Source organism: Dipodomys spectabilis, unplaced genomic scaffold (assembly GCF_019054845.1).
Source record: "Dipodomys spectabilis isolate Male_0828 unplaced genomic scaffold, ASM1905484v1 ptg000019l, whole genome shotgun sequence".
NCBI classification, from domain to species: Eukaryota; Metazoa; Chordata; class Mammalia; order Rodentia; family Heteromyidae; genus Dipodomys; species Dipodomys spectabilis.
The window spans coordinates 23,821,339-23,965,517 of NW_024870696.1; the positions used below are offsets into that span (position 1 = coordinate 23,821,339).

Sequence of the window (144,179 nt, forward strand, 5' to 3'; positions counted from 1 at the left end):
CGTGCCTGTAGCCCTGCCTTCTCAGGATCTGAGGATCAAACTTTGAAGCCTGGCCAGGCGGAAAATCCATGAGGCTCTTACCTCGAATAACCAGCTAAAAGCTAGAAATGGAGCTGTGGCTCCAGTGGAAAAGCTACAAGCCTTGAACAAAAAAAGCTTAAGGTCAGCGCCCAGGCCCTGAGTTCAAGCTCCAGAACCAGTACCAAAAACAAAACAACAAAAACCCCCACATAATTCAAATCTGTACGATCAGTAAGAACCGTGTTGAGACGTGGCCACTCACCTATCAGATCGGCAGGAGTCCCACAGCACGACACACATTGGACTGGCAAGCTCCCCCGGAAGCTGCCAGGAACAGAAGCCAGCACAATCCCCTTGCCAGCAATGTGACCCTAGCTGGTAGAATCAAATACACACACGATGCTTGCTCCAGCGACACACTACCTGGAGTCAATACTACCGGTACAACAAGGAAGACTGCAGAAAGACCTGTTCTCACCTATAATCCTAACTGATCAGGTGGCTGTGATTTGAGGATCTTGGTTTGGAGGCAGCAAAGACAGAAAAGTCTGTGAAACTCTTTTTTTTTTTTTTTTTGGGTCCGGTCGTGGGGCTTGAACTCTGGGCCTGGGCGCTGTCCCTCAGCTCTTCAGCTCAAGGCGAGCGCTCTACCACTTGAGCTACAGCGCCACTGGTTTTCTGGTGGTTTATTGGAGATAGGAGTCTCACGGTCTCTCCTGCCCGGGCTGGCTTTGAACCGCGATCCTCAGATCTCAGCCTCCTGAGTAGCTAGGAATACAGGCGTGAGCCACCAGCGCCCGGCTGAAACTCTTATCTTCAATGAGCCAGCAAAAAGCCAGAAATGGGGGTGGGATCCCAGTGGCAGAGTGCTAGCTTTGAGGAAAAAACGCTAAAGAGCAGTGCTCAGGACCTGAATTCAAGTCCCAGTATTGGCACCAAAACAAAAACCAAAAGCCACCAATTGGTAACCATGCAGTCCTAAGCAAACAACACACACACCGGGGAATGAGTGACCCTCCCAACACATAAAAAAGGAAAGATTTCAGGCTCAGTGAAAATAAACTTGCAGGAGCTGTGAATGTGGCTTAGTGGTAGAATGCTTGCTTAGCTGGCATGCATGAAGCCCTGGGTTCAATTCCTCAGTACCATATAAGTAGAAAAAGGCAGAAATGGCACTGTGGCTCAAATGGTAGAGTGCTAGCCTTGAGCAAAAGCAGCTCAGGGACAGTACCAAGGCCCTGAGTTCAAGCCACAGGACTGGCAAAAAAGAAAAAAAGAAACTTGCAACTGCCATTTTCTAAAGACCCTATTATAAAATTTCCTCCTCTTACACCTATTTAATTACATTTTTTTGGGGGGGGTCCGGTTGTGGGCCTGAACTCTGGGCCTGGGTGCTGTCCCTCAGCTCTTCAGCTCAAGGCGAGCGCTCTACCCCTTGAGCCACAGCACCACTTCCGGTTTTTTTCCTTTTTGCTTATGTGGTGCTGGGGAATCGAACCCAGGGTCTCATGCATGCAAGGCAAGCGCTCTACCACTGAGCTACCTTCCCAGCCCTTTAATTACATTTTTTTTGTGCTGTCCTGAGGTTTGAACAGAGAGCCCGAGTGCTGTCCCTGATCTTCATTTTTAACTCAAGGCTAATGCTCTGCCACTTGAGCTACAGTTCCACAGACTTTCCTACCCAGGCTGGCTTCAAACCATGATCCTCAGATCTAAGCCTCTTGAGTAGCTAGGATTACAGGTATGAGCCACTGCACTCTCTTTTTATTTGTGCCGTGCTAGCCATGAAATCTAGGCCTCCATGCACACGAGGTAAGTGCTCTACCACTAAGCAACACCAGCAGCCCTAATTTGGTTCTGAAATAAACGTAGCAATCATTCTAAGTTTGTTAAGAACTTCTTTCTTAGCCTCTCTCTCTACTGTTTTAATCCTTGGGGGTAAGGAACATGTGTCACATGTTTGATGAATTCAACCAGCAAATATCTCATGTGTGCTTCTGCTGAGCGCTTATCATGAACGAGGCTCTGCACCAGCTACGGCCCCATTATACAAAGATCTCTCTCCTGACACATAGTTGCACTGGAGGACTGAAGGGCATTGTTGTGGGCACTGCGGCCCAGTGGCACCCTCTGCCCTTCTCCCACCGAATGCCTGTAGGGTTGGGTGGCAGGCTTGGCCTGAGCCTCCACCAATCAGTACAGAGAATGCTGCTGGCCACAGGACTGTCTGAGAAGATGACTGCTAACAGAATGTGAAGGAAGACGATTCCTCTCTTCCTCTGAATGTTGTAGTATAACAACAACAACAACACTGTCTGTTATTCTGTCACTAGGTCGAAGTTACTCCAAGCTTGAAAACAACTGATGCTCTTTCTGCAGGGGCCAGGCCAGGCCCCTCAGCCTGTCAGCCTCACTGTCAACATTATACACTGCTGGCTGGGCACTGGTGGCTCACGCCTGGAATCCTGGCTACTCAGGAGGCTGAGATCTGAGGATCGCAGTTCAAAGCCAGCCTGGGCAGGAAATTTCTGTGAGACACTGATCTCCAATTAATTATCAGAAAAACGGAAATGCAACTGTGGCTCAAAGTGGTGGGGTGCTAGTCTTGAGCAAAAGAGCTCAGAGACGGTGCCCAGGCCCTGAGTTCAAGCCTCACAACTGACAAAACAACTATCTATACATATACATATATGTATGTATATACACCTTGCTAATAATAAAATGCACATCACTGTTTAAACTGCAATTGTTTAAAGACTGGGCATTTGTTGATATTAAGATACTTCCAATCACAGTAATATTTACATTTTGGTATTGTTTAAACTTTCTGCCAGGAGTGGTGTGCATCCTGTCTTCCCTGCACTCAGGGGGCTGAGGCAGAAAGCGCACACGTTCCAGGCCAGCCTCGGTTGCACAATGAGACTTTGCGCCATAAACGGATGGAGACATGGATGGATGAATACATAGTGTAGCTTGACACAGTGGTTCATGCCTATAATCCCAGCTACTCAAGAGGGCATGGCAGAAAGATTGTAAGTTCAACACCAGTCCAGGCAAAGTAAAATTTGAATACAGGGTGAAGGTTATAAGTCAGTAACAGAGTACTGGCCAACATATGTGAGGCCTTGGGTTCGATCCCTAGTGCCATGGGGAAGGAGGCGGGGTTATTACCTGTCAGAGATCATAGAAAAATATTTATATCATGCCTCAGATTGGCTTTGAAATACTGCAAAAGTTTTTTTTTTTTTTTTTTTGTCGGTCCTGGGGCTTAAACTCTGGGCCTGGGCGCTGTCCCTCAGCTCTTCAGCTCAAGGCGAGCGCTCTACCACTTGAGCTACAGCACCACTTCCAGTTTTCTGGTGGTTTATTGGAGATAGGAGTCTCACGGTCTTTCCTGCCCGGGCTGGCTTTGAACCGCGATCCTCAGATCTCAGCCTCCTGAGTAGCTAGGATTATAGGCGTGAGCCACCAGCGCCCAGCCACTGCAAAAGTTTTTTAAATGAGAGCTGCTGAATGAACTAAGAGTACTGTATATACTGAAGAGACCCAGAATGCTGCCCCATTCGGCATTTTGATCCAAAAACCAGTGGAAACATCATGGACTCTTGCGTGTGTCGCCACGTGTGGTCACACAGGTGCAAAGCTGCCTTGCGTAGGGAGGAGGCTTGTGCAACGTCTATCCACTGAGCACCTGGCAGAGCCCAGGATCAAGAGAACGTGTTGGCATCAGCCGCCCCCGCCGATCAAAACCCACAGAGACGAGCCCCCAGTGCCACAACTCAAATGCTGAAACCCAAAACACCTCAACACTTGGAGGCAAAAATCACAATCCCAGCTGGGAATGTGACTTAGTGGTAGAGCGCTTGCCTCGCATGCATAAAGCCCTGGGTTCCATTCCTCAGCACCGCATACACAGAAAAAGCTGGAAGTGGCGCCGTGGCTCAAGTGAAAGAGCACTAACCTTGAGCAAAAGAAGCTCAGGGACAGTGCCCACCCAGGCCCTGAGGTCAAGCCCAGGACTGGAAATAAAAAAACAAATCCCCAAACCCACAACCCCCAAAAGTTAAAACCCCAAATGCTAAAATCACAAAGGTTAATTCCCACTTGAAAAAGTAAAATGCTCCTGGAAGCGAGGAAGGAGGGAAGCGAAGGCCAGGCTGCGAGGGTGCATCGCCCGTCAGCGCCAGGGCAGAGGCATCACGCCAGGAAGAACCAACACCAAGAAACTCAGCTGCTCTGTCAGGACTTCAGGAGAACATCAGTGGAGGGTTAGGCACCTTTGTGAAAGATGAAACTTCACAGGATCGCAGCTCTTTGGGTGATGCATAGTTGGTGATCTATCTCCGGTTTTGTTTTCTTGCAATACTGGGCTCTGAACTCGGGGCCTCTCATGTTGGCTAATAAGCAGACACTTTGCCACTTTACTCACAGCTCTGGCTATTTTTTGCCAGGTTCTTCTGGAGATAGACGCTCTCTTTTTGCCTCAGGCTGGCCTAGACTCCAATACCCCCACGGACTCCTAACAGGGACAGCAGGCAAGCGCCATCCTGTCCGATTTTGTTTTTTTTTTTTTTCCTGTTGAAGACAGACTTTTTGCCTGGGTTGACCTAGAACTGGGACCCTCCTTATCTCCAGCTCCTGAATAGCAAGGATTATTGGCAGCGGGCTACTAGTAATGTATGTGAAATTAGAAGTAGTTGTCTAATCCAGTGCGTAAGATCCACTCTACCACTAAGCCACACTCCCGGCCCAAAACCCATGTAGCCCCTCACTCTTATTCTTAAGCCTCAAATGCATGAGGTCCCTGCCATCTATGCTGCGCTGGGACTAGTTGGCTCACAAAAGTTCTGGGACTTGCTGGGGAGGAGTGGTTCATGCTTGTAATCCTAGCTACTCAGGAGGCGGAGATCTGAAGATCAGAGCTGAAGACCTGCCAGCCTGAGCAGGAGAGTTTGCAAAACTCTTATCTCCAAAGAACCACCAAAACGCCAGAAGTGGAGCTGTGGCTCACGTGGTAGAGCACCAGCCTTAAGAAGAGAAAGCTACGGGTCAGTGCTCAAACCAGGAGTTCAAGCGCAAGCACCTGCACACGCACACACACACACACACAAAATAATTCTGACCTTTTCCCTCAGCTCTCTCTCTCCTCTCACACTCCATGTTTTTCATCTGAGAGCAAGAATGAATAAGTGCTAAGTAGATAGGGATAAAAAATGGTGGACATGACACATGGCTGATACGTATGGCCCACCATGACACTTTTCCCATAATTCCCTTTCCCAGTGGAAAGAGCCAGCATAGCAACTGCACAAGTCATCAAGCAGTCAACGCAAAGCTCAGAGACATGGCAGGAACCCCAATACCACGGTCCCCTGGAGCACCCTCTATGGACTGACTATGCATTTTCAAGTGAGCGTGTTCACTGTTTTAAACCTTCTCCTGCCTTTTAATTCTTAAATCAGCAGAGAATCCTACCCATACCCCTAGACGTCACCAATCGTATGCTGAAGGGCCACCCTGAGCCCAACTCCTCGTCCAGACTTCAGTCTACTCTACACCTCAAGATCAGACAGCTGCCACCAAACCCCAGCCGGTTCACAATGGACAGGCCCAGCTCCGCTTGTTTGGTGACTGAAGCCAAAGCCTTGGCTTAGGCCCCATCCCCTCCAAGCCGCTAGTCTGCAAATGTCTCTCTCCACTGCCAGGCTGCAGGTGGCCTCTGAGGTCACAAGGTTGGAATCTGAACTCTAAAGTGATGGTGTGTGAAGGTGAGCTGTGGAAGGTGACTGCCAAGGAACCTGGACAGGTAGCGCACGCCTGCAATCCCGCCTGCTCCAGAGGCTGAGAGCTGAGGATCGTGGTTCCTAGCCTGGGCAGGAAAGTCTCAGGGACTACAAAAGCAAAAAACAAACAAACAAACAAGTAGAAAGATGCCTGGCCTTCCCAGCCCAGGAGCCTGGGAACAAGGAACTTCTGTTATTTAGAAACTACCCCATGGAGAGTATTTTTGTCCCGGTAGGCGAAACTGACAGAGATAGCCAACTTTCTCAAGCAAAGCTAATCACGTTACTTCCTTCCTTAAAACCTCACTGACCAAGGTCTGAGTCCTCCAGACTAGGAGGCTCCTCTGAGTCACCCCTCCAATCCCTGCTCCTCCCATCCCCCACCTCATCTCCTGCTTCAACACAAGATGCCGGCCCCAGAGCGGCCCAGCCTCTCCCAGAGCAGCCCAGCCTCCCCCATCCCGCTGCACCAGGCCCCGCAGAGAACCAGGAGAGGCAGCACTCCACCGCCTCTCAAGGAAGCACACTTCCAAGCCAACCACCGAGAAAGCAGATAGAGGGAGCAACCTCCCTGAGCGCTAATACTGAAGTCTGTCTCATTTTGTTACAGTGTCCTCTCCTAAATTCAGGAAGGAAAGAAGGAAGGAGGGAAGGAAGGAGGGAGGGAGGGAAGGAAGGAAGGAAGGAAGGAAGGAAGGAAGGAAGGAAGGAAGGAAGGAAGGAATGCAGGCAGGCGGGCAGACAGACAGGCAGACAGGCAGAGAAGTTTGAACTGGGCGGGGGTGGGGGTGGGGGGTGGGGGGAGGAGGCTGGGCATGTCACTGTCCCTGAGTTTTTGTGTTCAAAGCTTGACTTTTTGGTGGTTAGCTGGAGATGAGAGTCTCACAGACTTTCCTGCCAAGGCTGGTTGGGACCATGATCCTCAGATCTGAGGATCTGAGTAGCTGGGATTACAGGTGTGAGTCACTAGGCCGGGGCTAGAAGTCACCTTTAACTGATGAAGAGTGGAAGGTTCACACCTGTAAAGCCTAGCTACTCAGAAGCTGAAATCTGAGGATAGAGGTTGGAATCCAGCCAGGACAGAAAAGTCTTAGAGACTCTTATCTCCAGTTAATCAGCCAGAAGTGGAGGTGTGGCTCAAATGCTAGCTTAACAGCCTTAAGTGAAAAAGCTAAGCAAGCCGGGTGCTGGCCTGTAATCCTAGCTACTCAGGAGACTGAGATCTGAGGACCACAGTTCAAAGCCAGACCAGGTAGGAAAGTCTGGGAGACTCTTATCTCCAATGGACCACTCAAAAAACTGCAAGTGGAGCTATGGCTCAAGTGGTAAAGGGCTAGTCTTTTTTTTTTTTTTTAAATTGTGAAAATACTGTACAGAGGGGTTACAATTACATGGGCAAGATAATGAGTACATTTCTTATCAAGCATTGCAGGCTCCTCCTTTGTTTCCCCTTCCCATCCCTTCCCATCCTCCCCCTGCCCCCCCAACCAATCCTCCCCCCCCCCCACCAAAGTTGTAAAGTTCGTTTTTGACATGACTTGTACTTCTCATTGTTGCAACAGGTCCACCTGTATCCTTATTTAAACGACTTGTTTCTCCCCTTCCCCTCCACAAATTATACCGACATCAAATACAGTGAAAGCAGGGGTTATACTGTGGGGGAGGGACATACAAAGCAACATAGAAATAATTTTATAATTGTGTTAGAAACAAATGCATGAAAGAAAAAAAACATTTAAAATACATATCTTAGGGTTCATTTTCCTAACGTCACCTTATCTGACCTTTTCTGCTTGACTCATATATATACTAGATATTGCAAATAAGGGAAACCATGGGACCTATGTTTCTTTGGGTTTGGCTTATTTCACTTAATATAATTTTTTCCAAGTCTTTCCATTTCCTAACAAATGGGGCGATGTCATCTTTCTGATGGAGGCATAGAATTCCATTGTGTATATATACCACATTTTCTTGATCCATTCATCTACTGAGGGGCATCTGGGTTGGTTCCAGATCTTAGCTATGGTAAATAATGCTGCAATAAACATAGTTGTGCTGGTAGCTTTAGTGTGGTCTTGTTTGTAAACCTTTGAGTAAATGCCCAAAAGTGGGACTGCTGGGTCATAGGGGAGCTCTATGTGGAGTTAAAGGGCTAGTCTTGAGCTGAGGAGCTGAGGGGCAGCGCCCAGGCCCAGAGTTCAGGCCCCACAACCAATCAACCAACAACAACAACAACAACAACAAAGCTAAGCAAGAGGCCCTGAAGTCAAGTACACACACACACACACACACACACACACACACACACACACCAAATTTTCTTTTCACCTGAATGCATGGTATAAGCCTACAATCCTAGCACTCGGAACTGAAGTTGAGGCCATCTCAGGCTATATAGTAAGTTCCACCTGCCAAAAAAAAAAATGGTTTTTCGTGTGTGTGTGTGTGTGTGTGTGTGTGTGTGTGTGTGTAAGTATAAAATGCCTTTTCCCTAAGAGGAGAGATGAGGTTTTTGCTGTGCATTTCCTCTTTCTAAAACCCACAAGCTAGCAAAATGAGGGTCAGATTTCAAAGTCAGCATTCCTTGACCCCCCCCCCCCCTTCCCCTTCCTCTCCCAGCCACTCCACAGAGCCCAGCTCACCAGGCCAGGCAGGGCTCAGGGCTGGGCAGGGCTGAGGACAGACCTGAGTGCACCCAGGCCCACTGGGAACATGCCTGGAGGTGGGCAAACCCTGGCTGGAGCACACTCCACCTTCTTCGTTCCCACCAGCTCCACCATCTCAGCTCTGGAAGAGGCTGATTTAACAGCAAAATTCCGTGCTGTACCGGAAAATTCCAGTGAGGCTCACTCCTGGAATCCTGCTGCTCTGGGATCTGAGGAGCAAGATTCAAAACTAGCCAGGGCAGAGGAATCTCAGAGATGCACACCTCCACCTCTCAAACACAAAGCCAGATGCGGGAGTGGGGCTCCAGTGGCAGAGCCTTGATTGCAAAAGCCTTGACTGCACGTGTGGGCATCAGGCCCTACGTTCAAACTCGAGTGGTGGCATCAAGTAAATGGATACATACATCATACAGGCACATACACACACACACACACACACACACACACAAAGTCCTCTGTACCACAAGCAGGGTGTGGGAGTGCTTTTTGAAATATCAGCAGTAGGTAGAAAAACTTTAGGGGCCCTGAAAGTGCCACTTCTAATTAATGTTTTACAGAAATTGTAGTAGTGGCATTAAAAAAAAACAAACAAAAGCTTGTACAAAGGTGTGTTATTTTAACTGCACAGAGGTGTTAAGACAGCAAAGGTCTTCATCTGTCAGCAGACGTCCAGACAAACAATGGTATCTTATTTATGCAAAGACCCTCTGCGAGTGGTCAGCTGAAGATTTCATCCGGGTCAGAACTGAAAGATGTCCATCGCTAGAGGAATGGCAGAGCAAGATTTGACCATCGCAAACAAACAACCTGCAGGACCAGTGCCACATGCCTGTAATCCCAGCACTGGCAAGGCGAAGGCAAGGAGCCTGAGTTATACACAGAAAAGTCCAAGAACATCTCCTGCCATTTCCTGCTAGGACAGAGGCCTTCCAGCAGGAGAAGAGCCGTGCCTGAACTTTAAACTTGCTTTTGTTTTTCCTGATACCAGTACCCCAGCTTGAACTTAGGACTCGCCCTCTGTCTCACTTAGCTGTTTCAGCTCAAAGCCAAGTACTCCACTATTTAAGCCACACGCTGCTTGAGGCTTTTTTTTTGGGGGGGGGGGGGGAGAGGGTGGCTCATTGGAGATAAGAGTCACATAGAACTGGCATTAAAGAGTCAGGCTCAGCTCTCAGCCTCTAGAGGAGTGAGGGGCCACCATCTATCTGTGAATTCGTTATAGTTTGATACAAAAACATAATCACTAAGATTAACCGGCATTTTTGACACTGAAGTGTATAAACTGTTAACACCTGCTTCCCAACTAGGACACTATCATCTCTATACAGACTCTATGGGTTTATTTCTTGCATTTGAAGAGCTCTTTGGTGGTAGTTTGGCCTGAGACTCCTACATCACTATCCCGCAGCAAGGTACTTGTAGCTTTTCCCTCCTGGTAAGTTCTACCAGGAGAGACCACTTACCTCATAGGTTCCTGGCATCAAGTCCAAACCTGGCACTCAGCGAGGACCCCGCCAACCTGATCAGCAATACCCCACACAGCGAGAGGCAGATGCAGAATGAGATTGTATGACTGTGAGTTTCAATTCTGGTAATTTTTTTTAGCTGTAATATTATCCACTGCTCTGTATCTCTAGCGCCTAAAATAAACATCCAGCAAGCACTCTCTTGGTTAATATTTGTTGAATGAATCATGGCTGCATCATTATAAAATCCTGTTGCTTGAAGGGACTAAAGTTATCTCTCTGCTGCTGTACAAACTCAGGAAGGAAAAATAAATCACAGTCCTAACATTGTGGCTCCCAATCTATGAGCAACAGATTTTTTTTTTAAAAAAAGAAAACTTGTAAAGGGCGTGCAAACATTCATCATAGAAGCGAGTTTACCCACAACAGACAGGCAAACCAGTTTGACAATCCAGAGTCTGGTAGGTGCCTGACCATATATAAAAATGCTTTTTCCTTTTCTTTTTTGCCAGTTCTAGGGCTTAAACTCAGGGCCTGGGCACTGTCCCTGAGCTTCTTTTGCTCAAGGCTAGCACTCTACCACTTCAGCCACTGCACTACTTCTGACTTTTTCTATTGATGAAGACTAGGAATCAAAACCAGGGCTTCATGCATGCTAGGGAAGCATTCTACCACTGAGCCACATTCCCAGCCCGTATATAAACGTTTTCATAAAAGTAGAGGTATAGCTCAAGTGGTAGAGCCCCCAGCCATGAGTGCAAAATCTAAACTAGAGATCAAGACTCTGGGTTCAAGTCCCAGTACAGCATTAAAAAAAAAAATGTTTTCAAAGCAGAGGGAAAGAAGTCCTTAAGATCACCATTCTCCTACCTCTGCTTTTTCTGAGGACTAGAAATCTTTAATAGGAAAAACAGCCATTCATTTACCTCTTCTTAACATACCTGTCTGTGAATTTGTTAGAATGGGGTGTGATTTTATTCTTCCTTGGGGCTGGAGGGGCAGGACTGCTAGGGACTGTACTCGGGGCGCCTGCCAAGGAGTTCCAGCACTGGGGAGACTGAGGCAGGAGGATCGTGAGTTGGAAGCCAGCCTGGACTACATGGCAAGGTCCTGTCAAGGGCATGCATGGTGGCTCAGCCTGATAAGAGCCCTCACCACAAACACAGCCACTAGCAACAGGTCGCATGAAAACTCTGGGTGGGGGGCCCAGATCTTCTCATTTTAAACAAGTGCTGAAGCCAGGCCCTGGTGGCTCACACCAGGAGCGAATCCTAGCTGCTTAAGAGTCTGCAAGCCGAGGGTCGCAGTTCAAAACCAATCTCACACAGAAAAGTCAGAGAAATTCTTTTTTTTTCACCAAAATCACTGAAAAGCCAGAAGCAGAGGTATGGCTGAAGTAACAAAGTGCCAGCCTCAAGTGAAAAAGCTAAGGGACAGCACCGGCCATGAGTTCAAGCCCCCAACACATACACACACACACACACACACCAAACTTATTTCTGCTGTTCGTGACTATGGCAACCAACATGATCTTTTCTCTGAAGACGAAGCCCCCTCACCAGACGTGTTTTTCTCTTCAAATACAAAAAGAATGCTCCTGGGCCGATGCCCGGGAGATGGCTACGGGAAGAGTGGAAGACAGCTAAGGTTTTGGGTTTCCTTGGATGAGTTCCAGTGTGTTGGGGAGTTTCTTGTTGGCAAACTAGGCCAACTCGGGGAACACTGGACCACTGACCAACATCCCTAGTACGAGGATCGTTTGTGTCTATTTTTAAAGAAGACGGAGAGTATCTGGCCACACTTACCAGCCAGAGGAGGAGTTCTATAAATAAGGGTACTACCAGAGCTCCCCGCCCATCCCCATGCCTGGACCCACTTCAAACAAGCAGTCTACTTCATCGGAAAGCCCATACACACTCTAGTCTGTGTGTTTTCTAACCACGGCTTTAAGTTCTAAATCTTCCCTCTCCAGTGGGATTTCCAATGAGAGCAGGGCGCTGGAGGCACACGCCTGTAGTCCTAGCTGCTCAGATGGCTGACGTCCGAGGACTGCGGTTCAAAGCCAGCCCCAGCAGAACGGTCCTTGAAACTCTGAGACGCACTTGGCCAGCGAAGGCCCAGGGGAGGCTGCGGCTTGCAAGGCGGAGGGTTAAAAAGCTAAGGACGGGCCCCGGGGCTGCCGCAATCGCACAGCAATACTAAGACAAGGATGGTTAAGAGTGTCACGCACTGACCGCATTAATACGCCTGATGCGCACTAGTGAGCAAATTAACTGCCGATCAGATCAGACGGCAATGCTCCCGCGCCCGGTCCCAGCCTAAGTGTGCACAGATGCCCATAGCGCTTCCACAACTGAAACCGCCGCAGCAGCGCCGCGGGGCGAGCGCCCGACGGTGACCCGGGCCGTGCGGTGCCGAGCGCGCCGGGCCTCCCGCACGGATCCCCGCGGCGGTGCAGCGCGCGCGCCCGGCCTCCCGCACGGAGCTCCGCGGCGCAGCACGCGCCCGGCCTCCCGCACGGCCCCCGCGGTGCTGCGCGCGCCCGGCCTCCCGCACGGATCCCCGCGTCGCACCGCGCGCCCGGCCTCCCGCACGGATCCCCGCGTCGCACCGCGCGCCCGGCCTCCCGCACGGCCCCCGCGGCGGTGCAGCGCGCGCGCGCCCGGCCTCCCGCATGGATCCCCGCGGCGCAGCGCGCGCCCGGCCTCCCGCACAGGCGCCGCCCCGCACGGCCCCGCGGCGCAGACCACAGGCCGAGAGGCCGGAGCTCGCAGTGTTAGCAGGTGAAGCGGACGTCCCCGAGGTCGGCCTCCCCGGCCGCGCCGGTGCGGGGCGGGCCCAGGCCTGGGTGGGAAGCAGGTGCTCGCCGGGCCCCGCGTTTGCCATGGCGGGAGGCAGGAGCGTAGGGGAAAAGCTGGGGGAACCGCGCAAGAGGGTTCCCGCGGAGGGCGGGCGGCGCGGCGGGGCGGCGGCGGGCGTGCGGGAGGCCGGGCGCGCGGGAGAGCGGCTCCGGCGGGCGGAGGGGAGCGGAGGGGGGCGGGGGGGCGCCGCGGTCCCGGCCAGCGTCGGCCCCGCGGGGGGAGGCGGGACACGAAGGGACCCGCGCGGGGGTCGGGGCGCCCAGGCCGCGGCGCCGGGGAGGGGCGCGTCTCCTAGACGACCGCACGGGGCCGGAGGGGGGGGAGGCCGGGAGGGGAGCTCCGCGGGAGGAGGCCGGAGGGGGGGGAGCCCCACGCAGGGCCGGCGGCGGCGGCCCGGCCGCTGCGGGCCCCCGGAGCCCGAGGCCGCGGGCCGCGATGGCGGGGCCCCGGGCGGCCCTCGCGGCGCGCGCCTACCGTGTATCCCCGCTCCAGGTCGCTGTCCTCGTAGCGGAAGGACGGGATGTAGACCTCCATGGCCGCGCCGCCGCCGCCGCCGCCGGGAGGACGAGCGGGAGGGGCTGCGCGCCGGGCCGCCGCTCCGCCTCCGCCGCCGGGCCGCCCCGCCTCCCGGCCCCGGCGCCCGCGTGGCCCCCGCGCCGCGGGCTGGGCGGGAGGGTGCGGGCCGCGGCGTCCGGGGCCGGCGGCGGCGGGGACGGGAGGCGGGGCCTGCGGGGCCGGGGGTGCGGGGAGGGCCGCGAACCGATGGGAAGCGGGGCGCGCGTCCTCGGCGGCGGCGGGGATGTGACCGCCGCGCAGCCCGGGCCTGAAATCTCCGGCCGCTGACGCGACCCGGCCGGAGGGAGGAGGGAGGAGCGGCGCCGCGGGAGGCGGCCGGGCCGGGGTCCTGCGCTGTGGACGCGGAGCTGCGCCTCGGCGGGGAGCGGACCGGAGCCCGGGGCGCGTCCCGGGCCTGCGCTCGGTGTCCACGCGCGGCCGCCGCCGGCCGGGCTCGGCCCGGGGAGCTGGGGGGACACTGGCATTTCCCTCGGGAGACGTCTGGCTTCGGGAGGTGGCCGGCCTGGAGCGGAGGAGCAGCGTGGCCTCGGCGCGGGCCCTTCCCGCGGCGGACGCGCACTGTTGGGGCGCCCCTGGAACACGAACGCGGCCTGAGGTGAAAGGGGAGCTCTGCTGACCGCCTCTTCTTCCAGATTCTTCCTTCTCTTCCCACCCGCGTCCCACACCTTCCGTGATCTTCTGTAAAACCAAGCGGGTATCCTGAGTGGGGACGGGGTTGGGGGGTGCAGACCCTGGCCAGGGCCTCCCCCCCAGCGCCCCTGCTCACCACGGTGAAGGGGTGCTGTCTGTGGCATGCCCTAACTCCTGCATGACACCCCCATGTCCTGAGACACTGGTAACCGAATTGACTCCCTTTGGACCCCGACACAGCAGCCCAAGCCAGGCCTGTCGCCGGCTGTGCACTCGGTGCCTTAAAAGCAGAGGCTGGGCCCGTAGTGGTATAGGTGGGCTGGGGGCCACCAGGGTGAGGGGCGGGGGTTGAATCTGGCCCAGGGACTTAACCTGCATAGATGAAAGTGGACATGGTTAAAGCTGTTGAAAGAAGCAGCTTGTGGGGTGCTCTTCACAACCCCTGCCAAAAGACGATGGTCCTGTGGCTGATCTGCTTACTCACTAGGTTTTAGGGTAGCTGCTTTTTAAAACTCCTGCCATACTGGCCAGGAGGGAGTATATGGGTGGATCCTTGCACACTGCTTGGTAGGGTGTAAATTAGTGCAGCCGCTGTGGAAATCAGGATGGAGAATCTTCAAAAAACTACAAAGAGCCGGGTGTTGGTCCTTCACATCTGTAATCCTAGCTCTCCATGAGGCTGAGATCTGAGGATCATGGTTCAAAGCTAGCCTGGAAAGGAAAGGCTGTGAGACTCATATCTCCAGTTAGGCACCGCAAAGCTGGAAGTGGAGCTGTGGCTCAGGTGGTAGAGCACTAGCCTTGAGCTGAAGAGCTGAGGGACAGTGCCCAGGCCCAGAATTCAGGCCCTCGACCAATGGACAATAAAAAACGGAAAGATAAATATTACATGTTTTCAATTGTACACAAATATAAATTTGTGTGTGTCCTGGAGCTTGAACTCAGGGCCTGGGTACTATCCCTGAGCTTTTTTTTTTTTTTGGTCCGGTCGTCGGGCCTGAACTCAGAGCCTGGGCACTGTCCCTCAGGGGCCTGGGCGCTGTCCCTCAGCTCTTCAGCTCAAGGCTAGCGCTCTACCACTTGAGCCACAGCGCCACTTCCGGCTTTTTTCTTTTTGCTTATGTGGTACTGAGGAATCGAACCCAGGGCCTCATGCATGCAAGGCAAGCACTCTACCACTGAGCCACCTTCCCAGCCCCATCCCTGAGCTTTTTTTTGCTCAAGGCTAGGGTGCTCTACCACTTGAGCCCCTGCTTCACTTCTGGCTGTGTATATGTGTATGTATGTGTATGTCAATACTAGTCTGGAGATTTGAACTCAAGGCCTGGCACTGTCCCTGAGCTTCTTTTTTTTTTTTTTTTTGCTAGTGCTCCACTTGAGCCACAGCTCCACTAAAGCTTTTGGGTGGTTAATTGGAAATAAAGGTCTCATGGACTTTCCTGCCTGGACTGGCTCTGAACTGCCATTCTATCTCAGCCTCCTGAGTAGCTAGGATTACAGGTATGAGTCATCAGTGCCCAGAAGAATGTAGACTTAGAAAACAAAAGAAACATGCAGCTTAAAGAGGGCTATTTGGAAAGATGAAAGGAACCAGTGGGATGTGTAGAGGGATAAAAGAGGCTGAAGAATGTGTTACGTGTGTGTGCCTGAGAGAGGGAGGGAATGAAACCATTAACGTAGGTAAATAAAAGAATACATTCTAGAAAATATACATAATACGTAAAATAGATCTATGTGCATCTACAGAGTGTCACAATGAAACTAATTTAAAAAAATCTTACCACCTGTGTGGCATAGTACCCAACCTATTTTTCTTGAAAGCTTCTCTAATCAGTTAAGTATTCACCTTTACAAAGGCAATCGCACAGAATGAACACTATGGTAGATACTCCTACTTAAGGTCCACTTAAGCTTTATTTATAATAACCCCCATGTGGAAGTGCTGTGGACAAGAAGATGCAATAGGACTTGAACGCAGCAAGCTCTGTTTCTGGTTTTTATTTTCAAGGTAATGATAGCTAATGATGACAGGAAACCCTCCCAACAATTTCAAGACTGGTTAAGACTGGAGCTGTCACCCAGGACTGTGGTCATGCAGGCCTTCAGCCTCAGGTGCTGACCACACATTTTGGTTGGGTGTCTTCTGTTTTTCTTCTTTGAATAGGGTCTCAGTTTTACTGTGGCTGGCCTTGAACTTTTGACCTCAAGCCCCACTCCTGCCTTAACCTGAGTAGATGGATATGCAGGCACACAGCACTCTATTGGCCTGACCAAACTTAGTGTGTTTTCTATTTTACCCTTCCCCAACAACCTGCCAATAATCTGGATGTATTTTTGAAATGGAATGGCTCTGTCATTTACCTGCTAGACTTGAGACTAAAATGTGTAAGCCCATCAAGACATTTGGCAGTTACACTAATAAAAATCTATTTTCTGTATCCACTCACTGTGTATAATTTGTTCTTCCTCTACGGAAAACAAGCTCATCATTGTGTTCATTGTGTTCTTAAGGAGCTACCAGCCAAGTCATAAAGAGCAATATCCTTGAAACGAATGGCTCATGTTTGTAATCCTAGCTACTGCAGAAGTTGAGATCTGGAAGGCTGCAGTTTGTGGTCTAGAACTGGGTTACTCAGAAGGCTGACATTTGAGGATTGCCCTGTGAAGTTAGAAACCCTGTGAAGCATTTTTTTTCTTTTTCTTTTTTTTTTGTCAGTTATGGAGCTTGAATTCTGGGCGTAGGTACGGTCCCTGAGCTCTTCAGCTCAAGGTAAACACTCTATCACTTGAGCCATAGTGCCACTTCTGGTTTTCTGGTGGTTAATTGGAGATAGGAGTCTCATGGATGTTCCTGCCTGAGCTGGCTTTGAACCAGATCCCCAGATCTCAGCCTCCTGAGTAGCTAGGATTACAGGCATGAACCACCAGCACCTGGCTGCCCGTGAGATTATCTCCAGTTAAGCACCCAAAAAAGCTAGAATGTTGCTGTTGCTCAAGCAGTAGAGTGCTAGCCTGGACAAAAAAGTCCACTAGACTGCATCTCCAATTAACCAGCAGAAAGTCAAACTGGAGGTGGGCTCAAATGGTAGATGACCATTGTGGTTAAATCAGGAAAAGAACCTGGCTAAATAATCAAGGCAAAGGCCCTTTCTATAGAGGTTCAGCATCCTCCACCATGGCAGACCCCTAGACATCACATCACGATGGCCTTGAGCAGTCACACAAGTAGGACTCTGGGCATCACATCATGGGCCATTGCCCTGGAAAACTTGTATGTGACGAATGAACTGATTGGACCTGAGGTGTAAGGCACCAGCAGCAGCCAGTCGGAGGGGCTAAAGGATGCAGGAAGAGCTCGTGAAGGCTGCATGGAGCCTCTGATTGGGTCTGAGGACTAATATGGGCCACAGAGTGTCCAATGATCTTGATCATGTAGTTACCTCCTACAGACACCTTATTGACTCATATACAAAGCACTCCAGGCACTGTCCTCCCTTGGAATCCCTTCCATCTTGTCAGAGCTCTGCCAATATTTTTCTTTGATATATTTTTGCCATTTAACTTCTCTCTGTGTTGATGGTCTTCCAGAAAATTGCAACAAAGGACTCCAATATTGGATTTTTTTCAGTTTCACTAGCAAATGTGAGGCCCTGAGTACAAACTCCAGTGCCAGGAAAGATAAAAACTAGCTAGGTACCAGTCGTGCACGCCTGTAATCCTAGCTACCCAAAAGGCTGAGATTTGAGGATCATAGTTCGAAGCCAGCTCTGGCAGGAAAGTGCATGAGACTCATCTCAGTACCCTGGACCTGAGTTCAAGCCCTAGGACAGACACCAAAAAACTTACATATGTATAATTAAAAATAAAATAGCAGTTATAATCTTAAATATTACACATGGTATAATAAAAGATCACAGACAACAAATAACTATGAAATTATTAATAATTAGAAGAGCTTCAGTTTTAACCAAGTCCTGTGAGTTCACCCAAAAGGAGAAAAAAAATCATAGGACCAAAGTAAGAGAATATGGCAAATATTTTATTGTTCCCAGCAATATTTTAGTGTGACTTTACCATCTACAACAGGATATGTAACTCTTTCCTCAGAACATTAATATAAATAAATGGAGTTGGGCTGGTGGCTCATGCCTGTACTTCTAGCTAATCAAGTAGCTAAGATCTGAAGATTCAAGTCCCAAGCAGGAAAATCCTGAGACTTGTATCTCCAATTAACCAGTACAATGCCAGAAGTGAAGCTATGGCTCAAGTGATAGAGTATAAGCCTTGAGTAAAAGAGGTAAGAGAGAGCACCCAGGCCTTGAGTTCAAGTCCTAGCATCAGCATAAATAAATAAATAATGGAGCTGAAAGTATGGCTCAGTTGATATAGTGTTAATTGGGCAAAAGCATGTCTTGGAGTTCAAAACCTCATACAGATAAATAACCAACTAATTGATACTATAAATATCTGGAAATTGCCAGGTGTCAGTGGCTCACATCTGTAATCCTAGCTAATCAGGAGACTCAGATCTGAGGATCACGGTTTGAAGCCAGCCCCGGCAGCAAAGTCCATGAGACTCATCTCCAATTAACCACCAGAAAATAGCAACAAGCCAAGCCCCAACCTAGTTGACAGAAACAAATAATCAAAATTAAATCAGAAATAAATGAGGGTCTAAAAAAAAAAAAAGTAAAAAGAATCAACAAATAATTGGTTCTTTGAAAAAAATCAACAAAATTGACAGACTCTTAGCAAACTGACAAAAAAAAAATCAAAACGGGCTGGGAAGGTGGCTCAGTGGTAGAGCGCTTGCCTTGCATGCCTGAGGCCCTGAGTTTGATTCCTCAGCACCACATAAGCAAAAAGAAAAAAGCTGGAAGTGGCGCTGTGGCTCAAGTGGTAGAGCGCTAGCCTTGAGCTGAAGAGCTGAGGGACAGCGCCCAGGCCCAGAGTTCAGGCCCCACGACCCGACCCCCCCCCCCAAAAAAAAATCAAAACACACTCATATAAAATTAAATACGAAGCTGGGTGCTGGTGGTTTACACCTGTAATCCTAGCTACTCAGGAGGCTAATATCTGAGGAATGTGGTTCAAAGCCAGCCCGGGTAGGAAACTCCATGAGACTCTTATCTCCAATAAACCACTAGAAAACTGGAAGTGACGCTGTGGCTCAAGTGGTAGAGCGCTAGCTTTGAGCTGAAGAGCTAAGGGACAATGCCCAAGCCCAGAGTTCAAGCCCCATGACCAACCCCCTCCCCCCCAAAAAATATGAAACCATCATGACAGTTCAGAACAGTATAAGGGAATACTTTGCAAACCTTTATGCTAACAAATTGGAGAATGGAAGAAATGGAAGAATTCCTAGTGAATATTGATAAACCCAAACTAAACCAAGAAGACTTAAACCAACTAAAAAGATCCATAACAAGTAATGAAATAAAAATAGCAATAAAAGACCTCCCACTGAAGAAAAACCCAGGACCAGATGGATTCACAGCTAAATTCTATAAGGCCATCAGAGGAGAACTCTCTCCAAATACTCCTCAAACTCTTCAATGAAATTGAAAGATCACTACCAGACTCATTCTATGAAGCTAATATAACCCTTATCCCCAAACCAGACAGGGACTCATCAAAGAAAGAGAACTATAGACCTATTTCTTTGATGAACATCGACACAAAACTTCTCAACAAAGTTCTGGCCAACTGAATTCAACAACAAAAAAATTATACACTATGACCAAATGAGATTCATGCCAGGGATGCAAAACTGGTTCAATATATACAAATCAATGTAATTCAACACATCAATAAAATCAAGGACAAAAACCACATGATCATCTCAATAGATGCAGAAAAAGCATTTGACAAGATCCAACACCCCTTTAGGATGAAAGCTCTGGAGAAACTAGGAATGCATGGAACATTCCTCAATATAATAAAGGCTATATATGACAAACCTACAGCTAGCATTATATTTAATAGTGAAAAGTTAAAATCATTTCCTCTAAAATGAGGAATGAGACAAGGATGTTCACTCTCTCCACTCCTCTTCAATACTGGAATTCCTAGTAAGAACATTAAGACAGGAGACAAACATAGAGATGATCCAAACAGGGAAAGAAATGTTTATCCCTCTTTGCAGATAACATGATCCTGTATTTAAAGAATCCCAGATTCCTCTCGCAAGTTACTTGAGCTGATCTTAAACCTTGGCAAAGTAGCAGGGTATAAAATTAGCCCACACAAATCAGTAGTTTTTCTTTTGCCAACAAAGAAGAGACTGAGACTGAAATCAGGAAAGCAACCCCATTTGTAATAGTCTCAAAACAAAATAAAACAACCTGAACAGTGTAAGAATTAAGTTAACCAAAGCTGTGAAGGACCTCTATGATGAAAACTTTAAAAACCTGAAAAGAGGAAATTAAAGCAGACTTAAGGACATGGAAAAACCTTCCATGCTCCTGGACTGGTAGGATTAATATGAAAATGGCAATACTGTCCAAAGCTTTCTACAAATTCAGTGCAATATCCCATCAAAATCCCAACAACATTCTTCACTCATATACAAGGAGCAATCTAAAGATTCATATGGAGGGCTGGGAATATGGCTCAGTGGTAGAGTGTTTGCCTTGTATGTATAAGGCCCTGGGTTCAATTCCTCAGCACATAAGCACATAAGCAGAAAAAGCTGGAAGTGGCATTGTGGCTCAAGTGGTAGAGTGCTAGCCTTGACCGGAAGAGCTGAGGGACAGCTCCCAGGCCCAGAGTTCAGGCCTCGTGACCGACCAAAAAAAAAAAAAAAAGATTCATATGGAATAATAGAAGACCCCTAACAGCAAAAACAATCCTTAGCAGGAAGAACATGCTGGAAGAATATCAATACCAAACTTCAAACTCTATTACAAAAATGTAGTTTTAAACACAGCTTGGTACTGGCACAAGAATAGGCCTGAGGACCAATGGAATAGAAGACCCAGAAATGAACCCACAGACCTATAGCCACTTAACATTTGAGAAGGGATCCAAAACCACAGGATGGAAGAAAGACAGTCTCTTCAACAAATGGTGCTTGCAGAATTGGCTGTACACATGCAGAAAACTGAAGTTAGATCCTTGTATATCAGCCTGAACTAGAATCAATTCCAAATGGATCAAAGACCTCAATGTAAGACCAGATACCATGAAAATATTACAAGAAGAGATAAAGGAAATACTAAGGCTCCTTGGCACAGGTCAAAACTTAAAGATCCAGAAACACAAATCAAAGAAAAACTAGATAAATGGGATTGCACTAAACTGAATTGTTTCTGCATGGCAAAAGACATAAATAGCAAGACAAAGAGAAAGCCCACAAAATAGGAGAAGATCATTACTAGCTGTGCATCAAACAAGGGCCTCATATCTAAAATAAACTTAGAGCTTAAAAAAAAAATAAACTCCCCCAAAACAAGCCTTCAAAGAAATATCAACCCAATTAATAAATGGGCTAAAGACTTAGATGTCTCAGGGGAAGAAGTAAGAATGGCAAATAGACACATGAAGAAATGTTTAACATCTCTGGCCATAAAAGAAATGCAAGTCAAGACTACATTGAGATTTTACCTCACCTGTTAGAATGGCCATCATCAAGAAAACAAACAATAACAAATACTGGTGGAGATGTGGCCAAAAGGGAACACTACTACAATGTTGGTGGGAATGTAAACTTGTTCAACCATTATGAAAAACAGTATGGAGGTTCCTCAAAAGACTAAACATAGAGCTCCCCTGTGACCAGTAATCCCACTGGGCATTTATTCAAATGACTACAAACCACGGTACACTAAAGCCACTAGCACAACCATGTTCATTTTAGCACTGTTTACCATAGCTAAGATAGGGAATCAACCCAAATGCCCTTCAGTGGACAAATGGATCAAGAAAATGTGGTATACACACAATGGAATTCTAGAATTCCATCAGGAAAAAATAACATTGCCCCATTCATAAGAAAATGGAACAACTTGGGAAAAATTGTATTAATCCAGATAAGCCAGACCCAAAGAAACATAGGTTGCAAGGTTTCCCTTGTTTGTAATAGAATGTGCATATAAATCTACAATTAAAGCCAATGGACAGTAAAAAACAAAAAAAATTGCACTTGGACATGATAAACAGTAAACATTCACATAGAACAAAGGAGGATATTCTTAGGATCACAAGGGCTCAATAGGTATGTGCAGATGATTGTATAAAAAGATGCTTATCAAAATGAACTCCAAGAAACAGAAACAAGAGGTTTTTATTGTGCTGTTTTCAGTTGTCTCTCTTCCAACCTTTGTCTCTGTTTTTGGTTTCTGTACCCTTTGTCTTGTAAGTTTGTTTTGGGGAGAAGCAGCACAGAAATGGTGGGCTAAAGGGTGAATTAATTCAGCAGGGATACTCACTAGACAATGTGTTGGAAATGAACGATATAACCTGGGTAAGGAGGGAGGTTGACAGGGAAAAAATTGGGAGAAAATGATGGAAGGTTGACACTGTTCAAAAAGAAACATATTCATTACCTGACTTATATAATTGTAACCCCTCTGTACATCACCTTTACAACAAAATTTTTTAAAAAAAGAACTCAGAGACAGTGCCTAGGCCCAGAGTTCAAGCCCCCAAACTGACAAAAATAAAAAAATTAAAAAAACTGGGAAAAAACCATATAAATGATACCATATAAAAAATAACCTATAAATGAGGTGTATAGTATATATAATGTATAATATATAAATTATAGGCATATATAATACATATATAAAACATTGAACAGCTAGTGCTTGCTAATATAAGAAAAAATGCATGAGAAAAATAAAATTCAATTGAAATCTGGGTATTTGATCCTTACATTAAAAGTACCACATTTACCTTGTACTGAGTAGAAATATATACTGGTGCAAACTTTTTTTTTTTTTTTGGTCGGCCTGGGGTTTGAACTCTGGGCCTGGGCGCTGTACCTCAGCTCTTCAGCTCAAGGCTAGTGCTCTATCACTTGAGCCACAGTGCCACTTCTCTGGTGCAAACTTCTTAATAAACTATTTTAGCTAGGCGCCAGTGGCTCATGCCTGTAATCTTTGCTACTTAGGAGGCAGAGATCTAAGGATTTTGCTTCAAAGTCAGCCCAGGCAGGAAAGTTCCTGAGACTCTTATTTCCAATAAACCACCAGAACACTGGAAGTGGCTCTGTGGCTCAAGTGGTAAAGTGCTTGTCTTGAGCTGAGGGACAGAGCCCAGGCCCAGAATTCAAGTCCCATGAACGTCACCCCCCGCACCCCCGAAAAACTATTTTAATATCAGCTTCCCTTGTAATGTTCATCAAAGTTTCAATGACTGCTTTACACGATTCAACATTCAGTTATGAGAGTAGCATACATGGAATCGAGGTACGCCTCAGTGGGAAAGCTTCAGCCCCGAGAGCCTAGTTATTCCTCAAACAAGTCTATGATGGCAGACAGACCACACAACTGTTCGGCAAGTGGGCGTCAGCGTCACCTATGAGCTAGAGATCAGGAGGATGGCCTCCGTCGACCTAGGGGACTTAAAAGAAGGTAGTTCTCACCAGAACTTTCAAGTATGGGTTGGTTAGCCATAGGTGTCACCTGCTTTGAATCCTAGCTACTCAAAAAGCTGAAATCTGAGAATTATAGTCTGAAACCAGCCCAGATAGGAGTCGCTGAGACTCTTAACTCCAATAAACCACTAAAATACATAAAAATTCCAAAAACTGGAAGTGGAGCTTTGACTCAAGTGGTACAGTGCTAGCCTTGAACAAAATAAGGCCAGGTACTGTGCACCTATGCCCTGAGTTCAAGCTCTAGGACCAGCAGCAAAAACCAAAAGAGGAAAAGTAGATGTGGCTCAAGTGGTAGAGTGGCAGCCTTAAGTGGAAAAACGAAGGGAGAGCATGAAGCCCTAAGTTCAAGCCCCAGTACAGGTACAAGCAATAAATAGCTGAATAACTAAACTATGTGTGAGATTAAACAACTGATACAGGAGAAGTTTCCCAATAACTCTAGGGGTGTCATGAACAAACGAGATAGAGCCTGCTCATGAAATGGGACAATAGATGGGTGAAGGGTAAGTTCACGTCTGCAGGCTCTAGGGAGCCTGTCCATTTTTTTCTTTTTTCTTTTGGTTCGGTCGTGGGGCCTGAACTCGGGGCCTGGGCCCTGTCCCTCAGCTCTTCAGCTCAAGGCTAGCACTCTACCACTTGAGCCACCGCACCACTTCTGGCTTCTTTTTGCTTATGTGGTGCTGAGGAATTGAACCCAGGGCCTCATGCATGCAAGGCAAGCGCTCTACCACTGAGCCACCTTCCCAGCCCTGGGAGCCTGTCCATTTCTTTTCTTTTCTTTTGTCAGTCGTGGGACCTGAACTCTGAGCCTGGGCGCTGTCCCTCAGCTCTTCAGCTGAAGGCTAGCACTCTAACATTTGAGCCTCAGCCCTACTTCTGGCTTTTTCTGCTTATGTGGTGCTGAGGAATTGAACCCAAGGCCTCATGCTTGCAAGGCAGGCGCTCTACCACTGAGCCACCTTCCCAGCCCTGGGAGCCTGTCCATTTCTTTTGTCAGTCGTGGGACCTGAATTCTGGGCCTGGGCGCTGTCCCTCAGCTCTTCAGCTGAAGGCTAGCACTCTAACACTTGAGCCTCAGCCCTACTTCTGGCTTTTTCTGCTTATGTGGTGCTGAGGAATCGAACCCAGGGCCTCATGTTTGCAAGGCAGGCGCTCTACCACTGAGCCCCCTTCCCAGCCCCAGACCTGCCCATTTCTGACGGGTGCTCTGAAGGAAGGTCAACTTGGCAGCAGGGCACTACAACAGGCACAGCAGAGACTATGGTAGGAAAGTGCTTCACAGGAAACTTCAGATAGTTCTGTAGAACTGTCTTAAGATCTCGATACAGGATGAGAGGGGAAAGGGCTTCAGACAGCATCACTTCAGGGAGGTCTCAGCAAAATTATGACTCCTAGACAATATAATCGTGAATACTCGTGTTGGCTTTGCCTGTTATGGGGATTGTGAAAACTGGGCAGTACTGAAGTTTGAACTAGGGCCCCTTGGGAGGGTATACTTGAACCACCTCCAAGGCCTTTTCATTGTTCAGAAATGGTCTCACATTTTTGCTAGGGGCTGGCCTCAGATTAAGGGCCTCCTACAACTTCTTCCCACCTCCAACTCCTGAACAGTCAGGATTATAGCAGTTATCACCATACTCAAGTTTTTGTTTTGTAGGTCATGGAGCTTAAAACTCAGGGCCTGGGGGGCTGTCCCTGAGCTTTTTTGCTCAAGACTAGGACTCTGCCCCTTGGATCCACAGCATCACTTCTGCCTTTTTCTGAGTACTTTATTGGAGACAAGAGACTCCTGGACTTTCCAACCTGGGCTGGCTTTGAACTGCAATTCTCAGATCTCAGCTTCCTGAGTAGCTAGGATTACAGGCGTGTGAGCCACCAGTGCCTGGTTCAAACTTTTTTTAAAAAAAGTTTTCTTTTTTCCAAATCTCCCAGGGTTCAAACCTCGATCCGGCATCTCTGCCTCCTGAGCAGCCAGGATTACAGGTATGTGCTGCCACCCCCGGCTGAGACTGGGATACACTTTAATGGAAATGTACTATCTAAGTTTAGTCAAAGACTGCTCCATGTAAGGTGTACACTTGGGGGGGCGGAGATGGGAGAGTCATGCATTTGAGACCAGCCAGGGCTAGAGCAAGACCTTGTCTCAACACAAAACAAGAAATACCAAAAAGCTTACACACAATTACTGTACCTGCTATATAAATACATTTGTATAGATACATTTGAATTGGTACAATAGGAAACAATAGTTCAATGAAATGCTGATTTGGAAATATAAAGCGAGAAAGTAAAACACTAAAACTAGAGTTATGTGTATGTGTGTTTTTACCAGTACTGGGCCTCAAACTCATGGCCTGAGCACCATCCCTGAGCCTCTTTCTCAAGGCTAGCGCTCTACCACTTGAGCCACAGCAACACTTCCAGCTTTTTCTCTTTATGTGGTGCTGAGGAACTGAACTCAGAGCTTCATGCATGGTAAGCAAACACTCTACCACTAAGCCACATTCCCAGCCCAAAACCAGAATTTTTGAGACTTGACTATAGAAGCAGTAAGAAGGCAGTTTGTTTAAATTGTCTAGGTGTTTATTAAAGTTACATACACATAAATTTAAAATAGAGCTGGTTTCCCCTCAAAGTAGTCCCTTAGTGTTCCCCATTATGTCCTTAATTAAAAAAATATTTATCTGCATATCAAAGTATGATTTTACCTTGGTTGCCTTTAAAAACTTTTAAAGTATTTTTTATTGACATCAATTAATGGTACAGGAAGTTTCATTTTTAACAAATCCACTTATGTACACAATGCTTGTTGACCCAAAGCACCCTCTGCCATCCCTCCTCCTCCTCCCTTTCCCCACCAGTCTTATTGATTGGCTTTAATTACAAGCTTTGTATTTCACCAGTTAAGAAGAGTATTCAATTTTCAGAGATTGGTGTGTATATGTATGCTAGTCCTGGGGCTTGATCTCAGGGCCTGGGCACAGTCCTTGAACTTTGTACCACTTGAGCCACAGCTCCACTTCTGGCTTTGTTGTTGTTGTTAGTTGGAGGTATGAGTCTCACAGACTTTCCTGCCCCGACTGACTTTGAACTGTGATCCTCAGATCTTTGCCTCCTCAGTAGTACCTGGCTCAGATTTCTTCTAAAGTGTGTGATGGGAAGGAAGATGAGCATGTAAAAATTTTCATTTCTTCCTGGACAGCAAGTACAATATCCATGCTTTTTAGAATGTTCTTCTATTGGCAGCTTCTGAAGCAACAATCATGTCCCAAAGGGCTTAGAATTCTATGCAGCAGGTTTCAAACAAAAATTCTGAAAAGCTTATCATACATTGAAGAATGTTCACGCATGATTAATACAAAGTCTGAGACGAGGAATAATCAGATCAACCACAATCTAAGTGCTGGATCTGCTGCTTTATTTCTAAATTGAGACCGAACTGTGGTCCTTTCCTTCTAGGAATGCACTGGTATCATTTGATCAATGCACACTGCAAAAATCATGCTCCATACAGAGTCATCTACCTACATTGTACCTGACAGTCTCGTTTCTAGACCTCCTAAACTGTGGGTCCCCTCCCCCGCTTTCCCCTGGGGATTAAACCTGGGCCCTGATAAGCACCACCTGAGCCTTTCCCCTAGTCCTTATATTTAAGTCAGGTTCAATTCCCATGTCTGCTCAATTACCTACCCTCTCGGTAACTTGAAACTATATCCTTTACTGGAAAAGTTAGGAATTTAAGGTAAAAGAGATGGTACTTCTATTGTCCTTATTCAATACTTAAAAGAAAGATGATTACAGATATCATGCATATGCCTTGGCTGTGATATAACTTGGAATAATACGAATGCATACATTTATTTCCCCTCCTCATCCCAGGGCTCTCTCCCTGTCTGCACTCAGGAGAGTACGGCATGGCCCGTACAGGGGCTGGGAGGCAAGAGGCTCCCACCAAGCTTAGTCACACCCACGTTTAGCACAAAATGCACGCCTGGTTACTTTCCACATTAGGATTACAGACTTCTTAAAGGAAGCCAATTGTATTAAGAAGCTTATTAAGTTTGTATTTAAAAATCACTATGAAACACTTCATTCATACAAAGAATTTGAGTACTAGATCTGAATAAACAAGAATGATTCATATAACTATGTATAAAACCAGCTAAATAGTTGAGAATTTTAGTTCAAAACTTATGTTTGTAAATCAGTAATTATTTATGAACAATAATTTTCTGGGATGGGTTTACAAATTACTAAAGGGTGACTCTAATGCAACTTTTATAATACAATCTTTTGAATAATGCTCTTAAATAGTCAAGGAAGGACTTTATTTTTTTTGGTCCAGTCGTGGGACTTGAACTCTGGGCCTGGGCGCTGTCCCTCAGCTCTTCAGCGCAAGGCTAGCGCTCTACCACTTGAGCCACAGTGCCACTTCCGGCTTTTTTCTTTTTTCTTATGTGGTGCCGAGGAATCAAATCCAGGGCCTCAGGCATGCAAGGTATGTGGCTCTACTACTGAGCCACCTTCCCAGCCCCTCAAGGAAGGATTTTAATGCCTCATTTGTCACTGAGAAAATTAGTTTTAATTTGTGTTGATCTTTCCTCCTTTGAGTATTGTTTGTATTCAATAAAATGTTGATGACTTCTTATGCAATACAGTATTACAAATTTTTTTAAACTTAGAACAACAAAAACATTTAAGCTGGGTGCTGAAGGCTTATACTTGTAATTTTAGGTACTCAAGAAACTGATTATGAGGATCTCAGTTTTAAGCCAGCCTGGACAGGAGAGTCTATGACATTTTAATCTCAATTAACCAGCAAAAAGCCAGAAGTACAGCTATGGTTCAAGTGGCAAAATGCCAGCTTTTAGCAAAAAAAGCTAAGAGACAGCTTCCAGGTCCTGAGTTCACCAGTACTGGCAAAACAAAACACTTGTTAGTAATTTCATTTCCCACACATTAGACTGTAATTATTTTTTGGTACTGATACTAGAATTCAGGGACATGCTTGTTATGCTGGTGTTCTATCACTTGAGCCACACAACCTTGCTTATTTTTCAGATAGGATCTTCTGAACTTTTCTGCTTAGTCTGGCCTTGGACCACAATCCTTCTTCTCCGCCTTCCAGGTAGCTAGATTACAGGTGTAACTACCAGCACCCAGCTATAGGCCTGATTTACCTGACAGGAAGTTGTCTTTGATTAGAATTTGATGTTATAGAATACTTATGCTGAAATTTTGTATTAAAAAAACTACTTACGGCACTTGCAGGTCCAAGAATTTTATAAACTTGTTTTTCTGGATATGAGGTATGATAGGCCATACAACCACGAAGTATCAGAAGCCAGACTGAACACAGTCATCTTGTTCAACTCCTTTATGCTAGGTTGCTTAACAAGTAATATTCTCATTGTTTTTTAAAAACAATATTGAAAAAAGCCGGAAGTGGCGCTGTGGCTTAAGTGGTAGAGCGCTAGCCTTGAGCTGAAGAGCTGAGGGATAGTGCCCAGGCCCAGAGTTCAGGCCCCACGACTGGACCCCCCCCCCAAAAAAAAAACAAAAACGATATTGAAATTTAAATCTATACAATTAGAAAATTTTAAGTGACTATCTCCTGTGCACAGGAGAGAAGACAGGCAGAGTATTCAGATAATTAAACCCAGTTCCAGTGCTGGCGGATGGTCGAGGGGCTTAGATAATTGACCACAAAGTCAGTATTCTTTTATCTTCTGGTAAATGCAGATTGGAATGGCATCTAGAATGGAGTCATGGTGGCTCACTGCAGTTGTATCAAGCTGGAAAATGTTTACCACGTTACTTGTGGCTAATAGATACTGCAGCGAATGTACCCAAGATAACCAGAAGATTCTAGCTTGAACAACATACTGTACCAAGTGGTCAGATGGCCAGAGGGGCCAGCACGTCATTCCAGACACATGGTATTTGGCTAAGTCCATCTTCCTTTTAGTGTTAATGGGGTAGCAAGAAAGCACCTGATGGAGACATTGCTCAAAGCTGCCATTTCCAGCAGAGCATTAGTTTGTACCCTTTCTGCTTCAGTTTCTTTCAAGGGCAGCATCTGTTTTGCATTTTCTCATCATTTTTTTTTTCTTACCGTTTAATGAACCAAGGCTTTACTAACCTAGTGCTAGGCCCTCTTCTGGGTTGTACATGCATGGGTGTGAAGAACACCCACACAGCATTCTTAATATTTCAGCTAACACAGACGTTGCGGACACTGTGAGATATTCTCTATATAAGCTACAAGAGGGTAAGATTTAGTCTCAAATATGTATTTCTTTGCAAGAGAAGAGGTTTATTTTTACTTTCACATAGCTCAGACTCACAATCCTTCTATCCTAGCCTCCTGAGTGTGGGTTTTTAAACATGCACCATCATGTTCACTCCAGAAAATTAATGTTTTTTGTTTTTTTTGGGTCTGGTCGTGGGGCCTGAACTCTGGGCCTGGGCGCTGTCCCTCAGCTCTTCAGCTCAAGGCTAGTGCTCTACCACTTGAGCCACAGCGCCACTTCCGGCTTTTTTCTTTTTGCTTATGTGGTGCTGAGGAATCGAACCCAGGGCCTCATGCATGCAAGGCAAGCACTCTACCACTGAGCCAACTTCCCAGTCCAGAAAATTAATGTTTTTAAAATCAACAATAGTGACAGTCACCACTTAAATCTTCACTAGCGTGAGAACTGGATAACAGGCATGTGAACAAGCCAGCCGAAGGGCGAGAGGGCTGTGAAAGGCAGCGAGCCCTACGCCAGCGGCACACTGACCTGGGCTGTCCTTGGTTACCCTACATCATGGTAAAGGGCAGCCTGGGCACCGCCCAACTCAAGTATGAACATAGATGATTGACTTCTAGCTTCAAATTAGAAATGTAAATAACAGGCAAGGAATATGTGGATAAATACAAAATCTTGGATTTGAAGAAAGTAGAAGATCGAGCTGTAATCCTAGCTACTCAAGAGGCTGAGGTCTGAGGACTGTAATTTGAAGGGGTAGGGGGTGGGTGGGGGGAGACATTAAAGTCTATGAGCCTTACCTGCAGTTAACCAGCAAAAAGCCTGAAGTGGAGCTGTGGCTCTAATAGCAGAGTAGCCTTGGGGGAAAAAGCTTAAGAGACAGAGTTGAAGCACCAGAAATGGCATTCACACACAAAAACAGAAGACTGGCAAAATCCCTGCTACTTAAAATAGATGCACAGAAACACATTTTTTTCTGAATTCCTAAACTGGGCATTTAAAATAGGGATGGATTTTAAAAAAAAGCAAAGAGAATCATTCAGTATTTCCAGAGGTAAGTTTTGATTTATAATGGTTCCGTAAGACAAAGTTTCATTTAGTCATATATAATTCATTGCATTTCACTATTCTTCTGTTAATTAAAATAATTAAGGAATTACAGTATTAATTATATACATTTAGAAGTATTCCTTCCTGTTTAAAAAAAATCCCTAAATTGTCCACATACCCAAATAATTTGTTACTAGTACTTCACAAGGAATATCATTTTTATTATGTAATCACAAAATCATAATTTCTGTACAGGAATGTAAGTGAACATTAATCAATTCATTGATAACTCAGTTCATAAAGAGGACAAACACTACAGAACATATTATAAAGAAAAATATTGCAAAATTTTCTGGCCTTGCAATGCACTTTTTAGTGCAAGTATTTAAGACATAACAGTGTTCAATTCAGCAAAATATTGCAGAATGTCATGCCACAGTCCACTTGATTCAGAGGGTGAGGACATGCAGCTTGTCATAAAACATCAGAGTGTCTATATATATATATATATGTATGTATTTATATATATATATGTAAAAAACCACATGTGATTCATAAAATATATAGTGGTTTATTTAGATGGTTTTAAATGATTTCACTGTAGAATTCAGCATAACTGGAACAAACATCCACTGTCTTCTTAACAGGATTAATTTTTATTGCTAGGCAATGGCTTTGGCTTCAGGTAGGAATGCCTCCCAGTATTTTATCAGCTGTGAATGACAAGAAAAGTAACATTCTCATTACTTTTATGACATTTTAATGCATATATTCTATAAGACATTTAAGGAGGTCTATTGAGCTAGCTAACATGACTAACATAATGTCTGGTACTTCTTTTCTTGCTTATTGTTTTGCTTTGTTGGGGTCTTTTTGCTTGGTTGTGGGGCTTAAACTCAGGGCCCTGGGTGCTTTACCACTTTGAGCCACAGCTCTACTTCTGGTTTTTGGTAGTAAATTGGAGATGAGTCTCACAGAAGTTCTTGCCCTGGCTGGCTTTGAACCATGATCCTCAGATAGCATCCTCCTTAGTAGCTAGGATCATGGGTGCAAGTCACTAGTGCCCAGCTTGCTTCTTCTTTTGAGACAAGATCTCGCTATGTTCTCTTAGACTGGCCTCAAACCCAACATCCAATCCAGCTCGGCTCCAGTAGTGAATGCCTATAAATCAATCCTAGCTACTCAGGAGGCTAAGATCTGAGGATCAAGGATCGAAGTCATCCTGGGCAGCAAAGTCCATGGATCCTTATTTCCAATTTACCAGAGCCCAAGGAACTGGGGCCAGGGTAAAATATAACAACAAAAACCTCAAAAAAAAGTACAAATTAAAAATAAAACTTAATAAACAGAACCATTTTGCTGGGCACTGGTGGCTCATGCCTGTAATCCTAATTCCTCAGGAGGCTGAGAGCTGAGGATTCCATTTCAAAACCAGCCAGGCGGGAGAGCTCCAGACTCTTATCTCAGATTAGACCCAAGGCTGAAGTGGTAAGAGTGCTAGCACAGAGCATAAAAGCTCAGAATCAGGGCCCAAGCCCTGAATTCAAGCCCAAGGACAGGAAAACAAAACAAAACAAAATAAAACAAAAACCCAAACAACCCCCCTCAACTTTCTATGAACATTTACTCACAAATCTGTTTAGGGAAAATTCAAACCAGGAAGAGAGTGTTAGGCAAGGTGTTAGGCCTGTGCTCTGAACACACAGGAGGAGGAGACTCAAGGACTGAGAGTTAAAATGTACGGAGGAAGTTCCAGGCTGTACGGAGGAAGTTCCAGGCCAGCCCGGACCACGTGAAACCGTGGAGTGAAAACAAAATAAAACAAAATGCCCCAGGCAGGTACAAGGAAAGTTGTAAGGTTTTCCTGGCCTAACACCGGGAAACTGTAGTCTCTGCAGACTGTTTAGAAGAAGCAAACACCAAGGTTTCCAATTAGCCAACATTTTGTCGCATTACTGCCACCATTATCTCCACCCTTTTCTTTCTCTTGCCTGAGCTTAAAAGACTATTTCATTAATCACCTTGTTTTTAAAAAAAATTAGCTTACCTGTTGTTGTGTTTGTACTAATGATTCCAGGTATTTGATGATAACAGCTTTAAAATCTTTCACTCGTTCTTTCTGTTAAGAGTACAATACAAAAAAAATCTGTAAGTAGAAAACTAAATTTAATTTTATCATAAAATTATTGAAAAACATGGCCATGTTATTAAGTGTAAAACTATTTATTAATACATGCCTCAAATCTTCCCACTTCTTTTCGAATTGTTTTAGAAATCTGTTCAAAATCTCTTTCTCCTTGTTGTACTTTCGCCTCCCACTAATAAAAACAAACAAACAAACATTTCATTTTTGTCTGGAAGAAAAAGAGCACAGTACTAGTTGTCATGATCACTCATTTAACTTAACATAATGACCAAGGATACCAAAGAAACTCTGTACTGGCAAAATCCAATCTACTACCATTCAAAGTTGTATGTCCACTTTGAAGTCAAAATTCACATTACCTTAATTTTCATTAATTCTTCATTGCTAAAGTCACTCAAGATTAGAACATTTCAACCAGTGCTGGTAGCTCACAGCTGTTAATCCTAGCTGCTAGAAAGACAGAGACTGGGAGGATTGTGGCTGGCGTCCAACCTGGGCAGGCAGTTCCTGAGATCAAGTCTCAACCAAAAGGTAGGCACAGGTGCTACCCATCTGTCACCCCAGCTACACAGGAGGCTGAGATCTGGAGGATTCTGGTTTTATAGACTAGCACAAACAGAGTAAAACTGGGTCTAGGTCTGGTAACACATGTCTGTCATTCCTTATGCTGGGAGAGCACAAAGGGGATGCTCTTGCTTTAGGCATATGTGGGAAAAAGCAAAACCCTATGTTAAAATAAGCAGAGAGTTGGGCTGGGAAGGTGGCTTAGTGGTACAGCGCTTGCCTTGCATGCATGAGGCCCTGGGTTCGATTCCTCAGCACCACATAAGCAAAAAGAAAAAAGCCGGAAGTGGCGCTGTGGCTCAAGTGGTAGAGCACTAGCCTTGAGCTGAAGAGCTGAAGGACAGTGCCCAGGCCCAGAGTTCAGGCCCTATGACCGGTAAAGAGAGTAAAGAGAGTGAAGAAAACTGGAGGCGTGGCTCAAGCAGCAGAAGATCTGCCTACAGAGCAGGAAATCCTGAGTTCAAACTCCAGTACCACCAAAAAGAAAAAAGATTTCAGTATCTAATGAACTGTAGGATCCTGATGGGAGTAGAATCAATAGTGCATACCTGCCACCCCAGAATGAGGAAGGCTAAGGCAGGAGGATTATGAATGTGAGACCAAGAGAGCGTCTGTCTCTAAAAACGCAAAGAGAGAAACTTCCTCCAACAATATCCATACGTGACTGTATAGCTTTCTCGTTTTTTTATTATCTCAGAATAATATTAACTTCAAGAATACATGTTTATCATAGTTTCTGTGTTCACGGAAATACTTCAAAATAAGAAAATCATATGACAAACACTAAAAAAATTATAATGGTAAACAACTAGGTTAAAATAAAAAAGTGGAATTATAGTTTGCTGACAACCAACCCATCAGAAACACTGAACTGAGTACAGAAACACCAAACCTTGTGATTAGTGACCAATGGAACAAGTAAAACACAGATTTAAGCAGTGAAATGATATTTTTTCCCACTATGTAGCCAGAACACTGGTACATACTCTCCAAAGAGCAGGTACATTTATTTTTAGTAATATAAAGGTTGTCCTACCTCTTCAATTTCCTTATTGAAGCATGGCAAAAAAAGTGTATAAATTATAATAAACTTATACAAATTATTAAATAACCATATATAATACATATATATGGGGGTAATACCGCCTCAACAACTAATTCTAGTACAGGTCTATCTCTGAAACCATTTTTTAAATACAAAATGATTCATCATTTGAAATCAAATTAACAAGTTAAAAGGAAATATATAACCATTTATGTAAGAGCTAATTTTAGATTTTTTCCTCATATGTTTCTTTATCCATTCTATAGTTAAGTGGAAGTAACAAAGGGCTTTGGAGATTTTGATAATTAAAATGTTAAAGTACTTCTACCATAGTTCATAAAAATATGAACAGCTACTGATTGAATGGTTCAGAAAAAAAATTTATGAAAAAGTATGCAAATAAGAATGGCATGAACAATCCGAGTAAAGAAATAAAGCATTCAGCAATCACCTCTCTTATCTCATTCTTAGCTTGCTGGACTTTATCAGGTTTGTTAGCAACCATCATTTTTGCCTCAGTCTCACGTTTTTTGAGCAAAGTAATCTGAGCATCTTCCCATTTCTGCCAGCACTTCATTCGATGGTCAAACACACCCTATTGAGTGAATAACAGGATGCCAGTAAGTGACACTGTGAAACACTGCCATTCTACAACAAGTGCTATAATTCTTAAGGCAATAAGGCCAAATACTTCAATACTATCCTACTATGCAAAGACAGTAAAAATAAACAATACCAAAGATAATTTTATTATTTGCTTGAAACAAAAACCTATGACTGGATGAGAAATAAGAACTCAGGATAAAAACAAAACAATAGCAACAACAACAAAACCAACCAAAATAAATACAAAAAAAAAAAATACATTTTATTAGCCTTAGAGTTTTAAATGCAAGTTAGAATGAGATGTGTAACCATTTGCTTTGAAAAAAGACACTATGAATGGGAAAATGCTGGTATTGTATCTATAAAAGCATGTTTGTGTTGAAAACAAGTTAGAAATTAAAAGAATGAAATTCAATAATAAGAAAGGAAAAATGTGGTAGAAAAAGATCCCAATGACTAATGTAAAATGCTAAGCAATTAAAAATAAATTCTCAAAACAGTGGGAGGAAAATATATTTCTATAGATTTCTACAGATTAAGGTAAAATGATCTCTATTTGTTCTTATAAAATACAGAAGTAAATGAAAAAATAGCAGAGACTATCAACTGAACAAGGCAACCAAATCAGCTTCTTCCAAGAGTCTAGCAGAGCAAGATCAAACAAAGAAAAGAAATGAGATGGAATAAATGGATAGAGGTATTATAAATTCCTGTTCTAGCTTGAGGCTTGAGGAATGAATCATTTTGGTATTTATTCATCGAACACATAACTAATTAGGTGAACTAGAACAATATTACATCAGTTTATTCACAATCACTTTAAATTTAAGTAGTAAATATATGTCCTTATATATTTAAAAAATATGAAGGGGCTGAGAAGGTGGCTCAGTGGTAGAGCGCTTGCCTTGCTTGCATGAGGTCCTGGGTTGGATTCCTCAGCACCACATAAGCAGATAAAGCCGGAAGTGGTGCTGTGGCTCAAGTGGTAGAGTGCTATCTTTGAGCTGAAGAGCTGAGGGGCAGTGTCCAGGCCCAGAGTTCAAGAACCATGACTAACCAAAAAAAAGAAAAAAAGAGGTTTTGGGGACTGGGAGAACAGCACCCAGAGACTGCTTACCTAGCAAGGGTAGTGAGGACTTGGGCTTCATACCCAGCACCACAAGAAAAACACAAAATATAAAACAAAAATAGATGGGCTCCTGTGGTTCCACTTTTGTAATGTTAGCTATTCAGGAGGCTAAGCCAGCTGAAGCAGAAAAGCCTACTGGACTGGAGGTGTGGCTCAAGTGGTAAAAGACCAGTTGTAATTGAAAAGGTCCAGGTCAATTTTAAGCTCAGTGTGTGTGTACACACACACACACACACACACACACACACACACACACACACACACACACACACTCTAGGTGGACTCTGAAACACATCAAATATTAGTTTTGCCACTGTAATATCCTTAAATTCTAAAAATATATTTTCTTTTTTTTTTTTTTGCCAGTCCTCAGACTTGAACTCTGGGCCTAGGAGCTGTTCTGAGGCTCAATGCTCTCTATTACTTGAGCCAGAGCTCTACTTCTGGCTTTTTGTGGTTAATTTGAATTAAGAGTCTCATGAACTTTCTTACCCTGGCTGGTTTTGAAATGTGGCCCTCAGATCTCAGTCTCCTAAGTAGCTAGGATTAGAGGCACCTGGCAAATTATAAAAATTTTAAAGGGGTAAAGGATATATATGTCTGTGGGTTAGAACTAACACAACAGCAGCAGAATGACAGCCTAGTGGATGCCTGTTACGAATTACTTGCAGGTATCACACACCCAAATGTACTTGCTCATGCTAATTTCCATCAAAAATACCCACTTAGTAATGAGACTTAACCATGTATTTATCTGGTATGGTGGTAATATTTGGAATATGCTATTTAAAACTACAGCCAATTGGCAACCAAGTATCCACAGGGACTGGTCCCAGGACTCCTGCAGGGATGAATACGAAAGAGGGCAGTATTTGCCTATTACTTTAATGCACCCCCCTACTTGAAATCATCTCTAGATTATTTATAATACTTCATAAAATATGTCTGTTAGGTAAATAGTTGATGATAATCCTATCTATCTATCTATCTAGACTTAATTAACTTATTTTGGTGCCAGTCCTAGGACTTAAACTCTGAGCCTGAGTGCTGTTCCTGAGCTGCTTTGCTCATTTACTGCTGTACTATTTGAGACATGCTCCACTTCCAGACTTTTTTGGTGGTTAATCAGAGATAAGAGTATCATGGACTTTCCTGCCTAGGCCTGCTTTGAACCTCAATCCTCAGATCTCAGCTTCCAAAGTAGCTAGGATTACAGGTGTAAGCTATCAGTGCCAACTTAGTTGTATTTCTGACAATTAGGAGTTTTGACAAGAAATTAGTATGTATATATTCAGTACATATGTGATTTTCTTCCCAAATGATCCAATTTTGGTTTCCTGAATACTTAGCTGTGGAACTCACTACTATGGAGGACCAACCATATTTTAAAAAACTGCATGTTTTAAATTTACCAGTGTTAACTGCCTAGACAAAATGGCAAATCATATAACTTTACATGTATTTAAATCTATGCATAACTTTGCTTCAGCCAAATTAATTTGGATCTAAATCACAATATATCAAACACAAAATTGTATTACTTATTCATTTATGCATGTACTGGGACTTGAACTCAAGGCCTGGGCACTGTCCTTTGGCTTTTTTACTCAAGTAAGACTGGTGCTTTTCTATTTCAGCCATAGCTTTCCTTATTGTTTTTTTTTTTTTTTTTTTTTGCAAAACATGTTGCCTTTATTGCTGTAATATCCAAAGACATTTGAAATATTAAAACTTGCCCAGAACATTTGTGCCACTAAACACAGGATCCTTATTGCTTTTTGCTGGTAACTTTCCCTGGGTGGCTTCAAATCATGATCCTTGGATCTCAAGCTCCTGAGTAGCTATGATTATAGGCATGAGCTATGGTACCCAGCAATATCAGTTTTTAAGTTTTTAATGTATGACAAGTTTTCACTGAGACACTAAATTTAAACTAACTTGGACCCTATGCAATTTGTTATGTCACGTTTATTGTGGTATAGAAGTAGGAATTTTATGAGGTAAGATTACTAAAGCTTAACAGTCAGGTTATTTAAAAAAAAAAAAAAAAAAAAAACTCTCCTTGAACTGAGGGTCTGGGTGCTATTACTTAGCTTTTTTGTTCAAGGCTTTACCACTTAAGTCACAGTGCTACTTAGGGCTTTTGGCTGGTTGATTGGAAGCCAAGAGTCTCAAAGACTTTTCTGCTCAGGCTGGCTTTGAACCACAATCCTCAGATTTCAATCTCCTGAGCAGTGAGGATTAAAAGTGTGAGCCACCAGCACCTAGCTGAAAAAAATTAATCTTGATTTTTTTTTTTTGTTGTTGTTGTTGTTGGTTGTGGGGTTTGAACTCTGGGCCTGGGCGCTGTCCCGCAGCTTTTCAGCTCAAGGCTAGCGCTCTACCACTTGAGCCACAATGCCACTTCTGGTTTTCTGGTGATTAATTAGAGGTAAGAGTCTCACAGACTTTCCTGCCCTAGCTTTGAACTGTGATCCTCAGATCTCAGCCTCCAGAGTAGGTAAGATTACAGGCATGAGCCACCAGCGCTGGTCTAATGAGATAAATTTATCTTGTTGTTTTCATATTCTCATAAAGTAGGAATAGAAGAAAACAAGCTGGGCACTGATGATTTATGCCTATAATCCTAACTACTCAGGTAGAGGATTAAGGTTCAAAGCTAGCCCAGTCAGACAAATCCAGTAGACTCTTATCTCCAAATAGGCAGAAAATACTCATAAGTGGAGGTATAGTGTTCCAGTGCTGGAGCACCAGCCTTATGTGAAAAAGCCAAACAAAATCCTAAGGCCCAAAGTTTAAGCTCCAGTACCACCATACTAAAAAAGAATAGGAAATAATGAAAAAATCATTTTAGCAACACTTAAAAAAATATTTTTTTTTGTGGGGCAGCACACAAACTCATAATCATCCTGTCTCAGCACAATTTCAAGTGTGTATTACCACACCTAGCTGCTTAAAGAATTCTACAAAGATCCCAAGTTATATTTTGTATGTATGTGTGTGTATATATATGTATGTATGTGTATATATACGTATGTATATATGTATTAAATGGGTTTCCTGAATAGTTTCAAAGCTGTGCATAATATTTTCACATTCACTTAATTAGAATATGGTTACATTTCACCCTCAAATTTCTTGGTGGGTTCAGAAAAGTGTATCATATTTACAAACCTAGACCAGCTTGCAAACAAATGTATCCATAAATTGACTGGGAAATGGAAGTCCAAACTGGATGATGAGTATAACCAACAGAATTGGTTTTCTAAAAGAGATGAGTTGCCAATTTAAAATAGCATTGCTAATACAGACGTGGTAACACATACCTATAAATCTTAGCATTCAAGAGGCTGAGATAGCTGTAATCCTAGCTAGCCAAGAGGCTAAGATCTGAAGATTACAGTTCAAAGCCAGGCTGGGCAGGCAAGTCCATGAGACTCTTATCTCCAATTAACCACAAGAAAACCGGAAGTGGCACTGTGGCTCAAGTAGCAGAGCACTAGTCTTAAGCTAAAGAGCTGAGGGACAGTGTCCAGGCCCCAGAGTTCAATGACCCACAACCAACCCCTCATACTCCCCCTCCCCCCCCAAAAAAGAATGCTAAGATAGGAAGATCAGGAATTTCAAGCCAGTTTAGGCTACATAGCGAGCTCTTGTCTTAAAAAGTAAAGTTTATTATTTATTAGCATAAAATAACTGCACAAGAAGGTTTCATTTAGACACTATTTGGAAATAAGTAAAGGATTAGAAAAGAAAAAATAAAAAGAGGAAGAGGACAAAAAAAGGGAAGGGGGAGGCAGAGAGGAAAGGAAAGTAAGAAATGTAAATGGCTATCATTTGTAAAGGTTTTTAAATTCCTGCTAAAAAGAGATCATAATTTAATATAGGAAAAAAGTCCTTCATCATCAGACAGGAGAACAGGAAGCATATTTTGGTAGTCATATATAGAAACAAAGTTATATGGTAATACTTACTGAAATTTAAAATCCATATAACCATGACCATTTCTAGGAACTTTAATAGACTAGTTAAACTCAGGCGTGCGCGCGCGCACACACACGCACACACACACACACACACACACCACAGAGTACATAATGGAACACTACGCGTCATCATTTAAAAAATTCAGTAACTTTAAATAACTAGAAAGAAAATGTAATTACCAGGAGCACAACATTATTAAAAAGAATAAACAAAAGCAAAATTAATCATTTTATCAACTCTAAGAAAGCATCCTTAAATACCATGAATCTTCTAGTAGTAACTGTTAGCATTAGTTTAAAAGCCAAAAAAAAAAATCAATAAACATAAGGAAGCAAGGAACAGTATCTAAAATTAACTTTCTAGATATTTAAAATTGCCTCCCGGTGAAAACTACGTTTAGAACAATAACTCAGCTACCAAAACATCATGATATTCTGAAAGATGTGATGGACTTATTTAGTCCATTCAGTTCTGCTTAAGAGTCTGAAACCAGAAATACCTGTAGAATACTAAAATTTCAACTGAGTTACTTCCCCAACAATTCAGAAACTTGATTACTAATATTTAAACATCATTAGCCACTACAATCTATGACCTAATCCAGTGACTACACACTTGGGTATACAGAAAGAACCCTCCATGAAACATGTCACAATATTAGCTCTATTAATGATTATAAAGTCCAGTAGGTAGTATCAGTTACTACCAGGATGCGCAAACATACAAACAAAGCGTACATATGAATTTTAAGTAAATATGTAATTTTCTTCATCTTGTAAGGTGCTTCTTAGACCTCTTAAAAATATTAATTCTGTTTACTGTACAAGTCAGAAGGCAAGAAAGTACTAGGTTGGGTACGCAAATCGAAGGCTAAATTTACATGTACTAGTATAGAACTAAAGTACTTAATTATGTGTCTAATAGTAAACCATATTCTTTTTAGAACAAAGAGAAAAGACTGCAAATGGCTTACTTTTACAGCAGCAATAAGACGAATGTAGTCACTAAGCAGTTCTGAAAACATGTAAAAGTCCGCAAAAGCTTGTTCTTGATGTAACTGGTCTATCTTCTCCTCAAGCTCTGCAAGCTGAGACAAAGCTCTAGATAAAGCAGTATGGTCCTCAGAATTACCTAACATGGCGGCACTTTTAGCAAAGGCAGCAGTGTTGGCTGAAAGTTCTGAAATGAAAAAGCATGAACTACTTCTCTGGTAAAGATTTAAACGATTGTAGTAACTGGTCTCCACTCTCTAAACTTGGTTAATAATATTTTAAATTAGTGAACATGCAACAATTAGGCATGCAAATGCTTTGCACAAATGCTATGTGCTCAGGGATCATAGAAGATCAAGAAGAATCTTTGCTGGGCTGGGGAGGCAGCTCAGTTACAGAGCACATGCCTATCGCGGACAAGGCCCTGGGCTTGAGCCTCAGTACAGCTTCCCCTGCTCCCAGTCACTGCTTATATTATCAACTGATAAGCTATATTTGTGAGATAATTTTAATAATGTTTCTTCCTCCCACACAAAACACTCATTCTTTCTTTATCCATTCCTAAAAGACAAGAAACGCATTTCAAGTAAAACAAGCATTAAGTTCATGATGGTTTGTATCACATTCATTAGCATTGAACAGGTCACTGAAAATGTTGGGAATTTTTAGTGAGAATATTATTTGGCTAATAGAAAAAAGGTATAACTGCACATAAATTCATGCCAATCCAAGGTCTTTTATTGGTGTAATGGTTTACAAAAAATATTAGAATCTTTTTTTTTTACCAAGTTTACAAAAAATAGTTTTTTTTTCATATGACTACTTAAAGTATTTCAGATAATGCAAAGTGGGTGTTATTGGCTGGACTTTGCCAGTGACAATTAGGTTTCTGAGAAATTGCTCTGCTGCTCTATATATTCTAAAGTTCTCTAAAAGAACCACAGAAGTCATTCCCTAAGAGGTATATGATACAAATGGCAAACCTGTGACAAATTACAAATAATAAACAAAATGACATACTAGTAGGTTTCTATCAATTTTCTTAAATGAATTACAGGTAATGTCAGTAATAAAATCCTTAAATAACTTGAAAAATTGTATTAAGAGCCTTGGATTCTTTAAGAACAAACCAAAAAGACAAACTTCATTGTGAGGGGGGAAAATTTAAAACTCAAATTTTCTATGAATTGTTAAAAGAAAAGAAAAAGCCACCTAACTAGCCACACAAAAAACAATGTGGTCTGAAAATTAGTAAAATACTTTTAATAGGTTTCCCAGAAACAAAGTACAAAGCAAACACAAACGATCAATTATCAATTTTTGAATCTCAAGTCATTGTATATACCTAAGAAGGTATCTTCATTCATTAAATTATAAATACATTAAACAAAGAAATAAAAGAGTAACAATCTCAATCCAAAATTCAAATTTATATCTCTTACAATAACTTCAGGGTAAAGATTTAAATAAAGAATTTTAATTAGCTTTATGGTGCTAAACACAAAAGTAAGACAAACCTTTTCTATGACAGACCAAGGCTTCAACACTAACATGAAGTTTACGAAGTTGCTGGTCAAGATTCTCAAACTGCTGCTGCTTTTCTTCAAACCACTAAGAAAAAAATGAAAAATGGAGCTAATTTAGGAAGAACAAACCACTGTAAATCAGGTTACCAATAGCAAGCCACATTCTTTGTTTTAAAGCAACAAATTAACCGTGTATAACCATGGTGGCCAACTGATGTGGCCGAGACCTACATTCAATAAACAAATTAATATCCTATTTTCTACTTGTGCAACCTTAAAATGCAATTGTTGGGCTCATTAATTCATCTCATTATTCAAGTCGAAAAATCAGCTCTTACAGCATCCGATTCATTCATCTTGATTGTCATTTTGTTGACAGCGTCGGCAGCCTTGTTCACCATCCTCAATATTCCTGCTCCACTCAGAGCCTGGGTATTAACTGCTCTAGGCAGCTGGAATTGAATGACAAATAAGGGCAAACAAACCGGTTAAAAGCCTAGAGGTTTAACTGGGCACAAAAGAGACCTCTCTCCCTCAAATGAAAAAAAAAAAAAAAAAAAAAAGAGAGAACAGAAAAGAAAAGAAAAAAGAGTTTGTATTTTCTTTACTCTCATACATTTCAATAGTGAGATCTAATTTCTCAAATATACTACTTGTACATTCTCAAAGGAAAACTTAAAAAATAGACTTTCCATTTGCTTTCCTTCTGCACGTTTACATTTAGATAGAACAAACACTGTTTGTCAAAACACATTAAGAAATTGCCAAGTACACTAACACTGGCAACCTGTTTGCTAGCAGACATAAACCGATTACAAAGGAGAGACCATTTTGAGAAAATCTCCTATGCTAGCAGTTATTTAGGATTTTGGTGTGTGTGTGTGTGTGTGTGTGTGTGTATGTGTGTGGTGTGTGTGTGTGTATGTATGTGTGTGTGTGTGTGTGTGTGTATATATATATGTTTTTTTTGTTTTTGTTTTTTTTTTACAAATTCTGAGTCTCAACTAAATTAAAAAAATATCTTAAGGTCTGGGAAGGTGGCTCAGTGGTATAGAGTGCTTGCCTTGCAAGCATGAGGCCCTGGGTTTGATTCCACAGCACCACAAAAGCAGAAAAAGCCAAAGTATGCTGTGGCTCCAGTGGTAGAATGCTAGCCTTGAGCTGAAGAGCTGAGAGACAGCGTCCAGGCTCACAGTTCAGGCCCCATGACCAACAAAAAAAGAAAATCTCAAACAGTAACAATTACAATATTCAACTGTTTTAAGAAATTCCAAAGCCAGACATTGGTGACTCACAGCTGTAATTCTAACAATACAGGAGGCTGAATTTGAGGAACACAATTCAAAGCCAGCTTAGGTATGAAACTATTATCTCCAATTAACCAGAAAAAAGCTGGAAGAGGAACTGTGGCTCAAATGGTAGAGTGCCAGTCTTAAACAAAAATGCTACAAGGGGGAGGGGGCTATCTTCAAACCCTAGAACCTACACTCCCCCCACACGCACGCACGCGCGCGCACACACACACACACACACACACACACACACGAATACACACCTTTAAAGAACCCCAAATGTACCAAAAATCCCAAATACAAAAAACAATCTGGCTATAATTTATAATTTTATAAAATACATTAATATATTTATAATTTAGTATTTATTTATTGCTGGTTCTGGAGCTTGAACTCAGGGCCTGGGCATTGTCCTAAAGCCTCTCTGTGCTCAAGGCTAGTGCTCTACCACATAAGCCACAGCGCTACTTCCAGCTTTTTCTGTTTTATGTGGCACTGAGGAATCAAACCCAGGGCTTCATGCATGCTAGGCAAGCACTCTACCACTAAGCCACATTCCCAGCCTAGTATACATTTTAAAGTCATATTACTTGTATATTGAAGAAGCCTTCAAAAAGAACTCAAAAGACACAAAAACACATATTTTAGCTTCTTCTAAAGTTTCAACATAATGCCTAAACAACTTAAGTAAACATTCAAAGTTATACTATTAACAAAGCAGTCTCTCAGATCTGCATTTAAATCTTGAAGATAAAGACTGATTGTCCTAAATATGTCACAATGAAGATATTTTGCTAGTAATTTAGTCACATAATTAAACTACTAAGCAAAAAAATTACATATTCACACAAGCATTGCTTTAATCAATCTACTAACTCATTCTTGGTTACCTATTTTAATGCAAATGTAAATGAGACAAGTTATATAAATTTATTTTAAAATTATAAAATTTATATAAAATGCTTAAAGTAGAAATACCTCTGAACTTTCCAAGAACTGTCTTAAGTCAGGGTCCTGAAGTAAAGTTGGATGTTTTACTGTTCTTTGAAGATACCTACATTTAAGAGTAAAATTGCTCCTTTATTAACTGTACTTTAAATTGAGTTTAACAAAAGAGTAAAAATAACAGAAATTAAAATTACATGAAAAGGTGTTCAATGTCTGCCTATTTATATGCTCTCACTTAATTTAGAATCTTATAGCAATTTAATAATTATAATCATCTTTTGAAAATAAGCCATTTCTCTTAAAAGATTACATGAAGAGAGACCAGGCACTGGTGGATCACGTCTGTACCTAGCTACTCAGGAGGCTGAGACATGAGGACTGTGGGTCCAAGCCGGACAGAAGTTCCTGTGACTCTCACCTTCAATTAACCAGTAAATAACCAGAAGGGGAGCTGTGTGAATAAAATAGAGAGCATGAGCCTTGAGTTAAGAAGGCAAGTGCGAGCTAAAGGTCCTGAGTTCAAGTCCCGGCACCAGCACATACAAAAATTATATGATGAGAAATGGCTGAGGGGTATGGGAGAGGATAAAAATGGGGAGAAACAAATTTCTTTCTAAAGTTTTAGGGTTGTGAGATGATACATGACTGAGTTTAATGATGTTATTTTTGGGTGAAATTTAAATTGTAGAGACCTAAGATACATGTTTTTATGTATCATCTGTTAGGTATCACCTAGCAGGGAAACTACTCACCGATGTTTCTGCTTGTCTGATTTAAATGATCACAATGAGCTTTGGTTTTTTACCGATGATGAGTCAATTGTTCAGGTTTTTTCTTTACTAGAAATTTTTTTTCCCTAGTATTGGGGTTTGAACTCAGGATTTTGTCCTTATTCAGCTTGCTTTCAGGGTTGGTGCTCTACTACTTGAGGCATGTCTCTAATGTGTGTGTGTTTTTTTTCCCCTAGTAATTTTTGGAGATAGAATCTCAAGTATTGTTCTGCCAAGATGACTTCAAACCTACACACTTTGGATATTAAGACACCTGAGTAGCCAGGATCCCAGGTGTTAGCTACAGTGTTTGGTTTCTATTTTTTAAGTAAGATAATAAAATATTCCTAAAACTTATAAAATCTCAAGAGAAAAAAACCCACGAAAACTTCAGTAATCAAATTCCATACAATGGTCCCAGTGACTATGATGTTTAAAAGGTAATTTGTTTTATACATTTAAATAGACATATGCCATAGTATAAACTCCATTTTCAGTTAATAGTTCACATTAGAAGCCACTGTAATAAAAACAGAACATTCAGTAGTTATGTGCAATATACTACATAATGCAGTTAAAAAATTCTCCCTTTATTATAGAGCTAAAGCAGATGTTGTGAGAATAATCTTGTAAGTATAAGAAATGTCACTATTTTCCCACTGGAATTTAACTTATAATCTTAACTGTGAAAGTCTCCCAACACTATTAGGTAAGCTATTTAGTTGTTTACACTTCATACTACATGTGTCTTAAGTAGTTAACATAGAGCTAGCAAACACTGGTAAAATGAGCAAGTGGGAAGAATGATAAAGCATCTAGCACTCAATCTAAGAAACATTCCATTATTTCAAACAAATGGAAAAACCTAACACTCCTTATATTCTAAAACCATTTTCTAAAGTAAAATAGGAAGATTTCTGGTCTCAAGCAATAGGTAAAAGACTGATTCTATGATCAAGAAAGTTTGAAATAAACTTACATATTTCTCTTGAAAAATAATATTTAATGGCATTATATTAATGCCTGAAAAATCCTTCAAGAAATAAACTTGGTTTAGGGGCTGGGAAGGTGGCTCAGTGGTAGAGCACTTGCCTTGCATACATGAGGCCCTGGGTTCCATTCCTCAGCACCACATAAGCAAAAAGAAAAAAAAAAAAGCCGGAAGTGGCGCTGTGGCTCTAATGGTACAGCGCTAGCCTTGAGCTGAAGAGCTGAGGGACAGCATCCAGGCCCAGAGTTCAGGCCCCACGACCGGACCCAAGAAGAAATAAACTTGGTTTAATTTTGATAAACATTGTATTGACAAAAATCAGTTGTTCCACTTTTTTCATTTTGTCACATACTTTGCTTTACGAGGAAATCAATTGTGGAAAATAAGAAAGCAAAACTTTCCTTCTTGTTAAAGGCTACAAGGAAGAATTAACTAAAAAGAAAAGGAAATAAAGATATGAAAAGGCCCGGCGTCTGTCATCCTAGCTACCCCAGAGGCTGAGATCTGAGGATTGCAGTCAAAGCCATCCCTGGCAGGGAAGTCTGAGACTCTTATATCTCCAATAATCACCAGAAAACCAGAAGTGGTGCTATGACTCAAAGTGGTAGAGTGCTAGCCTTGAGTGTAAAAACTCAGGGACAGCCTTCAGGCCCTGAGTTCAAGTCCCATGACCAACAGAAAAAAAAAAAATGAGAAATACAGCCATCAGAGGACAGAATGGTAGGCACAGGGAATGGATAAAAATGACAGACACAACAAAGGCAGTGAGTATGTAATTGCTCTTTAGATCTTTTCAAGGAAAGGTTACTAACAAATTGACAATATTTTGTAGGGTTTCCAAGTTCCTTTGTACTACTAAAAACAATACAAAATAAAGAGGTTATAGACAATACCTGAGACCAACAAATTTAAAAATAGTTCTTTCTTTACATTTCTAGAGCTGTGTCATACCGTTCTTTAGGCCCTCTGCTGGAAAAATAGAATCAAGTCTTAATCTAGGCATGCATTTTAATTGTCTCCTTTAGTATTACAGATGTAGGACAGTGATGTATCACATCTCTGTGAATGTAAAACATCTTGTACTGACTTTATTATATGTAGTACTGAGCTGTTATTAATGAGGTTACTCGAGAATGATTTCTTTCCAGATGATGACTGAGAAGCTAATACAAAAATAATTCCAGATACCACAACAATAATAGAATTGTGCTTTTTTCTGAGGTTTTTGTTTTTGTTTTTCTTTTTATTAATGGGGTATCTTGAACGTCTTTAATTTTGTTCAGATGATTGCAGAACTTGGAATAGCTGGTGCGACTATTGATACAGAACATCTTATTTTACTGGTCTTTTAATATGAATACACACACATAGGCATAATTTTAGTTTTTAGAGATTGTCCTATCAACTTTGGAAATAGTCGACTAGTTTACCATGACCACCGACTTCACAATGCACAGAAATTAAAAGTCAAGTTGGTTTACAAACATCAATTTCAATTTTTTTTCCATCTGTATAGGGTGAGGTCACATCTATGTGGGTTTGATTATAGAAATTAATGAAGTATTCTCTAATAATGAAAAAAAATCTGTCACAGTAAACTTAAATGCAAACGCTAACAATGAGAGAACAAAAAGGCAAGATGATCCTGGGTCTTGAATGGTATTTATCTGTTCATTCAACAAATATTTACTGAACACTTATCACGTCAGACAGTAATTCTGAGTTTCTATAATACAACAGTGTATAAGAGCCACTAATACTAATTTCCTGGTGAAGCTTATAGTTTGATACAGGAAGACAGGTAATAAAGTATAAGCAACTATAATACACATGACACAGAAGAGGATAGAAAATAGGATACCTAGCAGCAAGTACGTAAAACGTGGCTGTTGACAATTTAAATAGATTAGGCCAGGTGTCATATACCTGTAATTCTGACAAAGGCAAAAGAACTAGAAGACCCTGTCTCAAAACAAAAATGCAAGAACAAAAACACAACCCTGAATGGACAAAACAAATAACTAGGTCAGAATGCCAAAAATCAAATTGCTTTCACCAGAAGACGATATCTGAACATTTAAACTTCAAAGAGGAACTGGAGTTAGCCATGCAGACCTAGGGAAGAAAGCATTCTGGGTAGAAGGTACAAAAATAATACCTGGGTACTAAAAGGTCAGTGTGGCTCAGAGCACAGAGAGTGATCTGAGTGGACAGGAGATCCACTCTGCCACTGTAAGTACTTTGGCTTTATGAGTAAAATCAGGCATTAATGCAACCTAATCTATATATTAAAACAATTATTCTAGCTGCTATATTAAAAATAAGAACTACCAAAGATGGAAACAGGGAGACCAATCTGGATACTGCTGTACTTAATTAGGACTGTCATCAAAAGATCGATGAAAGGGGCTGGGAAGGTGGCTCAGTGGTAGAGCGCTTGCCTTGCATGCCTGAGGCCCTGGGTTTGATTCCTCAGCACCACATAAGCAAAAAGAAAAAAGCCAGAAGTGGTGCTGTGGCTCAAGTGGTAGAGTGCTAGCCTTGAGCTGAGCTGAGGGACAGCGCCCAGGCCCAGAGTTCAGGCCCCACGACTGGACAAAAAAAAAAAAAAAAAAAGATCGATGAAAGAAAAATGGTTGCATTCTAGATATCAAAAGCAAATGGAAGTTATTTCCTGATGAATTAGGTAATCCTAAAAAGTTCACTACCTCCACATTCTTTGCTATAAAAAAGTAGATTAATTAATCTTTATTAACTGCTTATACCTTGGATTTTTAGGCTCATTAAATGAACTCAATATTAAATAATTCACTTATAGTTCAGAGATGGGGAAGAACACATATAAGTAACTTGCCTGAGGTTACACAGAAATACAGTGTAGTGCAGCCTTCAACTGAAAAGCAATTCTAAATCTTGTATACTAATATCATGCTCCTCTAAATGTCTCAGTTGGTATCTATTGAAGTGCATTCTTACATATATTTAATTTCAATAAAAAAACTGAGAAGTGATTAACCTTAATGCTGAAATGAACTCACTATGATCTTACGAGGTGTGAAGTATCCTCAAGAAAACCAAGTGAGCTGTATCTTTATATATACCTCTCTCTCCTGTGAAGCAAGCAGTCTTCCTATGTAGCCCAGGCTGTCACAGAATTCCTTATCCTCGTGCTTCAGTCTTGAGTGCTGGGATTATGGGAGTGACTTTGCACTCCCAGCTTACTTTACTGTGTACCAAGATGAGATACTTCATCTTTTATTTTCTTGCTTATTATTTTATTTTATTATTATTATTTTTTTTTTGTGGGTCGTGGGGCTTGAACTCTGGGTCTGGGCGCTGTCCCTGTGCTCTTCAGCTCAAGGCAAGTGCTCTACCGCTTGAGCCACAGTGCCACTTCCAGTTTTCGAGTGGTTTATTGGAGATAAGAGTCTCATGGACTTTCCTGCCCGGGCTGGCTTTGAACTGCGATGCTCAGATCTCAGGCTCCCGAGTAGCTAGGATTACAGGCGTGAGCCACCAGCAACCAGATTTGCTTATTATTTTAATACCAGAAGTTTAGACTTCCATTAAAAAGTCATTAGTGTTCCCTAAGTTGAACAAATATATAAATGAAAGTTATAAAGTAATATAAAAAGAAATGTATTTCCCTCATCACTAGATCTAACTAGGCTGAGTGTTCCATAGATATGCTTGATTCTAATGTTTAAATCTTAAGAAACGCAACGTGGAAACTACTTAGAAAAACAAGAGACGTAAAAGGATTTTTAAAAATGCAACTTTAAAACTAAACGCAGATGTTCTCTAGGACCCCATCACGCCACTCCTTGGCACCTGTCCTGAGCATCATAAGCCAGTCTACAAGAACAACACTTGCATATCCGTGCTCACTGCTGCACTGCTCACAATAGACAAGGTATGGAGACAGCCCAGATGCCCCCACAAGATGACTAGATCCAAACAATGTGGTCCCTGTATACAACGGAATTTTACAGCCAGAATAGAATAATGTCATTTGCAGGGAAATGGATAGAACTATAACAAATCATGTTAACTGAGGTAAGCCAAGCTCAGAGACAGCAGACATGTGTTCTTCCTGATATGTAGAAGTTAGATCCAAAACACACTGGGATATTACAAATTACACAGGATTCTAGATACTCACGTACAGTGAGACCAAAGGAGATAGTCTTAGGAGAGAATCACAAACATGCAATACCCAAAGTCTCTCTTCCTACGTATATAAAATAATATGCATACTGAAACAAACTCCAAAGATAGGGAAACAAAGGACTTTTTTTTCTTATTTTTTCTGATGACTCTGTACTCTTTACCTTATATATGGTGTATTCACGTGCACACCTGTGGGAGGGTGAGGGGAGACATAGAATTTGAGGAAAAAGGGTAAAAAAGTGCAGCAGTGGAGCGCACTGGACATGGATGAAAGTGAACTGTGCGACTTGTGGGTGGAGATGGGAGGGAGGGAATGGGAGAGAACGAGGGAACAGATGACATTACGAAAGGAAATGTACTTATTACCTGACGTATGTAAATGTAACCTCGCTGTATATCACCTCTAAAATAACAATGAATTTAAAAAATGCAGTTTTAAAATCTTGTACACATTAAAACACAAATGTGCACAGGAACCAAGTTGGAATTGGAAAAAAAAAAAGATTGGAATAAAAACTAAAGAATTATTCCAGTTCCTTTGTTCTACAACTTTCTGCTTGTATTTTAGTCATTTTTTTCCTAATGGAAAATCAATTTTGTTATCATATTATATACTGCTTCTCTTTTTTAACTGTTAATTTCACTAAAGCAGCATTTAACAAGTAACATTTACCAGTAAAGAAAACTGGCTTTACACAAACACTAAGTTTCAATATTCCCTTAATACTCTCAATGTTTAATACACCACCAAGATATAGCATGTACTATCCAATGTAGTCAAGTTAGAAAGAGAACAAAGACTCAAATTTTATGTCCTTGGTAAAATAAATCTTCATTAAGTCCCTTATCAAGCATGCCATCTGAAATATTTCAAATTTACTCATAGAAAAAAATAAGACTTGAAAGGTTTTTCAAAGGGTCATGGTTACACTTTCAAGAGGAATTAAGTAAAATCAAGAGAGAACATTATATACCTTTATTCTTAAAAATATTCTGTATATAACTTTTCTCACAAGATAATCAATTCTAATGGCTAACCTTTTCTTAACTCAATTTAAATCCTTTTCCTGGATAATTTCTGATTCTCAGACATAATTCCACCTTTTAGTCAAAATACAAAAATTTTAAACTATATGGTCCACCACACCTGACTTCTAATATTTTTATCAATTCTTTTCTGTAATCGCAACCTTCATGTTTTCTTCCTACACATATAACTTCTTAGTGCTCTTAAAGACTATGTTTATGATATAATAATATCTTCAATTAAATCATTCTTTTTTCTCCTAACAGCATAATGCAAAACTTGACATTATTTTGTTAAGACTATTTTTTTTTTTTTTTGGTCTGGTTGTGGGGCCTGAACTCTGGGCCTGGGCACTGTCCCTCAGCTCTTTAGCTCAAGGCTAGCACTCTACCACTTGAGCCACAGCGCCACTTCCGGCTTTTTTTTTTCCTGCTTATGTGGTGTTGAGGAATCGAACCCAGGGCCTCATGCATGCAAGGCAAGCGCTCTACCACTGAGCCAACTTCCCAGCCCTGTTAAGACTATTAATGAGGATTAATAAAAAACAATTCAAATACAGTACTGTGTTGCTGAAAAAAGCCATTTTTAAATTAAGTTTTTGAAGCAAGTGGTTTAAGTGATTTTTTGAAAAAATTAAAGAATAAAACATAGTTGTTATATAATGAGTTAGATTTATATTTCTGAAATAAAGCATACACACAATAAAGTATTGAATGTAGAATTACCTTTCAAGGGCTGCTCTCCGTTTTTCTACAAACTCAGTGGATGATGAATCTTCTTTACCTACTTTGACCTTGGTCATACCTTTGAAGAAGTTGAAAGAGATTCATGATTATAATGATTAAAATGATTAAATGATTATAATCATTTCTCCAGGGTTTAAAATACATACTTCAAACTTGAACTTGTTAAAAAAAAAAAATCTCCTAAGTTTTTAACTGTTACTTAAAGGACAAACCATTTTGAGGGGTCACATTTCATCCTCTTCTTTGTAAATAAATCCTTACAGTATGACATAAAGCAGAATTTGAGTTTTGTGGAGTTTTTGACCCATATTGTTATTTATATAAAAGCTCACATCAGTTTCTTTATCTACATATTTTATACTTCTGGCAAGTGAAATGTATTTACATTTCAGGACTATTCCCCTCCTGAAAGTGTCACAGGCAGGCCTCATGCATTAGTGTTTCACCACCGGCCTGCCTCATCCCTGGCTGCAATGTTCTTACATTCCAATGCTTATAACAGAACTTCCGAATAAGCAATCTGAAGCTCAATTCACATTTTCATTTTTTATAAGCAATAATTAAAGTTCTTTACTTTCAAGATGACAAAACAAAGATAAAAATATACTTGATGAACCTGTTGAACGCTTTCCCTGCTATAAGAGCACGTTTTGATGACCACAGCTGGGCGGCTGAGGTTCTGTTTTACTCATTTGTTTTGTGGATGAGGCTTGTTTTGTTTTTGACCTAGCGTCTTGTGTTGATCAGGCTGGCCTTGCATGACAAGGCTCAAGTGATCCTCCTACCTCAGACTCCTAAGGAGGCTCAACTCTGAATATATTAAGAGCCATTAAATGAAAGGGAAAATGACATGTTTCTGATATCTCAAAAAGAGCCTTTAAAAAAATCGCTGGATGCTGTGTTGGCTCATAGCTGTCATCCTAGTGAATCAGGAGGCTGAGATCTGAGGCTCCTGATTCACAGCCAATTTGGGCAGGAAAGTTGTAAGCCTTATCTTCAATTAACCACCCAAAAACCACAACTGGAGCTGTACCTCAAAGTGGTAGAATGCTATAGCCTTCAGCACAAAAGCTCAGGGACAAAACCCAGACCTTGAGTTCAAGCCCCATGACTGACAAATTTTTAAAGCATGGATTAAGGCTGGGTTGACACCTAGTGACAAAAAACCTAGCTACTCAAGAAGCTGAGATCTCAGGATCTTGGTTTGAAGCCAGACTGTCCAGGAAGTCCCTGAGATTCGTATCTCCATTTAGTTGCCAAAAAGCTAAAAGGGAAGCTATGGCTCAAATGGTAGGGTGCTAGAGTGCTGGTCTTGAGAAAAAAAGCTCAGGGATATTGACCAGGCCCTGAGTTCAAGTCCTAGGATCAGCACAATAAATAAATAAGTAAATAAATATGTAGGGCCAGGCATGGTGGTAACCTGTCTGTAATCCCAGATATTCAGAGGTCAAAAGAATCAGAATTTGAACCCAATACATGCAAAAAGTCAGCAGGGTGGTCATGATCTCAGTTATTCAGGAGTTAGAAGGACAGAGGTCTGAAGCTAGTCCTGGCAAAAATGCAACATCTTCTCTGAAGAATAACTAAAGCAAAAAGTTGTAGAACAATTAACAGATGACCTACTTGTAGTTTAACAAAATATAACATTTTGAGAAAGAAAATTGATGACTACACTTAATTTCCTGCTTCAAGCTCCTAGTGCTGCGATAACAGGGGTACGCTACAATGCCTGGATAGCAGTTCTTAAACTGTGCTTCAGAATATTCAGAGCATCTGGCGTTTTTAGGTATCCTTTCATGGGAGCTACAAGATCTCTTTTTCATAACAACATTAAGCTACTATGTTTTTTCTTAATCTCTGGGAGTTTATAAAAATCATGTGATATGCTATGTTACAACAAATTGAGACCAATTTTGTTTGTCTGAGACAGGATCTCACTGTAGCTTAGGCTGAACTGAAACTCAATATACAGCCTAAGTGATCTCAAACCAACATCCTTCTTCCTCTAATTCTTGACTGCTGCAATTAACTTCTATTAAGCCAGAAATTAGAGATGTATAAAATAACAGAAACAGAAAACCCAGTCTTAGGAAATGTTTTATCTTACAAAAATTATTTTCACCAGGACTTTATTTAATACAAGTTTATTCATAAATGAATGAAAACTTAAAAGCCCACAAAAGCAAAAGCTCTTTTAGAGTCTTCAATAAAATTAAGAACATAAGGTCAGCAAGAGAACATTTGCCTAGCATGCTTAAGGCCTTGAGTTTGGGCTCCCAGCACACCATATACACATACATGTGCACGTAGCACACACGCACCATTTGATTAGATTTATAAATTTAAAAACCCAGAAATATAAAAAATTAATTTAAATATGCCAGGTTTCAAAAAAATAAATGATACCAATAAAAATGCTTTTCAGCATTTTAGCATTTAAAGTTTAAAGTATTTTTCAAGATAATCACAATGAAAAGCGAAACAAGATTAGGAAAAATACTACTGAATTTTAAGAGACAACAGGTGTTTTCAGTTGTCTTGACAGTTAGATTAAGAAGAGTCCTTTTCTTTTGTAATTTTTTTTCCCCAAGTACTAAAGCTTGAACTCCAAGCTTTCCTCCCTTGGTTACCTTTTTTGTTCATATTTGGCACTCCAATACTTGAGCCATAGCTCTACTTCTGGCTTTCTGATAGTTAATTGGAGGTAAGAGTCTCAAAAATTCGTCTGCTTGGGATGGCTTCAAACCATGATCCCCAGATCTTAGCTTCCTGAGTAGCTAAGATTAGAGGCATAAGCCACTACCTCAGATTGCATTTTTTTAACTAAGCCTTTATTATTATTTAGAACTGTAGGAATTTATCTGTTGTTTGTGGTTTTTGTAAGTCTTACAATCTAACCCTGACTGGCCTAGAATTTGCAGAAACATTGAGGTATGAAATAAATTGAGAGGACTTGAAATAGTTTGTATATGCACAAAGCTAAGTCAAACATTATCCTAGGAAGGATTCAGTAAAACGGTGTTCTAATGATCCTAAAAATTACAGTTTACAACATTCAATACCCAGAGTCTGATGTATTAGAAAACAAAACTGAATGCATAACTATCATACAGAGAATGTTTATATTCTCAATCTCTAGGCATTATGAAAAAGTGAATTACGGAATCCACAAACCTTTGCAGTTAAAATTAAACTAGTAACAATAACAAAAATTATTTTTAACTCATGCTTACCTACTATACTCTTTTCTGGAGCTGGTGGCACAATGTAACCGACATGCAAATACTTGCTTGCTAATTTGCTATGCAAACCAAGAAAGTCACTGAATCTTCTTTTAACTGAAAATTCACTCTTACTGAACATGGAAAGAGAAGTCTACAAGTGAAGAATAAGCATTCAGATTTTCAATAGTAAGCAATTATCTAGAAGGTAATGCTCTCCCTGTCAACACACCCATACATACACACAATGCTCTTCTTTGCAAAAGAATATAGAGGATATATATATAGGCATACAGATTTCAAAATTTGAAAATCCCTAATTCATTGGGTTTTCCTTTTTTTTAAAAAAAAAGAACTTTAAGAGGACAGAAAATATTATTTTATTCTATCCTTGACCTACCTCACCCAAAACTACAATAATGATTTATCCACTCAGCCATAGTTACACTGATGTCTACGTTTATGTGTGTTTGTTTGTGTGTGCTGCCAGTCCTAGGGCTTGAGCTCAGGGTGTGGGCTCTGTTTCTGAGCTTTTGTGCTCAAGACTAGTTAGTGCTCTAACACTTGAACCACAGCTCTACTTCTAGCTTTTCGGTGGTTAAATGGAAATAAAGAGTCTCACAAACTTTCTTGCTGGGCTGGCTTTGACCTTCAATTCTTAAGATCTCAGCGTCCTGGGTAGCTAGGATTATAGGCCTGAGCCACAACTAATGATTCTTGAATCTTTTTATCTTATGGCCCAAAACTCCTTCTAATTTCAATACAGTATTTTCAAATACTCCAGGACTACTCTAGTTAAATCTCACTGGCACCTCAAACTCATTGTATTTTCTTCCACTTGAGCATGAGTTCCCTAAGACAAAAGGCATTTGTTTATCTTGTTCACTACTATATACCCTGGTGCTTGCATGGAGCCCGCCCACCACAGTAAGGCTGTATTCTACCTCATCATGTCTCTACACAAATTACTCCACCAACTCAAAATTTCTCTAGTTGGCAACTTAAACACCTCTCTTCCTTACTTCTTATAGTCAAATCCTTTTGATTCTACTTTCTACATACCTCAAGAAGCCATTTGTTTTGCTCATTTCCAGAGTCATTTCCTTGGTATAAGCATTACTTCTTTCAAACTAGGGACTGCTATAGTAGATTCTGTTTTAAGATTTGAAGGCCTACAATCCACAATCCTCTAATAATTGTAATGGCATCCTAGCTTGTACAATCTTGCCCTTTACTTCTTCTACCTTTCAATTTTCATAGTGAGAACAGAAATTGTCCTAAACAAAATTCTAATAGTGTCACAACTCTTATATCCCTCGCTTTAATGCTTAGGACTAAATCAAGTATCTCAATGTGGCTGCTCATTATATCACATGGAGGATCGCAGCCAAACAATTCAGTCATGAACCACTTCTTAGAGATTCTAGAAAGCCCAGTGCTTTCTTAAATTCTGGCTTTTACATATTCCTTTCTCATCTTCGTCTGGCTTAAAAGAACTTCTTCCCTAAGAAGCCTTGCCTACCACTCAAGTCTAGATTAGTTTTCTTCCTACACACTCTCACACAACACTCTATCAAATCAACTTTTGGTAAGAACTTCTTGGCAATCTTTATGAGATAGTAACCTTTAGGCTCACTTCCATCTTAAAGACTATATTCTCAAAAAGGCTCACCTTTGGGGGAGGGGAGGATGGGGGAGGAGCCGGGAGAGGGTGGGATGGGAAGGGAAAACAAAGGAGGCGGCTACAATGCTTGATAAGAAATGTACTCATTATCTTGCCTATGTAATTGTAACCCCTCTGTACAGTATTTTCACAATAATAATAAAAAAAGGCTCACCTTTGTTGTTACTCTGTATGCCATGTAAGCATTCATGCCATCACCTATAAGAAAAGTCAAGCAACAATAGAAAAATCATATACTTGGGTTGGTATTTAACTCATGGTAGAAGGCTTTGCCTAGCATGTACCAAGTTCCTAGCACAATAAAAATAAATAAAACAGCATGTTTAAAAAGTGTTATTTTAACACTGTAATTATGTGCTTAGTCAGAAAAAAAGGACAAGCTCTAGCAAACGAGTAAAAAATTTAAAATATAATAAATAGTAACTCACCAACTTTTTCTGGATCTGACACACCAATTTCTATATCAAACATGTCTCCATTTGCTTCTTCTTCAATCTAGAGTAGTATATTTAATTTTAGTATTAAAATTTCCAATTTATATTACTGTCACAATTACTACTAGTAATAATTTTTCATCTATGTTTCTACTTGAGTTACTGTCATAGTAACTAATATTAAAAGCCACTTAACATTCCATTTCTGAAAAACAATAAAAGTGTTATCATTTGCCAACTATGTAAACAAAACACAAATAAGGATCATTTGGAGAGAAAAAAATATATTGGAATTTCTCATATATAGAAAAATGCTTAAACTCCTTACTTTTTCCTTTTTATTTTTTGAGGGTCTTTGTACCACAAATGGCCTCAAACTCCTGATCCTTCTTCTTCAGTCTGATTACTAGGATTATAAGGCATACACTACCGCTGGGGTCACCTGCTTACATACTTTTTAAGCCAATTTTTTTGAAGCATGATATACTTATAGAAAAGGGCATTAATTTGAAGTGTATAGATAAATAAACTTTCACAAAATGGGTCACATCTCAAATAAGAAACAAGTACTATATCCCAGAAGGTGCTCTACTGCTTCGAAGCCCTCTAGACCTCACATACCACTCCTAACAATGTTCTTTGGTTTTATCTCTTTTTATTTTTTTCTTTTTTGCCAGTCCTTGGGCTTGAACTCAGGGCCTGGGCACTGTCCCACAGCTGCTTTAACTCAAGGCTGGAACCCTACCACTTGAGCCATCTCACACCACTTCCAGCTTTTTGTTTTTGTGGTACTGGGGAATTGAGTCCAGGGCTTCATGCACTCTAGGTAAGCACTCTACCACTAAGCTACGTTCCCACCCCAAATTTTACTTCTTTTTAAAGTTTCATCCCATGGAATCACTCATCTCTATTTGGCTTCTGTTAATATTATGATTTTGAGGTTATTCATATTTTTGTATGTAGTCATTTACTTGATTGTGGCCAATTTAGTGAACTATTTCTGTACAAATTATTTCATTTCATTTATTTATTTATTTATTTGGAGTCCAGTCGTGGGGCCTGAACTCTGGGCCTGGGCTCTGTCCCTCAGCTCTTCAGCTCAAGGCTAGTGCTCTACCACTTGAGCCACAGCACTACTTCTGGCTTTTTTCTTTTTGCTTATGTGGTACTGAGGAATCGAACCCAGGGCCTCATGCATGCAAGGCAAGCGCTTGCTCTACCTCTGAGCCACCTTCCCAGCCCACAAATTATTTTAGATAAATGATTTTTAAACATTTAGCTTTCCTTTTAAAATAGGCCTAAAACATTTTTGTTTCCCAAATGCATCTTATTATAAATTACTGCTACTTCTGGGAGCCATCGGCTCATGCCTGTAATTCTAGCTACTCGGGAGATCTGAAGCTTGCAATTCAAAGCTAGCCTAGGCAAGAAAAGTCCAAAAAAATCAATAATAATAAATATCAATTACTGCCACTTTCAGAATGATAAGCCAAATAAACTTCAATTCTTCATAAACTAAAAAAAATTGCAAAATTATAAGACCATATCATTAACCGATAATAGTGCCTTTCTTTTTAAAAACAAAGGCTAAAGTTAAATGGGAAATGTGGGTGAGTGATACAACACTTGCCTAGTGTGTGCAAGGGCCCAAGTTTTATCCCAAGTACTACATCCATCCATCACTCTATCTCCCAATATTCTTTTCCTAAAATGTCTGAATGGCTTTGATTAGGAACAGCTAACAGGAAAGTGACACTAGATGGGGAACAAAAATAAGTGCTACTTACATATAAATCTTAGAATACAAGCATTGTCTCGTACCTCTTCCCGGGATCTATCAAAGATCACAGGAGCGGATAGACTCTTTGATTCAATTCTGGGAGTAATGAGTGCAGTAGGGGTCACAGGGGTGACTGCAGGAGGTGCGTCTGAGGAGAGAATGGGTTCCCTTTCTGGGCTGTCCAAAGAAACTTCTTCTGTGGCTTCTAGACACAAATTAAACAAGTTAGATAAGGAAATTTCAAACAACTAATGGTCGATTTGGCAGTTAATGAAATGTGAAAACATTTTTAATAATATCCAGAAATAAATATCAAAACAATGTAGTTAAACATTATTATTACAAAAGAATTTCACATATCTTTCAGTTGTTTAAAACAACTAGGAACTTTTGTCAGTTTGGAAAAAATCATATTAAATCAGCTTAATCATCCTACTGGAGATTTTCTATACTAGGAGAGATGTAGCTACTTCTACATTCATTTGTGTTTAAATTTGTTATGTATCTTATACTTATAACTTACCTTTGAAATATTTTATTCAGGCTAGCATTGTGATGATAATGATGATGATTTTGTCAAGTTGTGGGGCTTGAACCCAGGGCCTGGGAGCTGTCCCTGAGCCTCTTTGTGCTCAAGGCTAGTGCTTTACCACTTGAGCCACAACACTACTTCTGGTTTTTGAGTAGTTAATTGCTTAAGCTGGCTTCAAACCATGATCCTCCAATCTCAGCCTCCTGAGTAGCTACAATTACAGATGTGAGCCACCACCATAAAATTTTTGGTTTAAATGGTATCTTCTAACAGAATATATATTATGATTGGTCACTACCGAAAGATAGACAGTTACCTGCAAAAAGATCTTCTCTATCATCATCTAGTTCAGCTTCTGCAGGTTTTGGACCATTGGAGTTTGCACTAATGTCTTCTGCAGGAAGACTTGCTGGTTCTGGTGATGATGGACTTGACTATTAAAAAACATACATATTGGATTAGGATGTGTATCTAATACAGTACAGAAATAGAAAATCCACTTAACAAGAAAATAACCGTTATTTATATTTCCTCCTTTATGGTTAAGAATAAATCCCAAACACACTATATTAAAAAAAAAAAATCACTTAAAATTTTAAGTATCTTCCCTTTAGAGGTTATTAACCTGTCCTCCTGAGTTAAAATTAACAAAACCCAACATGAACAGCAGCACTGAAATAAGATCAAGTTCCCTGATTTTTTTTTTTTTTTTTTTTTGGTCTGGTCGTGGGGCCTGAACTCTGGGCCTGGGTGCTGTCCCTCAGCTCTTTAGCTCAAGGCTAGCGCTCTACCACTTGAGCCACAGCGCCACTTCCGGCTTTTTTCTTTTTGCTTATGTGGTGCTGAGGAATCGAACCCAGGGCCTCATGCATGCAAGGCAAGCACTCTACCACTGAGCCACCTTCCCAGCCCCAAGTTCCCTGATTTTTAAAGAATAAATGCTTTTGTTTTGCCATTATCATGCTTGTTTTTCTTGCAGAAGGAGATGTCTCCAAGCACCAATAGTCTTAGAAACTCAATCGATCTTAAAAGTACCTGGCATATGCAAAATGTTCAAAAACACTGCTTTTCCATAAGAAAGATTACTATCAGTTGAATTAGTTATTCTATGATTTCTGAGTTTCAAATTAAAATAGGCCCTTCTTCCAAATTTTTACATTTCAGTTAATCTAAACATTATTTTGTACTTAAACATAATGAACAAGAAGTAGACCTCAGTTGTGCAGCTTTTTTCTTTTTTTTTTTTTTAATTTTTTTTAATTTTTTAAGCCTGAGCTCTGGGCCTGGGCGCTGTCCCTCAGCTCTTCAGCTCAAGGCTAGAGCTCTACCACTTGAGCCACAGCGCCACTTCTGGCTTTTTTCTTTTTGCTTATGTGGTGCTGAGGACTCGAACCCAGGGCCTCAGGTATGCAAGGCAAGCACTCTACCACTGAGCCATCTTCCCAGCCCCTGCAGCTTTTATTTTCTTATAACAGTTAAAACCAAGTCTTAAACTTAAACATGAAAAGTGGACTGTAATGTAAACTATGAATTTGGAGTGATAATCATGTGTCAATATACATGCATAAATTGTCACGCAAGGTGGGCATTGGTGGCTCACGCCTGTAATCCTAGCTACAAAGAAACTAAGATCTGAGGATCAAGGTTTGAAGCTAGCCCAGGCAAGAAAGTATGAGATTCTTATTTCTAATTAACTACCAGAAAACCAGAAGTGGTGCTGTAGCTCAAAGTGGTAGTACACTAACCTTGAGCAAAAGAACTCAGGGTCAGCAGTCAGGCCCTGAGTTCAAGTTCCACAACCAACGAAAATAAAATGAAATAAAATACAATCGTCACACATGTACCACCTGGGTAGGACACAGTGAAAATGGGGGAGGCTACGCATGTGCAGGGTTATACATGAAGTCAATGTGACTGCCACTGTACCTTTTGTTATAAACTTAAAAATCTTAAACATATAGCAGCCTTGATTGACTCAGAAAGATGAGTAAAATGAAACATTACATGAAAAAAGTTGGTAGTTACATGAGAAAACACTTGTTAACAAATGCTGCATATATTCTTCATATGTAGTTGAATTAAAAACAAAGAACAATATGAAAGTAGAAGGGGACTACACGGGAAGAAGGGGACCAGCATGTGTGAAAGAGGAGTGCAAAAGAGGTCTCTGATCCATTTGGAGTTGATTCTGGCGCAGGGTATATAAGGATCTAGCTTTAGTTTTCTACAGGTGATAACCAATTTTGCCAGCACCATTTACTGAAGAGGCTGTCTTTCTTCCGTTCTATTTTTTTTAGCTCCCTTATTGAAGATTAGGTGGCTATAGGTCTGCGGGTTCATTTCTGGGTTTTCAATTCTATTCCATTGGTCCTGAGGTCTCTTCTTGTGCCAGTATTTATATGGTACCATGCGATTTTTTTGTTGCTTCGTATGTCCCTCCTCCATGGTATAACACCGTTTTCAGTGAATTTGATGTTGGTATAATTTGGGGAGGGGAAGGGAAAAAACAAAATGTTTAAAATAGGGATACAGATTGACTCATTGCAACAATGAGATGTACAAGATGCTATGTCAAAAAAACAAACTTTACAATTTAGGCGGGGGTGGGGGGTATAGTTGAGGAGGTGGGATGGGAGGGGAAAAACAAAGGAAGAAGCAACAATGCAGGACAAGAAGTGTACTCATTACCTTGCTCATGTAACTGTAACCCCTCTGAACAGTATTTTCACAATAAAAACTTATTAAAAAAAAAAGAGCTGGGAAGGTGGCTCAGTGGTAGAGTGCTTGCCTTGCATGCATGAGGCCCTGGGTTCGATTCCTCGGCACCACATAAGCAAAAAAGAAAAAAGCCAGAAGTGGCGCTGTGGCTCAAGTGGTAGAGTGCTAGCCTTGAGCTGAAGAGCTGAGGGACAGCACCTAGGCCAGGAGTTCAGGCCCCATGACCAGATCCAAAAAAAAAAAAAAAGAACTAGCGAGGGAAGGGGTAACACTGCCCAAAAAGAAATGTACTCATTGCCTGACTTACATGTAACTGTAACCCTCTGCACATCACCTTTATAATAACAATAACAAAGAACTATATGCATATACTGAATAATAATTTAGCCTAATAGGTTAAAAATTAAAGGAACCAAAATGTATATAAACTCAATCTAATGAGAAAATACTATACAAATCTTTAAAAGATATTCTATAAAATGTCCAGTTAGTACTTTTTAAAAATTATCTAAGTATAAAAGTCAAGCCCTAGCCAAAGCATTCTCTTCCCTCAACTATCACACTGGAAGAGAAGAAGTAAAACTAATAATTAAATGCTATGTAGTAACCGAGACAGAACTTGAATAAAAACTAATAAAGGACGTAAAAATGAAAATCTACAGATTTAGTAAGAGGACAGTAATGACACTTTCTCAAGACTAATCTCCTGTTAGATAACTCTATTACTTTTGTCTAAGTTACTAGCTAGGTAAAGGTACATAAATACCTGTTAAGATTTTGGTCACTTCTCTACAAATCTTAAATTACTTCAATATTGGACACTTAAAAATTGCAAGTATTGGGGCTGGGAATGTGGCTTAGTAGTAGCATGCTTGCCTAGCATGCATGAAGCCCTGGGTTTAATTCCTCAGTACCACATAAACAGAAAAAGCCAGAAGTGGCATTGTGGCTCAAGTGGTAGAGTGCTAGCCCTGAGCAAACAAAGCTCAGGGACAATGACCAGGCCCTGAGTTCAAGCGCCAGGACCGGCAAAAAAAATTTTTTTTTTAAATTGCAAATATAAAGTTAAACCAAAACACTTAAGGTATAATAAGACACACACAATCACAAACTTGACTGTTTTTGATGATCTGACCAATTACTGTTCCTAGCTATATTTTCTATCAAATTGAGATGAGCCTAATAATTCTAATAAATCTAATTCTAATTAGATGAGTCTAGTCGTTCTAACAATTCTTCTTCAAAGAAAAAAATACACAAATAGGATACATATACTAAACCTTAGTAAAAACCAGAGAAATATATGTAAAAAAACAAGACATAATTCTGTCAAGGAACTAGCCTGGATATGGACCAAAAGTTAAGTATATTTATTAATTACACTAAAAAAAACCCTACTTATTTAACAGAGGAACAGTTTCAAAATTAAGTTCTATTACGATACATGAAGAAATGTGTACATAGGAAATGCTTCATAGGAAAATGCTTACACTTTAAGGTTAAATGAGAAAAGGCCAGTAGTGCATTTGTCAAATTAATTCTCATTTTTTTCATCTAAAAAGATGTATGCTACAAAAGTGAGAAGTCAAGCCTGAGGTATATGCCTGTAATCCCCAATTTGGGAGGCTGACACGAGTTTGAGTCCAGCCTCCCCTACACACAGAGATCCACTCCCTCACAAGAGAAAAGCGGCAGAAAAACTGTTAGACAGTGGGTTGCATGTGGTTATTTTAACTTTTAAAAATTTGTATCTTTATTTTCCAAGAGCTGAGTTAAAGAATTACAAGTGTCTCAATGGTAAAGTCTTATCACATGCTAAAGTATAGACTTAATTGTGAAAGTGTCAGGAAAGCTTTTCAGGCTATTATTTAGAATATTCTAGGACCAGTGTGATTAAAATAGGGGAGATCAAATGTGTGAGAATTAAGGCAGATTAGGGAACTATTAATCTAGAAAAACAATAGCAAGGATGATTAGAAAGATATGAGTTAAAAAGCTTCATAAACCAGGCATGGTGGTACATGCTTGCAATCCCAGCTACTTGGGAGGCTGAGGCAGGAGGATCACAAGTTTGAGTCTAGACAACTAAGGGCAACACTATGTACGTATAACACGAGACAGAAATTTTAAAAGACAGAGTTAAATTAAAGCAAACCAAAGAATCTACACTTTAGCCACTTCAAAGAGGATGGAAAAATCAGTAAATTTACTTAAATCTGGAAAAATCAAGAGTTTTAGATCTTGTCTCTACTTTTTCCAACAACCTGATTCCAAGCAGCCATTTCTCTTTGCCTATCCCCTTCTCTTGTAAGAACATGGAATTACAGTGCCCAGGCCCTGAACACAAGCCCAGACTGGCACTGAAAAAAGAATGAAAATAGTAATACAGCCACACATTTAGCTGGTTGCTTGTGGCTCAGGCCTGCAATCCTAGCCTCTCAGAAGACTGAGGAACTCCAGCCCGGCAGGAAAGTCCATGATTATGTCCAACAAAAATACTCAAAAAAAGCCTAAGTAGAGCTATGTCTCCAATGGAAGAGTGCTAGCCTTGAGCAAAAGCAGCTAGGGACAGTGACCAGGCCTTAAGTTCAAGACCCAAAATGGCACTGAAAAAAGAAAGAAAAAGAATATGGAATTATAGTTATTAGATTCAATTACTGACACTTTAAAATTTATTTAGCATTAATATTCATGTACTACTTACTATGTCCTATCTGCTTGAAAGATAAAGTAACCTTTCAATTTGCTCATTTGAAAGTTTCTCAGAGTGTTAGAGTGATGCTGTTTCATCTGCCCTAACTATATAGACACAATCCCTGGAGTAACTTTCTATAACATACATCTTACTTTTCTGACAGCAATTAAAAACATTTCAGTTTTAGTAGTCAACTTGTTCATTCCATGTTCCCAAAAGGTATATTTCTTATGCTAGTCTACTTCCATCAAATAAGTCACCATGAAGATTTTTGTATTTACAATTTCTACAGAATTTCATCTCTATATTAATATACGTTTGTATATCAACAACGCTCTCCACCCATATCCTCCTCCACTGCCCCTTGCACATGAAAGATAGATAAAGGTTCTTTCATTTAAACTTCACCTCCAGACTTTTGGGAGTTTGTCTCATTTTGCCAGTACCAGGGTTGGAACTAGATCTTCAAACTCTCACTTAGGTTTCATGATCAGAGGACACTCTACCTCTTGAGCTATACCTCATGTCCAAATTTTTGCTACCTATTAGAGATGGAATCTAATGAACTTTTCTGCATGGCCTGGCTTTGAACTAGGTTTCTCCAGATCTCAGTCTCCTAGTTAGCTAGACTGACAGGTATAAGTTACCAGAGTTCAGTCTGTCTTTGAAATAAGGTCTCTGTGACCCTTTGTCAACTGTCTCAAGCTCATGCCCTCCTGTCTCTGCCACTTGAGATTACAGATGTGTACCACCAGACTCATGAAAAGTATTCTTTATGATGGTTTATAGTTCTCATGTCTTGCATTCAGTGCCTCTTTTGGCCTCAACCTTCCAAAAACTTATTTTGCTACTCTTAATACTTAAAATTAATTATAGAGAATAGGACACTAGTGGCTCCTGTTACAATTCTAGCTACTCAGGAGGCTGAGTTCAAAACCAGCCTGGGCAGGTAAGAATCCAGCCCCGGCAGGCAAGTCTGTTGAGACCCTTATCTCTAATTAATCACACACACACACACACACACACACACACAGACACACACACACACACACACACACACACACACACACACGGAGCTGGGCTTACATAGTAGAATGATAGCTTTGAGCAAAAAAAAAGCTCATGAACAGCACCCAGGCCTGATCAAGTCCCCTGACCAGCACATACACACGTGTGTACACAGGCACATGCATGCACACATGCATATATACAATTGACGGAAATATAAACATTTGTCTCTCACTTTTGACTTCCTCATCCTGAATCCTGACGGTTCTGGTTCTATTTCCTATCTTTATAACCATTGTTTGATCTTTACTATACCATAATTGGACTACTAGAAAGAGTTAGCTGTGTATCAAAAATTGGTCCACATATAGTTCATCTCAAAATCACCCTTAATAGTAATGTATTAATTTTTAACCAGGTCAGACTAAAGAAAAAATTCAGTTAGTCCCCTAGTCTGCTTTAATTTTAGTTGCAAATCATTTATCCATCATTTTCTATTATTACTGCCCCATTTCACCTTATCTCAATTAAGAAATAAAATATAATTTTGTTTACCAACAGCAAAACAACATTTCTATTTTGGCTCTCAAAGTAGTTAATAACACAACAGAGCAGGTTCAGTGACAGACTATACATGGTAATTATCCAAAGTAAAGACAAAAGAGCTCACTGGAAAGCATCAAGGATGATAGAATTTAGAAATACACAAGCATCTACTAGTGTTCAGAACTGACATTACCAGAAGTGGCATATATGAGCAGATTATTTCCATACACAGAAGTACCTGGGTACCTCTCTTGATTCCTATGCTGTGTCCTTCATAGGAGCTCCCTACCATTGTTCTAGACAGTTTATGTTTCTGTTTGTAACCAAAACACTTATCAACATGTCACATATTAAGTAACTGCCATTCTCACTTGAGTGCCTTTGTTCATGTTAACCACCTCCTTCAGACTTCTCTCTTCTCTGTCTGTTATTTTCTCCAAACATCCCAACATCTCAATTCTTCAGAAGAGCCTTTAGAAGCAAACTTTATTCTACTTGTTGGCCCCTCCAATTTAAGTACAGTTCACTAACTTTTAATATTCTAGCTAAATATTACACATTCACCGGTGACTTGATACTTTCAAATATTCATTTAAGGAATACCTTCAATTAAGCATTTTCAAATGCCAAATTCTAATACAGGAATCATTATAGGAAGACAGCTTTTTTTTGTTGTTGTTGTTGGTCATGGGGCTTGAACTCTGGGCCTGGGCGCTGTTCCTGTGCTCTTCAGCTCAAGGCAAGCATTCTACCACTTGAGCCACAGAGCCACTTCTGGTCTTCTGAGTGGTTTATTGGAGATAAGAGTCACACGGCCTGGGCTGGCTTTGAACCGGGATCCTCAGATCTCAGCCTCCTGAGTAGCTAGGATGAAAGGCGTGAGCCAATGGTGCCCATCTACTTGCACTGCTGCCATCACCTAAACAGTATGGCAGAGTAAATACTGAAGGACTGCTTGTTTCTTTCTGGAAATAGGATCTCACTATATAAAGCTGACTCCCAACTCCAGATCCTCTCAAGTGCTAGGAGTACAGGTTTGTGCTGCTACACCCACCTAATACTCAATATTCACTCAAGTAAATCAAATCTTTTGGGACTACTTACATGATTCCATACATAGAAAATCCAGAGCAGAGAACTCTATTGTAATAAAAAGTCGTGGCTTTTTAGTTGAGGCAGAGGCATTAGGGAAAGGGAGGGATGGCATGGGAAGAATACAAGGTTTTTCTGAGCTGTTCTTTAAAAAAAAAAAAGAAATTGGGGAGTGAGGGAAGGGGTGACATTGTCTAGGACATTGTACTCTTTACCTAACTTATATAACTGTAACCTTTATAATAACAGTAAAAAAAAAAAAAATCGAGCTAGGTGCCAGTAGCTCATGCCTGTCTTAGTAGCTACTCTGGAGGCTGAGATCTAAGGATGGTGATTTGAAGCCAGCTTAGCAGGAAAGTCAGTGAGACTCTTATCTCCAAATAACTATAAGAAGCTAGAAGTGGAGCTGTGACTCAAGCAAAAAAGCTCAGGGACAGCACCCAGCCCCAGAGTTCAAGCCCAGGACTGGAAAAAAAAATCAATTCAGGTGGGTGCCAATGACTCATGCTTATAATCCTAAATATGGGGGAGGCTGAGATCTGAGGATCGTGGTTTAAAGCCAGCCTGAGTAGACCAAACTATGAGACAGTTATCTCCAATTAACCAGGAAAAAGCTGGCCCTGAATCTGGCCTCTTACCATTGGCGATATGGCTCAAGTGGAATAGTGCTGGTCTTGAGCAAAAAAAGCTAAGCAAGAGCATAAGACTGTCAGTTTAAGCCCTGGTATTGGTATGCATGCACACACGTGCATGTACACACACACACATGTAATTGTACAAAGGGATTTCATGGTGATATTTCATATACTCAGATTATGAAAATGTTCTAAGACTGCCCAAAAGTGACTGTTGCACACATCTATGAATACACTAAAATTGGGCTGCACACATTGATGGATCACTTATATGGTATATGAAAAGTACCTCAACAAAACTGTTTTAAACACAAGTATATAAAGTCCTGACATTTCTTTCTGAAGGTGCTATTACTCCATGCTAAACAGTGCTTAAAGATCAAACATCCTTAAGCTTAAGGTTACACCATTTAAGGAAAAAGTAGCATTCATGAGCAGTTTAAAGCCTTACCTTCTCACATACCAAGAAGAGCAAGGTTTTGCCAAATTCCTTCCCTTTGCACCCAGACTCTAACCTGGCCCCTCACCACTTTCTTTTTTTCATTCTCACTATAGAAACAATGGTAGAAGTGTGAAGCATTTTGTTGTCCAGTTCTGTTTTATTTTGAGTGTGGAGTGTTTCTGTGGTGTGAAAGGGCGCTGTTTTTGAAACAACATCTTGGATTACAGATATGTACCACTGTATCTTGGATTACAAGTATGTACCACTGTATCTGGTTCAAATAGCTTTTATTTACTGAAAACAGCTTTTTGTGACTTTTTAATTTTGAAAGGTAATGCATCACCCTCAAAATTTTCTACACAAATAATAGAACCTTAAAATCTCATACTTCATTGCTATTATAAAGATGATATACAGAAGAGTTACAGTTACCTAAGTCCCTTGCTCTCCTCCTACTTGGGTGATTTATTTATGTCTTACTTTCAATTTAAAGTTTAGGGTCTTTCTTAGGTGATATTTAAAGCAGATTGAATAACTTAGGGGCTACCAACTAGTGTTGTCTATAGACCTGAAACAGTATCAGAACAGCTTGTTAATAAGGTATAAATCTGAATCCAGAGCTACAGAATCAAAATTTGTACTTCAATAAGATCTCTAGAAAACTTACAAATATAGTTTGAAAAGCACTGGGGATGCAAGTAGTAGGTCCTAGGTTTGATTCTAGGTACCACAGGCAAACAAATGAAAATTACTGCAGTCCTAGACCAGGAAGGCCAAAGCAGGATCTTGGTCCTGAATCCTAAGCCATATAGGTTTTAGTGAAGTACAGGCATCTGCATTTGAAACAGGAGTACTATGGATTCTACCAGGGGGTCACCCAGCAATTCTACTCAAGAAGGTAAAATCTAGAGGCTCATGGTTCAGAGCCAGCCGAAGTAGAAAAGTCCACAAGACTTTGTCTCCAAAAAGACCAGCCCCCTCAAAAAAAAAACCAAAAGCGAACAAAAACACCAGCCACAAGCAGAGCTGGAGACATGGCTAAAGTGGTAGAATACCAGTTAAGGAAGCCAGCTGAGTAATGAGGCCACAAGTTCACACTTCCCCTCAAATTGAAGCCCTGTGTGTGAGTGTACATGCGTGTGAGTGTTGGACTTTCCTGTCCAGGCTGGCTTGGAACCACCATCAGATCTCAGCCTCCTGAGTAGCTAGGGTTATAGGTGTGAGCCCTAGAATGCAGCTTCAAAGCCCATTTCTTTAGAGCAGCTTCAGTATACTAAGAAATACTGCTATACAACCTTCCACAAATATGTTAAAGTGCAAATAAATTGAATCTACAAATTCATAGCCGTACTATCTTTCTCCCTTTTTCTGTTGTTGCTGGGGCTTGAACTCAGGGCCTAGGTGCTATCTCTTAGCTTTTTCAGACAAGGCAGGTACTCTACCACTTCAGCTACACACACTTTTAGTTCTGTTTTTTTTTTTGTTGGTTAATCTTGTCTCCCATGGCTGACTTCCAACCTTTGAGTTCCCAAACAGAATACAGGAATACAGGTTTCAGGATCCTGCAGACTCTTTCATAATGTTGAAGTAAAACTATAATATATGGCTACCTTTAAAAAGATATTGTAAAAAAAATTTTTTTTTTGGTCCAGTTGTGGGGCCTGATTGCTGGGCCTGGGCCCTGTCCCTCAGCTCTTCAGCTCAAGGCTAGCGCTCTACCACTTGAGCCACAGCACCACTTCCGGCTTTTTTCTTTTTGCTTATGTGGTGCTGAGGAATTGAACCCAGGGCCTCATACATGCAAGGCAAGCGCTCTACCACTGAGCCACCTTCCCAGCCCTAAAATTTTTTAAACTAATTTTTTAGGAGATGCTGGTTTTGACAGCCCGGTATACATTTACTATGTGTAAAAGTGTTAAGATTTTGTGAGGAATGAAAGGTGATCAAGGTACCACCCGCGGCCTGTGGAAGAACCTGTAATGCAGAGAGGGAAAGTCAGGCTGGGACCATAGCACATACAATTAGCCGTTTCAGGTAACTAATGGCCCGATGGGGTGGCTAATAACTGTAATCCTAACTACTCAGGAGGCTGAGCTATGAGGATCATTATTAGGGTGGAAGCCAGCCGGGGCAGGAAAGTCCTTGAGACTCTGAACTCCAATTAACCACCCAAACGCAGGAAGTGGGAGTTGTGGTTTAGTGGCAGAGAATCGGGCTTGAGTGAAAAGGGCAAGGGGCAGGTTCCTAGGCCCCATCCAATCCTCTGTCCCGGAACCAGCACAAACACGAAATAAAGAAATTCGGATGATGGATATTTTAAGTTCCAGTTGAGTCGGTGCAGAACTAAGCAGGGCAGCTTTAACAAAGCACTGAACCAGGTGGCACCGAGGCAAAGCACCGGGGCAATGTGCTGACATTCTGAGACACACACTTAAAATACCGTTTGAGAGGTGCAGGCTCCGGCCCAAAGCAGAGCCTTCCGAACGGGAACGAGACGGAGGCGGGCCCGACACAGTTAAGTTCCTAGAGGGTGTTTTCCTTTGACAAAAACAGGAACCCTCAGCTTCAGAGACCGCTGATCAAGCGAGAAGGGAGGAAAGGGAGTGAAGATCTGTTTCTGTTTCCCCCCGGGGCAGCTCAGGAGGGGGAAAACTCGCACGAAACCGGTTTCCCGCACGACTCCCCCCGCCTGAGCTCACCTTTCCCAACTACCTGGCCTCTGAAAAGCCCAGCACGGGAAACCGACGGACCCGACCCGGTCGGTGTGCCCGTCGGTTTCAGGTCCGAATCGGGACAAACAGTCCTCCCAGGGCCGAGTCTGCGGACCGCGCACGCAACGCCCCCCGCGGCCCGGGGCCTCGGGCCGCCGCTCCCGCGCTCCCCGCAGGCACACCGCCCCGCCTCCCGCGGGAAGCGCGCCCCGAGGGCCGGAGGAGCCCGAGCCGGGGCCGGGCCGGAGCCCGAGCCGCCCCGCCCGGCCTGGGAGGGGGCGCGATCGACCCGGGCCCGGCGAGCGGGGACGGCGCGCGGCGAGGCGCGGCCCCAGGCCCGCCCTCGGCCGAGGCCCGGCCGCTGACAGGCGCCGGAGGCGCGGCCCGCGTCACAGGTGTCACCGCGACCCGGCCCTGCACACCGCGGCACGGCGGCGGCTCGTCGGGGCTCGGGGCGGGGGGGGGGGGGGGCGACGCGCGCGGCAGCGCGGCCCGACACCCACCGCGACGCGGCCTCACCTCCAGCGTGGACACCGTGCTGGTGAACAGGTCCTCCCCGTCTTCCAGCTCCTCAAAGTCCGTAGGCTTTCCGTCTCCCAGCGGAGGAGGCTCCCTCTCGGCCGCCATCTTCGCTCGCCCCGACCGCGGCGCGAACTGGGCCTCGCGGACCTGTCACGTGAGCACGCACGGCCCGGCTGGCGCGCGCGACCCGCCGGCTGCCCCGCCTCCCCAGCCGACCCCTCGAGGCCACGCCCCCGTGAGGGCCCGCCCCCGGCCTCGTGACGGCGTGCGACGCCCGGCCCCGCCCCTGTGCGGCCCCGACCCGTGACAGCGCGCACCGCCCGGCCCCGCCCCCGTGCGGCCCCGCCCCCGGCCTCGTGACGGCGCGCCGCCCGGCCCCGCCCCCGTGCGGCTCCGCCCCCGGCCTCGTGACGGCGCGCGCCACCCGGCCCCGCCCCCGTGCGGCTCCGCCCCCGGCTTCGTGACGGCGCGCGCCGCCCGGCCCCGCCCCGCCCCGCGTCGGGGTCAGTGTCGGGTTCGCGCCCGCGGGCGGACCCGACGTGCAGTTACCCCGCACGTTCTCGTCGGCCCCGGGCCGCAGGACTCCGCCGGCCGGTACTGAGGCGCGGCCGTTGTCCCTCCCATGCCGCACGGCTGGCGCGCTACCGCTCGAGCCACAGCTCCGTGGCCAGCTCTTGGTGGTTAGTTGGCTTTCCTGCCCCGGCTGGTTTCGAACCGCGATCCTCGTCCTGAGTAGCCAGGACTACAGGCGTGAGCCACGGACGCCTGGCTGGGGCCGCCCGTGGGAGGACGGGCTGGGCCTGGGCGGGACGGGGCGCCCCGCTGGGGGTGCGGAGGGCCTTCATGAGCCGCCGCGGGCACCGGAGAAGACCCGGTTCTCCTCACTTCCTGCGGCCCGTGCGGAGGGGAGCACGGCCCGGATGTAGAGGGGAGGGGAGCACGGCCCGAGGCGGAGGGGAGCACGGCCCATGCGGAGGGGAGCACGGCCCGGATGTAGAGGGGAGGGGAGCACGGCCCGGATGTAGAGGGGAGCACGGTCCGAGGCGGAGGGGAGCACGGTCCGATGTGGAGGGGAGCACGGTCCGAGGCGGAGGGGAGCACGGTCCATGCGGAGGGGAGCAGGGTCCATGCGGAGGGGAGCACGGTCCATGCGGAGGGGAGCACGGCCCATGCGGAGGGGAGCACGGTCCGATGCGGAGGGGAGCACGGCCCATGCGGAGGGGAGCACGGTCCGATGTGGAGGGGAGCACGGTCCGATGCGGAGGGGAGCACGGCCCATGCGGAGGGGAGCACGGTCCGAGGCGGAGGGGAGCACGGTCCATGCGGAGGGGAGCAGGGTCCGATGCGGAGGGGAGCACGGTCCGAGGCGGAGGGGAGCACGGTCCGATGCGGAGGGGAGCACGTTCCGAGGCGGAGGGGAGCACGCCGCGATGCGGGCTTCCCTCCCAGCCCCAAGAGAGGAGCGGAGGTGGAGGGGGGAGAGGGGAAAGAGAGACAATGACAGGAAGCCCCGGCTCCTGCTCAGTTTGTCGGGAATGGACAGCTTGTCCTCAGGCGGTTCTTCTCTTTATTCTTGATTTCCACCTCTACCTACTCTGGTCTGTGTCTGTCTGTCCATCCTGGAGCTTAAACGCAGGGCCTGGGCGTTGTCCCTGAACTCCTTTGTTTCTTGAGCTCCAGCAACACCTCAGGCTTTCTGGGGGTTAATTGGAGATGAGTCTCACAAACTCTTACCCTGACTACTTCAGATCTCAGCTCCCCAAGTATGGAGGATTGCAGGTGAGCCCCATTTATCTTTCTTGGTGGCATGTAAATTAGTGGAAGCATGGGTTCTGCTGCTTATAGTTGGGTCGCACAGGAAAAGTGGATTGGGAGCTACTGGTGCACCCCTGTAATCCTAGCACTTGGGAGCTGAGGCTGGAGGCTCACATTGGTGACCAGCCTGGGCTACAGAGAGCGGCTCTGTTTTAACAGCCAATCAGTCAATCAATCAAACTAAAGGATTTATGGTTCATCTTCTGACCTCAGGAGGACCAGGGCTAGTGTGAAAGCTTCATTAAGGCCGGGTGCCGATGGCTCACTCCTGTAATCTCTGAGGATCGTGGTTCAAAGCCAGCCCAGGCAGGAAAGTCTGTGAGACTCTTATCTCCAATAAACCACTAGAAAACCGGAAGTGGCACTGTGACTCAAGCTGTAGGGGCTCACCTTGAGCTGAAGAGCCAGGGACAGCATCCAAGTCCAGAGTTCAAGCCCCACACCGACAAAAAAAAAAAAAAGTAGGGATATAAGGCCCTATTGCTCTCCCCTCCCTAGAAATGACATTTCTTGGTAGATAATTGGATCAAATCAAGTTTAGGTAGTTTTTAGGATGGTCATGATGAAGGGACAAACAGACTAAAGAATGTGTATGTAGTGTGCTGTCCCTGTCCTAGAGCTTGAACTGAGCCTGGACACTGCCCCTGAGCTTTTGTGCTCAAGAAGGAGGAATCTCTCAAAGGAGGAATTTTCCCCCCAAGCCATTGAAAGTGATGGGATAAGAATGACACTTGGCACTCAAAACACGATGTCCTGTTGGTGAGTGACACACGGCTGTGTGTGTGGCACACCCCTGTAAGTCTGAACACGAGACACACAGGGAGCCCTTGGAGTCCCAGTTTAAGCAATATAGAAATAAGAGGCGCAGGGAAATGGGAGGGGAGGAGGAGGAAAGGGAATATGACACATTACTCAGGAAGTTTGGGGGAAGTTTCTGTGAAGAATTTGCTGATTTAAGGGCAAAGATGAGGTCAGGCGTGGATGGGAAAGTAAGTGGGCAGTAAGGGAAAACAAACAGGTCAGGGAAGCTAGAGAGAGACCTTTTTTTTAACTAGATCCTGGTGAGTGAGCTGACACACAGGACGGGGGCTTTGAACTCATTATGATCTTCTCTGCCATTATATTGGGAAAATAATCATTTGGTTGCTTACATGAGTGATTATGATTAAGTGAAAATGTTTAAACCTCTTATGGGCAGGTAATGAAGTGTTTTTCCATTTGTTAAAAAAGAGGAAAAGAGAGGTAGAAATCAGGCCATCATAAGTACAGATAAACTATCATTAGGCGAAAAAGGCTCACGAAGCCTTAGTGGGCTCTTGCTAATGGCTGGTACCGAGTGACTCTGATGGTTACAGAGTCCTGCAGATGACATCCTTTCATTAGAAGTGTTGCTTCAGCGTTCTAAGGGGGTCATGAAGAGCACTTCCACACTTGAAAGAATAAACCAACAGGAAAACTCAGCCTTTCCCTTCTCATCCCTGGGCCTCTTTTCTCCCCTGGCCAACTGTCTCTGAAAACAAGAATGTGACTACCTGGGAATCACCTTTCCTCCCTTCCCCCTGCCTGCCCAGAAGTGAGTGCCTACAGATCTGTTGCTAGCCACGCTGGCTTCACAGGCTTAAGACTCCTCTCCCCGCCTCCCCAGCCACCCAGGGAGCCACCGGCAGAAGCCCTCCATACTTGGTTTAATGCTCTGCTGTCTCCAATATGAAGTTAATGATTTCACATAGCCTCAATTTTAATTTGTTCCCAGGACTTGGGCTTGAACTTAGGGCCTTATGTTCTTGCTTCACTTTTTCATTCAAGTCTAATGATTCACTGCTTGGAACCACAGCTCCACTTTTGGCTTTTGCTGGTTAATTGGAGATAAGGTTCTCATGGACTTTCCTGTCCAGGCTAGCTTTAAACCACAATCCTCAAGATGGCAGCTTCTTGAGTAGCTAGGATCGCAGGTGTGAATCATGAGCACCTGGCCTGTGTTTTCGTTTTATGGCGGCCCCTGGAAATTATGAAGCTGTGCAGACTCTTATCCTGCCAGTTAGGATGTTGGTAGATAGAGGACAGAAGGATTAGGTGAGAATATGCCTGACACAAACACAGAATAGCTGTGTTTCATGCCATTACTTTTCCCAGGAGAATTGCCTAAGTGACATTGTCGTCTTCAGCAATGGAGAAGATGAAAGTCGGGGAGGGTAGAAGGTATGTATTAGTCTTTTTTGTTCCATCATGCATCCTTTGAAAATAGCTGTCTCATCAGTCCTAGTTGTATCCCTAACACTTAATTGGCTTCATGACTTAATGAGGTAGTGAGTAGCTAGGATTACCCTAGTAACTTGATCTTTGGGCTCTTTCAAAATTCGTGTTCTTGCCTGTGTATAAGCCTCGGGTCTTGTGACTTAGATGGATACACATTAACTTCCTCTAACCTTCTTATCTAGGTCTTGCGCTGTGCACAGTAGTACTTGTCCAGCCTTTCTGTCAGGCTTCTGGCTATCCCCCTCCTACCCCCACTGTCATTTCCTCTCCCAGCCCTCGCTGGGCCAGCCTTCAGCTCATTCAGCTGATTCTCTAACACAGGGGATTGAACACAGGGCTCTATCCTCAGTTCCTCTTCCAGTTTCTATACCTCTGTCTGTCTTCACATCATGAATTCACATGGTAAATGTCTTGAGGGCAAGGGCCCTAAATTTTACATATTATAGCCTGTGTATGTGCCTAACATATCATCTTAAGTGAACAGTATGGCAATGCAATTATTATTTATTTTTGTTGGTCGTAGGGGCTGAACTCTGGGCCTGGGCCTGTCCCTCAGCTCTTCAGCTCAAGGCTACTGCCCTACCACTTGAGCCACAGCACCACTTTCTGCTTTTTCTGCTTATGTGGTGTTGAGGAATCAAACCCAGAGCCTCATGCATGCGAAGCAAGCACTCTACCACTGAGCTACCTTCCCAGCCCCTATTTTTGATGATTTCTACATTTCTGGCTGTCAAAACTCTTTACTAGGTATGGTGGTACAAGCCTATGATCCAAGTTCTTGGGAGACTGGGGCAGACAGGAAAATCACATGTTTGAAACCACCCTGAGCTACAAAATAACCCATGCTGCTGGGCGCTGGTGGCTCACGCCTGTAATCCTAGCTACTCAGGAGGCTGAGATCTGAGGAACCCAGTTCAAAGCCAGCCCAGGCAGGAAAGGCTGTAAGATTCATCAGAAAACTGGAAGTGACACTGTGGCTCAAGTGGTAGAGCACTAGCCTTGAGCTGAAGAGCTGAGGGACAGCACCCAGGCCCAGAGTTCAAACCCCATGATTGACCAAAAAAAAAAAAAATCCATGCTGGCACCAGTGGTTCAAGGCTGTAATGCTAGCATCAGTTGGCTGTACAAGGGCACTATATTTAACGTATCTGTTTATGGCTACAGTGTATCTTGGTTAGAATCACCCTTTCCATCCTTCTCACTCCCATCCCATCCCAATTCCCCCAAACAGTTTCATTAAGTTCCCTTGTTCCATTTTCACATGTGTATTCAGCCTTTTCCTCCTTCACTGGCCCACCCTCTCCCACTAATACCCCCACCAGTCAAGACCGGTTCCAACTTTCTCATTTCCTTTTGTTATACTGCCTCTGAAAATTGTTCAAAAGGATTTCAGTCTGGTACCTCACACCTAAGAATAACCAAATACCATGTTTTAATTATTATATATATTATGTATGACATACAATATATATACTATAATATATAAAAGATATATTATGATATAATATATAATATGCAAATATGTAAATGTATCATACATAGTATATTTACGTTTGTGTATATGATCCTGGATATATTTACATATATGTTTGTATTTTAGGTCTAATATCCACATATAAGAGAGAACATGCAGCCGGGTGCTGGTGATTCACGCCTGTAATCCTAGCTACTAAGGAGGCTGAGATCTGAGGATCACAGTTCAAAGCCAGTCCAGGCAGGAAAGTCGGTGATCTCTGATTAATCACCAGAAAACCAGATGTGGCACTGTGGCTCAGGTGGCAGAGTACTTGTCTTGAACTGAAGAGCTGAGAGACAGTGCTCAGACCCAGAGTTCAAACCCCATGACTGACAAAAAAAAAAATAAAAAGAACATGAAAGTTTGTCCGAAGCCTGGCTTAATTTTCCAGATGTATGGCTGCATAATACTCTGTGTGTGTGTGTGTGTGTGTGTGTGTGTGTGTGTGTGTGTGTGTGTGTGTGTGTGTGTGTGTCTAAATGTCCCTTGTGTCCTTGATACGTCCATCAGCTGTAGACTGTAGAGCATCTGAGTTGGGTCAATGGCTTGCTGCTGTGACTAAAGCTACAAGAGTGTGCAGGTGCAAACTATTTTCAAGTAATGCCACACTTCTAGAAACGGAGGGTCAGCATGTCAGCAGTCATCTGAAAGGTGAAAGGGAGCCACAATCAACCCTTAATACTCCATTAACTCTCTTAGTTTCACACGGGCTTCACAATTACCTAAAAACTCGAAATGTTTATATATAGAAAACTGGTTCTTACCCTGGTTAAAAAAATAATATAATGACTTGTTGTACTTGGGGTTGGGATACAATCTCAAAATGAATCTTTAGCTTGCCAGAAAAGGCCTGTCTCCGGTGTTCGCAGTGCCAGTGTCTCTGCTTGGGGGGAAAGACTTCTCCGAGCGGTGGGCAGTGATGCTGTGCTCCTTGACAAAAGAATGAAGCATGCTTATTACCAGAGTTCTGCTCGATCTTTCATGAACTTTCCTTGTCTCCAAGGCAGAAATTCATGCAATTGTTCACCCCTCTCCACTCTCCCCAAAGCAGCTGGGAAGGTCCACACAAACCCAGTGGACCGTCAAGTTTGTCAACAGCAGGAATCCGTCTGTAGAGCAAGCTACACAATGTCACTAGAGTCTAAGCTGTGGTAAATTTGCGTGTTGACTGAGGTTAAGTGGAAGTGTTTCTAGCTGCCATTCACATATCATCATCTCAGAGCAGTCCGCCCTCACTGGCTAGGCTACAGGACAGTAGAGGCCTTCCTGGGTGAGAGGATACAAGTTGAGGATGAGCAGATCGGACCTTAGTGGATGGAGGGAAACTTCCCAGAAGGCAGGGCCTCACTTACATTCTTTTACTTACAAAGCACGGGAGCACCAGGGAGAATAGAATTAGGGTAGTAACACTTTCCAAAGAACTTGTTTATGTAACGTGTGAGCTCCAAGTGCCAAGATGAAATAATCTGGTTTAGATAAAGGACTAATGGATTTGCATTAACAGTGGGAAACAAAGCCTCTGTCCCCCTTGTGCAGGTACTGGGGCTCATAGGCCTGGGTGCTGTCACAGCTTTTTTGCTCACCGCTGGTGTCTGTCACAGCTTCACTTCTGGATTTTTAGTGGTTAATTGAAGAAAAGAGTCTTACAGATTTCCTGCCTGGGTTAGCTTTGCACTGCAATCCTCAGATCTCAGCCTTCTGAGTAGCTAGGATTACAGGCATAGGCCATTGGCACCTGCGATCTAAAGCAAAAAGTTTCTTGGTTAGTTGTGGGGCCTGAACTAAGGGCCTGGGTGCTGTCCCACTTTGAGCCACAGCTCTACTTATGGGTGTGTGTGTGTGTGTGTATGTGTGTGTGTGTCATGGGGCTTGAACTTTGGGCTTGGGTGCTGTCCTTCAGCTCTTCAGCTCAAGGTGAGTGCTCTACCACTTGAACCACAGTACCACTTCCAGTTTTCTGAGCTGTTTATTGGAGGGAGATAAGAGTCTCACGGACTTTCCTGCCCAGGCTGGCTTTGAACCATGATCCTCAGATATTGGCCTCCTGAGTAGCTAGGATTACAGGCATGAGCCACCAGCGCCCAGCTCTGGGTTATTTTTGAGTGGTTAATTAGAAATAAGAGTCTCTATTTGACAAAGGCGCCAAAGACATACAATGGAAGAAACACAGCCTCTTCAACCACTGGTGCTGGGAAAACTGGGAGGTCACATGCAGAAGACTAAAAGTGGATCCCGGCCTATCACCATGCACCAACATCAACTCAAAATGGATTAAAGACCTTTACACTAAACCTGAATCTCTGAAACTACTGCAGGACAGAGTAAGAGAGACACTTGAACTTATAGGCACAGGCAGGAACTTCCAGAAAAGAGTCCCAGGGTCACAACAAATTGGAGAGAGACTCGACAAATGGGACTACCTTAAAATAAAAAGCTGCACAGCTAAAGCTATCGCAACCAAGCTAGAAAGACAACCAACTAATTGGGAAAAAATATTTACCAGCAATATATCAGACAAGGGGTTAATATCCATCCTATACAGGGAACTCAAGAATCTAATCCCTCCCAAACCTAACAAACCAATTACTAAATGGGCAAGGGAACTAAAGAGAGACTTCTCAGAAGAAGAAATAAAAATGGCAAAGAAACACATGAGGAAATGTTCACCATTCCTGGTTCTGAAGGAAATGCAAATAAAGACAACCCTGAGATACCACCTTACCCCAGTCAGAATGGCCCACATCCTCAAGTCAGCCAACGACAAATGCTGGAGGGGATGCAGAGAAAGAGGAACCCTATTACACTGCTGGTGGGAATGTACACTTATACAACCACTTTGGAAAGCAGTCTGGAGGGTCCTCAGAAAGCTAAATATTGACCTCCCTTATGACCCAGTCATACCACTTCTAGGCATCTATCCTGAACAACAGGAAGCAGTATACAAGGACACATGCACCTCCATGTTCATTGCAGCACTGTTCGCAATAGCTAGGATATGGAAACAACCCAGATGTCCTACTACAGATGAAATGATCCAAAAATTGTGGTATCTATACACAATGGAATATTATGCAGCCATTAGAAGTGACAAAATAATGGTATTTGCAGGGAAATGGATGGAGCTAGAAGAAACCATGTTGAGTGAGGTAAGCCAAGAGCAAAGAGACAAACGGTACATGGTCTCCCTGATAAGTGGATGTTAAATCCAAAATGTTAGGCGATACGACAAAATTAACAGGACTTAAGAAACAAAGGACTTCCACTCATCTGGTTGAATTACTACTAAATAAACCCATGCTGCTGATCACATGTATGGTATATATGTGTACACCAAAGGGGAACCAGGAAGACGACACAGAACTAGAGGGAATCGGAAAAACATACACCAGCGGGACCCATCAGCTGCACTGGACACTGACCAAAATGAACTAAGCAACTCAATGGCAGCGATGGGAGGGAGAGAACAAGTGGGAAAGAGGGAACAGCTGATGCTATGCAAAACAAAAGAAATGTACATATCACCCAAAGTGGAAGAAATAACTATTGCAAAGCTCATAGAACTCATAAACGTTATAGATCGTGATAGACAATTTGCTCCAGGAAAGTTAGAATGTGTGTGTGACTTCAACGAAGCATCACTATCCCACAACACTGTGAAATTTGGGAAATTATGTAACCACTTAATCACAATAAAAAATTTGGAAAAAAAAAAGAAAAGTCTCATGAGGACTTTCCTAGCTGGCTTTGAATCGCAATCCTCAGATCTCAACCACATGAGTAGCTAGGATTACAGGCGTGGACCACCGGTGCCAAGCTAAAATTTTAAGTTTATAATGGCAAGAAACCACTTTACTTCCCATTTATTTTTTCTTTCATATAGTAATTTGACTTTATCAAATATCATATTTTTTGAAGCCACATAATACAATCTTCTTCTTCTATTATTATTATTATCATCATCATCATCATCATCATCATTATCATTATTATTTTGTGCTGGTACTGGGGCTTGAACTCTGGGCCTTATTACTCTCACTTGGCTTTTTTGCTCAAGGCTGGGGCTCTACCACTTGAATTATGCTTCTAGTCCAGCATTTCTCTGGTTATTTGGAGATAAGTATCTCTCAGATTGATCTTCTAGAGCTGGCCTTGAACTGTGGTCCTCAGATCTCAGCTTCCTGAGTAGCTAGGATTATAGGCATGAGCGACTGGTATGTGGCCTACTTCCACATGGAATATTATTATTATTATTATTAATCAGTCATGGGCCTGAACTCTGGGCCTGGGCGCTGTCCCTCAGCTGTTCAGCTCAAGGCTAGCGCTCTACCACTTGAGCCATAGTGCCACTTCTGGCTTTTTTTTCCCCTGCTTATGTGGTGCTAAGGAATTGAATCCAGGGCCTCATGCATGAAAGGCAGGCACTCTACCATTGAGCCACCTTCCCAAGTCCCTGGAATATTATTTTTAAGTCTCTAAAGAAAAACCAAACATTAAGGTAAACACCGTTGATGAAATATTAGCAAACTATTCTGCTTGCTTTGAAATGATCCACATACCGAATCCAAGAGAACTTGGTGCTAGAGAAACAGCTGCGCCACTTCCTCTCTGAATAGCTGAAATCAGCTAAAAAGAGGATCTTTTCTGGGTGCTACGGTGCTGAGTAGCTAACCACATACTGCGTACTTGATGGCTTGGTCTTCTCTGGAACAGTGATAGAAAGTAACCTGTCATCATTTCTCTTGAATGGTTTTCCCTAAAAACCATGCAGCTGCATCCTCCTTTAATCCAAGCCCCTGCTCTCTGGGGATTCCCAGGCCTTCCACAAGGTCTTACTAAGTAACCCAGGCAAGCCTCAAACTCACAGCCTTCTTTCTGTCTCCATCTCCTGAGTGCTGGGATTAGAGTCCTGAGTCCAATAACTGCCTCATCTTTCCCTTTAATAGGTACTGCCTCTGAGGCAGTATACCACAGAATATTAGACATTCTTCTTTAAAATTTCTCAGCTTCGTGTGTGTGTATGTGTGTGTGTGTGTGTGTGTGTGTGTGTGTGTGTACGCTGGCTGCCACTAAAGCCTGAATCCAGTCCTTTGCGCATCAAGATGTTTGTCCTCCCCAGAAGCAAGCCATCTAAGATGACTAAATCCTTACTGCTGATCTCTGAGGAATTTGATTCTTTGAGTCTGGTATGTTTCTGTAGACCAGGCTGGCCCTGAATTCCTGTCTTTGCCACCACCTCTACCTCCTGGTGGTTGGGATGACAGATTTGTATCATATTGCCCTGCTTGGAAATGTAAATCTTCCCCCTTGCCCTACCCCTAGAGATTATTGGGAATTGAATTCAGGTCTGCAAGACTGACTGGTACGTGGCCACTCTGAGTGACGTATCCAACCCTGTTTTGCTGCTTTGTTTTTCTTTTGTTGGTCGTGGGACTTGAGTTTTTTCCACTCAAAGTAGCACTCTAGCACTTTGAAACACAGCTTCCCTTCTGGTTTTCTGGTGGCTAATTGGAGATAAGATCTCACGGATTTTTCTGCCCAGGCTGACTTCAAACCTCGATTCTCAGATCTCAGCCTCCTGAATAGCTAGGATTAGAGATGTGAGCCACTGGCATCCAACTGAAGAAACTGATTTTTAATTCATAAAATGAAATGCTTATGGGCAACTCTATCATAGATGGATAATTATGTATGTTGTAAATTATATATAAAATTTAAAATTATTTTATACTACTGTAGCAATTTTATTAATATAAAATTTTATAAGCTGTTAAAACATTTGCATAAACCACATATTCTATTTCAAATCAAGTGTTCTTGTTCTTGTTAAATCCTGAAATGAAAAAAAGGGGGGGATTTCTTTGAACCCTGTTTTCTCTTGGTTTGTTTTTAGACAGGCGTGGTGTATGGCTGGCCTGGTTTTGTACTCAGGATTCTCCTGCCTCCGCTTCCTAGTGCTGGGATCACAGCCACGACCACCATGTGTCTGTTAAATTATTTCAAGATCTGGAAAAGATCAGAAAGAAAGTTATGGTATTTGAAAACCTTAGGAAAAGAAATGAGCACATACGTGACCTTACAAGGAACAATCCCTATGGAGATTTCTATGTGTATATACTTACTTACACTGTATTTTTCTGTCCTATATTAGAATACTGCTTTTGAGAAAACTGAAGGAAACATTGTCTTGAATTTCATAGTTCTTCCCACTAGAGAGGTAAATTTGTATATTAATGGCCTAATAAATTTTTAGTACATAGTTTACGAGAAAGGTGAAATATTATCATATTTTGGCAGCTAATCAATAGAGTAGGCATTTAGTTTTACTACTTTCTGGGTAACTAGGCTGTCGAGTGCATGCAACATAGCTAGTTGAAGGAAGTATCCATTTAATAAAAGGCCCATGGAATGCTAATTGGTGGTTTAAGATAGTATCCCATGTTTCTGGTTGCCCTGTCTGATTTCCTTAGCTTGACATTTACAAAATTAAGCCCCACAGTTCTCAGGCATCTTTTTCCTTCCTTTATTGATCTTCCCCTAAATCTGTCACGGACCGACATTTCAGCAGAATGAGTAAATCATGCATAGAAAGTTATAAGGCTTGAAGAGTAATAGAACAAATAATAAGATAAATCTGGAAGACTGGAGACTTGGGTTAAAGCCCTCTTTGTTTGAAGGAGTTGTTTGCCAGTCATCAGTGTGACACTGTGAGTCTCAGCCCAGGAATTCATACCCTGTAGTGTTTTACTACAGGCATTCCAGTGATTTAGTGTCCTCAGAATTCTTCTTCTTCCTCCCTTCTCCCCCACCCCCAGAGGGATTTACACCCTACTAGGTAGCTGGGGCTGTACTCTTGTGTCAGACTCCCAAGGATTGTTTCAGAGTCCACTAAGCCAGTTCCCCCGTCTCCCACACACATTGCCCATTTCGAGGATTACACACACATTCTGGTCAGCATACAACTACCAAAACATATTTCAGAAGTCCTTCAGTTTGTTTCCCCTCTGATCCCATCCGTGAGACTGTCACCTAGGCCACTGAGACTTAGGGCTTGTCAGCACTCATCATGGGAACTGTCTCACTGCTTCTGGAGGGGACGGGTTACCTCAACGGCTGCCCAACTGCTTTTTGTTTGTTTGTTTTCATTTTAGTTGTATATTTTTGTTTGTGTATGCCAGTTCTGAGGCTTGACATCAGGACCTGGGCACTGTCCCTTAGCTTTTCTGCTTAAAGCTGACACTCTACCCTTTGAGTCACGCCACCACTTTTGTTTCTTCGTTTGTTTTAAAAAAAAGTTGGGTGGGGGTGGTTAATTGGAGATAAGTGTCTCACAGACTTTCCTGACCAGGCTGGTTTCCAACCATAATCCTCCGATCTCAGCCTCCTGAGTAGCTAAGATTACAGTGTGAGCCACTGGTGTCTGACTGCCCAACTGTTCTGAGATAAGTCACTAGCACCCAGGATATACATGTGTACCATACTGTACACACCATGTCATTTCTGAGAGGGGGTCGGGGGGTAGTAAAAAGAAAAGTAGGAGGCCTACTTCTGCTTCTAGTGGCCACAAGAGCTTGCTGGCATCTGTATGTTACTACCTAGTTTCTCCATTCTTCTCTCCAACATGCTATCTGCCCAGAGAATGAGTTCTTGTGGCTCCTGGCTTCTGGTTCTGGCAAGAGATTGGAGGGAGAGACAGTTTAGGGCCTTGGGAGGCCTGAGTCTCTGTGAGGTTGCCTGGCTCTTACAGGTCACCACAAGGAAGCCAGGAGGTGGGGAGAGGAGACGGGTGAGTCTAGAGAGGGGAAGGCAGGGGAAAGGTGGCATTGTAAGGGCACTGAATGCATTGACTTTCACTATGGAACTATTAAAGGATTGTGAGTGGGGCAGAGAACCATTTAGCTGACATTTTAGCAGGATGCTTCTAGCTGCTGTGTGAAGAATTGACTATAAGGGAGAGAGAGTGAAAATATGAGGCACATTAAAAGACACTTGCGGGGGTCCTGTGAATTAACTATAAGCCCCCAAACTTTGTATCTGTGCCCTTTGATCTGAGCTATTCTCAGCTGCAGTCCCTTTACAATGACCTTGTTTGCAGGAAGAAAGAAAAGACTGATAACATCTTGTGTGGAAGGCAAACTGCTCTTTAAACAAGCTGTGTCTTCTTATCATCTTAAAGCAAACAGCCCAAAACTCTGTGACTGTCTTGTTCCTGTTCTGTCCGGGTAATAAAGTGATAACTTCAGAAGCTCCCGAGACTGAGCGAGAGCTAATGGTTGGCCACACCTGAGAATTGGGACTATTTTAGCTTTGCAGACCTTACTTATCTCCTGCCCTCAGTTCTCCCTATTTAACCTGAAGCCAATGTCTGTACTTCTGAAGACTACTTCAGTGCTGGCTTCTTGTAGCTGCCATGTAGTAAGTCTCCTTTGTCTGCCCTTCACCGGGCCTCTTTATTTGACATATGAGGAGCCAGTGGCCAGATCTAACGTGGGACTCCTGGACTTTGGGCCTAGGATCTAGAAAACCTAGTTTCAGAAGCTGGGAGAATGGTGTAGGGATTGGACTATCATCAAGGTGGAATTGGCTGAAGAATGTTATGGAGAATGCAAGGTATGGGACTTGAACCCTGGTCCTGGGCGCTGTCCCTCAGCTCTTCAGCTCAAGGCGAGCGCTCTACCACTTGAGCCACAGTACCACTTCCGGTTTTCTGAGTGGTTTATTGGAGATACAAGTCTCCTGGTCTTTCCTGCCCAGGCTGGCTTTGAACCACACTCCTCAGATCTCAGCCTCCTGAGTAGCTAGGATTATAGGCGTGAGCCACCGGCGGCGCCTGGCCAGGATGATTCTGATTATATCTTGAGTCATCGTGGTGAATCATCCTGGAACGGTTTGTAGGAAAACAAAATGGAGGATTCAGTGTTAGATATGATTTTGAAACATCTGTTTACTCTCAAAGAATGGTCTTCAGTCTTCAGATCTCCGGAGTAGCTAGGGTTATAGGTGTCAGCTGCCCAGCTGACTAGGGGTTATTTGAAGTGGAAAGGGAGGGTTAGAGTCTGAGGTACCCATGTATGATTGAGCCGTTCTCCTGATGGAGTAGATCTACAAATCACCTGGGAATCCAAGAAAAATAGTGTCCGATTTAGTAGGTATGGGCAGGGTCTATGAGTTTGCACCTCTAGCAAACTCACAGCTAATAGAGGAGCTAGAGGTGCGGGGCCTTGAAGTAGGGAAAGATGATAGAGCAGGAGCAGGGCTATTTATTGGGTTGCCTGTCCTTCAGCCCAGATAACACGGAGGGCTCTGTTTCTCTAAGGACCCGGAGCAGCTGGCTTACTGCAGAGTTAAGGAACAAGGATTCCCTTTGATGAGAACATGTGACACTTTACAGGTGGTTTTTGTTGTTGTTGTTGTTGTTTGTTTTCTTTTTCCCAGTCCTGGAGCTCAAACGCAGGGCCTGGGCACTATCCTATCATTTTGAATACCCAGGGAGAGAAAAAAAAAATTCCTCCTCCTTTGAGATACATGTCACGTGCTGTCCCTTTTGTCGTTGGAAGTCTCATACTGTACTTCTGGTCATTCCTTCTTGCCGAGGGGCTTCAAAAACCTTTAGTGCCTGCCAGGTGTGGCGGCTCAGGCCCGCAGTCCTAGCTACTCAGGAGGTAGAGGTCTGAAGATCGCTGTGCAACACCAGCCTGGGCAGGAAAGTCTGTGAGGCTTTTATTAAACACCAAAACACAAATTTTGAACTCATAAACAGAAAAAGAATGCTTATAGTGCAATGATGAGATTTACTCAAAGGCAAAAACAAAGCCTGATCAGTCAGGGAGGGAAGGAAGCAGCGCAGGAAGAGGTGGCAATTTGGCAGGAAGCAACTGCAGATTCTGCGAGGATGTGACCTCTCACTTGCATGGGTTTGTGCTTTCTTTCCTAATCCGTTGCTGTGTCCCTGCAAGGGACTACGAGGATCCGTGTAAGTTTTTCCAATGGATTCCACATTGATGTGCTACAGTCCTCACCCTTTCCCTGCCTCTTAGCCCCTCTTTTCAGCCATAGTTTCCCTAAGTTCATAGCAGGGTAAAAACCATAAGTGCCTTTGTCTCCTTCCCAGGACTGATCTGAAACCCCACAGTGCCTCTTAGGTACCTCCAGAAAATGCTGGCTGCTGTGGCTAAACCCAGACACGCAGTCATTTAAACTTTGAGGAAATTTTCCCAACACACTCGAACTTAGTAGTGAAATGTGTTCCCATAACCTCTCAACTTCTAGTCAATATTATTTTAGCCCGCTCTCCATTTGTTATGTTCACTAGATTATTTTTAAACAAATCCTAGACATCATAGTATTTCAAGTGTAAATAAGTCAATCTTTAACAAAACCATTAAACATACCCATCAGCAATGCTATTATTTCATGAACATGAGTTACAATCCCTGAATGAAATCCAGTCCTCAGTCCTCGACATTTTCACAACTGCACGTGAAGTAGTGCTGCAAGAATGGGAATCAGTTTGTCTGGAAAACCCTCCACCCCCAGGGAAGCCTCAGGTGAGTAACTGGAGGTGACGTGTCAACTGCTCGGGAGATTGCTGGTGCCAGGGCCATCAGCTAACCCCACCTTAATTCCAAGGCAAAGAAAAGGCCGGAAGTGGAAGCGGGCAGCTCATGCTATAGTCCTAGCTACTCTGATGGTTGAGGTCTGAGGGCTGTGGTTTAAAGCCGGTCTGGGCAGATGAATTCGAGGGACTCATCTCCAACTAACAAGCAAAAGCCAGAAGTGGAGGTTTGGCTCAAGTGTAGAGTGCCAGCCTTGAGTGAAAAAGCCAAGTGAAAGCCTGAGGCCCTGAGTTCAAGTCCCTGTATCTCTACAAAACATCAACAACAAGAAGAAACTGCCTGAGATGCTAAATGTTTATGTTGTTTACAGTACCTGACTAATTTGTTATGCAGCAAATAATGAAACAATTACCAGTTTATTGCATATTGTCTACCTGATAAATAATCTATCTTATCTATTGGTGTAAATTTTATATATTCTATGCTTTTACTAGAGCTTGAATTCAGGATGTTGTACTTTTCTGCCTGGGCTGGCTTTGTAGCACAATTCTCAGAGCTCAGCCTCTTAAATTAGCCAGGAGGAGAAGTGTGAACTATGCCCAGCTTTCTACAAACTTTTAATAACACTGAAGTCGACCACTGTGTTACCAAGCTAATTATCCATCCATGATAAAGTTCCCATAAACATTTCATTTTATGAATTAAAAATCAGTATCTTCAGTTGGGCTGGCTTTGAACCCTGATCCTCAGATCTCAGGCTCCTGAGTAGCTAGGATTACAGGTGTGAGCCACCGGCGCCTGTGAGTGCTAGCCTTGAACACCAAGAGGCTCGGGGACAGCGCCCAGACCCTGAGTTCAAGCTCCAGGACCAGAAAAAAAGTCAGTGTCTTTGCTGGGCTTTGGTGGCTCATGCCTGTAATCCTAGCAACCCAAGAGGCCAAAATCTGGGGATCATGGTTCAATACCAGCCCAGGCAGGAAATTTCAGCTGTGACACCCTTGTCTTCACTTAATCAGAAAACCATAAAACCATAAGTAGAGCTGTGCCTCAAAGCGTAAGAACACTAGCCTTGAGCAAAAGAGCTCAGGGACAGTGTGTAGGCCCTAAGTTCAAGCCTCACAACCAACAAAAAATTAAAAAAAGAAAAATTCAGTCTCTTCAAACCAAAACTCTCTCAATTAAAATAGCATGGAGGTAGATTGAAAAAGTGTTAATGATAGGATGCTAAAGAATACATCTTGTCTGTGTCTCAAAGATTACCTAAGCACAGTAGTGTCCAGAGGCGAGTGAGAGAGGAGATTCAGAGCAAATGCTACCAGGACGCAGTTGGCAGGGAGTGCTGACTTTGCTGGAGGAACAGGTCTCACATGGCTACCAGCTTTTTCTATTCATTCAGCTTAAAGGGTCTCCTGGGTTAAGTTGTTTTACAGAGCAGCAAATGTTACTGCCTATGTAGTTCTTATAATAATCACTTTAACATGATTTTATGTAATCACTTCTGGGCTATAAAACGGTGCAATTCCCAGTACTATGCAGTCATCTAAAAGCAGAGCGAAAATATATACACAATAATCGTCCACAAGCCTAAAAAGGATTCCCCCAACCAGATTATGAGGATGTTTCCCCTGCCCCTGAAAATAGATCGCCTGCCACAGACTATATTTACTAAACAGTGAACATGCTAAAAAGACTTTATTTCTTAGGACCAGAAATGGTTCAGGGCTGGAAGTTTGGTTTCAAACCATTTCCTCATTGAAAGCTTTTGTGTTTATTAAACTTTTATTTCACCTTTTGTGAAAAGAGTGTTGTTTGAGGAAAGGAACCGATGTTCCCATTTTAAATGCTGATTGAGAAGCATCATAATTCATCATTAACTTTGGACCAGGTGTGACTGTTATTCAGTTATTAGAATGCTGTTCTTTCTTCATTTAAGTTCTGCTCCACAAGCAGGTACTGAATACTTTTTAGAAGCAAATCTTTATCCTTTTTTTTTTTTTTTTTTTTTTGTATAAGTACTGGAGCTTGAAGTCAAGTTCTCCCATACTTGCTTGACTTTCTCACTCAAGGCTGGCACTCTACTATTTGAGCCATACCTTCACTTTCAGCTTTTTGCTGGCTAACTAGAAATAAGAGTCTCACAGACTTTTTCTGCCCAGGCTGGCTTGGAACTGTGGGGTCTGAGTCTAGGGTCTCCTACATGCTCAGCTGACTTGCAGTCTACCACTTGGTGTTTCTAGCTGGTTATTCAGATCATGAAGTCTCTCAGACTTTTCTGCCTGGGCTGGCCTCAAACTTCGATCCTCTGGATCTCAGCTTCCTGAGTAGCTCAGATTACAAATATAAGCACTAGTGTCCAGCTCATTTTTTTTCTTCTTTTGGGATAGAGTTTCACTATATAGTCTAAGCTTGCCAGCAGACTGCTGTGTAGTCAAGGTTGCCCTTGAACTTGAATTCCTCCTGCCTCAGCCTCTGTAGTGTTGGCATTCGAGGCATGAGCCATTAGGCCTACCTGGGCTCAATTTATTATTATTTTCAAATGTTTACGTAGTAGACTATGAGTGCTTGTGGATCTAAATACTTAAAGCTGGGAGTGACGGTGCACACCTGTAATCCAGCGTTTGGGAGACTGAGGCAGGGGATTGTGAGTTTCAGGCCACCCTGGGCTACTAAGAAGACTCTTCCTCAAACAAACAAAAAGCAAATAAAAATGGAAAAATACATAAACACATTGCACTCATAAACCTGGCTCCTGGAATGGAAACTCCTTTGTATAACTACTTAATGAAAAAAACCTGGTCACTGGCGGCACACACCTAGAATCCTACCTACTCAGGAGGCAGAGATCTGAGGATCACAGTTCAAAGCCAGTCTAGGCAGGAGAGTTTATTGTTAAATATCCAATTAATTACCAAAAAAAAAAAAAAAAAGGAAATCGTGCTATGGCTCAAAGTGGTAGAACACTAGTCCTGAGCATGAAATCTCAGAGACAGCACCCAGGCTATGAGTTCAAGCCCTAGGACTGGCACACACCAGAAAAATTAAGAAATACACAAATAATACTCAAAATGTCTCTAATATCTTACAAATGTATATCATAGTACTCACTTATTGCCGACTGATAGCTCCCCTATTCTAGGATCTTAACTTCCTTTGAGAAACCATCCCCCTCTGTTCCACCATTATTTCATTGTTTTCTCACTTCTGGACAAATCCTGGGAAAACCAAAGCATATGCAATTCCTCCCATGAGCGAGGCTTCTGAGAGGTCACACCTGCATACAGAACCTGAGGCTCGGTGGCCATGAAGCTAGACTTTGTTGTAGTCATCGTGGTATCCGAATGGCAGACAGTGAGAGGATGAAGACCAGAGGCCAAACACAGACCTGGAGAAAGTTGAGCTATGGAGATGAACTGAGTTCACACTACCTTGCACAAGCCCATAGACCTTCCTTCCTTCCTTCCTTCCTTCCTTCCTTCCTTTCCTTCTGGAAGCTGGAGCTTGAACTCATGGCCTCATGCTCTGGCTTAGCTTTCTCCACTCAACGCTGGGGCTATACCACCTGAACTATATCTCCACTGGGGCTGTACCTCCACTTCTGGCATTTAACTAGTTAGAGATTAGAGTGTCATGGACTTTTCTGCGTGGGCTGGCTTTGAACTGCAAACCTCAGATCTCAGCCTCCTGAGTAGCAAGGATTATAAGCATAAACAACTAGTGCCTGGCTATTTGTTTTTCCTTTAAGGCTTATTTTCAAATCCTCTTTGATTTTTGTGTTTTTTTTTTTTTGTTTTCGTTTTGTAGATATGATGCTCACATCTCTTATTTAGTGAAGCTGCAATCCAAAAGTTCAAATGAGACTTTGTTTACAGTGAATTTCACTAATAGTGTCCATCTTATTTATAAATATTCAAAAGTCATGAATATGTGTGTGTGTGTGTGTGTGTGTGTGTGTGTGTGTGTGTGTGTAATTAACAAATGGTACCAGGTAACGTACCTGCTATCTTCTGACTCAGATCCTACTTTTTTTTTTTTGTGGGTCATGGGGCTTGAACTCTGGGCCTGGGTGCTGTCCTTTAGCTCTTCAGCTCATGGCTAGCACTCTACCACTTGAGCCACAGCACCACTTCCAGCTTTTTCTGCTTATGTGGTGCTGAGGAATTGAACCCAGGGCCTCATGCATGCAAGGCAAGCACTCTACCACTGAGCCACCTTCCCAGCCCTACTTTTTGATCTAGGATTGAATCTGATCTCAGATCTGATGTTTAGAAGAAATTGACTGTCCTTAAATCACACAATCTTTGAAAACATCAGATGATTGTCTTTAGCAAGTAAGGAGAAACAAAATATTATTTTCCAATCAATGGTCACTTGGGGCATTTTTGGGGGGGAGGGAAGACTTTCTATGTCCTTTTTTGTCTGTCTGTATCTCTGTCTGTCACTGACGTAGTCTCTTCTTGTCTGATTAAAATAGCTTTATTATAAAAGTTAATGGCCAAATATAATTATCTCCAGGAGAACTATTTTTAACACCACTAATTTAAAAGGGCATTAATGACTCCAATGGAAAAAAAGGATACTTAAGCATAGAAAGTTAAATCTATAAAGCATTTTCAAGTAGGTTAAAACAAAAGGCCTGGGTATTCATAAAACTCTTCAATAGCTTACTAAAAAAGTCACTACCCTTTCTCTTATGTACGATTATCTTTTTAAGTAGCCATTTTTAAGAGTAATATGTTTGGATATAAATGTGTGGAAGTGGATGTAATGATGTGTATAAGAACTTCTTAGGAAGAAAGAGAATAGGCAATCACTGTCACCACTGAGAATGACAGAGGACAAGTCAGACTGTTTGGCACAAGGAATTCTCGTGAAGTTTGGGGAGGGGCAGGCTCAGGAAGCGGAGAGGAGAGCGGTCACTTCCAATGAGGAAATCACTGGTGAAATGTTGGGATGGAGGCATTGACATTTTCAACAGAAGAGGATTACCAGGTACAGATAATTGAACTTTTTGGGTTATGTATGAGTCCTTAGGAGCTGCAAAACAAAACAAAGCAAAACAGAACAAAACAAAATAATAAACCCCAAACCAAACAACCTCCCAATAATTTGTTTGGCTTGTAAACCTGTAATCTGGAAAGAATTCTTTGTTTTCTATTTATTGTGGTGGTAACAAATGATCAGATTAGAGACATACATGACTTTACATCAACGTAAATTTAATACCTTATCCCTATAAATTAAGCATCCACCATCATCACTGGGCTAAAATCGAGGTATCAGCAGGATTGTAGAACTTTCTGGAAGCTCTTGGGGAGCATCTATTTCCTTGCTTTTTCCAGGCCACCTGCATTCCTTCGCTCATGGCCCCTTTCTGGGTCTTTAAAGACAAGACAGTTGGTTAAATTGTTTCCTCACTGAGTCCTTGTCACCGTCTCTGTACCCTCTGTCCTGTTACGCAGGACTTTCTGGGTATATTGGGCCTATTTGAATAGCTCAGGATAATTTCCTTGATTGCTAGCAGGATGGTAATCTCAATTTTCTTTGCAACATTAATTCCTCCTTTTCAGGTAATGAAATGTGTAGATTCTGAGGTGGACATCTTCCCCGTTATTCTGTCTACTATCAACTCCTGGGGATGAGAGCTCATTTCTGCTTCACCCGGTGTCAGCCAGGGCAGCAGACCTGGTGTGGAGTCTCTTCTTCACAAGCCAGCTCATTTCCATCTGGCTGCCTGTCCACAGAAAGCTTGCGTGTCCGTGTGGCATCTCCCCAGGGCTACTCGGGCTTCCTTACAACATGGTGCCCAGAGTATAAGAATGCTGCTTTCAAAGGGCAAGATATGAAAGCTGCGTCTCTCTCAGGGCCCAGCCTAGACGTGGACACAGTCATTTTATCACGTTCGGTCAAGGAGAAGCAGCACAGAAGCAGCACAGAGCGTCCGTCTTCTCTCAGTGGGAGAAGTACCCAAAAATTTGTGGCCACATTTTTTTTTTTTTTGGTTGGTCATGGGGCTTGAACTCTGGGCCTGGGCGCTGTCCCTCAGCTCTTCAGCTCAAAGCAAGTGCTCTACCACTTAGCCACAGCGCCACTTCCAGTTTTCTGGTGGTTTATTGGAGATAAGAGTCTCACAGCCTTTCCTGCCCGGGCTGGCTTTGAACCGTGATCCTCAGATCTCAGCCTCCTGAGTAGCTAGGATTACAGGCGTGAGCCACCAGCACCCAGCTTTGTGGCCACCTTTAAGAAGCTTTCTATACCCCTCATTAATAAAATGGAAAATCTTTATGATATCAACAGAAAAAATGATGTGTGAAATTCTAACAACCTTCATATTGTTTATATAATAACACATAGGAAAACCAAATCTCAAGTGCCTGAGATCTCTAATATGCAAGAACACATAAATATTTCCTAATATTTGAGGGTAGGATTTGTAGAAATATTCTTTACAAGTCTGATGAAGATTATTAAGATTAAGATTCTCAGTAATAACATACTGAGGGACAGTGGAAGAAAACACTGAAGGGTTATGTACATGTATTCTCTCATGTGCTTCTCATGTAGATAACAAAGATACTTTTGTTCTCATTTGATATTGTTCTCATTAGAATAAAGAGGTTAATAAGTGACTAAGGTCATGTTGATGGGAAGTGGTATCAAAGAGAACTAATTTCTTGGTGAGCAAATACCAAAATTAGATAATATAACTCAATTTTGGTGACCATTCTGAGAATTCACATAGCATTATTGATCTTTGCTAATTTTTCCAGTCATTTTACATTTAGAAAGGGACTTGGAATTCCACCATTGAAAAATACATATTGGGAAGAAAATATTTTTAGATCAAAATACATTTGCATAGACCAATCCAAGATCTGTCTTTCAAATTTAGTGCAATTTTTATAACTTTTTTTGTTTTATAACATTTCTCTCTCAGGATCACTTAGCCTTTTAACTCAAGGTTGGTGCTCTACCACTCAAGCCACACCCCCTACTTCTGCCTTTTTTTTTTTTTTTTTGGTGCTTACTTGGAGATTAGAGTCTCATAGATTTCCTTTCCAAGTTGACCTCGAACCTTGATACTCAGATCTCAGCCTCTTACATAGCTAAGATTACAGGTGTGAGCTATTAGTGCCCCTCATTTTCATTTTTCATCTGATAGTGATAGTACACTTAGGAGACTAGAAAGAAGAGTTATTCTTTAAAATGAATAAAGCATTCTGAAGAATTTGGTCAAGGTGGCTACTTGCTGAGGTTGGGAATATCTACTTTAGTTCTGTTTGTAAAGCATACGTTTTTGGTAACTATTTCTCTTCTTAATTTCATTTCTATATTGCATTTTAAAGGAAAGATTCTTAATATATAAAGCACATAGGGACAGAGGCCTGTGGCTCACGTCTGTAATCTTAGCTACTCAGGATGCTGAAATCTAAGAATCATGGTTTAAAGCCAGTCCAGGGCAGCAAAATCCATGAGCTGCTTCTCCAAACCACCTAAAAGTTGACAGTGGAGCTGTGGCTCAAGTGGTAGAGCACGAGTCTTGAGTGAACAAGCTCAGGGACAGCATGTACACTCCGAGTCCAAGCCTCAGTACCAGCATATGAAAAAGAAAGCACAGAGGATTTTCTCAGTTGCTAGAACATTCTAACAACAATTTACTTGCTCATTGTCTTACAGTGCCTCTTCTGGGCATTACCACTGGCAGTGTTGCTTAGAAAATAGGCCAGAGATCTCTTCTGTGTCTTAGGAACTACTCCGTCTCTACGTATAAACACTATGACCACTTGAAATTGGCTGTATGATCTCACTTTATAAACTTGCACTTGTATTCTAACGAGATCTGTTTTCAATTAGATCTTTGGCTCAGCTCTCTGCATCAGCTTTCACCACGACTTCTCTCCTAGTAATAGTCTTGTCCTCCCTCTCCCTCTTCCCTCTCCCTCTGGCTGCTCCTCCTTGTCTGTCCCCCTCCCCCCCCCCCCGGAGTCCTTTCCCTTACTTGACACAATTTTCTCCAATCTTATAAAGTACCCTTTTTCATTTGTAAGTACATATTATCCCTACTTCTGTGTTTTCATATGGTGAAAAGAAATCATTCTCTCCCTTCCCAAACAGATAGAGTTTCCTATTTTCTAGGTCACTCTCTTGTGGGGTGGGATAAAGTCTCATCATGTTGCCTAGGCTGGTCTCAAACTTCTGGACTCACGGGTTCTTCTGCCTTTGCCTTCTGAGTAACTAGAGTTAGAGGGACGTGTCACCCATGTCCAGCTTGCCTAGGTGAGTCTTTAGAACCAGGCTGGTTTAATGTGTGTGTGTGTGTGTGTGTGTGTGTGTGTGTGTGTGTGTGTGTGTGTTTTCACCTATTGCTTAGGGTCACTTCACTTTGGGGGCAGAAGAGCGAATGGGAACTGTCTAGACTTCATATCAGATAGGCACTCTCTGTATGCAATTGCATTGTCAATATACATTGCCAGCATCTTGCAGAAGTGTTATGAATGCCAAGATCGCTCAGGGTTCGAACTTGAGCGAAGGCCCGGTGGTCTCCAGATCTGAGTAGAGAGTAGGTTCCTTTCTCTGGGCACTCCCCAAGGTGCCTGCATTTCCTCGCCTTTGTGTTTATATATTGGTTAAGGCAGCAGTCTGACCTCTGCAACATCTACTCAGAATATCCGAGGCTTTTTCTTTCATTCTTGAATCAGCAGTCAGGGATTTTCCAGTGGTTTTGTGATGTTGCAGCTGTGGTTCATCTATCTCTGTCATTTCCCACGTGGCTTCCTTCCACATCCCAAGATGGTGGCTTTCGCCCATCCATCATGTCCTCATCACAGGTAGTAGGACAGAAGGACAGAAGGACAGAAGAGGAAAACAGAGATCCTTTTCTTAAGACCTAAGAATGAATTTCAACAACACGCATTTCTCCTCATCTGTTTCACTAAAACATAATCAAATAGCCAAAACTGGCTGCAAGGGAGACAGATGGCCGAGTGCCCTGCTATAATTTGGGGACTCTATTTCCAAAGGAAGATGGGGAAACAGATTGGTGGACAATTAACTACCTCTGCCACAGCTTACTCCTTTAGCCACCTTAATATCTGTGTGTATGCTTTATCTCACAAATGAAATGTATTTATTTCTCATTCTATCAAAAAGGAGATAACTCAAAAGTCTTATCTAATCCCCCAACCCTGAGCAAAGTCCAGGATCCCAGGGTGATGTGTAATTCTCTCTGTGTGGGTAGGCTTCTTGTGATCTAGCAACCTATGAACTGAAAGGCACCTTATCTCTCTCCCAAGCCATAATACACAGTTAAACCTCCCCATGCAAAGGGAAGGGGGCCTGCAGGATGCTTCCCTTGGGAGTGGACTCAGCCCCTTCCTGAAAGCACGTGGCAGTGTCTTGTTCCATCCTGGTAAAGAGCTCCACCTGCTGTCTCCCATGGCTTCATCTGGAGTGGATATTGGAGAACAAACCTTTCTTGGTAGCTGGTGCAGATGGGGATGTCTGGAATATAGTTTATTTGCTCCTTTGGATCACTGACACTCTCTCTCTCTCTCTCTCTCTCTCTCTCTCTCTCTCTCTCTCTCCCCTCTGTACTTGAGCTTTTATGCTCAAGGCTAGCACTCTACTCCTTGAGCCACAGCTCTACTTCTGGCTTTTTTTTTTTGGTGATTTATTGGAAATAAGAGTCTTACAGATTTTCCTGTCCAGGGTGGCTTTGAACTGTGATCCTAGACTTCTGAGTAGCTGGGATTACAGGCATGAGACACTGGCATCCAGTTAAATGTCACTTTTTCTTACAATGCGGCGGCCATCAGTTGGTCACTCTGTGAGTCTGGCTTTGAAGATCTGGGGGGGTCACAGCTTTAGTCCTGGTGGGCATGCCAGCTAAAATGTGAGGGCGAAGGACAGTGGACATTGGAACAAGCTAGTAATCTTTCTTACCTTCATCTGAAATCTAACTGGTAGTTGTCTGCAGCCTCGTACTGGGAAACGCAGAGCACTGAGGTCTGTGGACTCCCGCAGTTGTCTTTAGTGGGTCTGAAACATTTTATCCCACAAATACTCAGCCTTGAGATCAAGCTAGCCGTGTGCAACTCTCTGAAGGTTGAAAATAATCCTGTAAAGAGAGGGCTTTCGTTACTCTCTACCAAAAATCACATAACCCAATATTTTGTTGAAATAGTAGATGGAGTCCTCACGTCTCTAAGGAGCGTTATTTCTTGACGTATGTGGACTTGTAATAACAAGGAGGCAGAAGTTAGCTGGAGAAATTACAACCCTATTTGCTTTAGCCAAAGTTGAAAAAGTGTCTTGTAAGACTTAAAAACTTTTTTCCAAAGTGCTTGTTTTCTGGCAAATCTTTCCAAGTATTAGTATCAGAGAGAGACTTAGAATAGAAGAATAATCCCCACACTGGCTTTGGAATGAACATGATTATATTTAACTCTGCCCCGCTGTGCACACAGAAAATAGTTATTTTGACAAATGACTGATACTAGGACTAAGGTTGAAGAAAGAGGTCCAAGATGAGCTTGAAATATGTTTCATGCTCTCCGCAGGGAAGGGAGGCTGAAAGGTGGTGTGGAGAAAGGCCGAAAGGACACAGAGGCCCGGCAAAATGGCGCACGGCTATACTCGCAGCCTTCCCGAGGTAGAGGCAAAGGGCCTGGGAATTTGAGTTGAGCATAGTGAGACCAAATCAGAACAAGCGGAGCCGGGTGCTGGTGGCTCATGCTTGTAATCCTAGCTACTTAGGAGGCTGGGATCAGAGGATTGTGGTTTGAAGCCAGCCCAGACAGGAAAGTCCATGAGACATTTATCTCCAACACCACCAAAAAGCCAGAAGTAGAACTGTGGCTCAGTGGTAGAGAAGTACTAGCCTTGAGCACAAAAGCACAGAGACAGTGCCCAGGGCATTGAATTCAATCCCTGGGACCAGCACAAAAAACCAAACAAACAGCTGAAACAGGCCAACTAGAAGTTCCCAATGGTCAAATTAGAAACAGATGAGAAGAAAATTAAGGTATTGATTGTAATCCGTAAGAGAAGCCAATCATGACTCCATAGTGATATAAATAATCAAGTAATAAGGGAAAGGTAGGCAGTTCTTCCTTATGGTAAAATTCCAATGAATAAATGTAGGCACAATGAAGGAAATGGAAAATCATTTGACAAACGCCATTGTAAATAGCTACTGTAGACCAGGATCGAACGGAGTCTCCAAATCACTGAATGAATGCTGAGTGAGAAATAGAACCCTTGCTGAGGCTCAGTCTCTTTTCATGAAGTACTAATTAGTTACAGTGAGGAATTATCACTGTGGGAAACATGGTGGGTCTGACTTGAACCAAGAAATCAAAGATACCATCAGAAATGAAGACATTGCCAACCTTTTCATTTAGTGAAGAGTTAAGCCGAACTGGAATGGCTCAGCCTAACATTCCTGACAAAAACAGATAACCTGACTTTAGGCATAAAGACAAATTAAAATTCAGACAAAATTAAGAGACATTCAAGGCAAGTAGAGCGGTACACCGCTGTAGTCCCAGCACTTGGGAAATGGAGGAGGAATCAGAGCCTCCAGTTTGAGGCCAGCCCGGGTTACCTGGTAAATCCTGGTTCAACATATAAGTAAGCAAACAAAGGAGCAGAGAACAAGAAAAACAACAGAATTTCCTAACCAAACCAAAACCAACAAGAACAAACAAAAACGCCTTCCCCCTCCAAAGAGGTTGTGCTACCATGATGATCACGGACAGAACGTTAGAATTCCCCGGCGAGGCAGGAGATTCTTGCATGTGGCGTCTCAGTCATAGTTGGAAGTGTCTGGTGTGTAAGGGGGTGCTTATCTGCAGGGAGCTTGAGGAGATCCTGGCCACGGAGGTAGAGTTCAGCGAGGTCTGAGCACTTCTGAAAGAACGCAAGACCATCAGCCCTGTTCCGGGAAGATTCTCCCAGGAAAGCTGGAGCGGCGATGGTGCCAGCAATGCGAGGAAGCATGGCTTAGTGTTTAGGGGGAGGGAGAGACAAATCCAGCATCCTATGAGGTCAGTCTTCCAGATTTTTCTTGCATCAAAGCCCTGTTGGAAAAGCAAAGAGATTTTGAATAAAACAATAATGCACCTTAGCAAAGGGTCATACATATTAAACGCCATGGTACTGGAGTCCCTGAGACCCTGTAACACAAAGCTGTAGTGAGCTAGTCTTCTGCAGTGTAGAAGCAGAGGGCCAGAGAGTCAGTAGATTCTGTGACAAGAACTGGCCCGGGACTGAGGGCGGCCGTGGGGTATCTGAGGCCAACTAAAATCCATCCTCCTTCCATTACTAACCTCTGCCTCTCTCTTACCTACTCAGAAATGGCTCCCGAGTACAAAACAATGCTTACTTCCTTTCAGTCCAGTATATGTTCAGAAATTCGATTATATTGCTTAGATAACAATTTTCATAAAACCTATCTCTTCCTGTAGCTTGTTTGTTTGTTTATTTTTTGGTCGTGGGGCTTGAACTCAAGGCCTGGGCACTGTCCCTGAGCTCTTTAGCTCAAGGCTAGAAGTATTCTACCACTTTGAGCCACAGTGTCACTTCTGGTTTTGTGGTGGTTAATTGGCGATACGAGTCTCACAGACTTTCCAGCCCGGGTTGGCTTTGCTCAGATCTCAGCCTCCTGAGTAGCTATTACAGGCACAAGCCACCAGTGCCTAGCTTTCCTGTAGTTCTTATTGGAAACTTATAAAGGAACTAGCGAAACACACACACACACACACACACACACACACACACACACACACACACACACACACACACACAGAGCTATAGAGAGGTAGGTAGATGATAGGTAGATAGATAGATAGATAGATAGTGGGCCACTCGTGGCTCACGCCTGTAATCCTGCTGTTCAGGAGGCTGAGATATGTGGATCAAGATTCTAGCCAGAATTGGAAGAAAAGTCTGTGAGCCTCTTATCTCCAATAAATCAGCAAAAGGCTTAGAAACTGGTGGTATGACTCGTGTGAAAGTGCCAATCTTGGGCAAAAAAGCCATGCAAGTAATAAGTGACCACCATGTATTTACATGTATCATCTTGTGTCTTTCATGGCATCCATTTTTTAGATGAGAAAAATGAGATTCAAAGAGGTATTTAATCCCAAAACAACGCTTGGAGCAGGTGACAGCCGCTCACATGTGTAATCCTAGCCTCATAAGAAGCTGAGATTGCTGGGATCACGGTTTAAAGCTAGCCCAGACAGAGAAAAGCTTATGAGCTTTTTTTCTCAATGACGTGTTAGACACAGTGACACATACTTGTTATCCTAGCCACCCAGAAGCCTAACAGAGGAGGGCTGGACTCGGTCCTATGCCTTGGGGAGGATGAGGACCCTATCTCAACAAATATGAGCAGATATCAAGATGCTGGTTAGAGTTCCAGGGCTTGAGTTCAGACCTCAGTACTGGAAGGAAAAATGATGCTTTGAACTTTGTCTACAGAATGTAGTTTGTGGTTGTTGAAGCATGCTATGACCCCCAAATCTTCAGATGTTCCCAGAAAACCTAAAACAGATTGCATTTGGCTTCCAGTGCACTTAAGTTGAACACATACCTACTTCTGACAAAACATGTTTGTTTCATCCAGTGTCAGATTTTGTTGAACACTAATCAAAAGGGAACAAAAGAAAGAACACTCAGAGCTTTCTTTAAAAAATAAAAAAATAGTTGATTAATTTCCATTGGTGTTCTGGCCCAGTTTTTATTTAGGCCATTTGGCGTTATTTGAGGCCTGAGCACATGCTTATTTTCATGTTATTTATTTATTTATTTTTGATGAGCTGTAAATAGCCAGATCTTGGTTTAGGAAGGGATTAATGTCACTGATCACTGGTGTTCAATTACACAAATTCTCATTGTGTACATAATGCTTAAAAATGACACATTTTTACTTTATAAGGGAGTAAACTCGAAAACAACTGGTATAAATTACAAGTGGAGAATTTGTGCTTGTCTGACCTGCGATTTCGGTAAGAGCTTTGGCATCTAGGTGGGCGTGACAGGGGCTAAGGAAGCAGAGGCTCACGTAAATTACAGCTATGGGGAAAACATTTTCTGCCAGGAATTACTGCTTCCTACTCATGTAGTTGGTGTTATTGTGCCACAGAAATATAGATATTGATGCATTTATTCTGTTCAATCGTTGTCCTTCTAAGTTTTCATAGTGTATTCCTGTTCATTCCGTGTGTGTGTGTGTGTGTGTGTGTGTGTGTGTGTGCGCGCGCGCGCGCCAGTACTGGGCTTGAACTCAAGGCCTTCAGCTCTTTCTTAGCTTTTCCTCTCAAGGATGAAGCTGGTTAATTAGAGATAAGAATTTCACATGGATTTGTCTTCCCAGGCTAGCTTCAAACCTTGTTCTTCAGATCTCAGATTACAGATGTGAGTCACTAGCATCTGCTCAAAATGGATTCTTTTTCCTTCCCTTCCTCCCTCCCTCCTTCCCTCCCTCCCTCCCTCCCTCCCTCCCTCCTTCCTTCCTTCCTTCCCTCCTTCCTTCCTTCCCTCCTCCCCTCCTCCCTTCCTCCCTTCCTCCCTTTCTCTTTCTCTCTTTCTCTCTTTCTCCCTCCCTCCCTCCCTCTCTCCCTCCCCCCCCCTCTCTCTCTCTCTCTCTCTCTCTCTCTCTCTTTCTCCCCTCTCTCCTTCCTTCCTTCCTACTGCTAGTCCTGGGGCTTGAAGTCAGGGCCTGGGTGCTGTCCTTGAGCTTTTTTTGCTCAAGGCTAGCACTCTACCATTTGAGCCACAGCTTTACTTCTGGCCTTTTGATGGTTAATTGGAGATAAGATTGTCTGGGTTGGCTTCAAACTAAATCCTTAGATCTCAGCCACCTGAGTAACTAGGATTGTTTAATGATTGGCATCCTTAAAAAAAACTACTAAGTAAATTTTCTTTATTAGTTGGTGATATTTTACTTGAAGGTTTTATTAACTTTTACTACTATTAAATTCACCATACCTTTTATTTCTGTTTTGGCTTGGTTTCTGCCATTTATTAAAAATCACTAAAAGGTCAAAACAAAACTGGATGGAGAAATATTAGAAGCTGAAGTTAGAGTATTGTAATACTGGACCTTAGGTGTTTTTTGGTAAAAGAATACTAAGGCTACATTTTTCTTTCATTCATTTTTGCTTATAGTCACAGCTTAAATTAAGAAATATAAAGAGGGACTGGGAAGGTGGCTCAGTGGTAGAGCGCTTGCCTTGCATGCATGAGGCCCTGGGTTCGATTCCTCAGCACCACATAAGCAAAAAGAAAAAAGCTTGAAGTGGCGCTGTGGCTCAAGTGGTAGAGCGCTAGCCTTGAGCTGAAGAGCTGAGGGACAGCACCCAGACCCAGAGTTCAGGCCCCACGATCGGACCCCCCACAAAAGAAGAAATATAAAGAAAACATTGAAAGTAAAAGAAACCAAAGGAAAACTTTTTTAAAAAGGTAATTTACATTGACCACAAAACTTCTTTTGATAATTTTATTGGCTTTTGTATTATTTAGATGGTTTCGGCCAATTAAATAAAATAGATATAACGCTTAAGGGGAAAAAAAAGCAAAAGGAAAACTAAAAATAATCTAATTTATATTTACCACAAAAGGTGCTAATTCTTTTTGATAATTTTACAGGTTTTTATACTATTTAGATAGTTTTAGCCATCCTTGAATTAATTAGATACAATTCTTAAGAGAAAAACAAGACCTATTTATTCTCTTATATTTTATGGCTAGAATCCCAGCTATTCTACTCCTGGGCATTTATCTAAAAAGATTACAAACCAGGGTAGAGTAAAGCCACCAGCACAACCATGCTCACTGCAGCACTATTCACTGTAGCCAAGGAATGGAATCAGCCCAGATGCCCCTCAAGGACCAAATAACTCAAGAAAATATGGTATACATACACAATGGAATCTTACCAATCCATTAGAAAGAATGATATTATACCATTTGTAAAGAAATGGAAAGACCTGGGAAAAATTGTTAAGTGAAGTAAGTCAGGCCCAGAGAAACAAAGGATGCATGTTTTCCCTTAAGAAGAGTGAGGGAAGAAGTGGGGGGGGGGGGGATGGGCGAGAATGTTGAAAGCGGTGACATTGATCAAGATGCAGTGTATTTGTGCACTGCTTTGTTGCAACTCCTTTGTACAACTACTTATAGATAATTTTAAAAAGCCTGTTCATTTTGGGATGGGTCTGATGACACAGTCCTTTGTGGGCTTCTTTAAGCAAACAAAAACCAATACTACGATATTACATACAGTTAGGATTTTATTTGTAAAAATACAATGTAATATTTTTAATCAGTACTACTTTTATGATCTATTAAGTAGAAATACTAGTGCTTTATTGGTTTGACTACAGTTTTAGATAATTCTATTACTTATAGAAACTCTAGAGTCCAGTGGTAAAGGCATTCTGTTAAATTTTTTTTAAAAATTATCTTTAAGTAGTTGTACAAAGGGGTTTCAAGTAGGTCTTGGGCTTTGTTTTCTATTTATAGTAACATCTTAGAAAGTGTTTTATTTTTTATTTTTATTTTTGTTGGTTGTTGGCTCTGACCAAGAGCTAAGGAAAGGAATGATAGCAAAACATTAGAATAAACAACTAGGTGTTTAAAACAGAACTGGGGTTGCATTAGAATAAACGACTATGTGTTTAAAACAGACAGAACTGAGGTTGGAGGTGTGGCTCAATTGGTAGAATGCTAGCCAGTGAGTGAAAGCATCAGGTACTGAGTTCAAGTTTGGTCTTGGCTCTTAAAAAAAAAAAGAAAGAAAACAGACAGAACTAATGGGTTCAAAATGGACTTGAGAGGAAAATAAAAGCAGCTGGTGATAGGCGCATCTATCTAGTAGAGCACCTACTTGTCTTGTGTGCTTACTCTTCCATCATTGATTCTAGGACTTATCTCTCTGGCTTTATGAGAACCAAGTAAGTAGCTGAGACAGTTTAACTTTGACAACACGGCTTGGGTTGACATAGTTATTTTGATCTAGCAAATCTAGATCTAGCAAAACAATAATGAATGGAGTTTTTTTTTTCTTTCCTACAGATAATTGCAGCAAAGTATGGACTCTCTACCTGGACTCAGGAAAACAGGGAGGGCAAGTGACATTCTTCCACAGTGGAGAAACCCATTATCTGTGCGTCGGGGTTTTCAAACTCGTGCTTATAAGGGTCAGATTAGTAACATCAACACCTTGATGTCATCATTGATTAATTGACTGAGTCAGGTGCTATTTGTCAGGAGTTGTTCTCAGCATCAGTAAGAAAACCTAACCCCACTCAATCCAACTATGTCTTTGTGGAGCTTCAATTCTTAGAAGAAACTTTCATATAGTGCCTTGGGATTCAGAGGGGAAGGTTGCTCCAGCCTTGCCTTTCTCTCTGGACCAAAACCATAGATGCTCAAACCTCTTCTATAAAGTGGGGAAATTTCTGCCTATCACCCACGCCCGTCTGTACCTAATGCAATGCAAATGCTGTACGCATAGTTGCTTGGGGGGGGGGGGGGGATTATAGGAGGAAAGGCTTAATGTGTTCTGCAAAGATGCAGGTTTTCTTATTTGCTTGCTTTTTTTTTTTTTTTTTTTAAGTTCTGGGGTCTGAATTCAAGGCTGTGCCTTCTTGACTAACCCCAGCCCCAGCTGGCAGCTTGGAACCAGCCTGAGCTCATGGCTGCCGAGTGCACTGTGAGCGTGTCCAGACATGGATGAGTCTAGGGTAATGGCTGCAATGAGATGAGTGGGAAGGCACCAGGTGCAGCCATCATGTCGCCTTTCCTGATGGAACATCAAGGACTTTGTATGGCTTGCCCACAGCCAATCAGAAAACTAAAAATTGGGGGAGGGTTCTGTTACAAGCAATTTCTCTCTTCTCCCACTCACACCCCACATATGTATTTCTATGTATTTTTGTTAGTTGTGGGACTTGAACTCAGGGCATGGGCACCGTCCCTAAGCTTTTTTGCTCAACACTAGCATTCAATGACTTTGGGCTCTGCTTCTGATTTTTTTAGGTGGTTAATTGGAGATAAGGGTCTCATGGCCTTTCCTGCCTAGGCTGGACTGTGATCCTCAGATCTCAGCTTCCTGAGTAGCTAGGATTAAGGTGTGAGCCTCTGGTGCTGGCTATTTACTTTAGTTTTTATTTTTAGGTTTTTGTGCTAGTACTGGGGCTTGAACTCAGGGTCTGGGAGCTGTCTGTCCCTTAGCTTTTTCACTCAGGCCTGGTGTTCTACCACTTGAGCCACACCTCCATTTCAGGCTTTTAAAAATATTATCTTTAAGTAGTTGTACAAAGGAGTTTATGAATACAATGCAGCTTGATCAATGTTACCCCTTCCAACAATCTTACCCATTTCTCCCAGACTTCATGCAAGCTTTTTGCTAGTTAATTAGAGATAAGAATTTCACTGGCTTTTTTGCTTGGTCTAATTTTGACTGTGATCCTTAGATCTTAGCCTCCTGAGTAGCTAGAATTGGATTACAAATGTGAGCCATCAGTACCTGGCTCTATTTATTTTATATTTTTGTTATATTTTTTATTATCTTTAAGTAATTACACCAAGAAGTTACCATTCAGCCAGTCAATTTATAAGGACAATGGAAGTTGATCAATGCCACTCCCTTTTCTTATTCTCCCCCAGCCCTCCCAGATTTTAGATTTTTTTGAGGTTCTTGGGTTAAACCCAGGTGCTACGAAAACACTTTCTTTACACTGATTTACACTATACCCTCAGGCCCTATAAGTAATATATTTTACACTGATTTACTATTTTGACTTATTTTCCCAAAGCAATCATTGTTTATTTTTCTGAAAGATAAACTTGAGTGACTCATTTTGAAATAAACAAGATTGTTCAACATATTATGGTTATGAATAAATAAAATCTTATTTTATTTACACTATTAAACAAAGATAAATTTAAAAATGGAAAAACTGGATAATGCTTATGGATTTATAGCCAGATATGGTATTTATTCTGAGAAAATGATGGCAAATAAAAAATGAAAAAATGGCTGTAGCAATAAAAGGATAACATTTAAATGTTTATATGCAAACTTTGCATGCCTGACAAAAAAACTAAAACATTTTTTTTCATCTTTAATTATGGGAGTAGCAGAAAAATTTAAGACCATTAAAATGGAACTTAAGGATATGCCTCATGGTCATAAATAAATGCAAGACAATTATATTTTATACTGATTTATACTTACTGTAATTGTGTGTGTGTGTGTGTGTGTGTGTGTGCGCGTGTGTGTGTGTGTGTGTGTGTGTGTGTGTGTGTGTGTGTGCGCGCACGTGCTGGGGCTGGACCTTGACCTCTGAGCCTTGAGATCTTGCTTGAGTTTTTCATTCAAGGCTGGTGCTCTGCCACTTGAGCCACATCTCCAGTTCCAAACTTTTTGTTTTTTTAATTGGAGATAAAAGTCTCAAGGATTTGTCTGCACTGGCTGGCTTTGAACTGTGATCCTCAGATCTCAGCCTTCTGAAGATTATAGTCATGAGCCACTGATCTGTGTCTACTTAGTGTATGTTTCTCTGTTACTAAATTGTCTTCAGAATGACTTCATAGCTTTATAGAATACCATTGTTTTCACGTATGTTATACAATGTATATAATATATGTAATATATATTATATATTTATATTTACTTTCAATGCAGGGCTCTGTGCATGCTAGCACTGAGCTACATCCCCAGCCCTGTATCTACTGGTATTTAAGTATTGTCTGATTCTTGAATATCTATTATCTCATTACATGTAGTTTAGCAATGAAGATGATTAATTATAAATCTTTATGTGATTGTGTAATTTAACTCTTTTTTTAATAAATGGGACTCCAAATACATTGTACCAGTTTCAATGCCTGTCAAAATAGATGAAAAAGACCGTTTCCCTGCACTTTTGCCCATACTGTACCTTATGACTTGAAAGATTTCCAACAAGCCAAGGGTGGTGGCATATACCTGTATTCCAGGTAGTAGGGAGGCCGAGGAAGGATGCTAGAGAGTTCCATGACACTCTTTCCAAAGAGTGGGACCTGCTCTCAATCTTTTTCCAAACAGTTTTACCCTTAAGTCATGTCAAAATTCTGGATCGTTAAAATGCTTTTCTATCCACTTAGACCCAACATCTTTTGTACAGGTTTAATTCTAGTTCACTTGTGTGTGAGCTTAGATAATATCTTGAGATGATCTTTAAGTAGTTGTACAGAGGGGTTTTATTCAGCACATCAGCATAAGAGTGCGATGCATCTTGATCAATGCCACGCCTTCCGTCAGCATCCTCCCCCATCTCTCCCAACCCCACCTGTGCCCTCTGGTTGTTTTGGGTTTTTTTGGGTGGTATTGGTCCTGGGCTTGAATTCAGGGCCTGGGCCCTGTCCCTGAGTTCTTGTGCTCAAGCAGTCCACTACTTTTTAAAAAGGAATTATTGTTATTATCATTATCATTATTAAGTAGTTGTACAAAAGAGTTTGAGTACTGTTTAGGAGAACAAGGTCACCCCTTCCCGTCATTCTCGCCCAGCTCTCCCAACCCCTCTCGTCTCCTCAAATTAGCTGGTAGGAGTTATTTTGAGGAATATAGGCCCCAGAAAATGATACAAGATCAGAGAGGCACCCCAAATGGGGCTTTAGCTCTATTCCCGGACCAGGGCAGGTGCATGCTGAGAAAGGGAGCAGAAGCTCAGGCAGTGTGCAGCAACTGCTTCTCTTCTCAGCTTTCGGTGGGATAAGACCAGGGCAGCTGGGTGGATAGATCAGATGGGATCCTGGCAGAGTTGTTATAGGAAGTTATTATCAGGTCACTCGGCCTGTGAGATTCCAGCTGTCGCCTACAGGCTTCACAGGCCATGGCCATGTGGCTGCCACTATTCTGTAGTCCTATGTTTGTCAGTTCATCGTGGGTTCAAGGTTCTTGTGAAGTGCAGCCGGGTTCAGCCCAGGTCTCTGCAGGCCTCCAGTTTTGGATTTTTTGGTATTTAATTGGAGATAAGAATCCCACGGACTTTCCTGCCCTGGCTGGTTTGGAACCACGATCCTCAGATCTCAGCCTCCTGAGTAGCTGGGATGACAGGTGTGAGCCACCAGCACTGAGCCTTGTTTGTTATTTTTGAGATAGGGTCTCACTTCCTGCCTGGATGCCTGCCTAGGCACAGTCGGCCTGTGTTGGACAGTAGCTAGACAGCAGGTGTGCGCCGCCATGCTCAACTTTTCAGTGACAAGGGGTATTGTGGAAGGTTCTTTCTTTCTTTTTTCTTTCCTTCCTTCCTTCCTTCCTTCCTTCCTTCCTTCCTTCCTTCCTTCCTTCCTTCCTTCCTTCCTTCCTTCCTTCCTTCCTTCCTTCCTTCCTTTCTCTTTGAGTTGACTTCAAACATTGATCCCAACAATATCAGCATCCTAAATAACTAAGATTATAGGTGTGAGCCCCCACCGTGTAGCATAGTAGTCTTTTTTCTTTAACTATAAAATAATTATCGCAGCTATTCTTGTGAGATTCGAAATTAATGAGAGATGCAATGTATTTATTAGATTTTTTTTATTACAATGTCCTAAACTATACACCAGTATCTGGCTGTTGGCTTATTGCATCTTACGTTGCTAGTAAAGAATAGCAATGGATACCACAAAACTGCTCCAGATTCCTACATTTAGTAAAGTCCCCAGTGCCAGCTGGGCGCTGGTGGTACGCGCCTGCAACCCAGCTACTCAGGAAGCTGAGATCTGAGGATCTTCTGATTAGTTTTGGCTTTATGTGATGAGAAAGATATTTTACATATTTCACATCTTTCAAATTAATTTGGACTTTCTAACAGAGAAAGAAATATGCCTCGCTATAAGATTTACAGTTATCAACTATGATAACGAAGCTTTTTACCACTCCCTTTGTTCCTGTAATACTCCCTCTAGTGGTCCAAGCTATTGGAAATAGTTTCTAGTTCTACTTGATGAATTGATACTAAAATTTGTTCTCTCTGAGCCCTTTCTCTTCAAAACCAGTTTCTTTCTTTCCTTCTTTCCTTCCTTCTTTCTTTTCTTTCCTTCTTTCTTTCCTTCTTCCTTCCTTCCTTCCTTCCTTTCTTTCTTTCTTTCTCTTTCTTTCTTTCTTTCTTTCTTTCTTTCTTTCTTTCTTTCTTTCTTTCTTTCTTTCTTTCTTTCTTTCTTTCTTTCTTTCTTTCTTTCTTTCTTTCTTTCTTTCTTCCTTCCTTCCTTCCTTTCTTTTCTGTCTGTCTGTCTTTCTTTCTGTCTTTCTTGCAGGGGCAGGGTGGGGGCAGTCCTGGGGCTTGAACTCAGAGCAGGGCTCTATCATGCTGGGCTCTGTCATTTAGCGCTTTTGCACAAGACTAGCACAATGTTCCTTGAGCCACAGCTTCACTTCTGGCTTTTTGGTGGTTAAGTAGAGATACGAATCTCACAGACTTTCCTGCTGGGCTGGCTTTGAACCTTAGTCTGCAGATCTCAGCCTCTGGAATAGTATGAGCCCCTGGCTTTCCCGAGACAGCTGACTAAAGGGACAAAAATGAGAGCACAACACTCCTTCTTGATGCGCCCTGCCTTACCCTACGGGGCTGTGCTAATATCATTGGTAGCTTGGATGCTAATAGATAAGAAGATGCATTGTCCCAAGACAGTCAGTGTCCCAGCAGAAGTGTCAGCATAGTAACAACTGCCCAGAGTTTAAGGAGAATGAGGAGAAAAATGAGAAATTTTCATTGGGTATTGGGAGGGCAGTGGTAAGATAGGGTTAATAGAAAAGCAGTCAGTCGGGGGAGATTGTGGCCTATAGAACTTGCAGATGGCAGGCTAAGCTGATAAACCAAAACTCCTCTGACAATAAAATGGGGCAAAGGGCTAAAAAAGAATGAGGAGGTAGGAAGGACAAAATAGAAACAAGCTTATAGGAAATGGAAAAGAGACCCATCAAACAGAAAGCCATCCAAGTCTCATTATTTGACTCTAGGCCAAGCTCTGTAGCAAGGGACAGAGCTGAAGATGGCTGGGTTGACAGGCACAGGTTGAACGGCCACCTTCCCTATCTATGCTCATCCAAGTCCTTTCTTTTTCCTCCCACCCACAAGCTGAATGGTTCATTTTCAACGTAGTGTCTGGTGAGTACCACTGCTGCATTTATTCACCCTCTGTCCCTCCGTTTCTGTGTCCTCTTTGTCCCCCTGAAGACAGATAAACAAATGAGACAAAAAGAAAAGAAAACAGGGGTTGGGAAGGTGGCTCAGTGGTAGAGCGCTTGCCTTGAGCTGAAGAGCTGAGGGACGGCACCCAGGCTCAGAGTTCAGGCCCCACGACCAGACCCCCCTCCCCCCCCCCAAAGAAACAAAAGCAATAGCAAAGAAAAAAATTCATTTTCTGAAGTTCATTTCCATAAATATTATTTTATATGATCAGACGTGCATAGGCATTGTGCCTCTGTGTTTCTCTCTTAAGAATATCCTCCTTTGTTCTCAGTGTGTGAATTCCTAGAGCCCTGCATAATTTATCATGTCAGTATATTTTAGATCTAGCTTCTGCACATGAGAAAATGCATGTGCCATTTGTCTCTCTGAGCTTAGCTTATCTAATTTACCATTTCCCTGCAAATGACAAAATTTCATTTTGCATAGGCACCACATTTTTTTTGGACCCACTCATCTATTACAGGGCATCTGGGCTATTTCTACAACTTGCCTGTTGTGAATAGTGCAGCAATGAACATGGGTGTACAGGTGTCTTTATGGTACCCTGGCTTGTGATGTTCTGGTTAGACACCCAGGAGTCATATGGCTGTGTCATAGGGAAGATCTCTGTTTAATTTCTCTGAGGAACCTTCAGACAGTTGTTCAGAGTGGTTTCATTAGTTTACATTCCAAGAAAACAGTGCAATAGGATTCCTTTTTCCTTATATCTCCACCAACATTTGTTGTTCAAAATGATGTTGCAAGAGCTGATTTTTGATGCTGTGAGCGGATGAGATGGTCAATGGATGGGGATGAAGAATAGTCTGTCACCAAAGTCTAGGCATGTCTCCCACCAAAGTAAACCTATCCTAAATTCCACCTAAACAAGTTGTGCCTTTCTTATGAAGGTATTAGCAATGTGAGATTAAAAATCAAACAAACAAGACATGTGCTCAGAGATACGAGAGATGGGGACTGAAGATAATGGGTAGTGGGTGTAGCATTCGGGGATGGAGTCCTGGGAATTCTGGTCCTCTTGAAATGTAGGGATGCATTACCTCATTTCAAGTCAGTTTACATCTATCACTGTTCAGATGTAAATTTTTGGCCTAAATTTTTACGTGGTATGAAAAAATGTTTTGGCACTTCAGATATCTTTCTCTGCCTTTTTTTCACTTTTTTTTAAGATCACACTGGGTGGAAACAATAGACATGTAGCAGCCACCTACAGTCTTAGAAACACACAAACACGCGCGCGCGCACACACACACAAAGTCTGAAACATCAGACTAGCTAGAAATATGTTTTTCTAAAATTCTTTTATTGATGTCTATTTTCTTCTCACAGCCACGTAGATAAATAAATGCTCACCCTTTAGTTTACCTTTGCAAACAAAATCAAATGTGAAGCTGTTCAGAAATATTGAGGAAGGAAAAGGAAAAAAAAGTTTGAAAAAAGGTCAGCAAGAAACAGAATGTGTGGTATTTATTGAAAGCACCTGTCAAGAGAGAGCGGTACAGACAGGCCAATAGCAACAGGTACCATGAAGACGGATGTGATGCCCCAAGCTTCTGAAAATGTGTGTACAGGAATCCTGAGAGGTCGAGGCCAAATGATAGCGAATTGTCTGGTCTGACTTATTCTTTTCAGTGGATAATCCTTGGCTTTCTCTATAAATATCACACTTTGGTCCAACTGACCTTATTCTAATGCTTTCTATATATGGAGGATCACCCAATGCTAATCGTCTAATAAAGTTTTTAACTATAAATGTAGACTGTTTTCTAGTGGGGACCATATTATTGGTGGAAAGAGTCCCATTTTTTATGATCAGATTTTAACTCAAATACTTTACCCAGCAGGATCTGACATGGCCCAGAAAAATAGCTCAAGAAATATTACTTCTGTGAAGAGTCACACACTCAGTTTAAATACACTGTAAAAACAAGAGACTAGGTCATTCAGACAAATAAATATAACTAGAAAAAAAAGGTTTGGGATCCTGCCCACCTCTAATTGTCTTCACTAAAGGGGAGTTGGGAAGAATCATACTTAGCAAAAATCCTAAATAAACACAGTTCCTATGCTAATTCTCTCAAGCCTTATGCTGACATAGGTAGTGTTTTCTGAAGGACGTGTGTGTGTGTGTGTGTGTGTGTGTGTGTGTGTGTGTGTGTGTGTGTGTGTGTGTGTTGGTACTGGGACTTAACCCAGGGCGTGGCCCTTAGCTTTTTTGCTTAACGATGGTGGTCTACCAGTGGAGCCACCGCTCCACTTCCAGCATTTTTGGTGGTTCACTGGAGATGAGAATCTCATAGACTTTCCTCTCTGGGCTGGCTTTGAACCTTGGTCTTCAGATCTCAGCTTTCAGGCACCAGCATTCAGCTGAGATTTAAGTCTTTAATTTTTCTTTATTTTGGTTAGGCCATTTTTAAGGCTCCAACACAAGGTAACTGGAGGTCTTTTCAGAAAGCATCGCTGACCGACCTACCATGTACCCTGAGACCGATTCATTGCTCTCCCAGAGAGTTCATTCCACATCTGGAAGGGAGTGTTTTGACTTAGGTCCTTGCCAGTTCCCATTCAGCTCTGACCTTACACATCTGTATTTGACTCTGAGCCTCGTTGAAGAATAACCTGAAGTTGAGTTACTGTTGGAAGGAGAAAGTGGCTTCCTGCTGTCTTGAGTTTTATTTTGGTTTTGGTTTTGTAAAGCTTCAGGGAAGACCATCCCCCGAGGACGGCAACGTGCCACACCCAAGATCAGCGAGGCAAGTTTCTGATCTGGCTCTTGCTGACCTGGCTCTTGCGGGCAGCCCTTGTGTGTGTGTGTGTGTGGGGGGGGGGGTGAAGCAGAGGGGAGAAGAGGATCAGAGGACTGCAGGCAGGACAGGATGGCCAGAACTTGGCTACTGAGGGTTCCTAATTGTCTTGATTCACAGGACTGAAATCCTGCAGGCAGTATTCCTGGGATTGTGTAAGAACATTCGGCATAAAAATGTTAACAGCATGAAGTGACCTTCACCATGCTTAATGATGGATTGTAAAACAATGTTTTACCTGGGGTAACAGTGAGAATGCATTCCCCACTGATCTGGAATGAGAGGCCCCCCCCCCTTCCCCAAAGTGTGTTAAGTGCCCAAGGAAGCCTGGCTAGAGTTTCTATTTATCTAACAGATAATTGAGTGAGCTAAAAGGTCTTTTATTATCCTTCTGTGGATTGCATACTCGGTAGGGTATTCAGGCATTATTAAAGCCATGTGTACCCCTTCTGAGCACCTTCCCTGAGAATCCATCTTCACATGCTCAGGAATGCAAACCAGGCTCACTTCAGAGGCAGTGTAAACAAACCTCATCAAGGAGGCACATTTTCTTTATACATTATCCAATGCTCTCTGCATTAAAACAGGAATGATCTTGCTGATCCTAGACGCACATGTGTATAATTGCTGGGCTTGGACTTAATTTCCCTGGAAAAAGGTGATTGAAATTCATCAAGTTTGATCTGTCTCCAGACTCCATGTTCTCCACTGGACACGGAGCTCATGCCGGTGGCTGTCTCTGAGTTGTGGGTGGCGGGACTCAAAAGCATCTTGCGTAGTTACCATTAGAGGCCGGACTGGTATTCTGAGAAGTGGTCTAGACTGAGCAGAAACTCAGGAGTTTTGAGTCAGGATCAGTTTTGTCATATAGTGTTGGAAGACGAGACTTGGAATATTCTTAATTATAATGAGGAATGAAACCAAATAGCACTGAAAACTCCCAGTAAGATGTATTTTAGAATTGATGAGTCACGCCTGTAATCCTAGCTACTCAAGAGGCTGAGATCTAAGGATTCTGATTCAAATCCAGCCCAGGCAGATACCTCTGAGGGACTCTTCTCTCCAATTCATTAGCTAACAGATGGAAGTGACGATGTGGCTCCAGTGGTAGAGTGCCAGCCCTGAGTAAAGAAAACGTCAGGCCAGCGTTGAGGCCCTGAGTTTAACCTCAGTACTGGTACAAAAAACAACAACCCAAAACAATAAAAGAATTGTTTTAGTATATGCCTGCCAAGACAAAGTGACTTCGATAAGCCAACTCAAACTTTTGAGTCTCATAGAATTGCATACTTTTGATTTCCTGTGTGCATTCTACTCTGTTAAAGCTGGAAACAGGCTGGTAGCTGGTCAGCATCTGACTTACTTGTTCCATGCTACAAGTTATGTCTTTATACTATTACATTACTAATGATCTTTTGTGGTCAGAGTCATTTTAAGTTATAAATATTCTTTTAGAAAGTATTAATAAACTGATGAAATGTGCAAGTGAAACCTATTTTGGGGAAACCTAAGGAAATCCACACTTCCCTTTCAAGAGTTATTATATTCATTAACTATTCTTGAGTTTTCTATAATAGACATAAAAAGTAAACTGCCATGCAAATATCTTTGATAGCTTACTTTAAAGGTGTTAAAAAAGCCAAGTTTAAGTTTTGACTATATAAATGATTATGTGAATAAAAGGTAAAACTAAAAAAAAATGGACAAAATCTTTTTTGTCTTGTTCATGGAATACAGGCCTGTATCTCAGGAGATGTCAGCCGTGTTATCTGCTTGCTGAATATCCTTTCAGATAATTACACATATAGGTATGTTAGATGAATATGATATGCACATATAATCTCCTTGGAAGATAGAATGAACTTGGAAGTGTGTCTAATATAATTGAGATGGCGTGCTGCAATCCCACAGTGCACTTTTCCTTTTTACTTAATATGTCCTGAAAATTAGTAACTATAATTAGCACAAGTATTTAAAATTGTTGCTGTATTTAATCTGTGGTTCAGCTATTGCAAATTTATTCTCTATTCTAATTTTGCCATATAAGAAGGTCTTTTCTGCTTTGTACAATGAGAAAGAATTCTGCAGCGACCTGGTGTATGCTTCCTACCAACTACTAAGTCTGAATATCATCCTAAACAGTTTTGCTTTCTTTCTCAAAACTTTGGCACTGGCCAACTCTAAGTCTCCTAAGGTCTCCTATTTTTACCCCAGTCTCTTTTTACCCCAAGAAACATTTTAAGATCACTTAAGAGAATTAAAAAAATTCACATGCTTTTTTGTTCCAGCTCTTCACAGAATAACAAGTAATTGGTATTTGATACTTTATTTTGTTGAATACCTAACTTAATAAACGTTTTATTCCTTGCTTGTACTTACATGGTTATATTCCTATTAAGTTGTTGATAAAAATAATAATCTTTGCTTTAGAATTTTTATGTAAGAGTAATATAATATCTGTGTAAGTACTCTTTACTTTTCTTACTTTTCACTGAACAATTAAAGTTTGAAATCTGTGTAACTTTCTCTTTGAGAAAGTTAATTTGATAAGCATCCCATAAGCTCTGTACAATGATAACTTCATTGATTTTAGGACCAGGAGACAGAGATTTGTGTCAGTGGCATGATTTTGTTGCAAAGGAAAAAGAACACGGTGATATTTCTTTCTCCTTTGTTATCTGACTAGTAGCTGTAATTTATTGAAGTCTTACCCTGTGCCAGAACCCATGTGAAGGTAGGGTAAGCTACTGAAACAGTGATTTGTGACAGGAGGAATGTAGAGATTTATTTCTCTGTACTAGGAGTCTGGGCTAGACGGGGCAGACATGGAGACACTCAGGCTCACAGCCGCTGCCCCAGTCATCCCAGCGCCTTCCCAGTGAGCAGCAAGTGGGAAGGGAGAGGATGGTATGTGCGAGTCTTACAGTTTGGGAACTGGCATCTTGCTAGCCTTCCATTGGTTGTGGCTTCATCACACGGTCATGGCTAGCTGCAAAGTGGACTGGGAATTGTGGTCTTGGCCTCTGTTTCCCAGTGACAACTCTACCCCCATGAGGGAAGGTAGACACAAGTGGCAAATTCTGCCCTGGAATTTATATGATTATCTGATATTTTTTTTCTCTAATACTGGGGCTTGAACTCAGGGCCAAGATGCTCTCTCTTAAGCTTTTTTTTTTTCATTCAAGGATAGTGTTCTACCACTTGAGCCACACCTCTAATTCCAGCCTTTTGCTGGTTACTTAGAGATTTAAAAAAAGTCCCATGGACTTTGTCTAGACTTCGGTCTCTGGGGTGGCTTCAAACTGTGATCCTCACATCTCAGCCTCCCGAGTTGAGCCTTTGGCACCTGGCTATTTGCTTTTGATACTGGAGTGTGAACCCAGGGTGTCATATATGCTAGACATCACTCTACCACTTAGCTAAAACCCCAGCTCCAAGATTATCTGATATAATTGCTGCTCTGGAATAAATAGGATTTTATAGGGAGGATAATCAATGTTCAGAACCTAAGTACTTGTTGTTGTTGTTGGTGGTGGTGATTAGGCTTGAACTCAGGGCCAAGGCCCTCTCCCTGAACTTTGTTTGCACTAGACTTGCATTCTACCACTTTAAGCCACAGCTCCACTTCTGATTTTCTGGTGGTTAATTGGAGATAAGTATCTCTTGGATTTTACTGCCTGCCCTGGCTTTGAACTGTGATCCTCAGGTCTCAGCCTCCTGAGTAGATAGGATTATAGGTGTGAGCCACCAGAGCCCAGCTAGAAGCTAAGCACTTTTGCTAGGTCATAAGTGACAGAATAGGAATTTGAGCAGAGGTCTGGATGGCTCAAGTCCATGTTCTTAACTCCATGCCACATGGTATAACGAGAGCTGGACAGATTTCCCATGGACCCTTCGTACTTACTCTGTAAAAGAATAAGTGGGTCAGTGTTGTGTGACTTGGTATTTAATCTTCAGATCTCATTACAACCACAGATGCTTCTCTAGAATAATTAAGGCCATTCTGGATATTTTAATTTAATGCAGCTATGGCATTTCAAATGCATTCATTGCAACTGATCTTACTGAATTGGGTTGGCTGGGCCCACACCTGTGCCTGCTTTCTTCTACTCACAGAATTCTCTAGCCCCATTTCACAGTGCTCACCAGATCCATCCTGCCAAGGAAACAGAAAAAGAACTCTTCTGCAGTTTGCTTCCTTTCACAGATTAAAAAAAAATCAGCACTCCCCCAAAAAAAGGATGGGGTTCAGATGTTCCCCTCAGGTAGGCCAAAGATGCTGGGAGCTAGAAGCACCCTGGGAATGGGAGTTAGAAACAGAGGGAGATAAACCCAGAGCCTTACACATGCGGGGCAGGTGCACGGAGCCCCACGGAGCCCCACGGAGCCCCACGGAGAACACACTCAGTTCTGTCTCCCACTCCCTCCCTTTGCTCCTCAGCTCCTCCCCCTGCCCCTCAGCCCTCATTCTTATTTCTCCAGTTCAAGCAATGGTTTGGATTCAACTTGTGCTTAAAGCACAGCCTGCATTTCAGTGGGCAGAGACCAAAGGGTGGGAGTATGGTAGGAGGAAGAATGATCCCCAATGTCCTTGCTAATTTTGCCATTCCTAGGAATTGTAATACTTCTCTACGCAGCTATTCTTGCTTAATAACTGGGCACAGGGCAAAGTGGGCTATTCTTCCCTCATAAACTCTAGGAACGGGGCTCAAAAGTGAATCCTTCCTCTGGTGGGTAACACAGCCTCATTTCTTTGCTGGAGTTTCTTGAGTGACTATTTGGTTCCTTGAGATAAATGTGGAAAAATAAGTTCACCCCCTGAAAGGATTCCTGTCAAATGAAGCTCTAAAGGCATCAAGTTTCTTGGAGGAGAAGTCTGCAACTGGAAGAAAGGTGGTTTGAGTTTACAGTTAACTTGTTTTCTTTTTTTCTAAGGAAGTAATCCTCCTTCCCTCCCTTCTTTCCTTCCTTGCTTCCTTCTTTCCTTCCTTCCTTCCTCCTCCTGGATAGGGGAAGCGTTGACCTGGGTGGGGGGGATGGGGGGTGCTGGGAGGAGGAGCAGCTGGAACTCAGGGAGCAGTACCTGTCTCCTCCAGGCCCTGGTGGCTGCTGCCAGGAGCCACAGCACCTCCTAGAAGGAGACGGCTCTTGCCTAGCTTATTTTTCTCAACGTTGGTGCTCTGCCACTCAAGTCACACGCCCAGTCTGGATTTTGCTGGTTAGAGAAAATCACTTGCATTTGTTTGTCCAGGTTGGCTTCAAACAGATAATTAGGTCTCCACCTTCTGATTACAGGTGCATGTCACAGGCACCTAGCTCCCCAAAAGATTTTTGAGTATTCTAGGTACAATACTGGGTTCTAGGGTGGCACAACAATCCAGTTTGGGCCTCAATTTAATCTCTGAATATTGCATGTCTTTTCTTCCTGAGGTTTCCTCAAGGGCCTGTGTCAGAAGTTTCTGGAGTGACCTAGTTTCCCAGTGTTTTTCTGGAGGCACAGACGCCCGCTAGGGTGGGATTCGTGGCAATCTAAGTACGTCTGGCAGCAAGTCCACTGCAAGCCAGTATTTCAAAGTGAAAACTCTCCACTCTCGTGATCTCTCTTACCCTTTCTTCCTCTTCCTCCGCTTCTTTCAAAGCACTTCTCTCCTCCTCCCATCTCTTGTTGCCCATATGTTTTCAACTGTCTGATGGAAATTCAGAGTGACCCAAATCTTCCCTATACAGAGAGATGTGTTAATTCAATAAGGTCATTAAATGTGTACCAAAAAAAAAAAAATCAGTGTTAAGTGAAATAGATGAAGATTTTATTGAGTGAAATTTATGAACATTGTGAAAATAAAGCTCACACTGTGCTTTATTAAATAAATGGAATGACCTAAACTCACTCCTTTATGGTGAAATAAGGAGAGAGAGAAAGAGGAGAGAGCCAAATGAACTCATAGAGGAGGGAACATAGGGCAAGAACGGAAACATTTAAACAGGCAAAAATCCATCAGTGATCACCATGTTCCTTGTGCATTATAGTGGAGGCCAAAGAACTTCTCAGTGAGCGTATTTTTCCTCTTAGGCTGATCTATATTGACAGCCACCCACGGACACTAATTTTTAAGGGTGGACTGCGGCTTAGGGGCGGCAGAGGCAATGGGGTACTATATTTCACCGAGGCACAGTTGCCGTAAAAATAACGGCTTGTGCTGTTCCCACTCAATGGTCAATGGCTTTCACTATGAATACAGAGAGTCACATCAATTATGTTTATGCCGCCTTCCTGGAAACTGACAAGGCAGGGCGGGGGTAGGGAAGTCCCAGGCTGAAATATCCTCATGTTCTATAGTTGTTGTCGGGTGTGTGTGGGGGTGGGGGTGGGGGGGGGGAGGCTTACACACCAGGGTGCAAACGTAAGCAACGTTTCACCCCGCCTGCTAATAAAGAGCCAGGTCTGCTCGCTGGTGCCACAGCCCAGCCATGCTTCATAAGCATTGTGGGTTCCGAAATTATTCCAAGCTAGGCACTGCTACAAGGAAAATAGGCTGCTGGCTGTGAAAGAATGGGGGGGGATAATAAATAGCTGAAACTTGGAATCTCTTGATGAAAAATGAAAAGGAAAAAAAAAAGGTTTTATGAACCCAAGCTGTCAACTCCAATGAAAAAGCCCTGGTGGATGTGTGGGCCACAATGAAAAGCCAGGCCTTGCAGGGGAGGCCCTCAGATTCAATTTCCTATCCTGATGTCTTGTTCCAAAGGCAACTTCGGTGGCGATCGTGATGGAGATGTAAGTTCAGCTAGAGGGGGCGAGCGAGTGGCTCTCAGGTCCCGGTAGGAGGGATGGAAAGCTCTAAGCGGTGGCGTGTCACGAGTTTCCAAGAAAAGGGATGATGTACGCTTACAGAATTGGAGGTCTTCCAAGGGGCATTTGTACTTGACTATTTTGTGTGTGCATGTGTTGGTACTGAGGCTTGAACTCAGGGCCTTGTACTCTCGTTCAAGTTAATTACTCATGGCTAGTACTCTACCACTTGAGACATACCTGCAGCCCTAATAGGAACATAGAATAGAGGTAATGTCAAAGTGTGATACACCGTCACAGAGTAAGTAGTTGGAAAGGTCCAATATGTTTATCCAACAAAGCTTGGTGCTGGCGGCCCACACCTCAGGAGGTTGAGATCTGAGGATTTCAGTTCAAAGCCAGCATGGAAAAGAAAATCTATGTGACTTGTATCTCTCAGTAACCACCAAAAAGTTGGAAATTGAACTGAGGCTGAGATTAGAGTTCCAGCCTTGGGTGAAAAAGCCAAGGGACAGCTCCCAGGCCTTGAGTTCAAGTCCCAGTAATGGCACGTGTGTGTAATGGCGCACACACACACACACACACACACACACACACACACACAGAGGGGTGTATGAACAAACCAGGCATCTTGTCTAAATTAATTTATTTCATGAGATCATTTCTCCACACCCCATTTCACACTGCCTGTGGAGACATAAACCTAGTCTTGAGTAAAAGAATGAAGACTCTGGTCCCTCATTTGGCCCTAAATGTCACACAGAAAATGTTTTCTTAACTCAATGTGAGTCCTGGAAGACTTGTTTGCTTGACTTTCAAACACTGCCAGCCACAAGACACATCATTCTAGAAGGTTTTTCGGAGTCGACCGAGTCTCCATGGAAAATACAAGCCCAGGAGGAGGTCCTTGGGGCAGGGAGGTGAGGAGGAGGGCGTACAAATTTAGTAAGAATTCTTCCTCAGCTGGAAATTCTGGCCCATTTGTTTCCAAGAAAGCTTAATTCTGTAGACATTGCTTTTATGAATTACCATACGAGTTGGTACAACCTCATCTCACACTGCTTAAGTAAAGGAATGTCTCTTAATCATTAGGAAAAAAAAAATAGAAGAACGAAGCCAGAAGAAAATTACGTATTTGTCTTATTCTAGATAACGGCTTAAGCTCTTTGACCCTGCTGAACTCGTAGAAATCCTGCCTGTGACCCAAAGAAGTAAAATAAATGGCCAGCCATCCCAGCTCACCCATGTCAGACCTCCCGTCACAAGCCAATAAATGATGTGCGATTAGAGTCAGGCCAGGGACGTCCCCAGGGAGAATATTTTAGGAGACCTTTTTCTCTTTCTCCCAGACATCGGGGCTGTGTCTGAGTGACCCAGTGTTCGAATCTTCTCTCCTGGGTGGGGGGCTGCTGGAGGTTCTGAATGTACTCTGGCATGTCCTGCTGCCTCCACCCATTTTCTCAGGGCAGTGGGTAAACAGATCCGAGAGACTCTTACTTCTGGTTAACCAGCAAAAAGCCAGAAGTGTATAAGGGCACCAGTGGCTCATGCCTTTCATCCTAGCTATTCAGGAGGCTGAGATCTGAGGAGCGTGGTTTGAAGCCAGCCTAGACAGTTAAGTTCTCGAGGCTCTTGGTCTCCAATTAACCACCAAAAAGTTGGAAATAGAGTTGTGACTCAAGGGGTAAACTGCTAGTCTTGAGAGTAAAACTCAAGAGAGAGCATGAGACCCTGAGTTCAGGCCCCAGTACTGGCAGAAAATAATAATAAAAAAGAAATAAATAGAATTTCAAATGGCCAGTTATTTAGCGCAGATTTGAGGGGGCTAAAACAAAGATAGTAAGTGAGGAAGGGTGGAAACTCTTCTAGGACATGGGAACAGTGTTAGGGGCAGAGACAGAGGTGGCTTTTCCAAAGGAGGGCTCTGGGAAGCTCATGAGAGAAGAGAGAGGAAGCTAGAGGAAGCGTGTGCAGAAGGACCCACGTATCTACCCGGTCCTCTCTTCACATATTCTACCAACGCCAACCCTAGGGCCCATGATGGCCCCCTATGTCCGTCTGTCCTCCCCACTTCGGAGTGGGCAATCTCTAAGAACACTGATTGTGAAGCTGACCTTTAATAATAGCAAACCAGCCCAGTGCTGATGGCTCACGTCTGTCATCCTAGCTATTCAGGAGGCCGAGATCTGAGGATCTCAGTTTGAAGTCAGCCCTGGCAGGAAAGCCAATGAACTATCCAAAAAAGCCAGAAGTGGAGCTGTGGCTCACGAGGTCGAGAGCTAACTTGGAACAAGAGAAGCTCAGAGACAGTGCCCAGGCCCTGAATTCCAGCCCTGGTCCAGGCGTACACAAAACAGAGTAAACCAATGAGCAAGACAAATGAAGTTAGGTATTGGTCTTGAATCACAAGGAGACTCCACCTGCCCTTAAAGTTGACTTGATTTAAATGAACCATGATTGGGAAGACACTGGAGGGCGCTGTGGAGGGGAGAGGACTAGGAGGCTGGGGCTGAGCTGCTCTGTAACTGGTCCTCTGTGTTCACAAGAGACCTTCAGACACAGAGCTGCCTCAGGCAGCCTCCACGGACCACACCGGCCAGACAGACAGAAGTTCAACGCTGCCCTTTGTTGCTTTAGACGTGGAAAGATGGAGAGCAACTGCCAAGTCTTTGAAGTCTGTCTCTGTGGGTCTGGACGCCACAGTTGGCCAAAGCTGGAAGCTCACCACGGCAATGACTCATCTGATGTTAGAACCTCACCAGATTAGGCCCCGCTATTTTTAATGCCTGACTTTGAACATAAGTGGCGAGGTGTGGCTCAGAATGTCATCATTCCCCCGGGAAACGCAGGCTGTAGTGCAGCATGTTTCCCCCATTCCTGCTGCCTAAGCCCTCAGTGGTTCAGATGTTTGCCTGTTCTTCCCTCATCAAAAACAGTCCTAATGCTGTGCTAGGTGCCTGGAAACGAGATGAACGCCGTCTCTGCCTTTGATGACTCCCTAATTGCCTCTGCTGTTTCTTTTTTGGAGGTATGCTTTCAAAAAGCTTTATTAATCATTGTTATAAAGATGATGTACAGAGGGGTTACAGTTATATGTCTGGCAAAGAGTACATTTCTTTTTGAACAATGTCACCCCTTCCCTCACTCTCTCCCGGTTTTCCAATCCCACCCACAGTTCGTGTTTAACGTAGTCCAGTGAGCACCCCTGCTACATTGTTCACCCTTTGCCCCTCCATCTCTGTACCTCCCCTTATGCTCCCAAAGATAGAGAGAACAAATGAGACAAAAAGGAAAGAAAACAAAAACAGCAAAAATGAAAAAAAAAAGAGATTGTTTCCATTCTCTGGAGCTCATTTCGATAAATATTATTTTGTATGATCAGCTGCACTTAGGCATTCTACTTTTCTGTTCCTCTCCTAAAAGTTCTGTATCCTCCTTTGGTCTCATTGTGTGTGAATGCCTAGAGGCCTGTATAATTTTCTATTTAAAAAATTTAGGTCAGAGCCCAGTGACAGAGGCTCATGCCAGAAATCCTGGCTACTGAGGAAGCTAAGATCTGAAGATTGTGGTTGAAAGTCAGCCCAGTCAGAAAAGTCCATGAGACTCTTATCTCCAATAAACTACTCAGGAAAAGCTGGAAGTGGCTCTGTGGCTCAAGTGGTAGAGCACTAGCCTTGAGCACAAAAGAAGCTCATGGACAGAGCTTAGGTCCTGAGTTCAAACCCCAGGACTGACAAAAAAAAGTTTTTTAGATTGGTCCTTGAACACTAAAATTTGCTGGTGATCTAATGAAGACATGGATATGAAAATTAATAAATGCTGTTAGAAGGATACACTAAATGCATTTTTATAATATATTGATATGTTTTAAGATACTGTTTGGAGGTGTTTAAGGAGTGTTTTCTCCCTTTGATTTGTTGTGTTTCTATTTTTGTTTTGTTTTGAGGCAACCTTTCACTATGTGGTTTTGGCTGGCCCTAAACTTTCAACCCTTTGGTCTGAGTGCTGAGATTAAGGGATTGAACCCTCCTTCTTGTTGATAGGTCTGATAGGAGTGGGGCTAAAGTCAGAAAAGTGACTTTTCTTAGGACCGTGTACATTGGACAGGATTATCCTTTGCTCGTGTTATTTTTTCCCCCACTAAGTTATTTTCCTATCAAGCGGATCAAATGCCATGAAAAATTGCAAATGAGCTTCCGGAGAGTTCCCACTTGCATCCCTGCTCCCGCCCTCCTCCTCATTCTGAGTGAGCTGCCAAGGATCGCACACCGGTTAACAAATGGCTAATCGACACTCACCCATCTGCTGAGGAGATTTTGGCTGTTTTCAGGTAGAGTCAATGATCATTAAGTTTTGTTTCCCCTCATGGGGGAAAGCTGTGACATACTGATTACTTGACAATGTTCGAAAGATTTGACTCGTTATTTACGTGGGCCAACCAAATCTTTCTTTGGGCTAATGGGCCTGTCCCATAGCTAGTTTCTATCAAGGTCCATCAAACTTAATTATTTTTATAATGATAAACAGGTATCGGCAACTTTTAAGGTCAGTGGTATGAATTGCGAACACTGAAATATTGAAATACTGTAGCAATGAGTAACCAGCAAATCGCGCTCTGCTCTTCTAAACCTTCAGCAACGTTTTCCACTCGGCGTTCTGAATGCTCACATGCATTGTGATCTTCTCTTCCTGGTGCCTTTTTAGTACAAGCGGGGAGAGGTACGAGACTGCTGCTCCGATCTTTTCACCTAGGTACATTGTGAAGAGATGCAGCCAGGGGCAGCCGGGCTGGGCAGGTTCACGTGTGTTGCGCTTCCCCGTGGGCTGTGTCTGCAGTCAGTGAGCGTCAAGAGCGGCGCCGTGGCTCCAGCCGTGTTTCAGTCTCCTGTCTTCTCCTAGCTGACCAGTGACATGACCACCCATTTTTGTTGGAAGGCTGACCTCCAATTCCCAGGCAATCTCTGGTTTTAGGAATGAACACACATGTCTGTTCTAGGTTTCTAAAGTCATTTGGGCTAATTCAAAATATGATTCCATCTGGGCGCTGGTGGTTTCTGTTGGTAATCCTAGCTTCTCAGGAGGCGGAGATCTGAGGAGTTAGGTTCGAAGCCAGCCTGGGAAGAAAAGTTTGGGAGACTCTGTCTCCAATTAACTAGCAAATAACTGGAAGTAGAGCCGTGGTTCAACTGGTAGAGTGCCAGATGAGCAAAAAAGCTAAAGGGACAGCACCTAGGCTGTGAGTTCAAGCCTTAGTACTGATATGTGCATGTGCATGCACACAGACACACGTACACATGTTATTCCACACAAACAAAAATCTAATACATAAATATTGAATTATCTTACCAGAACTAACTCAGTATGTTGATCAAGGACCTCCTCCTATGTGCCAGGAATTGATAAGTGCTGGAAATACCATGCTTAGCAAGTCAGGTATATATTGGTGCCAGACTTGGGTCCTGAACTCAGGGCCTGGGCACTCTCCTCGAGCTCTTTTTCTCAAGGTTAGTGCTCTACCAGAACATCCAGTTCAACTTCTAGCTGTTTTGCTGGTTCACTGGAGATAAGAGTCTCACTGACTTCCCTGCTTAGGCTGGTTTTGAACCATGATCCTCAGATCTTAGCCTCCTGAATAACTACAATTACAGGAATGAGCCACTAAAGGTCAACTAGATTTTATTTTTTAACGGGAGATCAGATGTGCATTACTCTGAGGGAATCATTCTCCTCTGAGATCCCCCAGGGCTGTGGTAAGGGAACAGGATTCTGGTTTGGGGACTGGGTAAGGAGGATTGCTCACAGGGAGGAAAGCAGAACAGATATGACAGGCTCTAGCTTTCCTTCTCTACAACAAATGAAGAAATAGCAGCTTAGAAAGGATGAGGAATGTTCTCAAGTCTCTCAAGCTAATAAGCAGGAAAGACAGGAAACAATGTAGGTCCTCTAGTTTCTAGTTTAGCTCTCATAAAGCACTAAGACAGAGATCTCAAGCCCCTCAGCCAAGGGTTCTAAGACTGTCTGTCTTTCAGTTTGCCCAAAGGTGTTTGTCCTTTCATTTATTCTGATTATACTATGGGATGTCACTGTTTTATTAACAAACCTCCCCCCCCCCCCCACTTTTTTTTTTTAAAGTGCTTTGAGTGACTATATATGAGTCTTGGAATTCTGGCATCATTTATCTCAAATGGGTAAACTGGAAACCAAGAATTCTCATGGCTACAAGGCATGCCCTCTGGAAGGGAAAGGGGCAAAGAGGATAATATTTTCCTACAGAGAGCTGCTCAGATCCTCCTCATGCTGGAGTCTGTCCCCTGAATACTTCATGAATACTTCTGAGCCAGCAGGAGTAAAATGAGTTATCACTATAACTCAGCATGGCTAACTTCATATTTTCTTTTTTCTTTGCTTTTTTTTTTTTGTCTCTGGACCAGTACTGAGGCTTGAACTTATGGCCTGGGTGCTGTTCCTTAGCTTTTGTGCTCAAGGCTGGTGCTCTACCAGTTGAGCCACAGCTCCACTTCTGGCTGTTTGATGGTAAATTAGGGATAAGAGGCTCACAGACTTTATTGCCTGGGCTGGCTTTGAACCATGATCCTCAGATTCCAGTCTCCTAGGTAGCTTGAGTGATCTACTGGCACTTAGCTCAGTATTTTCTTAAAATAATTTATGGCTTATTCTTTTTATCTCTATCAAATACATTCACAAGTTGTGTTTGTATTAGTTGTGTTTATATTAGTATCCTCTTTATTTTACTGAAATGCATTTAAGTGAGATTTGGTCATGCAAATTTTGTCATTAGATTTTTCTTTCCATACTTAAATATCTAAAAGGATATGTCTATCCTTAATTCAAATCCTCAAGGTGTGACAATGTTTCTACCCATCTGTACTTAGTTATAAATCACCTGCATTTGTATATACTAAGTCAAGTGAGGTTTATTTGAAGCATTGGAAGTGTGTGGTATGTTGGGATTATCTGAATGATTAAATGCTTCCACAATAAATCTATGACTCTGAGATTGTGTTTCACAGGTTCCTAACATTCACTAACCAGTGCAGCATGGAACACTTTGAAACAGAACATTTCAGTGTGATTTCAAACTTAGTTCTCCTATTGCAGTGGAAATAAATCACTATATCCTATACAAAGAAGAAAACAGTTGGAAGGATTTCTGTTTTTTTTTTTTTTTGTTGTTGTTGTTGTTTGTTTGTTTTTTGGGTCCGGTCATGGGGCCTGAACTCTGGGCCTGGGTGCTGTCCCTCAGCTCTTCAGCTCAAGGCTAGTGCTCTACCACTTGGGCCACAGCGCCACTTCCGGCTTTTTTCTTTTTGCTTATATGGTGTTGAGGAATTGAACCCAGGGCCTCAGGTACGCAAGGCAAGTGCTCTACCACTGAGCCACCTTCCCAGCCCCCCCCCCTTTTTTTAAATGCTAGTGGTGGGGCTTGAACTTGGGGCCTGAGCACTGTCCTTGAGTGTTTGTTCTCAAGGTTAGCACTCTACCATAGTTAGCTCATTGGAGATAAGCATCTTACTGACTTTTTTGTGCAGGCTGAGTTCAAACTGCAATCCTCTGCTCTCCCCCTCCTGAATAGCTAGGATTACAGGCGTGAGCCACTGATGCTTGGCTGGTACACTCCGTTCTGATTGATGGGTCCCTGAGTTGGGAGGATTTGGGAGAATTCCTCTGTATGGTTTGTCGACAAGCTGGTGTTTGCACCTTCGAGAAGAATTAAGGAGCTCGCAAAGGATCGATTACAGAATCGTTCTTTGCTCTAACTTGGAACATTAGAATCTGTCTTGTGCCCTGTGTTATACTTAAGACAAGTAAGTGTGACAGAACGAAGCTTTTATTTAAAATGCCCTCATTGCCAAGTTTTACTTTCAAATGGTGATTTGGAAGATAAATATATACATACATATACGTATATACATATATATCATTTAATAAGCTTTTACAAAGCTTTGAGAGCTTTAACTGGATGAATAATTAAAAAACACTAAACTTGGCAGCTGGCAAGATGATGATTAGATGTAAAGCAAAGAGAGAAATATCAGATTAAAAGAGAGAGAGGCTGGGGCCAAGGTTTAGTGGTGTCAGAGGCAGCACAAGCTGATTGACAGAGCTTGGTTTGGATCGATTTCATTTTTTTTTTGTGCCTGTATTGAGGCTTGAACTTAGGGCCTTGGCACTCATGTTGTGTTTTCATTCAAGGCTGGTGTTGTGCCACTTGAGCTACACCACACTTTCAGCCCTTCAGTGGTTAATCAGAGGTAAGAGTTTCATAGACCTTCTTGTCTGGGTTGGTTTTGAACCACGATCCTTACATTTCAGCTTCCGGAGTAACTAGGGTTGCAGGCATGAGAAAGTAGCACCCAGCTTTGATTTTATTTTTTCTATACTAAAATTTCTACCTGTACCGTTGAGAACTACTATTGTGTTTGTGTGTGTGTTTATAGTGTATATTAACATGCAGGTATATTACACTCAACACCATTGCTGTTTTTAAAGTGACTTGATCAACATGGATATAGAAACATAGGTGTACTGATTTATTCATTTATTTTAACTGACACTATATCTACAGATATGAAAATATAAGGCAACTTCATTTATTTTTATTCTATTTCTTTTTTTAAAGTTCTTTTTTGGTATATTATTGGCCTTTAAGGGATTTAATTTTTTCTCTTTAGTATTTAAATTTTTACCTTTATAAACATTCATATATCACACTATATTGTTAGCTATTGTTAGTTGTTCATGACTTTGACTCTAATTTCCTGATTGAATTTAGCAGAGGCTATAAAAGATGCCACTGCCTTTGCTTAGAGTCCTTTATAAAGGTAGATGTTATAATGCGTCTTAAAAAATGAAAACCTTGGAACTGGCACTTGGCTCCAGTGGTAGAGCGCTCGCCTTGAGCTGAAGAGCAGTGCCCAAGCCCAGAGTTCAAGCCACATGACCAACAACAACAACAACAAGTGAATACCTTGCCTGGGCAGCAAATTCCATGAGACTCCCATCTCCTATAAACTACTCAGAAAAGGCTGGAAGTGGAGCTGTGTCTCAAGTGGTAGAGCACTAGCCTTGAGCAAAAGAAACTCAGGATAGTGCCCAGGCCCTGAGTTCAAGCACCCGGATTGGTTAAAAAAAGGTAGTGCTAGACATTGTTAAAGATATATGGATTACTTTTATTCTTAACAACCACAAGGTTAGATGTTTTTATAATGTCTACAATATGGGGATGATTGAAGTTTACAGAGACTCAAAAAAATTTTTTTTTTTACAACACATGGGATTTAACACTTTGACACCAGCTTTCGAGCTAATGTTTTACCACCAAACTAAGCCTGGCTGAGCACTGCACCCGAGCCCCTGTGAATCAGGAATAGACTGGAACAATCTCCTGCTGTCCCAGTGCGTGGCCACGCGGTTCAGCTGTTGTGGGACCTTTGGATGTGTTGCTCCCTGGATTCTGAGAGCCACACCTCCAGCTCAGCCCAGACTTTTACTTCCCTTGTCACTGGGGAGGACAGGCCTGTTCCCTGCATCCAGCCCTCGTGCATCTCCTGTAGCTGGGATAACAGGTGTGGGCTACAGCACCCAGACAGGGAGGGAGGTGTCTCACACTTTACAGACCCAGTCTGTTTTTCAACTGTAACACTGTGATCTCCATTTTCCAAGTAGCTGGGATTACGGGATTGAGCCACCACGCCCAGTTTTTTGTTGTAACTCTTCTAGGCAGATGGAGACTCAACAGACATTCGCATTCTTCTTTGGATTCAAAACTCGATAACATTGGGCATTGTGTCAGCCTTGTGCACCGCTGTCTACTCAGTAAGTGTCACCAGACACACAGTAGGCTCTCAGTCTAAGTGTCAGCTGAGGAACCACCACCACAGTATCACGCCCGGCCTCTGCTCAGCCTTGTGCTTTCCCCTCCTGTATGAGACTTTTAAAAAATGTGTAGAAATGTATGCATGATTCCTTCGGCTTCTGGAACCAACACTAACCTCAGCCCCGAAGTGCTCCTGGGCCACGCTGGCTGAGGCTGGTGGAGAGGGACGCGCGGTGGAAGGCGTTGGTCCAGAGACTTCAGTGTTTCCTGTGTGTTGTGTTCTCCCCAGGAGTTCCGCTCTCACCTCATTTCTTGCCTCTGCTGGCACTTCTCACTGTTCACATGAGCATTTCTCACAAACTCCCTCAGGACTCTAAGAATCTCACACCTCCCACCGCTATGTAGTTATATACACCACTGCAAGATTCCCACTGCATGAAAAGCTAAAAAAGAAACCCAACCAACCAACAACCCGCAGTCTTCTTAAGCTAACTGCTCTAGGCTGAACCTCAAATAAGGGATAGAATCATCACAGCGAGAAATTGCTAGATTCTTAGCTCCTCAAGTCCTCTTTTATAAACTCAAGTTTTTCATAGCTTCCCCAGCCTACTACTAAAACCCAGTAAAAATTCATAAAATGTTTGTTGAGTAACAGCCTAAGAATCTTTCAGGAAGAAATTCATTGTTGATTTGGTATGAGGTAATTGTCACACTCCCCAGTCTATTTCTTCTCAATGAACCTTCCTAGCTTTATGAATTTCTTTTCCTTCTTCTCTTTTCTCCTCTTCCTATTCCTCCTCCTCCGCCTCCTCTTTCTCCCCCTTCTCTCCCCCTCGTCCCCCTCCTCCCCCTCCCCTTCCATTCCTCTTCCTCCTCTTCCTCCTCCTCCTTCTTCTCCTACTTCTTTTTCTGCTTCCTCCTCCTCCTTCAGGGCCTGAGTGCTATCCCTGAGCCTCTTTGTGCTCAAGGCTAACAGCACCACTTTTAGATTTTTCTGAGTAGTTTATTGGCGATAAGAGCTTACAGACCTTGTTGCCCAGGCTGGCTTCAAACCTCGATCCTCAGATCTCAGCTTTCTGAGTAGCTAGATTACAGGTGTGAGCCACCCGCCCTGGCCTTCCTCTCTTTTCTTCCCTTTCTTTGTTTCTTCCTGTTTGTTCTATATAGTAGGAGTTTAAGCTCTCCAGTCTACACTCAGCCTTCTGAATAGCTAAGATTACAGATGTGAGCCAAAGGTACCTGGCAATTTTTCTTTTTAACAGGATTGAACCGTATTTCCCAGAGTGAATATTCCTGCCTTAGCCTCTGAGTGCTAGCATCTCAGGTCTCTTGCCATATGACTTGTCCTCAAATATCATCTTTTAAAGAAGACATAGCATAGTAATGACAAACTTTAGTTGTTCCTATTTTCTATGAATTTGTTATGTTTGCCAATTAATTTTAATAAGAAAGTAGTGAGAAGAAAACTTAAAGCGGGGTATTTACAGATACAATGAAGAGTCCAATGACTAGTTTTAATCTACCCCATGGAATGCAAGTTTCTGGCTCCTAGAGATATTTATGGCTATGTGGTTGGCTGCCTTTGGGTGCTAGTGATGGGCATCGGTAGATTCTTTTCTCCCAGGATGAAAAATGAAATTCAAAGGAATGTTCATTCCTTTCGAAGTCTTTGTTGACCCAAGTTATTTTTCATCTGCCAAAATGGGTACTCTGGCTTCTGTCCCTCAGAAGACCCCTAGAAGAAAAGTAATTGATCAATTTAGCCCAACTCCAACCCCCCAGGAGCTCTGCGGTGGGGGCAGCCTGCAACCTTCTTCACTGTCTGCTCACGCTATGCCATGGCGGCCTGGGGTCAGAGCAGGATCTGCACTGGGAAAGTCAGCAGGGCTTCTGACCACCCTAGGCCAGGTCAAACCCAAGCCAGGCTCCGGTGGCTCACACCCGTTAGAGTGGCCAACATTTTGAATCCAAACAACAACAAATGCTGGTGGAGATGTGGGGAAAAAGAAGCCTACTGCACTGCGGTGGGAATGTAAACAGTCTGGAAAGCAGCCTGGGGGTTCCTCAAAAAACACAGACCTTCCCTGTGACCCAGCCATACCACTCCTGGGCAACTACCCTCAGCACCACAAACCAGGATATGACAAAGACACCTGCACATCCATGTTCACTGCCGCACTATTCACAGTAGCCAGGATACGGAAACAGCCCAGATGCCCCACAGTAAATGACTGGATCCAAAAACTGTGGTACCCATAACAATGGAACTTCACACAGCCATTAGAAAGAATAAAATAATGCCATTCACAGAGAAATGGATGGAACTAGAACAAATCATGTTAAGTGACGTAAGTCAAGTTCAGGGAGACAAATGGCACATGTTCTCCCTGATACTCAGAAGTTAGATTTAAATCGCATTGGGATATGATGAATTACACAGGATTCTAGAGACTCACATACAGGGAGACCAAAGGAGAGAATCACAAAGGTGCAATACCCTAGCGTCTCTTCCTATGTATATAAATAATACATACTGAAACGAACTCCAAAGATAAGGAAACAAAGGACTTTTTTCTTAACTTGTTTTTTCTTTATCTGATGACTCTATACTCTTTACCTCATATATGGTGTATTCACGTGCACATCTGTGGGAGGGGGAGGGGGGGACACAGAATCCGAGGAAAAAGGCTGAACAAGTGCAGCAGAGGAGCGCACTGGACATGGATGAAAGTGAACTGTGCGACTCGTGCGTGGAGACGGGAGGGAGGGAATGGGAGAGAAGGAGGGAGCAGACGACATTATGTAAGTGTAACCACTATATATCACCTCTAAAATAACAATCAAACAAATTTAAAACAAACTTAGAAGGTTGGGCCTGGTGTTGGCGGCACATGCCTGCAATCCTAGCTATTCAGGAGGCTGAGATTTGAGGACCACAGTTTGAAACCAGCCAGGACAGGAAAGTCGGTGAAACTCTTGTCTTTAGTTAACCAGCAAAAAGCTGAAAGTGGAGCTGTGGCTAAAGTGGTAGAGGACTAGCCTTGAGGGATAGTCTTGAGTTCCAACCCCAGTACTAGCATAAACAAACAAACAAACGAAAGAAAAACTTGTGAGGGTATTGTGAAAAATCTCATATGATCCTGGGTGCAAAGATAAAGTAATAGGATGAAGCAGATGGTTTTCTGCACCAGCAGAAATAATACAATAGCAATAAAATGCCCATAAGATTATAAACTTCCTACTTCTGTGTCAGAAGAAGTTTCTAATATGGAAACTATGCACTGGAATGGTCTATATTTTGTGCCACGAATACTTAAGGTCACTCACGTTTAGTCTTCCTCTTACTAAATTTCAGCTAATCACCAACTTTTGTCTCAGTTATTTTCCATATCTGGCTGATAATCAAAGTTTACAGATGGGTAGTTTAGCCTCTGAAATAATCTGAAAAGGAAGATCTTCTATATCGTAGAAGTTCAGAACAGTCATTTTGAAGACCATTTGATTTTTCCTGGTTATTCTGCTATTTCTTTCTTACAGCCAGGAACAGTATGTGCTATGCATTCGTCTTTCTGGTTTGGGTAAAGATCAAAGCTGCTTTCATTTCTGTAAGCCATGATGTGAGTTCCCTTTTTGTCTCCTCTTTCTACTTTTCTTTCTTCCCTTTGACACTGGTTTATGAATCCAGTAAAAAAAAAAAACAATATTAAAGATACTGTAGCAGGCTATTTGTCTATTTTTGTACTTTTTGGGGGAAGGCTTAATAATCTACCATGAACTTTATGGCAAGGTTGTATTTTGGAATGAGCTGAGCCTTTACAGCTGTTTTCTGGGTGGAGACATGATTTGGTGTCCATACAATGAATCTTTTAATAACCCAAAGTGAATATTCCATTTGATATGAACTGCTGTGCAAAGATACTCATCAAATAAAAGGAAAAGAAAAAGTGTTCAAGGTATCGTGAAGAGAAAGAGCAGGCTATCCAACAGGGTGCTTCACGTTTAGATTCCACATATTTAATGCGCGTGTGCAAACAGAGCAACAGAAACTGACGTTTATCCACTTGAGCGCACAGGGAGGGGCTGTCCCGGGCACTTCATATGCATTCAAGTGTTTACCTCTCATTACCGCTGATGAAGCCCGCATGTGGCTTCAGATGTACCTGAACTTTGTTGTGATTTGAAGGTAGTAGAGTATGAGTTGTTTTCAGTGTTGATACTTTTATGGTTTATTACAATTTGTTCTTCAGTCAGTGTATAATATTTCATTCAAAGCAGTAAAACAAGATTTTGGATGAAAACAACAAAAAACAACCCTCCTCCTCCATCTAAGGAGCATAGTAATAAACGTAACAGGCCTTCAGAAGCCATTATGCCCTTTGTGCTTGGATCCAGCGGACTTAGTTAAACCCCTTGAGGATTACATATTATCTTCTCACGGTAGAGAAGTCTGTAAAGACGGCACTGCGGAGACTTCTCCACTCAATGAGTCAGTGGCAAAGAATCGACACTGTAATCTGGTGATTTGTGGACCCTAGAAGCCAGAATATGTAATGATTCATAGGTCCTAGAATCTAGTAATCCATGAATAAAACTTAAATAATGTGGAAGGGTAATAGGTATATTTAAAAACTTGTGTGTGGGTTGTGTGTGTGTGTGTGTGTGTGTGTGTGTGTGTGTGTGTGTGTGTGCCAATTGTAGGACTTGAATTCAGAGCCTTGTGCTCTTGCTCAGCTTTTCACTCATGGATGTCTTGCTACCACTTGAGAAATGGTCCTTCTTAGAAGCTCTTCTTCTGACATTTTGCTGGTTACTTGGAGAGAAGAGTCAGGTTTTTCTCCCTGGGCTGATTTTGAACTGGATCCTCAGATCTCAGCCTCCTGAGTAGCTAGGATTACAGGTGTGCGCCATAAGCGGCTGACATGGTTTTTTGTCGGGGAGAGAAGAGGGGTGTTGAGACAGAATCTTACTCTGTGGACCAGGCTTGGGCTCAAACTCAAGACTTTGTGTCCCTGATGCTGGGATTTTACAGATACTGCTGCAGCGCCCTACCTGGTATTTATCATGCTGAAGTCCTAGGAGCTAAGAGCACAAGATGAGCATGTCCACGTTGACTTTGCCCTCCAGCTTGTCTGCCGGCAGCTGCCAGGGTGTCTGAGGTTCTCAGCGTGGAGAGGAAACCGTCGTAAGAGTGCTCTGCGGAGAAATTCCGCAGCTTCTTACAAAATGTCCACTTCATGGCTGCCAAAGAATGTAGAAAAACAGTCTTATCAGTTGGAAGACTTGGTTGTTTTGTGAATTGTATTTTTCAAATCAGAGAAATCCGTCTTGCTGTATATTTTAGTTTAATCTGTCGTGTGTTAATAAATCAGATCTGGAATAAAACTCAGGGAAGAATAATTTATTTCATCCTTTTAGATAACCCAACATTGAATCAGATGCCATCTACAGCCCTGGGAAGTTCTCAGGCTCCTCGAGATACCAGAGATAAAGCAGTGCTGATTAACAATAGCATGCGTATTTCTAGCAGAACTATGCTAGAAGCCAGGAGGAAGAGGACATAAGTATCTGTCACTATTGTATAATTCATATTAATTTTTTGTGTTTATTAGGTTCAATCCCAGTACTGAAGAAAGAAGAGTTGGAGGCAGAGAAATATAAGTTAATGTGGCCACTATGGAAATTCATCAAAAAACTATAGTGACTCTATCACTTAAATACCATTCCTTATATCTGAAGGAGGGTGAATCAGCCTACAGTAGAGATATCTACACACCCATGTTTATAACAGCACTATTCGTAAGTTGTGGAATCAGCCTACCCATCCATAAGCTGATGACTAGAGAAAGAAAATGTGATATATATCTACTATATCTGATACATATATAGCTAAAGGGATATTAGTCAGCAATGAAAAATAATGAAATTATGTCATTTGAAGGAAAATGGATAGAACTGAGGATCATCACGTTCAGTGAAACAAGCTGAGAAAGACAGTACTTCATGTTCTTTCTCGTAGAAGGAATCTCAATATAAAAAATATAAAGATATGAGTGCAAAAGGAACTATTTTGGGATGCAAGTCAGTGGGAAGGTAGAAAGAAAGAGAAATTAGGACAATGCAGCCTATTAAGAATTGTTTTCAAAGGGGAGATAAAAATGGTAATAGAAGGGAGTGAAGTGGATCAAGATTACATTATTTCCATGTATGAAACACCCTAATGAAATCCCTTTGTACTATCAATATGCTAAATTAAAAGAGAAATAAACAAAGAGGTTTAAAAACATAAAATGAGCCGGGCACTGGTGGCTCATGCCTGTAATCCTAGCTAATCAGGAAGCTGAGATCTGAGGATTGCGGTTCAAAGCCAGCCCGGGCAGGAAAGCCCATGAGACTCTTATTTCCAACAAAGTACTCAGAAAAAGCTGCAAGTGGTGGTGTGGCTCAAGTGGTAGAGTGCTAGCCTTGAGCACAAAGAGGCTCAGGGACAGTGCCCAGACCCTGAGTTCAAACCTTAGGACCAGAACAAAGAAAAACAAACATGAAATGAGAAAAAAAGAAAAACATAAAGAATACAAAATGAACTGGAAAAATATTGTGACATATATGACATTCCATTGTCTCATATGTGCTCGGCAAGTGGTCTTCTGCAGAGCAGAACAGTGTTGTAACTAGTGTTGTTATGAACATGGATGCGCAGATATCGCTACTGTAGGCTGATTCGCCCTCCTTCAGATATAAGGAGTGGTATTTAAATGATAGAGTAGTTGTAGTTTTTGGATGAATGTCTGTATTATGAATTTCCATAGTGGCTACATTAGCTTACATTTCTCTACCTCCACCTCTTTTTTCTTCAGTGCTGGGACTGAACCTAATAACACAACAAATTAATATGAGTTATACAATGGTGATAGATACTTATGTCTTCTCCTTTCCAGCTCTGCATGTTTGTATCTGTGTATCTGTATATTTTAGGCACTCGTGGAGGGTTACATTTATGTAGGAATAAATAAACAGACTTTTAACAGCTTGGTAATATATTTTCATATGTTCCCGTACAGATCTATGTATCATAGCTGCGCTGCCTTAGGGAGGGAGTACTAACTGAGCTCATAGGATGTGTCTAGGAAAACATCTCTGTCCTCATGTGGCTCCTACAAGTGCAAGTAGGTTACAGTCACTGCTTGTGTATTGCACTGATTGTGCACTTGCACTTTTTGCATGTCATGGATCAGACCTTTTTATTTGGTAACAAAAGGGCAGCAGGAGGGAGAATCATTTAGCTGAGGGCCAATGCACAGGGTTTGATGAATGCTTGCCACATACCACTTCGCACACACCTCCTCACGAAGCACAGGGTGACCTGTGCCACAGCCCTGCGTCGGCATTCAGTCGAATTTCCCCCAAAGAGGTCGGGAAGCGAGCTGCCACCCACAATTCCAGATGGTTAAATGTTTACCTCTCGCTTTTAATGAAAATGTAAAACCCAGGGGCCCAATTCTCCCTCCTTGCCTCTTGTGTGTCTAAAGGTTGAGTTGAATAGAAATAATTAAGGACAGATTGGGAACACATGACAAAAGCCACGGGCTGTTTTAGTAACCTGGGCTGCTTATCACAGATGACTGCTCCACACAGCATCGCCCTGAGTGGTGGCTCCTAAGACTCAGCCAGACAGGAGGCTGAGAGATGGGAGGTGTGATATAGTCTATACTGGAATTATTTCTTCAGGAGAGGATAGATAGGCCCTTTAAGAAAAAAAAAAGGGGTGTCACACTTCCGTTTTGGATCCGGTTGGGACTGTACTTTCAATGCCAAATGGCCGTTCAGCAACTTCAAACTCATTTTGATTGCTGGTGTAAATGTAATCTATTTTCGTAATCTGGCATTTTGTTATTATTGTCACCGCTGCTGCATTTGACATTTAGTTAACGAATGGCTGGTTGTACACCAGTGAGTCTCTCGGACACCAGAATACACCGAAGCTCTCGTCAAGTGAGAGCTTGAGTAAGGGTGTCAGCGCTTTTATAGATTTGTGGACAAATTCAGCATTCCAAGATAAAGGTGTGGGGGCATAAGCAAGTCAGCACCAGCTGGCAAAATGTAGAATGTAAATAAATACAAAATAAATAAAAAGTGTAATTTTTGGTACAGCCCTGCTTTGATTCTGGGATAGCTTATTCTTTGTACAACACCATAAATTGTGTGTGTGCATGTGTGCATGTGTGTGTGTGTGTGTGTGTGTGCATGTGTGTGTGCGTGTGTGTGTGTAGGTGCTTGTGTGTATTAGTGTGTGTATGTACTGGAGTTTGAACTCAGATCCCAGGCATTGTCCCTTAGTTCCTTCAAGGTCAGCACTCTACCACTTGAGCCACAGTTCCACTTCCAGCCTTTTGTTGGTTAAATGGAGGTAAGAGTCTCATGGACTTTCTCGGCTTCCAACTGTGGTCCTCAGATCTCAGCTTCCTGAGCAGCTAGGATGATAGGTGTGAGTTGCCTTTGACTAGCTCATGGATTCATGCTTTAAAATGTCAAGAAGCTATAGCTTGTCAGACCACCGAATCTGATTTGCAGGACTGTGGAGAAGTGATCTTCCTGCATTGGCAGACACTGCAGTGGGCTGAGGAACGTTCCTGTCTTAAATCTATACCCCAGCCTTCCGGGTGCCAGTTCCCCAGGAACTGTCCTGTCTGAAAGCTGAAGAGAGGGAGGCTTAGAAATGAGGAGGACCTTCCCTGACTTGCACGGAGGTAACAGAGCTGGGCTTCATCCCAGCTTCGCGGACACCTGGGCTGATCCATTATTACTTGCATTCAAGTTCCCCAGCTTTGACACCTCTTCTCTGGGTTGTATATATGCCGTTGTAGGTGAGACAAAAGCACATCTTACCCTAATTATACAAGGAGTTTCATTTGCTTATTGTTTGTATTGGGTATTTTTGTTGTTGTTGTTGTTGTATTCTGCATTGGTACTGGGGCTTCTTCTCAGGGCTGTTTTGTTCAAGGATAGTATTCTACCACAGCTCCACTTCTGGCTATTTGGTGATTATTGGAGATAGAGACTCATAGGCTTTCCTGGCTGGCTGCTTTTGAGCTGTAATCCTCAGCTCTCAGCCTCTTGAGTTGCTATGGTGACAGATGTGCGCCACTGGTGTCTGGCCACAGAGCTGTTTCACCGTGGCCATTGTATAAAAGCTTACAGTGCATTTTGGGTAATTTAATTTCTCTTGTATATTTTCCTAGCTTCCTCCTACCTCTCCCCCTTCTCTTACGCAATCTCCACATGCACACACACAACACACACACACATAGACACGCATGCGCATGTAACATACGTTGATCACCTTCATCCTCCAGTGTCCTGGCCTTTTGTTGCCTCTCTCCAGACAGCACCCTTTTTACACTCATGTCCGTTATTGTTGTATTGAATATATTATATTACTGTGTATTATATGTTGTTATTGAACTCATGTGAAGATTAAGTGGCTAACATTCACCATGATGCTCAGTCACAGCCAGTGGCCGTGTGCAGCCCTGAGAGTAAGTGCTAAGTAAGAACAGGCACTGCTGAGTGACTCGCATGGAGAGGCTCTGGCCCAGCTTGCAGCGCAGCTCTTGATCAGCAGGATTGGCTTTTCTATTGGACGTATCCAGCCAGAATTTCATAGAATGGAAGGCTGAGCGGGGTTACTGCAGGGTTGAATTCCTCTGGTCCACATGGACTTGGATAAAAGGTGCCGTGGAAGTGGAGAATTCTCCTTGATAGAGCTGGCTCTGCGACTCGGGCACAGATGAGTTCCTGCTGGAGTTTTGTCTCAGGAGAACCCAAACCACCAGCCACCACCAGCCACGGCTGAAGAGGCAGGAATACAGACACCTGTGTCTTTCTATCTGGATCATCATTCTTCTTCTTCTCCTCCTCCTCTTCCTCTTCCCCTTCTCCCCACTCTTCCTCATCCTCTTCTGTTTTTCCACCTCTTCGTCCCCTCCCCTCTCTTCCCTTTCTGTTCTTATCACTTTCTTAAAGTAACTTTTGACAGCATGGGTGAGGACAGACATCAAATCTCCTTCCTCCTAGCCACGACAGAAAGGCAAGGGCATTACAACCCACAGATGCTGTTTCATGAAGTGGGGTCACCCTCTCCCTCCCCCCCGTCGTTCTTGTGAAAGGTGGCGGTGAAAGACCCGGCAACAGTAGTCACTGACCTTCTGGGAAGCGAAACATTCTACACAACTCCCTCTCCTCTCCAGCTCATTCTCTCACACTTGTGTGTCAGACGACTTTAGGCATTCATAAATCAAATGGCCAAATAAAAAGTGACGGTTTTATATTAAAGCAAACAGAAGGAACCGGAGCAAAGCTCCAGCATTAGTGAAGAAAAATATCTCACCGAAATAAAAAAAATTAATTTTCGTTTACCAGATTAGGAGCTAGGCAATGGCGTCTGCACAGCAGCCCTCCTGTTTTATGTTCCCGTACAGTTCATAACTTATTCTAGGTATTAAATCTGTCGTATTCCTTTACGTGGGTCTGCAAGGAAGAATTTATAACAGAAGACCCAGAACAGAAGACCCAGCAATTTGAAAACACAACTTAGAAAGAAATCCAATTATTCTCCTCCTAAATACTGACACATTTGACACGTGTAGGTGCCACGGGAACCAGCCACGGTGACTATCGGATTCATCAGAGACAATCCAGCAGCAAGCGCGAAGGATGATCTCATGGTGCGTTCTGAGTTGCATCCATGAGTGAAAGCAATCGAAAGCATGTCAGCTGGCTCCATGTGATTTAAATGCTGACACAACACCTACTTTTTTCAGTTGGTTAATGACCAGAATATGTGCTTCCTCCTGGAGTCCTGTAGCGCCTTTCCCCACTTGCAACTGCATTTGCACAGAAGAAGAAAGAGTTGCTTGTGTAAGTTCATGAAACCAAACAAATCGGGCCGGCAGCAGGAATTTATCAGCGCTTGCTGCTCGCGTCTCTGGGTTCTGGCCAAACACTCTCATCATTTCTACTGTTATTCTTTGTCGAACCAAGCAACTGGAGCTGCTTCAAATGTGTTCCATATAAAAATGGAACTGGATCAAACGGGGGTGTTGTGAAGAGAGGGGTCAGAGAGAGGAGTTTCTGTCTGTGGAAAAAGAAAAGATTTCACTGAAAATGGAGCAGTGGATCACAAAGGCTCAAGCTATGTACATATGATCTTCTAAAATGATGTTTCTCAAAATGAACGCCGAGAAATGCAAGCAAGGGGTATTTTGTTATTTTGCCTTTTGATTTTGGTTTTGGGGGTTTCCTCTCCTTTATCACTGCTTTGGTGGTCTGTAACTCTTGTATGTAAGTTTATCTGATTTGGGGAAGGCAGGGGGAACACAGAATTGGGGGACAAAGGGTGAACTAATGCAGCAGTGATACTCACTAGACACTGTTGAAAATGAACTATACAACCTGTACGGGAATGGGGTCAGGAGGGAAAAACTGGGAGAGAATGAGGGAAGAGGGGACACTGTTCAAAAAAGAAGTGTAAATGTGTTCATTCATTACCTCACTTACGTGACGGTAGCCCCTCGGTACATCATCTTTTACATAAAAATAAACTAAAAAATTAGCACAGGTGGCAGGAATAACATCACTCTTGTTGTATGCAACAGTGTGTTGGCCATTTGTCTCTCAATAACGGAAAGGAAGTAAGACAAGCTAGAGCCAGGTAAATTGATAAATAGAAGATCAGTGCCTACACTTGTGAAGAAAGGAACCTGAGAAGCAAAAGGCACCCAAAGGTTAAGAACCTAGGAGAAGATTAAGCTTCACACTTACTTCCTTTTGTAAAGATTAAAATAAGTCAAGAGTATAGAAGCCAGCCGGGAGATGGTGGCTTACACCTGTAATCCTTGTAATCTTAGTTGAGATCTGAGGATCGTGGTTTGAAGCTAACCCAGGCAGGAAACTTTTTAAGACTTTGGTCTCCAATTAATCACCAAAAAGCCAGAAGTAGAGGTGTGGTTCAAGTGGTAGAGGACCAGCCTTTAGCGACAAAGCCAAGTAAGAGTGTAAAACCCGAGTTCAAGCTCCAGTACCAGCACCAAAAGAGGGAAAAAAAGATTATGGAAGTCAGTTAATTATAAAATCCATTTGTATTTGATCAACACTAGATGAAGAAAAGACAATATTTTTAGGGATATATTTTATTTCAAATGAATTAGCTGATTATCCAGCAATATTCAAGAAAAAAGTTCCAACTTTCTTTTTTACATTGTAGACTTAGACATTGTTTTTGTCAGTTATTATTTGTATAGTGAGTCTAATTTATATTCTATCACTAGTATAAAAGAAAATCTAGGCAAAATCAAAGCAATCCAGAATCTCTAAAACTTGATATAAAACAAGAGAAAATACAATATCAAACTCTGGACAGTAGGATTGACTCTCTTCCACCAAACACACAAACTATATATTGCAAAACTTTCTCCTCTCTCTCTCCCTCCCTTCCTTCCTTCCTTCCTTCCTTCCTTCTTTCCTTC

General features: G+C 42.6%; 2 protein-coding genes and 1 long non-coding RNA gene across 6 annotated transcripts in view; 1 reads left to right on the top strand and 2 right to left on the bottom strand.

Moving 5' to 3' along the window:
• The window catches only part of Snx24 (sorting nexin 24), a 119,772-nt gene extending 106,396 nt beyond the window's left edge, over positions 1-13,376 (bottom strand). For 3 of the 4 annotated variants that reach the window (XM_042674495.1, XM_042674496.1, XM_042674494.1), the window contains exon 1: positions 13,275-13,376. In XM_042674495.1, coding sequence (XP_042530429.1) covers positions 13,275-13,334 — 60 coding nt within the window. In that variant the 5' untranslated portion in view covers positions 13,335-13,376. Of the gene's footprint in view, positions 1-9,936; positions 10,013-13,274 lie in introns of those variants that run through there. The other variant, XM_042674497.1, reaches the window with a different exon arrangement.
• A 17,732-nt stretch (positions 13,377-31,108) lies between these two features.
• On the bottom strand, positions 31,109-73,057 carry Snx2 (sorting nexin 2). The gene is made up of 15 exons (XM_042674312.1): positions 72,865-73,057; positions 60,815-60,932; positions 60,008-60,171; positions 58,181-58,247; positions 57,907-57,950; positions 56,081-56,222; positions 52,827-52,905; positions 45,174-45,249; positions 43,242-43,355; positions 42,895-42,988; positions 41,359-41,564; positions 35,115-35,258; positions 33,146-33,226; positions 32,956-33,027; positions 31,109-31,621 (listed from the first exon to the last, which is right to left on the bottom strand). Exons 1-15 carry the CDS (start codon positions 72,970-72,972, stop codon positions 31,571-31,573), a joined length of 1,560 nt encoding a protein of 519 aa, XP_042530246.1. The 5' UTR covers positions 72,973-73,057; the 3' UTR covers positions 31,109-31,570.
• A 339-nt stretch (positions 73,058-73,396) lies between these two features.
• LOC122103987 lies at positions 73,397-78,637 on the top strand. The gene is made up of 3 exons (XR_006146845.1): positions 73,397-73,547; positions 76,816-76,881; positions 78,539-78,637. It is a non-coding gene; the product is annotated as an uncharacterized LOC122103987 (long non-coding RNA).
• Positions 78,638-144,179: the final 65,542 nt, after the last annotated feature.

Bases quoted from the DNA above. Each gene is read 5' to 3' on its own strand.
- Snx2 (XM_042674312.1), bottom strand. From the start codon at position 72,972: ATGGCGGCCGAGAGGGAGCCTCCTCCGCTGGGAGACGGAAAGCCTACG. The intron at 56,223-57,906 runs GTGAGCCTTTTT...CTTCACTTGTAG, and splicing joins CATACAGAGTAACAACAAAG to ACTTCTCTTTCCATGTTCAG. The intron at 33,227-35,114 runs GTGATTGCTGAA...TGTTTTTATTAG, and splicing joins CTAAGAATGAGATAAGAGAG to TGGGAGGCGAAAGTACAACA.